Here is a 134258-nt window from a genome sequence, read left to right as displayed (position 1 = left end):
GTACATTATCCAGTCATTCTTAATAAATTTATTCCTAGAATAACATCTGAATATTTAGTTAATTGGATATGACTTTATGATTTGACATGACATAAAATCTCATCTTAATAAGTTTCATCAATCATTTTTATTCCAGTAGTGCTTTTTACACTCTCTGTTAATCATTAAATAAACATGCAATAAATAATTTTTAAGAATGAGCCTTTCAGCATAGTATTGTTGTTACCAGCTTCTTCCCAAACATTTAGTCTTCTTCCTTATTACTAAAGCACTCAATTAGGATTTGCCTGTGTCATTACAATTTTTGTTCTAGCAAGAACATACAATTTTACTTTTCGGTCTCAACCATATATTAAAATGTTCCACCAATGTTCTCCTTACAGCTGTGTCATCAATAAAAGAACATTCATATTTACCTTTACTTCTTCCATGGATAGAGACAAACATAAAGCAGCAAAATGTCATCAGATAGTTCAGTTTATCCTTTAGGCTCAACATGCTCACAGCCTGAAACCTTTCAAATAATCAGCAGCAGGTACTTCAGGGGCTTTTTTCACATGTGACAAGCTCACCACTTCCTGTCCTCCCACCTACATGTTACGACCATCCTGCACATTTGTTTAATTCAGAACTCTTTGACATAGCAAAGTTACCAGCAATACTGAGGAGGAGTGGACTTAATGTAATCAAACAAGTACTTTTTCAGTATCTTACGGGTAGTTCAGCAGCATCGTATTTGCCTTCAAGTTTTTAGTGTTTCCTGAAGCCAGTCATCTGACCTTTGGAAGCTGTACACAAAACTAATCCTGGCTTTCCAGTGCAGAGTGTATTATTATTATTTATTATTATTTTCTGGTTTATGAATGACCAGTGGTGATAACTGAGTCTGCTGGGGCCTAGGGAGAAATTCATGGGGGGCCTCGCCAACCAGCATTCATCACTTTTATGTCATAAATAATCTGACACCAACCAAACAATTACAAGGCTGCTCTGCTTGTGTCATGTGTCTCTTCTCCATAGTTAAGGCCACAGGCCAGGGGGGCCCTAAGCAGTAGCCTCTGTGTATGACTTTTTGTTATAAACTGAGTTGAGTGGTGTGATTTTGCTGGTATGTTACTTTTTATGTTATACTTTTATTATAATTTCACATCACATGTACATTGTCAATTTTATTATTTTTATTTTATAAAGCAACAAAAAAAAATGAATTCTTTGTTGGGTAGTTTTGCTGTAAATATTTTTTTTAGTGTGAAATATTTGTCAGTTTGCAAAACCAGTAATTCAAATAAAAGTTTCCCTTTTGCATATCTAAAAAAGAAACGTATACTGAGTATAAACTATGGAATAAAATTCCAGAATACAGGCCTAGAGTAAAATAATCTTTTTAACAAAAATGCAGCAAATTTTTTGAAAGAAAAACTCAAACACGTTGCTATTTTACATTATTTTATTGGGGTGAGCCAAGGATCCGTTTCTAACGTGTGCAAATTTATTATCTCAACAACGAATGCTTTAGGTTTGTCCTGAGACCTCAGAAGCAAATGAAGAACATCTTCAGAGTCACATTGTGGCATTGGAATAAAAAAGGAAAATAGGACATTTTTGGGCAAATTAACAATTTCCCCACCACTCAGGCTACCAGTATGCTTATAATAGTAGCTTGTAATAGCAAGTGTTCTTCAGGCCACACAATTAGCTTCATGAAGTAAGCACATAAATTCGCTTTCAGTATCTAGCCTGTCCAGCCAGCCAACCTCAAACCTCAAACCTCAAATCTACAGCAAGGATGACTTTTTACTTGTTTGTCCTAACTGTGCAACCAGTAGGTGGTGTAAGCTGACATTCACCCTTCTTTGCAGACTGTTGACATGTTTCTCTGCAGCATGTGAGTGAGACGGCACCATCTAGTGGAAAAACACTATCTCACCTAATGTGGATCTAATGTTTGTGTCGCTGAAAAAAAGAAAGAAGAATCATGCATCTCTCTTTGAGCTGTTAGGTGTAGATGTACATTTTGGACCACATACACACACGGTGGATTCCTGCTTTCATTTTGTTAACACCAAATTCTGATCCCACCATCTGAATGTTGAAATACGAATCGAATCTCACCAAACCAGATCTCTGCTGCCCAGGTTTGGTGAGTCTGTGAATTCTAGCCTCATTTTCCTGTTATTAACTGACAGAAGTGGCTTTTAGTGTGGTTTTCTGCTGTGGTAGCTCATCTGCTTCAAGATTCAATGTTTTTTGCATTCAGAGATGCTCTTCAGCATACACTGGTTCAAACAACTGATTATTTGAATTACTGTTGCCTTCCTATCAGCTCAACACAGGCCGGCAATTCTCCTCTAAACTCTGACATTAATAAGGCATTTCCTCCCAGAGAATTGCCACTCAGTGGATATTTTCTCTTTTTCCAGATCATTCTCTGCAAACCCTCGATGGCTGTGTGGCATCAGCAGATTCTGAAATACCAGCAATCACGCAACGTTCAAAGTCATTTGGCGTAAATTTTCTTCCCCCATTCTGAGACTGGGTTTGAACTTCAGTGGATTGTCTTGACTTTTCTACAGAGAATAGAATCAAATGCATTTATTTTTTCATTCCAAGTTAAAATACAGACAGTTTTTAGTAACACTGCACAGGGTTTTATTCATAGTGGGTCAGTGCACAGTGTTATGAGATAGAGTTTGGTACTTTGATGGCGTTTGGACAGAAGCTTTTCTGTTGTGCAGGCACTTAGTGATGTACAGTAATGCCTTCCAGTGGGCGGCAGAGTGAAAAGGTAGGTGTAGTTGTCATCTAATGTTTAAGACTTGGTTTGTTGGCCAGAGTGGTATGTCAACATACCAGGGACTTTGTGGGTATTTGATTTGAATAAGAATCACTGTGACTTCCTAATTTACAGAAATCAAAGATGTAGTGTTTTTTAAAGTCAGTGGGGTACTTTTAAAGATGAGCCAGAGGGAGCTAGAAAAACAGGACAATTATGAAAAGTTGTATTTTCTTCAGTACACATAAGTACATGAGGGTGGCATTGTGATGTGGTGGTTCAAATCCACCAGCCTGGGTTCTGTTCTGCTTCCTCCCAAAGACATGCATGTTAGGACCATCCATCCATTTTCATCAGCTTATCCTTTTCAGGGTTGCAGGGGAGCTGTCGCAGGGCTAACACAGAGAGACGGACAACCATTCACACTCATTCACAAATAGGCAGTTTGGAATCACCAATTAGCCTAACCAGGAGTTATAGGGTTAAGTTAATTGTTGCCTCTAAATCGGCTCTAGGTGCAGATGTGAATAGTTGTCTGTCTCTCTGTCCATATCTGCGGTGGACCCACCTCTGACCCTTTGATAGCTGGGATAGGCTTCAGTGCACCCCACCCACATCCCTGAATTGTGGCAGAAAATAGATGGATGGAAGCACACGTTCCCTTTTAACCAAAATTTATTGTGCAACCTGACATTATTGCTGACACCTTACATTACAATGAATGTAATGTAAGACAACATATTGATGTAGCACCTGGGATTCTCAACCGGGCAGGCAGTCTCACTGTTTTGAATAATGTTATAGCCTAAACTGCTTTGATGAGTCATAAAATTTTTATGACCACATATTTAGGAAAGTCAGAAATCATTTAAATTCAGTCCACAAAATTCTTCCCCAATCCAAACCTCCTTAAAGTGTCAAAGAGATGAGGCCATTTGGCAGTCAAAAACTTCCTCAGGGACCTATCCCAGCTGTCACTGGTCAAGAAGGTACACCGTGGACAGGTCACAGGGCTAACAACATGAATGCAGACAAGCACCCACAGCTAAGGTCCATTTAGAATCATCAATCAATCTAACCCCACTCTCCCCATGCATGTCTTTGAATTGTGGGAGGAAGGTGGAATTGCTGGAGCAAATCCATGCAGACATGTGGAGAACATGCAAACTCCACACAGAGTGAATTCAAACCTGGGACCTTCTTGCTGGAAACAATAGTGCTAACCACCGTACCACCATGCCACTCGGACATCAATATTAAAAATATATAATCAATTAAATACAAAATTTACACTGAAAACATAAAATGCACAATTTCACCTATCAGTAAGGATGCTTATTTTAAGACCCTTCAGAGCTTCAGAGTTCATTTTTTGAGACTTTTCAAAATTTCAAAGAATGTTACTACACTGTGTGTATGCAGACATATCTCTGAATGAACATAAAGGTGTGTTTTTTTTGTTTGTTTGTTTTTTCCTGCTGACAATAAACGGTCTGTAAAGCAAACCTGGACTTTCCATGTGGTAAAGGTCAGTGACTTCCTGGTGTTGCACATCAAGAAAATTTGCACAATTATGCAAATAAGATGATACATTGACAACAGAATTCCAGTCAGGGTAAACTCGACTCGCTTAAAACTAGTCACCACCGCGATGTCTAGCAATGCAGATATTTTCACTTTTACTCAGTGACAATTTTTTTTAGACACAGTGTCTGATGATCACGCTATTGCCATCACCAGTGTGGGGGCAATAGAACTTTATCTTAGAGCGCACACACACACACAAAAAAAACTGAGCTGTTAAAGTCAACAATGTGCTGCAGATCTTTTACTGGGATATTTCTGTAAAGAAACATAGTCAAATGAAAATCACCGGACTATGTGATGCCCGCTGTGTTTGTTCGTGTGTGTTGAATCCAAGTGTACCGACTAACGTGCAGCATTCAAGGCTTTCCTCCACATCAGTAAAGTCATTTTCATATGCACGAGTGTGATAGCCATGCACCGGCAATCAATTGTGACTCAAACAGAATATAGACAGGCATTTGTTTAGTTCTGTCTCACACACAAACACAAACGCGCTCACACACAAACGCATACACACACGCACACATACACGTACACAAGTTCGCCTTCCCTTCTTTTACCACTTCCTCACTACTGTGGCCTGCGTTCAGTTTGATGCAGCAGAGAGATCAGTTCAGTATCTACTGCAGTGTCAGGCTAAAGGGTTGTTCTCCAGCAGCCAGGTACTCTGTGGGATCATCATGGGAAACTGTGCTTCAGGGTAAGTAATCATACAAACATTCATACATTCATATGAATGGGAACATTCATATGTTACAAAGTTAGATATCAAATGTCATATATATATGCTAGAACTGCTGTAAATACAGGAAACATATTTAAGACAGTCCTGGATAAACCGCAACAAAAGACTGTGAAAGAAAAAGCTTTGGAGAGTCATTTAAATGAAATGATGTTGCATTTTTTTTTTTGTTTTGTTTTTTGACCTTTTTCGAGCAGCTTCTGCGTTTCCTTTAGCAAGGAAGCAGCGGTTTCCAGATAAAAATAGCCTTGTCTACTTGTAGTCTGTTTGTCTCTCTGCAAAAACTAAGTCAAATACTTCATTGTTACATTACATATTTGATATATTACTGAGATGTTAACCTACAGACATGCAAAGTTCTGTTAGTCACTGCCATATACAGTTGGTTAAAAACAGGTGTTGATTGTAGGACTGTGTAAAATGTTTCCTGTTGCAGCACAAGCTCTCGTTTGTTAAGCTGTCAAGGAAACACTGCTGCTGGGTAAAGCCTACACCTGCTGTTGCAGATAATATTTTGTGGTATCTAATGATGTGAAAGACATATTGCTGAATGAGGAGACCTTAAAATGATATTTTAAGTCTTTGACCCCACAGTGTGAGGTTTTATTGTTCTGTATGTTTTCCCATTTTGATCTGGATGTATGTATCTTATCATTTCAATTTGCTTTATTTTCAGAAAGAAGAAAGAGAAAGGTAAAAACTATTTTGTGTTAATACTTCCTCTATAAAATGTAATAAATATTGTAAATAAAAAAACACTATTGTTTCATGTTACATATATGTATATATCCACATTTCCTCTTTCAGGGCATTCTGATTCAGATAATAGAAGAGCAGATGACAAGGTAGACATCCCCACATTCATGTCGATTCTATTTCTGTTGACCATAAATCTTCATAGTTGTCAGATCGTGTTTGTCATAGAACATGGGTGTGTTTCAGTTTGGATTTGCATACTTGGGGGAGATTAGCATGAGGCTTCGGTTGTAGGAGAAACTCCAGAGCTGTTAATTTTATCCACAGGAACTCACAGCACATCTAACCACATTTTAAAATATGCCAGTTGAAGAAACACTGTATAAACATTTGAATAAATGATTTGATGGACATGATAAGGGCAGAAGACTTACCATCTCACTCTGTGCATTATCTCCTGACAGCTCAATGACGATGTAATGTATGCCTCTATTAACATTGACAATGTCAAAGCATCAAGACAAGCCAGAGACACCCTTGAAGACGACTGCGACTACGCTACGGTCAATATTCCTGCAGCACTTCAACCTCAGCCTGAATCTGAGTGCTCATCTAAAGACGAATGTGCAGACGATTATGTACTTATGGGGTAAACAGACCAAAGAGGAAGCATTTGTTTGGTCAAGTCAGTTACAAACAACAACAACAACAGATGTCTGATGCCATATAAAGGCATGTGAAAACTTAATTGCACTTTATTTATTTTTTTTAACTTAATCAAGATCCGAGCTTGATTATCAAAGAAACTGTCAAATCAAGAAGATTCACAGCCAACGCCAGCTGATTGTGGAAATATCGACCCTGAAAGAGATTTCTCTCTACATTTGAGGTAACTTTAAACCAGAACACAATGGGGATGTTCCTTTCTCAAGAAGACAAACTCGCATTGCAGAAGAAATATGTTTTTAAGACATTCTATCATTACTAAAAGAACTGGAAATCAGAAGAAAACCCGAATCAAATAAATGAAGATACAAAAGCTTTCATCAATTATGGACATCTATAAGAAGAGAAATGCGTCTGATCAGGAAATGCAAAAGCTTGTAGTGTGCTAATTCTAGTCTTAATGTCTTAAAGCTGCCATGTATCACGTTTTTGTGTGAATTTGAAAATATTTGAAACACAATGTTTTTACTTTGTTAGCTCTGTGAGTGTGGGTGTGTGAGTGTGTGTCTGTGTGCATGTTTATATTGTTTAAGTTTTGTGCCCAAATCCCTGAAACATCACGGCATCAGCGCAATGTTAAAAAATAGCCAGCCAAATAAAATTTGCATCTCTTTAAACACTCGCTCAGAGGGGGAGAAAAAGCAAACCCAGAATTTTTTGGCCAGCTGTTACTCCACAGCTGAAATAGTTGAGAAGGTCCACCACATTCTCAGACGTTCTCACCAAACTATTTGTTTGCAATGGAAACAAATATTCATCAGAGCTAGCGTATTAAGTGTGTTATTGTATGCTTTTATAGGGTCTATACTACCAGTCAAAGGTTTGGACACACTCTGACTGGTACTGTAAATGTTACAACAATGGCAGACCTGTTTGGATTTTTGTGTATAAAATGAAAATATTTTTTATAGTAAAAAGTTGCATGACTTTGTCGTTCGAGGAAATTTGTTGATATGAATACATCTGCTGTTATGCATCTGCTGTTAGGTGCTGTACAGGAAGGTGTGATCTTTATCTACTGTTTGTTGTTGGTGGTTGGTGTTGAAATAATGCAGACACTTCACTCCACTGTTAAGCAGTTTCACAACACCCCGTACTGAGCTGCCTCAGTCAGACTCAATTTCAAACTTTAGCACTGTCCAGACCTGAAGTGTGGCTCAAATGTGCAACAAAAGGCCAGAGCTGTTTGTGTAATTTGGTGTATTGCCACATTATATGACCCAATAATGTCCACAATAAATATTTTAATATCTAATTAAGCAAGGTAAGCTGTAAGCTCTCTATTTTTGCAATTTACAGCACTTGAGAAGCATGCCACAGTACCTAACTATACTACAAATATATTCAAAGGTTGAGAATTTTTTTATTCTTTTTATGTGCCCATTTGTCTAAATCTGTCTAATAGACAGAATTATTTTTTACAATTAAGTACTGTTATTTACCTTATCTGTTCTTTATTCTGCTGGATGAATAAACTGCATCTGAATACTGAAAGAAGACAAAAGTCTATTTAAGATTAAAAACTCAGTGGGTACCAGTTTAGCTCATGGGTAGAGTTAAACTAGCAAACAGCAGGTGATCATACCCCAGGACTGAAATGTAGCAGCCTGGATTAGAGTCTGACCCAGGGCCCTTTGCTGTGCATCTTCCCCCACTCTTTCACCCTGCTTTTCACAAACTATCAGACTAAAAAAAGAAGAAAAGACTAGTAATTCAGTTTCACTCTTTGCTTCTGCTTTAAAGAGGAAATTATGTTAATGTGCTAACTTTACTGCCGGCTAAGTCACTGAAAGGGTCAGCCTGTGAAGACAGAATTATGTCCACGAAGCAAAAACAGTTTCCTAGTTCTAACATTATGCTTGAAAGACAAATTACAGTCACAGCAGCTCATTCTCTTTCCTCTAGCCATTATTACCTAAAGTTACTGTATGAATTCCCCAGTCTAAATATCAGCTTGTTTAGGATTTTGCTGACATCACAGGAACTGCAAACGCTATCAGTCCCAGATTGGACCGGGACAAAGATCGGTGAAACCTACAAAAATAAGTATTAACACTAGAACTCCCATAGGCTGTCATTCACCATACACTATTTGTATAAATTTATAATACATAAATAAATGCAATATATATAAATATCATTTCTAATCAATAAAAATTGATATTGCATTGCAAAATTTAAAAATGGTCAGAATGATTGTCTTGGGAGTTCTAGTTTTAATAAACAAAAGTGGAGGGACCTGAGTATAATTGGTCAGGTCCTTCAGTAACGTTTACTACCTTAGTATTGTTAAGTCGTGGTGAGTTGGCAACAATGCATCACTAACTGGTAAACATAACTTTCCAGTTACAAACATGGACTGGGTACTTCACTAGCACACGCACACACTCACGCATGCACGCATGCACGCGTGCGCGCGCACACACACACACTTTAAATTTTTGGTTCAAATCATCAACAATGTGTAGAGATGAGGTTAGGAGATGTCTTTGCTGTAAGCCAGAAATGTACCATCAGGTTTTGATCCACTATGCAAAACCATCTGGAAAGAGCCTGATTGGCTGCATCTTCATTTTTACAACATGACTCACTGCCAACACAGACAAAGGATACTTGGATGGAAAAACACACAATGGAAAGTTATCCGTCATGGATTGGCCTCCCCAGAGCCTGGAACTCAACATTTGTATGTAGCTTTGCTTAAACAATGTCAGGCTCTGTAGTTTCCTCTGGGACGCTCCACAATCGGACCAGAGGTGACATGTTTAGCCCCGTGTTCTCCTTAAAATGCTGTCTGTCTGAGTGGTATCTAAAAAAACAATGTGGGTTTTATGGATACACTTTCTGGGTAAAACCTGGTCTTGTTACAGACAGCATCCATCCCACTTTGGATGGAGCAGCTCTCATCTCTAGAAATCTGACCAAATTTATTAAACCCCACAAAATGTGACTACCCCAGAGCTGAAACCAGGAAACAGAGTTTCAGTCTGTTAGGGATTTTTTTTTTACTCAATGAATAAAATGAAAAATGTTCAAAAGTAAACTCCAGTAAGTTAATTAGTAAACAGTGGATCAACCAAATAATAAACAATTAAATAATACATTAGACAGAGAGCAACAGACAGAAAGTGCTGACTAACTTCTCTGTCTCAGTGCATCTTATCTTGGAGGTGCAGCCACAGTATGTACAATTAAAATATCACCAACATCACCATGTTCTGTTATTAATCTGGACAAGATTGCTCTGTATGACAAATTAAAGCAGGAAGAAGATGTGCTTTATGACTCCACCTCTGATGAGAGGAATCTGGGTCATGAAAAACCAGCTTGAACACACCCCCCCCCCCCCCCCCCCCCCCCCCAACCCCATCCCCATAGAGATGGTGCCTGCTCCCAGACCACCAAAAAACAAACCAAAAATCACCAAAAATTATATTTTAGCTGAAAAATTCACAAAGATAGAACAATATAGCATTCTCATCTGCACCAAAGAGTGAAAAAGTTAAAAGTGGATTATTAAACATTTGGTCTCTCTCTTCTAAGTCCCTGTAAGTAAATGATTTAATAACTGATCATCACAATGACTATAAAATAATTATAGTGGGTGATTTTAACATCCATGTAGATGCTGAAAATGACAGCCTCAACACTGTATTTAATCTATTATTAGATTCTATTGGCTTCTCTCAAAATGTAAATGAGCCCACCCACCACTTCAGTCACAGTCTGGATCTTGATTTGACATATGGCATAGAAACTGAAGACTTAACTGTATTCTAACTATAATCAGGCCCCATCCCTTTATCAGGCAAGTGACTGTATTTAGCAATTTCCACACACTTTATATATGATGCCAGTCCTGCACCTCATTGAGGTTTAGAAGGATGTGGTTTTCAGTTTTTTTGTCAGTTTATGACCTTATATCACTTCTTTTTTTTTCTTGTGTATTAATTTTTAGCAAATGTCTGTTTAGATGGTTTATGGCAAGAGGAGGGAGACTGTTGTCATGCTAGCCCACCTTGCCATCAGTCATGATGATGAGAAGGAAGATGATCATGTGGCAGACCATGACATTGTCCCACCTACCGAAAACCAGGACATCCCAGGCCCAAGTGAAATGGGAGCAGTGATGTTGTAATTAATCTGATGTCATTTTCTAAAATGCATGCTCCTTTCACCATATATGTGGTTTTCTTGTTTTGTTTTGTTTTATTTATACACGTCTTGAAATTTTTTTTTTTTTTTTTTACCACAAGGAGCCAAGTGTGGTAACTTCGTCTACCATGATTTTCTACATGAAAATGAACCATGTTGAAAAAGGTCACAACAGTTATCAAGTTTTGTTATGTCCGCCAATAACACTGTATGGTTGAATTTCAACGAGTGCCCGATAATAAAGGGATAAAGACCTCATTTTCATGGAACAGTGGACCCCAATTCAGACCCAGAAGGCTTTCATAGACTTGACTTGTTTACTTGGTTTTCAAGGAAAACAATATAAAATCCCTCCAAAGGGAACATAATCACAAAATAAAAGGCACTTCAGACAACCAGGAAAAAGCAAACTACACAACCACAAGCAGCCCCAACAAAGAACAGGAGGAAACATGGAAAATAAATACATAAGTGGTAACAAGGAGGGAGTGGAAACACCTGGGAACACAGGTGAACAGAATAAGACTAATGAGACAAAGGAACTAAAACTAAACATAATACACAAGGAACAGGAGACTAGAAAATAAAACAGGAAGTGAAGAACAGTGAGGGATCCAAAGCATAACTAAACCAGGAAACAGGACTCAGGTAACTAAACTAAGAAGGCCTGGAGACAAAATAAACAAAACTAAGAAAATAAATACACAAGACTCATGGCACAGCACAACCAGAATATCTAACAGTAAAAGAATCTCAAAAGGAAAACACAACTCAAATTTGCATTTTCAGAAAAAAGAGGCCAACCTAAAGCCCTGGGTCGCAGATCCAGGATCATGACACTCATAGTACCGTATCCCCCCAAAGAGCACTTCGTTCTCAGACAGAAGACTTATCTGTGGTTCCTAGAGTATTTGAAAGTAGAAGGGGAGGAAGAGCCTTCAGCTTTCATGCCCCTCTTCTGAGAAACCAGCTCCCAGTTTGGATTTGGGAGACGGACACACTCTATTTTTAAGATTACACTTAAAACTTTCCTCTTTGATCAAGCTTATAGTTAGGGCTGGATCAGGTGACCCTGAACCCTTTACACTGCAATAGGCCTAAGCTGCTGGGGGGGTTCCCATCTGCAGGAGGCTTAATCATTTTACAAGGGAGTTTTTTTCCTTCCCACCATCACCAAGTGTTTGCTCATAGGGGTTTGTTATGATTGTCGGGCTTTCTCTGTGATTACTGTAGGGTCTTTACTTTACAATATAAAGTGCGTTGAGGTGACTGTTTGTTGTGATTTGGCGCCATATAAATAAAATTGAATTGCAATTATTGAATCAGTGTGGGTTCATCTATCTATCTATCTATCTATCTATCTATCTATCTATCTATCTATCCTGAGCTACCTAGCCCTCTTTGAAATAATAATGTCTCTGCAGGTAAACTTTGGAGTTTATGTTTGCATGGTCTACTTTACTTTTTTTTTAAATTGATATTATAAATTATATTATGAATTTCCACATGGCCAGTATGAAAAGTAAAACTATCTCATTGTATAAATTCTGCCGGCTGTCACACCATTTCTAAATTTAGGTATGTTTGACTATTCAGAGGTCTTGAAAAGCTGTGGCGACCTTGAGTCAATGTTTCACCAGCAGAGGGCAGAATATTCCTTTTTTTCCAGTTTCACTTTTCTCATTAATATATTCAGTCCCTTTGAGAGTATCAAGAAAAAATTCACAAGCTATCCTTTTATCTTTAAGCTTCATCACTTGTAACTATCAAACAGGTGACAAATAGTATTGACTGTGTTTTTTGTTTTTTTTGCTGTATACCTTCATCTCCACACATACCACAGTATCAATGTTGAAAACAACTGTCATTAACCACCGTATCTTTGTTAGATGCTCTTATGTAGCATTACTAGTGTTGTTCCTAAGTCTGAAGAATGTAGCTAAAATGAAATTATCATTTGCAAACATACTTTAATACAAACAGTCATATTTTCTGACATTAATACATGACATTATCCACATTATCTTGAGGCAGTTGTGCGACAGAAATGCATGTTTTCTTTGTTTGGTGCTTTCACTGTACTCACTCCAACACAATTCCATATAAACGATGACCATCTATTTACTGTTAATGTATAAATAAGTGTATTTGTACATAATTATAGCCAATGTATTCATCAGCATTATCAAACATCTGTAGTTCTGTAGTCTCTACCTGCTGCATTTGGTTCAAGAGTCTCTCCAGTTCAGCAGTTCATTGCATTTGTAGTAATTGTTAATGTTCTCCATGAGACCCACACAGAGCAGTGGGCAGACATCAGGTACATCCCCCATCCCATCAGTCAAGTGTTTATTAGGACAGATTTAAGCTGAGAAACTTTCCTCTATCACAGGAAATCTTTGATCTTTCTCTCTCTTTACTATTTCACCTTTTCTCAGTTTCGCAGCCTTCAGTTTCTCACAACGACCTGTTGCATTTAGGTTCATGTCCACGATGCATGTGCAAAGGCTTTTTTTTTTTAATGGGAACATATTTGCAGATCAATTATAGATAGAGTTCACACGTTGAACATAGCTAGCATAGGGCTCCACTTCCTCCACATCCTCTAGCTACAAAAAAGAAAAAAGAAAAAAAAAAAGAAAGAAAAACTGAGAGCGGTGTCTTGAACAAAACACGACAAAGTGCAGTAAATAACCAGAACTATAAAACACGGGCTGTGTTACCTACCGGTGGAGATTTGGACAGTGTGACATCTGACTGCTGGTATCGCCTGGCAAAAGTCACACAAACGTGTTCAGTAACCCCGGGACAAGAAGGGATTATTTTGATTCCATTTCTATTAAATTAAACTTCTTACCTCAGCTTTATGACCACAAATAAGAAGAATCCCACCAAAAATACAGTAATCATCACAGCAGTAAGTATCCACAGCCATGGAACAGGAGGGTCTGGGAGACAAATAAGTGTTTGTTAATACTTTCATGGACATCATTGATAACTTTTGTTTCTCACTTTGTAGAAACCTGACCTTGAAATTTTGGAAACAGAGTCATGCTCCAGTTCTGTTGACTGATTATACAGCTCAGGTTATTTGGACCCATGGCTTCAGGAAGCTCCAGCCGACTTTCTACTGTAAAAAGTCCATTTCTTTTAGACATTCGCACTGGAAGACTTCCTGTATGACTCCAGCTGATGTTGACAGCAGGATATCCTCTTTCAGCTCTGCACACTGCCACCGTTGTGTTGTTTTTATGCTCTAACCAGGCATCCATTTTGGGAAGAACTAAAGCAGGAGAAACAAAACAAAACAAACAGCTTGCTTTATTAGAAGTTAACCACATCACAAAATGAGATTTTTAATCATACCTAGAAAAGTAGGACTGCCATGTTTTATTTGCCTTGCCGGCATTTTTCTTTGTTCTTTAACTTTTTCAAACTGAATATCTAAAATATTTAAATGAAGAATGTCAGCAGTGAAGTCGCTGTTTGGGTCTAGAAAAGCATAGTCGATTTGATAAAAGGTGCCATTAAAAACACACATGAATGTCTGTTTCACTCCCATATGAGTTATAAGCTGATGTTTCAGACTAAGTAAAACTAGCGGCATTTATATGTGACAGTGGAGGTACCAAGATTAATTAAAAAAGTCTTACCTACAATAGCCACATTGATTTCACACTTTGTAGCTCCTCCTTTGTAAGCAAACTCACAGTTGTAGACCCCCACATCATCTTTTGAGAAATTTGGGATGTGTAGATATGGCTGAGAGCTGGATGTGTTTCGGAGTGACTTGCCATCTTTGCAGGAGTCTATGTTCTGACCGTCAATGTTAAACTTTATCATGCATTTTTTGTTGACCAGTTTTATGTCCCATAAAACATAAAATGTCTCATTCCACAACTTATCACTGCATGTCAGGTTAACATCACTCCCATTACTGAAAACTTCATTTCTGTAATCTGGAAAAAAGGAAGAGTGCATGAATTAATTTTACATGTTGTTCAGATTGAATTATTTGGGTTTTATGTTGATGGTTTTGCTAATATACACTAAAAAAAATGCAAGAGCAATTGAAGAAAACAGAATTTATTCTGCACGGGAAGAAGACAGGAAAGAAAAATTAATAGAAAGTATTTAACAAATACGCCTCCTTCAGTTTTAAAGTTCAAACACAGTTAAACACAGTTATAAAATAAATCATAAGATTGCTTTATATTTTTGTCAGATTTGTCCAATTATCGGTCCAAAAGAAAATTATTTCAAATTCTACTGAAAAAAAAAAGTGAGAGGGAAAGCGAATGAAAAGCGGTAAAACACTGGCTAAAGACTATTATTATATTCCAGAAATAAATAAATAATGACCACACTTTTCTTTAACAAATAATAAAATAATATTACAATGCTTAAAGGTCCTTTTTTTTTGTTTTAATAAATTTCAAGTAAAGCATGCAACAGTTGAAATTAAACAAGCAATAGAAAAGGAATTAATCACAGTAAGGACCCATTTTCACATTCTGTGTTTTTACTGGCCACACTTCATTATTGTTTCTTAGTAGTTTACTCATAATGCACAACAGCAGTATAGAAACACGGGGGAAAGACTTTTACCAGAAAAAGAAGAATTGGTGTTCGCAGGGGAAGTTGAATTAGTTCCTGAGAGAGACGGAGGTGGATTAAGGACACAGTTAGTAGAGTGATTTTTTGTTTTTTTCAGTAATTATGTAGCAATAAAATATTCATCCTGAAGTGTTCAGTCAGCAGAGTAACAGTCATGGTAACTTATCTGTTAGTGGAGGTTTAGCTAATTAGTTGGTTAAGATATAAAGTGAATTGATTGGCCCTGCATGAGAGTTAAATAACAAACAGTTGTGAGACAAACAGCACTTTTCACAAGCCTTTGTAAAGCAAAACATGACAATTACTGAAGGTGGGGTTAGATAACATTAAAGTTCAATTCCTCATAAAACCATCAAATATTACTGATAGTCTTCCATGTTACCCAGAAGCCAGTCACAGACTCTTTTTATTTTGTATAAATGAAATGGAAAATTCAGGGTGGATGTTGACAGTGGGTTGTTTACATCTGGCAGGTGTAAAACCAAAAAAAATGCACAAAGTGAGGCAGCAAAACCACAAGTCTCAAACAGAGACCCCCTTACAGTGCAGAAAAAGTTACATCATAGAGTTCCCCTGATCTGAAATCAAAATTTCCACTTCAGTTACAAAGTGGCGCCATGCAGTTTGTTCATTCAGAAAACACGGGGCTGCCTCGTGTTGTGGAACACACTTTCCCCTGTACGAGTTTCTGCACTGGCCCACTTTCATGTAAATTCTTTCCACACACTGTCTACACTATGAATCAGAGTATACCCATTTAGCAGAAATCTCAGGAGGATAACCGCTTATAGTTTACTACTCATCCAATTATCACTAATGAGCCATAAAGTTAACACTGATTTCCTCTATTATTATGCATGCTGTATATATTTGGATATGATACAAAACTATAGATGCATTCACAGAACATAATTTTATGGACAAAAAGGGTAAAAATGACATTTGCAAAGTCTTGAAATGTCTCCAATAAATTGGTGTTGTTGTAACTCACACGAGTTTCCCTGGAATTTGTAATTAATTTATCACTTTTGTGGAAGTTATGAAAATAGCAAAGCAAATGTGTCAGCGTGTCAAACCTGATTCCATGCTCCGTGCTTCAGACAAGAAAAGGATCACGAGATACATCCACATCATCGCTCTCATCGCTGCTTGCCTTCGTGTGGTCCTCTGTAAACCTGCTGCTCACAACACCAAAACTTCAAGTGTGGCCTGACCCTAACTGTCAGTGCTAAACTGTCTAAAGTGGCATCAAGCTGAGAGGCATCTTCCCCCCTTTCTGCTATTTTTTCATTTCATTTTTACCCCCAACAAGCTCAGAGGTTAAGTGAAGCACGTCCTCCAACCCATCCAGACAAACCTGAAGTCCTCTGTGACACAGAGATATATGTCGAGTGACTAACAAATCCCTCCCTTCGTCTTTGTCTTCCCCTCTCCAAACTGCTTTCCACTGAGACATCTGCCTTTTGCTCCCACACAGGATGACGTTTCATAAGTTGAGACGCCCGTTTCCTTTCTTGCCAGTCACATGCTGCTCTTTACAGTAGCATGTATGAACACGCAAAAAACAAAAAACAAAAAGTTGGTATGAAGGGCACAAAGAGCAAAGTTATGTCTTTCAACTATATTCTCCACATTCACAGGTTTAGGTGATGATTCATTATGGGTTTATTGGAATTTTGTATTGTACATTGTATTGTCTACTCACATTTAGACGTTTTTGTGATATAAATGAAGTATTATCTGTAAATTAGGGCAGTCCGACTGCTCTAGGTTTTCCACTAAGTGTGGTCAGCGCACTGCTCATTGAAAGATTCGGGCGTATAAATCATTTGTGCTGACTAGGAGTGCTGCTTGTTTTGCTGTGGTCTCGTATTTGCTGGTGTAAGAACATTTTGCTGTTTAAGACTCGCACTCTGCACGCTTGCCTACATGCAAAGTTACCGTGGGTGCAGGTGTTATTACTGACTCCATCTCCAGTTTGCAGATTGCACATTAGCTGAAAACAAAAATGGTGCAGTCATTGCGCTGGTCTGTGGTTATGGGCTCTAAGCTGAATGCGGAGTTTGTGGTTCATGAGTACATTTTGCAATGAGCAATCTTGATATTAAGTGTCCCATATAAATTCAGATAGGGCAGATGAGCAATGATAACTCAGCTCTCCTTCACTTGTGGGTAGTCTTTGCCTGACAAACTGTGAAAAGAGTCAAAGAAGATTTTTTTTTTTTTTTTTAACTGCAAAAATAGCGAATAAAATGTTCTGGTATTAACTCATGCAACTAAAACCTAAACCAGCCAGAGTTAGATTAATCCTTTCCTAATATCATCTAGAGGGAGGATGTTGAAAACATGCGACATGCAGTAATCTAGGTTAAAAGCAGGCACTACTTGCTGTTCTCCTTTTTCTGGGATCTAATATTAGATGGTGTTTATTTCATGCATAGACAGAAATTCAGCTGACTCTGAGCTGGCACACTTGGAACAAGGGAACTAGTTTTTCCACAAAACTGCAAATCTTTCAGCTGTTAACTGATGTTGCTTTGGTCAGCAGTATTGCACACATTCAAATTTCAAAAAGGAGAGAAAAAAAATGAGTGAGCTCACATGTTTTTGGGCTTTAACAACTAGAAGCACAGACTTGTGCATGTGTGTATGCATGGTTGCATGCACAGTTTCCCTTTGATAAAGTGGCTTCCTGTTGATGCTAAAATCATGCTTTTTTAGCTACCTAAAAATATACCCTGCATGGTAAGAAAACAGTAGTTACCAAACAATTTGGGGCTGTTATGTGTAATTCTTTTTGGTATTTTTCTCCTTCTTCTGCTTGTTTTTTTTTTTTTTTTTTTTTAAAGAACTTTACATCAATACTGGCTAAACTGAGTAGAGATATACTGTAGCTTTTTGAACGGATAAAGTCCAAACTCAGATATTTAGAACATCATGCAAGGTCCTGGGTTGTTACTGACTAATACTGAGACCTCATTGCAGCCACGTGTACCTCTTGCTTGTTGTGAAGTTTCCCTGCCTTTAGTTCAGGTCAGCTGAAAAGCTGTTGGTTTACTTTTATGGTGAACATTTTTCTGTTCAGAATGACACCAAGTAAAGATGTTGAAAGAGTTTTGAAACATTAGACTGAACAGGAGCGCGCAGCATGCTCCTGGATACCTCAGTATTCACCATTCTGCTCCAGTGAAGGTTAGTGTGCCAGTGCCAAGATCATATTCAGAGAATAAGGCCGTTTGCTTCAGATTCAGCAGATTCGGCATTTTTCAGTCTCATTTGTTTTACATGAAGTGAATCATCTTGATCACTTACATAACATACATGCGTTTCCACAGAGCATTCTTTACTTGCTGTGACTGTGGAGTCATAAAGAGAATTTTCATCACCATGCAAATAATTTTCCGGTCATCCGGTATACATCTATGTTGATCAGATCGCTCTTATTCTTCATTTTCTTGTGTGGTCCTGCTACTTGTTATAAACCCAACTATTGAGTTTGGCAAACTAACTATGCTGTCTATCTGACAGAAAATAGTTTGGGGTTTTTCTTGTTTGCTTGTTTTGTTTCTTTTTTTTTAACCCCACATTATCGTCTCTTCTTGCAGGGTCACCGCTTTACTCTTCACAACTCCACCCTAGTCTAAATGGAAACTATCATCTCTTTATCATCTCTGACTCATATGTGAGGTCGCTTGTGCGTGGAGACATTAAAATGCCCATGAAACAGTAATTCACATTTCACACTACTTTTGAATTCTTTCAATTTTGCCATCATGGATTAAAAACAGGTAAATTTCATAACCAGTCATTTACTATTTATTTTATATTGATGAAAACCTAGTGCCATATGTATTGTTTTCTTTGTTGTATATTTTGACCATATCACTAGGTTTTTGTACGTGTTACTTGGCATTATAGATGATTCTAAAAGATTGCTGTCCAAAATTTGACAGTCTTCGCTGTTTGGTAGGTGATCAAATACTTATTTCATGCAATAAAATGCAGTGTACGTACGAAGTGTACGTACGATAAAAATTACAGACCTCTCCATTCTTTGTCGGTGGGAAAACTTGCGCGCGCACACACACGCATATATATATATATATATATATATATACATATACATATACATATACATATATGTATATATATATATATATATATATATATATATATATATATATATATATATATATATATATATATATATATATATATATATATATATATATATATATGTACATATACATATATACATATACATATACATATATACATATATACATATATATATATATATATATATATATATATATATATATATATATATATATATACACATTTTTAAGCAACTACTTTTTTCCTCTTACATTTTTTCCCTCAATAAGGCAAATTCCTTATATGCATTCACACTCACATGAAATTAAAGCTGAATTGCTCTCCTGAATTTTACAGTCGTTGCCGTCTTACAAAAATTGATACTACGAAAAAAAAAAACTTTCCTACTAAAAGATGCTTATCTCCTGCATCATGCCCACAGCCTAAGGCATAACCATTTCAGCATTCACGGCTAACAATTTTTACGAAGGTTATATTGTGGGCCATGTAGGTCATGACCTTTGTGGTAGTGTAGGCTGGTTTAAAAAAATTCAAAGATTAAATGTAGCAGTTTTGGCAGTTATTTAAGTAGGGTTTTAATTCCTCCTAAATAAAATAATAATATAACTGTTTAATTTTTTTCATCATTTATTATTACTGGAAAAAGTGAGAATACACGAGGTGCAGGTAGACTAAGTGGGAATTGAGACATATGAAACGTGCGCCCGTGGAGAGGTAGACACTAAAATCTGTTCTATTTGAAATAGAGAGGAAAGAAAAGTGCCTTAATTTTGTTTTTTGTTTTTTGTTTTAAGAAAACTAAAAGCATCCACCCGGTACGTGTAAACCGACGCTCAAGATAACTCCTCCCACTTCCGGACGGACAATTTATTATCGTCTCCATGGTTACAGTGTTAAAAGACTTCCTTGAAGTCGCTGTCAGCACGTAAAATTAGCTGTAAAAAATATTGTATTAAATTAAGAAAATGTGCGCTTCTGTGACGCGCACGTTCATCAAGAAGGAGGATGCTGGTACAGCTGCTCTGCGTGAACGGACTTATGACTACTTGTACGGTGAGTAAGCTTCAAACTAACCCACAGCTCACAGCCACAGATAACTGCTGAGCTTGATATCCGCCTCGGTTGCCATTAGCTGAACTGTCCCTCCACAGATCCGGTCCACACACTGTCATCGGAGGCAGACCACACCAGGGCCAGTTTCAAGGCCTGTGCGTCAAGGTCTCGAGTAGTAAGTCGTCTTTGTTGTTAAGCGCAACAAACGTTTTATCCTAAATAAAAGATAAGGTGGATGAAAATGGTGTCGTTATTATATTATCGTTTTTCTTCAGTTTAATTTAAACCTGCAGTATGCAATATTTATCTTGTATTGTAATAGTGTATATTTTCTTTCACCTTTTCATTGGTATGAGCAGGTTTAGTCTCTTTTGTTCCCCCTTCAGGGTTTCAGGAGCAGATTAGATGGGAAATGCGCACTGACATTGTTTCTCTCTGCTTTGCTCAGAGGAAAATACCGGATTTTGCATCCATGTTTAGTGACAACCCACGCTATACTGTTAAACTGGACCCTGCAGTCCCACAACTGGCCTTTACTGATCTTCAGTGGCGAGGCCACAGAGAACAGCGTAAAGAGGCCCTGCAGCAACTCGCTGGGTAACACCACATGAACAATTTATAGAATAGAATAGAATAGAATAGAATAGAATAGAATGCCTTTATTGTCATTATACAGGATGTACAATGAGATTGGAGAAGAAGAATAAGAAGTATTAATTACACTGCTTTATTTTAAGGTGTAGTCTTTCCCTCATTACAGACATAAAGTATTTTTTTTTTTTTAGCATTTTTTTATATTATATTTATATTATCTTCTTTACAGGATTACTCCAACATGGCTGAAAAGGGAGGAGTGCAATGTGACTGGAGCTGATTACTGCAAATACTTTAAACGGTTTGATCAACCAGTCCAAAATCTGAGGCTGTGATTTGGTGAAATTCAGTCCAGCAGTTTTGTATTTTTTTTGTTTGTTTTCTTTTGCCTAATTCGACAAACTAAAGATAACTGCCATACTGCCATCTGTAAATATCAATGAAGCCTGTGACGTTCGTGTTTCACTCTGTTCCCTTTAGCCCTCTGATTCACTTTGCTCAGCAGATACCTCCAAGTGTGGTTTATGCTTTACCAAGGTAAGGTTCTTCATATTACTTTGTACAGCTGTTTCTGCTGTGTCTTGTTTTGGTATTAGGCATATCCTCTTTTTGTGTCACCTTAGAGAAGACTTTGAAACCTCTGATAAAAGTAATGCTGAGCAACAACCCACCCACTTCACTGTTGGGGTCCAGACAGACTACAGGGAAAGTGAAGCACAGACAGACCCATACAGCCCCGAGTACGTGATTCAACCTGGGACTACTCCCTCTGAGCTCCTGCAGATGGCAGCTCTGACTTGGGGTACAAGCTTATTTATTGCGTTCTTTACCAGTATGATGTACACTCACCAGCCACTTCATTAAGTCCCGGCAGTATACTCATCCCGCTCTCTTCTCTCCTTCCTATTCTGAGCACCACTGTTTTGTTTTGGCTCACTAAACATGATTTACAATGCTGCTGCACCAGCTAACTACTCTATAAGACACTCTATAAGACACACAAATTGTTGCATAGCTGACGTCAGCAGTTTCACAAGCATCATTCACAGATGACAGGGAGCAAGGTTTAATCAATGAGTGGAAAATGACAGAGTAAATATTTGCAGAGCTAAAATTCTATTCATAAGGAAAATGCATAAATAAAGTTAAACTTTGTTTGACAAGATAGACCTATGACAGAATAGAATAGAATAGAAAATTCTATTCTATATATTAGAATAGATATTATAGAATTAAAATTCTATAAAATATATTAGTGGAACTCTTATCATCTGTCCACTTTACCATAACACTGCTAATATTTGTATGATATAGAAGGGCCCTTTTGATAGTCATGTCTACTGGGCCCCATCGGATGGCCTCTGAGTCCATATATCAAATTTTAAAACCAAGAAATTTTACTATTTATGTTCTGACGCTTGTACCTTGACTACAGAGATGCTTTTTAATCTTTTATCCTCCATTTGTCAACTTCTGTGTTGAGAAACATTATTCTTAAATTGAAATGTATTCCTGGAGTGTTTAGTTCCCTCTTCAGCTTTAATTCTCTCTGAAAAACATTTTTTTATACCCTGTCACATTACTAATTAGCTCAACTGCAAGATGTTACAAAAAATGAACTTTTTTTTTTTTTTTTACCATTACAAACCTTTTTCAGTGTTGTTGTCACAACATTTTTGAATGTGCTTCTGATCTCAAGTTAAAAATTTGCATATATTTAAAAAAACAAAAACAAATGTTAAATGTGTCACTGCCAACACTTGATATGTTATTTTTGTACTATTTTCAAGTAAATATAGGCTAATAATGATTGACCAATCTCTGCATTCTGTACCTCAGGTCACGGTCTGCCCGCAGGCCTAGCTGAAGTGGAGATGATAGAGCGGGCACGTGCCAAACGAGCTTGGGAGGCCAGCCTTCCTCCACTGAGTGATCTGAGCCAGCTCGACAAGAGGAGGCACATGATGGAGGAGATGGAGGCCAAAGAGTGGGCTTTTAGAGAAGGAGAAATTGAGAAGTGAGTGATGATGCACCTCAAATGCTTTCTTATCTCTAACTGGAGAACACAAGAGTAGGGAAGCAAACTGCTGCTTAAAGTGATGTTGGTGCACAGTTTGGCACACATCTAAGTATCACCATGTCTTAAGTGCTACACATTCATTGTTTCAGGTCACTCCCATCACTCTCATAAGGAGCATTTCAGATAAACTCGGTCAGTTTTTGTATTGATTGCTCAAAGTAGCCAAAGTAGTTATTGGATGCAGAAGCAGAGTGGCACATGGTAATGAAGTGCTTGCATGCTGCAGCCATGTACTACTACATACACTACATACACAGTTTCTTCTGCTTTTACTGTGCATTTTCTCTGCCAGGCTGCAAGAGGCTCGTTTAGCGGTGCTGAATGACCTTCTGAGGCAGAGAGATGAGGCTCAGAAAGACGCAACAAATGCCAGACTGAACCAGATATATTCTAAGCTCCAAGAAGACAAGAAGACCAAGCAAAACAAAAGACGCACTGACTACGAGAGGTGTAAGACATCCACCACCCTACTAGTATATTATTCAAGGTCTGGTCTCACTCTCTGTCAGCTGTCTCATTTTTCCTTATTTTTGTCTACAGCACTGAGAAAATTAGAAGCTAAGAGGAAAAATGAGGAGCGGAAGCTAGAGCGGTTTGCCATAGCTTCTCACACATATGTCCCCAGGATCCGCAGGGACATTTTTCCCATCAGGAACATCAACAGCAAGCTGTTAACAAGCTGCTACTTAGACACATATGAAGGTTTGAATCTGACTGCTGTTGGACAAGTTGAATTTTGTGTGGAATTTCCAATATAGCACACAGAGACAAAAGTATCCCTTCATTGTTAAGGTAGTGTTTCTAACTCTTTGTTAGGCTTGCAAGAGCTAGAACTGCAACTCAGTGCTTCAGTCCTGAAGCCAGAAGTGAAAAAAACAAAATCCAAACTCATCAAGGATATAATGAAGCCTCCTGACAGCAGAGCTGTGCAGCTGGTGAAGAAATACAAGGTAAAGCAGGACAAAAATATGCTTCATTAAAGTGGGCCTACTTTGCATCATTGACAGTTTTAAATAATCCTTATTTATCAGTGGAGCCTCTCAATTCACCCACCGTCTGAAACAAGCTTCCCAAGGTTTGAATAGCAGGTGAATGGGTCCGCTGTGTTTCTCAGATGACTGTATTAAGCATGTCTACTCTCATTAACATCATAAGAACCAAGAGCAGAAGACAATAAGAAAGCAAGCATTTAAAAGAATCTGAAGCCTGAGCTTTCAGATCATGGGGATGTTGTGTGCATACACTGACCCGATTATTTGACATTTTGACCATGTTTAATGCGAGCATCGTCTGTTGTAATAGTATTTGTATATAAGTCTGAAAATAAGGAAATGCATAATAGAGCCACTTGCAGCATATCACTTAAGTTTTAGATAGAGACATACTGACAATTATGGCTCCACAGGCCCTGAAGGAGGAGCAGGACATGAAGAAAGCTGTGAAGGCTTCACATTTTCTTCTCAGAAAGGAGAAGCCCATTCCTCATCCTCCCACTCCCACAGTGGAAGAGCGTCCAGAGGTCAGCTAATTATTCTGTTATTGGCACTTTCTTCGTAAATCTATGTATCTGTGTATTGTAGATGCTGTTTGTCAATAATAACACTTTGGTTTTTTTTTTTAGGGGGAAGAGGAGAAAGAACTTGCAGTAATCTTCTTGCAGAAACTACTGCGAGGAAGAAGAATCCAATATGAGGTCCCCCTGTGTGTCATTCCTACATAAATGCTTTGATCTTGTTCAGTTTTCGAGCACTTATCCTTTTACTTTTTTTTCGGCCTTTCTAAAGATGGTTAAGGGCAAGGAGGAACATCGGGACCTCATCCAGGAACTGAGGACTGTCCACGCTCTGAAGAGGGAAGAGCAGGAGCAACAAAAGGCTAACAAAGGGCACATAATGATGCTGAAAAAACAAAGAGACAAACATGGACTCAAGGTGAAATGCACAGACTCGACCACGCAGGCAAAAGTTGACCATTGTCAGTCAGCCTTTATACCCCTTTTCTCCTTGTTTTCAACAGGAAGCGTCTCAAGCTGGAGTGGTAGGTGCAGAACTAGAACAGGTGTTTGACACATTGTCCAAGGAGCTGATTCATCTCCAGGAGGAGCGCAAGGTCCACGCCTTTACACTGCTGGCTGAGCGAGACCGTCGCCTGCGAGAGGCTGAGGAGAGTGGAAGGAGGCAGGTGGAAGAACGCAAACGAATAAAGGAGGACGAGATCTTCAGACAAGTATGTCCACGTGTCATTTTTTTTTTTTTTTTTATTTTGTCATAATTGGGCAGAGCAGATCAAAAACCAGGAGGTGACAAAGCATTTGCAGCCAGTGTACCAGATCTTTAGAACAAGCTGAGTTAGTGAACTTTAAATGTCTTCTTAAGACATATTTCACTAATTTCTTTTTAAATTATTGTAATTATAACTATTTTAATGTGTGTGAGTTTGTGGGTGCCCTTCACTCTGTGTCACAGGTGGTGCAGGTTCATCAGGAGACTGTGGACTTGTATTTAGAAGACATCATCTTGGGGAGCAGTGAGCACATAGCTGACCAGCAAACCCGGGAGGAGATCCACAAGAGGGCAAAGGAGCTCAACGACATTGCTTATGCCATTGAGGAAAGGTAACGGGCACCTTAGAATATCTGTTGATGTTTTGTGTCAAGGAATTGTAACCCAAGAATAATGAATAAAAACATTTTTTTTGTGTGTGAGTAGCCGGGATAATCTTCAATCAGAGGAGATTGTGTCAGAGCTGGTGTACAGCTTCCTTATCCCAGAGGTGAAGAAGATCGATGTCAGGCGAAGAGGTTTGTAGCAATAATAAGCAGCATATGAAAAAACACTAAATGACTTAGAAGTAAAAGATAAATGCCACTTGTTTTAAAAATAGGAAAAAACACTCATTGTCAGTTGAGTGATAAAAGTAAAGGGAGATGCTTTCCTCATTTTTCTGACCTTGTGTTTTCCCTTTGTGCCGCTCTGCCAGTGCACCAGAAGCAGCATAGACACTTGCAAGCAGCTCGGAGCATCATTCAAGGGACTCCACACCCCTCTGAGCTCCTCAGCACTCCAGAAGCCTCAAAATGTACCTGTCCTGGTATAAAAGCCTCCAGTCACGTCATGGAAGAGATGATGAGCCAAGTGGAGCAGGGGAATGAAGCAGAGCAGCATGAAGCTCAAACTGAGTATAAAGAAGATTGAAATATTTAGTGCACTGCATTGCAATATAATGTTTAAAATCGTTGTATATGTTATTAAAATAAAGGTTTCATTATCATTATTCTGTTTTTTTTTTTTGTTTTGTAGAGCTTTCATATTAGTTTTACTTACTTCAGGGAGAACTTGCAGTATTTTCACACCTTCTCTGTCAGGGTTCAAATAAAAGCCACATTTCCACTTGGTAGCTCAGAGCTTGATGACGACCTTTTCTGAAAGCAAGGGGGGGTGTAAGGTTTTAAATATTAACTATGTCAATGCCAGTGTGTATTTTTCAGCCCTTGTCCTCTGCCTCTAAGCAGTAATTCATTTAATTCATTTTGACATAAAATGTTTGCAGACTGGCTTGCAGTGCTTTCTGCTTTTACCACCAGGTTTTGGATGCAAATGTTATTATGTTATTTTAGGTACTTTGAATATATTTTGATTATACAGCATGTGCAGTATCAAGCTGCTTAAGTGGGATTATAACTTTTACTTACATAAAAAGTTTTTTTTTTTTCACTTTTAAACGATTATTCAACACAAAATTATGTTTAAATTCTTTTGCAAGAAAATCATGCCCAGTGTTTTCTATATTTCTGATTAAATATTTTGATTCCTGTACCAGCCCGTTTACAAAATCCTGGAAATGCCCCGTCAGAGCTCTGATGTTGTACCTTGGTGCCAGGGTAGGCGGTGCTGAACTTCTACTCCGCCAGTCCCTTCAGTTGGAGCCGGTGGTACTTGTGGGAACCTGAGCAGTATAAAACCTTAAGCTGGGTAATACCTTCTGTCCAGCAGGACAATCTGTGAGCGATACTCTCTCTCACCTGTTGGTCATGCGCAAATTCCGCCCCGATCAAGCGCAGTGAGCCGGTACCTGTGGACCACGCGCAGCTGTTTTTGACATCTCGAGTCATCAAGTGAGTGATTTGAATAATCTTTTGTCTGATTTAAACCAGATTTTGGCCAGGTAAAGGAGATGAAGGAAACGCATTTGTTTTATATTATCTGCAGTTTGAGTCTTCGTGATGGTTCGTTTTTAACTTGTTAGGCCAGTTTGCTGTCGCAAACCTGCCTGCCTGCAGGCTGAGAGTAAAATGGGGCACTGCCAAACAACATTACCAGTTTTACATGCTGCTTCAGCCAGTCTGTGGTGGCTGTGCATGGTTTAAAGGAGCACAACGACTCACACAAGAATGCACGTTAAAGTTGTGGTTTCAGTGTGTCACATCACAGCGTTTGGTGCGATCTGAGTGTGTGTAAGAGTTAAAAACAAACGAAAAACTTTCACTTTGAACACTCTTTATTGGCAGGAATCGATTAACTCATTGCTAAATCAACAGATTGCCATTTATCTTTTTTCTTTTTTTTTTTTAACTGGATATTCATTTTGTTTGAAAGTATTAAAAAACACTGGGAAGTCCACATTGTTCTTCACACTTCACAGAAAATTGCTCTCTGATGGGAGTTAATTTGACTCCCTACTGCGGCTATTTAGCTATAATACATAGAGGGCACAATAGACTTAAATGATTCCACAAGGAGTCATATGCAGGTATGTGTTACTACGCTTTATATCAAAAGTGTACTTGAAGAAAATGATTCGGCCACAGTATTGTGGGCATATCTTTTAATCTGCAGGCCAGCCTATCAGAGCGCAGTAATGTGGAACATGCAGTGCCTATCCTATAAATTAACTGTCACGTTGTAGTGCTGATCGTTAGTAAACCCACGCTTGATCTCACAGGGGCCCTTCCACTTCTCACTGAATCAATATTGCCCTGAACAGATGTGAAGGCAGTGACGTCAGACTAATGTAATCATCCCTCAGGTGAGAATGAGCAAGAAGGACTCTGGAGTGCAGATCATCTGTGAAGTCCTCACAAGCCAGAACGAAGAGGATGAGGAGCCCAGACTCTGTGGTGTCTGTGGAGATCTGGCCAATGGTTACCATTTCAATGCTTTGACCTGTGAAGGCTGCAAAGGGTTCTTCAGGTAAAGCTTTCTGTTTCATTCTGTCTGAATATACCGCAGCACCTTTTTCTTCCAGGAGCCAGACTTTCTTGTTTTTCAAAGTGGTGTTGAGCAGTAGTTCTTCAGGCTTTCTGAAGATCTTTCAAAGTTTTTCTTCGGACATTGACTGCTTTTTCACTCCTTTTCAGTCCAGTCCTTGAACCTGACCATTTTCAGAGGAATGTTTTTTGTCAAGCCACTTAACACTGACCTGTGAATCATTCAAGCATAAAAAAGGTTCCTGATTCAACTCAAGAAAAGGCTGAGGTATGCCACATTACACAAGAACTGGACTGAAAATCAGTAGGAACAGGTCTAATGGAGTGATGAATCCAAATGTGAAATTTTTAGTTCAAATCATCGTCAGCATGTATGGAGGAGGTCAGGAGAGCGGTACGACAGTGAGTGCCTACAGCCATCTGTAAAACACAGTGCAGGTTCTGTCACTGTTAGGAGCTGCGTTTCAGTCAGTGGTGTTGGGGATCTTGTGAAAATTGATGGAATTATTAACATGGAAAAGTATCAGCATCAGATTTTGATACACCATGCAATATTACCTCAACAGCATCTGACAACAGCTTCATTTTCAGCGTAACAATAATCCCAAACACACTGCCCAGAGCCCGTCCCTCAACATTATCGAAGCAGTGTGGGATCATCCTGACAGAGAACGGCACAAAAGACAGAAACATCCAAAGAAGAGCTCTGAATATCCTTCAAGAAGCCTGGAGAAGTGTTCCTGAAGACTACTTAAAGAAATCACAGGAAAGCTGCCTCAGAGAGTTCAGGCTGTGATGATAAAGTGATAATAAATGTGGCAGTGCATGCACATACACAAAGCTATGCACAGTCTCTATACTACATTTATACATACTGTATATTGCATACACCTGTACACAACAGCTTTAGCTTGTTTTAATAAATAAAAGTATGAAGCAAGGTTGGCACCAGTAGGTCAGCTGTTTGGGAGTCTGACGGTCATCTGAGGTCATTGTGACCTGTGAAATCTGCTAGAATTGTACACAGATGAAGGTCTTTGTATACCAGCTGGTTGATTTTTAAATTGTATTCTAGCTGTAGCAAATGTAGGTTTCAGAAAACTAGATAATGATTTTTCTGACCTAGTTAGACTCGTGCAGTTGTGTTCTGAATAAGTTGCGGCCGTTGAACTGTTTTACTAGGAAGGCTCAGAAACAGGAAACAGCAGTGGTCTAGTCTGCTTGTGATAAATGAAAACACGATTTTCTCGGAGTCAGACTCAGAAGCTTATGACGCTCGAAATATGTCTTAATTGAGTGAAAGGTGACCTTTCACCTCACAGATTAGCTCACAGATTAGCTGCCTACAAGCTTTAGTACCCAGTTTTCTTCATATTCAACTGTAAAACATTTATGGCCATCCAGATTAATTCATTAGAGCATTTATAGAATGAAAATCTCCAAATGCCTGTGAGAGAGGAGAGTTGTGTGTCATCAAGTATGGACCCAAAATATTATAGTTTTGTTTGTTAGACTGTAAGTCTCTGAGAGTGACACTGAAAGTGACGAAGGCAAGACTGAAAGATTTTCAGGCCACCCCATCATGACTTGGATAATCAGAGTATTGCACAAAATTGTGCGGTTTCAATTCTTCCACAAATTAAATCCGGACCTGTACAGTGCTGCCGTATACACGCACCCACCAGCCAGTTCATTAGGTACACCTTGCTAGTATTGGGTTGCATTGCGTTTTGCCTTCAGAACTGCCTTAATTCTGCATTGATGTGATGGCATCACACAGTTGCTGCACATCCATGATTTGAATCTTCTGTTCCACCACATTCCAAAGGTGCTCTATTAGCTTGAGGTCTGGTGACTGTGAAGGCCATTTGAGGACAGTGAACTCATTTCATGGTCAAGAAACCAGTTTGAGATGATTTAAGTTTTGTGGAATGGTGTGTTATCCTGCTAAGCAGCCATCAGAAGATGGGTACACTGTGGCCAAAAAGGGATGGACATGGTCAGCAACAATGCTCAGGTGGGCTGCGGTGTTTAAATGATGCTCAGTGGGTACTAAGTGTCACCACTACACCACAACCACCACCACCAGCCTGAACTACTAATACAAAGCAGGATGGATCCATGCCTTCATGTTATTTACGCCAAATTCTGACCCTACTTACCAAATGCCGCAGCAGAAATCGAACATTTTTCCAGTCTTTTTTTTGTACAGTTTTGGTGAACCCGTGCAAACTGTTACTGAATAGATATTTGAATTAATGAGCAGTTGAACAGGCGTACCTAATGAAGTGAGTGTACATGGCACACCGAAATACTGCAGCACAATGTGTAATTTAATTTTTGTCATTTCTAGCTGTTACTATGTGGGTTTTTTTCTTTTCTTTTTCAATTCAGACGTACCATAAAGAGGTCGGCGCAGCTCCAGTGTCCGTTACTGAATAAATGCGTTATAACAAAAAACAGCCGCAGGTCGTGTCAAGCGTGCCGCTTCCGCAAATGCCAGGCCATTGGCATGCGCAAAGAGAGTAAGTAAAAGCCAGCCTTTTATACTGTGTATTTTTACATTAAAGTCACTGTAAGAAGCATGTGATGCTATAAAAGTTGTTAGAATGCTTCTCATCAATGTGTACATTGATATGGTATCATATTTTCAAACTATTTTGTACCATTTTATGTTCTGAGAATTGGTTTTTGCAAAGTTTGCTGCTTCAGTATTTTTAGATCTTTTTTTTTTTTTATGAGATGTCTCTATGATATACTGAAGGCCAGCCTTCAAAAGTCTTCGCCTCACTGCGCATTGCAGATGCACTCACACCTGGTTTCTGCCATTCCTGAGCAAGCTGTGCACTGATGGTGCCTCGATCCTGCAGCTGAATCCCCTTTAGGGGGTAGTCCTGGCGCTTGCTGGACTGTCTTGAATGCCCTGAAGCTTTCTTCATAACAAGTTCTGAAGTTCTTGATGCTCCAATAAATGGATGATTTAGGTGCAATCTTACTGGCAGCAGCATCCATACCAGTGAAGCCCTTTTTATGCAAAGCAATGACGACTGCATGTGTTTCAGAGGGAAAAACAATGATTTCAATTCAATTCAATCCAGTTTTATTTATCACCAAATCACAACACGAGTCGCTTCAAGGCGCTTCATATTGTAAGGTAAAGACCCTACAATAATACAGAGCAAGCTCTTGGCGACAGTAGGCGAGAACCACCACCCTCCTTTTTAAAGCCTCCAATCTGCGATGCCAATCAGCATGACAGAGTGATCTCACGCTTGTCCTTGTCAGCACTCTCACCTGTGTTTAATGAGAGGATCACTGAAATGATGCCAACAGGTCCTTTTGTGGCAGGCCTGAAATCCACTGGAAATTGGGTTTTTTAGGATTAAATTCATTTTAATGGCAAAGAGGGATTTTGCAGTTAATTGCAAATCATCTGTTCACTCTTCATCGCATTCTGGAGTCTATGCAAATTGTCATAATAAAAACTGAAGCAGCAAACATGTGAAAGGCAGTGCGTGTCATTCTCAAAACATTTGGCCACAGCCGTACTATGAAAATACCTCCAGTGCTTGAAAAACCACAAAGTAATGCACGTTATTTTCCGTTACTTCCTTTAGTGACGGCTTGAGAAGACGTGATGATTCAGATCAGTTTTTCTGTGGTGACATTTAGTACGTGCTTGTATTTGTTTTGTGCCTACTCAGTGGTCATGTCTGACGAAAAGGTTTCGGAGAGGAGGGTCCAAATCAAGAAGAAGAAGATACTCGATACACCAACACAGCTTTCATCCCAACAAGAAAAAATGATTCAGGAACTACTCTGTGGCCACCGCAGCACCTTCGACTCAACATTTTCCCGCTTCTGTTGCTTCAGGGTGTGTGAGTGACTGTGTGCAGTTTGAGCTTGTTCATCATCCTCTTTGTCTTAACTTGTGTATCTCAGATCTGATATATATATATATATATATATATATATATATATATATATATATATATATATAAAAAATATATATGTATAATTTTGTTTCCAGCCTATGGACCGAAACATCTTTCCTGTGAATGAGTACAAGCAGTCGGCAAGCAAGGCCTTTCACCCTCTGACCGAGTGCCATAGAAACTGCTGCACTACACCGAGTAAATCTGCCTCTGACCCCACATCATCCTCATCCTCCAGCTCCTGCTCTTCATCTTCCTCCCATTTCCATGGTTCCATTAGTAAACAAGAAAACCACAAAGAGAACAAGGTGGAAAACAGCTGTGTTTTCACCGCTCTTCCACACGTGGCCGATCTCACAACATACATGATCCAGGAGGTCATTAGCTTTTCCAAAACTCTCCAGGACTTCCGGTAAATGTGTGCATCAGTGAATATTTCAGCACTGTGTCTCAGGAGGTATGTGTTCAATGCTTGATGTCAAACTGGTCTCTTACAGGTCTCTTACCATGGGGGACCAAATATCTCTGCTGAAGGGAGCCACATTTGAAATCATGCAGATCCGCTTTAACATGGTGTTTAACTCCAAAACAAGCACGTGGGAATGTGGCAATATTACATACTGCATACATGATGCCGTACGAGGTGAGACTACAGTAGTAATAAGGTGGTGGCCCTTTCACACCTAGGTGTGATTTTTCACACCTAGGTGATAAAAAAGCCTTGCGCGTGCATGTGAGGTGCGTGTGCGCGTGCGTGTGTCCGTGCGTGTTTGCGCTGACGTGTGATAATGACGTATACGGTATCCGTTCAAATCAGCTGATCTCATTGTCTCTCCTTACAAGGGGGCTTTTTCCCAGACGGACATCAAAGAGGTTCAAACTCACAAGACAGTGGCTAAATAAAAATACAAAGGTAAATAATCTAATATCCGAGCCCACCTGTGGTGCATAAAGCACACAACACAGTGCCTAAATTAAAATACTATGGCTAAATAATAGCCGTATATCCTCCTCAACAGTAGGGCTGTTCATTTACATACAGAACGGAGGATGACCCAGTCCTGATTACACATTAATCAGATTAGTAGATTCATCCCTGAAACCCAAGGCATTTATTTAGACACACACACAAATAATTAAAACAGTGGTCTTACTAAAAAACCGATGCACTGTTAAAATAAATTTAAAAAAAAATATACTGACATCCACAACATATCCCAACATCCGCTTAGCAATGTGTAACTTTTTAGAAAGCCATAACCCGGCGACAACTTGGAGTACGACCCTGACCTGTGTCAGTACAGGGCGTCTGTGTTAATAAAACTGCACTTCCTGTATGGGATCACAAACATGTGAGTAGGTAATGCAAAGTTAGCTCAAAAATCTCTGAGTTTTGCTTCTTCTAGCAATCTGTCCCACAGACTTTTGTGATGTTCTTGAGTGAAATGAGTAACTACTTTTACTGTGAAAACCAAAGAAATTCCGACAGTATTAAAAAATATCAGACTATGCTCAAACTAGGCAATCCTATATCAACATTCTCCTCACAGAGTTAAGACAGAAAAACAGAATCTCACGCTTATCATAAGCTTTATGCGGTGAGCAGTACATTATTTTTCCATGTTAAAGCGTGGAGTGATGAGAGTGTGATCAGCTGAAACGGAGTTCTTTTGTTGTTCTTTCAAATGAAGGCGCAAAGGATCATGGGAGTTCTCATTTCGGCGTTTATGTGTTTAGTTACAATGTTATCGGTCATGTTTTGCGGATCTCTCATCGATATTATTAATTTGAGATATGAATTACGCATGCGGTCAGGTACGGAGACTAACTAGTAATGGAACACCGTGACTGAGATGTCTGTATCCGCTAAGGGCCTACCGTCACCGCGGGTGTTTCAGAGCAGCACGCTTGTGTTTCTTGTCAATAAAGCTGCAGTTCCTGGCTATGACCAGTGAGCGAACGTCCGAAACTCTAAAATCAACTCGAGTTCTCCAGTGTTTCTTGTATTTGAGCGTCACAAGACCGTCTCAAACGTTGGTTGTGAAGAGAATCGTGTAGCTTCTTTTTTCCCCCAAAGTTTTTCTTTCTAAACTGACTCTGGCGTAACGCTACACTCGGACTTTTAAATGGATTCAGGTAAGCATATACTTTTACACAAAATTATGTGAACCTAAACTGTATTCTGTATAGCAACTCATTACTTTTTTTAAAAAAAAAAAGAAAAATAAATAAATAATTGTACGTTTGTGTATTTTGTGTATATTACATTAATGATAACTAACGATGCATGTTTTCCAGACGTTAAAACTTCACCGCCACAACCATCACGGGTGATGACCGTTCCTCCTCCTGATTCTTCATCTTCTTCATCTCCACCATCTCGCCAATTACCTGAAGAGCCGCTGTCGCGGCGCGGGGTCACGGCTGTTAAGATCGCTACACTACACATTCTGTGTAAGGCCGTGCAGAACTATCATGAAGGGATATGCCACGGATGTCAAGTCAAACACCCTAGCTATGATCAGCACAGCTGTAAGCAGGTTATTCCTGATTTCTTTTACGCGCCCCATTACGACGAAGTGATGAAAATATTCTGGACAGATCGTCTCATTCCTGCCGTTCGACTCTTCTTGTGGTCTAACAGTCGGGACGACGCGCGTAAGGATTTCACATGGATTGTGGACGCTCAGGTGTCTGAATTGTTGCATGCATTAAACATCTTAGATGCAATAGACAGTTTGTATCATGATCTGAGGGAGGAATATTTCTTTGAGGACTTACCAGCAGAGCTTATCATGGTGGAAAACTACTGGTTAGGCAAACACAGACTGTGTATGTAATGCATACTCTGTATTTTTGGTTTATGGGTTGAAATAAAAAAAAATCAATATTAAAAACTGTACAGACTCCTCATTTTTAAACTCTGCATTCCTCACGGAAAACAGTGCAATATATGTTTAAAACATCTTTTCATTCATTCATAAATACACCACATACTATGTCCCAACAAAACAAACAAACAAACAAAAACAAAAAAAAAACAAAAAAACTATGGTTAAAGCAATAGTTGTGTATTTTTCCTATCTAAGGTGCGTTTCTTACACCATTCTTGTAATTTTATTTGTTATCACATCTGCATTTTTCTTAAAAAAAAAACAAAAAAAACACTAACCGACTCTAATTCTCAGGTACAAAGAGGTCGGCACTCACACGACGTTCATTAGCTGAACTTTCACTCATGTACACTTTAACTATTCATCCCTATTACCAGGGTGAGTTACTTTAGTTTCTGTTTTTAGCACCGAAGATGTTTTCACTGAGCTTGATAAAACCTGACAGTTTGGTGAAATCATTATAGGTGCAGAATCTCATCCTTTTTTCCACACAGCATACCCCAAAGCACGTTTCAAACTCACAACAGAATATCACACAGGAGGAAATAATGTCTCAGTGACGTGTATAATCGTATTTTTGTGTAAGTCAAAACGATGCACCGATTTACCCATTATCCGTGTTTCTATTCTTTTTTTCATCATTAACAGAGGATCTTAGCTTGTTAATGAAACATCTCTGCACAGTTTGTCTTCATCAGAATCAATTCAATAGAATACAGCAGAATAAAAGTTTATTACAGGGTGTTGTTAAAACACATCAATTCGGCTATCATGTTTAAACAAACTCCCACTCCTAAATAACCTTTTATAAAATAACGATGCTAACAGACCGTATGTCTGCATCATGCAGAAGGATTAGGATGTTGATAAATCAGATCATACAGACTAGCACGTTTTTTTCATGTGTAAACTTTTGTTTTTCTGTATCTTAGACTGCATAGTGCCCACAGGGCTAGAGCCAATCAAGGGTGGGCCCCGTCAGAGCAAAGGATCATGGGAGTTCTCATTTCGGCGTTTATATGCTTAGTTACAATGTTGTCAGTTATGTTTTGCGCTTCTCTCAGCGATATTATTAATTTGAGATGCGAATTACGTACGTTTGTCAGGCATGGCGACTAGCTAGTAATGGATCACCGTGACTGAGAAGGGTGTAGCCCTTAATGACTCACGGTCACCGTGACTGGTTCAGAACACGCATATGCTGCAGTACTTACATATGACCAGCAGGATAAGGGCAGGAGCTCAGGAATTGGTGATAAACGCTTGTCTCTGTAGTGTGTTTTTATTCACAATGGCCCTGGAGTATGATCTGGTGGGGGTGCATAACTTCCCTGTGGAGACGTGTCAGCTACACGCGGTCGTGCTCGACATTGTTAAACTTACCGTCAAATCCGTTCTAAACATGCTTATTCAAAAACACAAAAGAGAGATTTGCGCAGGATGTGAAGCCTCACACCCCTCACAAAGAAGACACACCTGTGGGGCTCCTGTAGATAGACACTTCTTTTTCAAGTATTATGACCATCTATCAAAAAGATTTTGGAATGGACATTTTATACCTATATTGATGCAAATTCTCCGTTTGGAAGGTTTCACCCCTGACAAACACAGGCTTATGGGTGCAACGGAGGCTTATCTCCATGAGTTAAGAGAGGTCAATGATATTGAACGGGCGCTTTTTGAATTGGAGGACAGTGTTATTGGTGTCAAACGCTCATCTGTTGACCATGTTTTAAATCAAAAGTATCATCTGTGGAATTAACTTCATTGTATGCATTTAAATCGAAATTGCATACTTTTTTTTTTTTTGGCTGGGTCCATCGTTTGTACTTGATTTACTTAACTTATGTTATAATTTTTTGTTATTTTATGGCTATTTTATGTATATCTTTTAACTATGTGATGTTTGTATTTCTGTTTTACATGATTATATTCTACTGATGCTTATCTTAGTCTGAACACCCATGAAAATAAGAGATTTTTAATCTCAATGGTTCCTTTCCTTGCTAAAATATCAGCTTAGTTTGATATCACTATAGTGGACTTAAGTAATTTTTCATAGTATCATATCATTGTTTGTTGATGTGCAAAGTCTGCAACAATATGTTTTTAAAATAAAAGTTTGTAGTGCAGTACTGGTGAGACACAGCAGCGTTTTTATACACAAATCTGCACACTGAGGTCTAGTGAACGTGTAGGCATACAAAGTATTTTGTTTATCTCCACAGTTTGTATATCACTCCTATTGTGGTTTTAGTTTAAAGCAGCTGTATAAGAGAGAGAAAAAGCATTAACTATATTCTAACAGTACATGTGAAAGAAAACTCAAAGTTTACTCAAACAGGGCGTCAGTGCGCACATCTACTATGAAATGGGTGAATATCAGTTAGGATTATCTACTAGGCTTTGTTTTGTGAGTAAAAAATCACTGTACTGAATTATATTACTTAAAACTATGAGGTGAAATTAATACCATCACACAAGGTTGTGATGTTTATGTATCCAAAAATCAAAACATTCAGCGCACTGAATGCATTATTGGCTCAGTGTCCTTTATACACACTTTACAAACTTTGTCCCAATAAAAGTTTACAGATTAGGCAAAATGGCCTCTAAGCAAATGCAAAACCCCACAGACTGGGTGAGATAACTCAGAAAACCTCATCCACACAGTTCAACACCTACCCCCCACATTCACAATTCCTACCAATACAGACATACTCCCCTCCCCATCACTTCTCCCCCATCAGCTCAGGACTATCCCTTCACAGCCCCCCATGCCTGCAGTCTTGTGTGTGATTTAAACTATGTTTTTAACTCACACGGTATAACCGCAAGGATTTTATTTTGCTTATGAATGGATCTATACCAACTTTTCATCAGTAGACTATACCAAAGAAATATGTTTCTCTCCACTAAATCCCCCAAAGTTTTTTTTTATTGGAATAAAAGACCTATGAATTTACCGCTGTTTTAACTACTTTCACGCCAAACCATCATGAGTTATGTTTGAGTAAATTAACCATGTATTTTCAGAGCCTACATCAGTGGTAAGGGGAATCTGAAACTAAGTTAGATAAAAATAATGCAGGTGCACGAGGGTTGTAGGGGTCATACTTACATCATACCTGATAGAGGAATACCAGACTCATGTAGTTGAAGAAACAATTTTAAAACATTTTATTTAACAAGATACGGTCACACGTATTTTGTTGTAACCACAAGTTTATTCTGTAGTGAAGATCATGAAATTTTTTTTAACATGTGTATCAATTTTAATGATCAGATACACATGAACAGATGTGTTTAATGTGACAAGAAAAAGGTGAAAAGAATCCTTAGTTTGCACATATTGTAGGTGGGGGAAAAAAAAGAGCAGTAAGCACAGAAAAAAGTCCTTTTTTTCATTTTTTGGAACACAAAAAACTATAACTTTTAACCCGTACACAAAACGCTGTATCACTCCTGCTTTTATGAACGTTTATCCCATCACATATCACAAAAAACAACATAAGACAGCAAATGATTTATACACATAGGCATATCAAACAATCAATTTTCTCGTAAAATGCTTGTTACTGTAATGTTACAGGTTGTCTCAAACTGATGTGGTGTTTGAGGGGGTCCACCATTCAGGTACATAGGGTATGGACTCATCCTGAATCCAGGGCGGCTCAGGTTCAGATGCTTTCTCCTCAGCCCTGATACGGTTACGTGGGATGTCTAACATTGCAGCTATACCGAAATCCCGTCCATAGTTCTTGTTGGTGTGGATACGACGGCGACGTATGTGGAAGTTTGGGTCGCACCACGAACAGGGGCATATTGATGTCTGTGGGCCGCTCCACCAGGTCAGATCACATGATGAATCCTTAAGCGGTTCGGGGACAGACGTTTTCTCATTACCCGTGGACCCGATGATACCCGCTGAATTCTTTACCTCGCTGCGTGGCTGGTTAGGATTGTCTGTCATGACATCTTCAGACTTAAGTGGCTGAGGGTCAGATGTTTTCTGTGGTCTGACGAAAGGATGCCAGGACCACTCTGTTGTATCGATGACTGGTGAAGGATTAAAATGCCACAAATCTTCCTCATCATCCTCGCTGGGTTCAATAGTCCAGGGTTGCGGAGGCGAGTCATTCCAGACAGACGCATCGTCAACATCATACCGTTTTTCAGATGTAGGGATGCAGTATTCAGAGACTTCAGAGTTTCCACTGACTGCACTGTTTGTACTTTGTTTGTCCAGGTTTGTCTGGTCAGAAGAGTCGTAAGACGCCATATTCTCGCCCAGAGTCTGTGTTGTGAAAATATATGACCTTACAACAATTGACCACTGCCTGTAAATCATTTTGTTTTATGCTTGATATGAATCAAACATTCGTACCATAGACAATGCATGAATTTACAGGCAGTTTAGATGCTAGTAATACAACGCCTGTTTTACCTTGATACCCTCCCCCTTTCACACGCGGTCTTTAAAAGCCGTGGTCAATTGTTGTAAGGTCATATATTTTCACAACACAGACTCTGGGCGAGAATATGGCGTCTTACGACTCTTCTGACCAGACAAACCTGGACAAACAAAGTACAAACAGTGCAGTCAGTGGAAACTCTGAAGTCTCTGAATACTGCATCCCTACATCTGAAAAACGGTATGATGTTGACGATGCGTCTGTCTGGAATGACTCGCCTCCGCAACCCTGGACTATTGAACCCAGCGAGGATGATGAGGAAGATTTGTGGCATTTTAATCCTTCACCAGTCATCGATACAACAGAGTGGTCCTGGCATCCTTTCGTCAGACCACAGAAAACATCTGACCCTCAGCCACTTAAGTCTGAAGATGTCATGACAGACAATCCTAACCAGCCACGCAGCGAGGTAAAGAATTCAGCGGGTATCATCGGGTCCACGGGTAATGAGAAAACGTCTGTCCCCGAACCGCTTAAGGATTCATCATGTGATCTGACCTGGTGGAGCGGCCCACAGACATCAATATGCCCCTGTTCGTGGTGCGACCCAAACTTCCACATACGTCGCCGTCGTATCCACACCAACAAGAACTATGGACGGGATTTCGGTATAGCTGCAATGTTAGACATCCCACGTAACCGTATCAGGGCTGAGGAGAAAGCATCTGAACCTGAGCCGCCCTGGATTCAGGATGAGTCCATACCCTATGTACCTGAATGGTGGACCCCCTCAAACACCACATCAGTTTGAGACAACCTGTAACATTACAGTAACAAGCATTTTACGAGAAAATTGATTGTTTGATATGCCTATGTGTATAAATCATTTGCTGTCTTATGTTGTTTTTTGTGATATGTGATGGGATAAACGTTCATAAAAGCAGGAGTGATACAGCGTTTTGTGTACGGGTTAAAAGTTATAGTTTTTTGTGTTCCAAAAAATGAAAAAAAGGACTTTTTTCTGTGCTTACTGCTCTTTTTTTTCCCCCACCTACAATATGTGCAAACTAAGGATTCTTTTCACCTTTTTCTTGTCACATTAAACACATCTGTTCATGTGTATCTGATCATTAAAATTGATACACATGTTAAAAAAAATTTCATGATCTTCACTACAGAATAAACTTGTGGTTACAACAAAATACGTGTGACCGTATCTTGTTAAATAAAATGTTTTAAAATTGTTTCTTCAACTACATGAGTCTGGTATTCCTCTATCAGGTATGATGTAAGTATGACCCCTACAACCCTCGTGCACCTGCATTATTTTTATCTAACTTAGTTTCAGATTCCCCTTACCACTGATGTAAGCTCTGAAAATACATGGTTAATTTACTCAAACATAACTCATGATGGTTTGGCGTGAAAGTAGTTAAAACAGCGGTAAATTCATAGGTCTTTTATTCCAATAAAAAAAAACTTTGGGGGATTTAGTGGAGAGAAACATATTTCTTTGGTATAGTCTACTGATGAAAAGTTGGTATAGATCCATTCATAAGCAAAATAAAATCCTTGCGGTTATACCGTGTGAGTTAAAAACATAGTTTAAATCACACACAAGACTGCAGGCATGGGGGTCTGTGAAGGGATAGTCCTGAGCTGATGGGGGAGAAGTGATGGGGAGGGGGGTATGTCTGTATTGGTAGGAATTGTGAATGTGGGGGGTAGGTGTTGAACTGTGTGGATGAGGTTTTCTGAGTTATCTCACCCAGTCTGTGGGGTTTTGCATTTGCTTAGAGGCCATTTTGCCTAATCTGTAAACTTTTATTGGGACAAAGTTTGTAAAGTGTGTATAAAGGACACTGAGCCAATAATGCATTCAGTGCGCTGAATGTTTTGATTTTTGGATACATAAACATCACAACCTTGTGTGATGGTATTAATTTCACCTCATAGTTTTAAGTAATATAATTCAGTACAGTGATTTTTTACTCACAAAACAAAGCCTAGTAGATAATCCTAACTGATATTCACCCATTTCATAGTAGATGTGCGCACTGACGCCCTGTTTGAGTAAACTTTGAGTTTTCTTTCACATGTACTGTTAGAATATAGTTAATGCTTTTTCTCTCTCTTATACAGCTGCTTTAAACTAAAACCACAATAGGAGTGATATACAAACTGTGGAGATAAACAAAATACTTTGTATGCCTACACGTTCACTAGACCTCAGTGTGCAGATTTGTGTATAAAAACGCTGCTGTGTCTCACCAGTACTGCACTACAAACTTTTATTTTAAAAACATATTGTTGCAGACTTTGCACATCAACAAACAATGATATGATACTATGAAAAATTACTTAAGTCCACTATAGTGATATCAAACTAAGCTGATATTTTAGCAAGGAAAGGAACCATTGAGATTAAAAATCTCTTATTTTCATGGGTGTTCAGACTAAGATAAGCATCAGTAGAATATAATCATGTAAAACAGAAATACAAACATCACATAGTTAAAAGATATACATAAAATAGCCATAAAATAACAAAAAATTATAACATAAGTTAAGTAAATCAAGTACAAACGATGGACCCAGCCAAAAAAAAAAAAAGTATGCAATTTCGATTTAAATGCATACAATGAAGTTAATTCCACAGATGATACTTTTGATTTAAAACATGGTCAACAGATGAGCGTTTGACACCAATAACACTGTCCTCCAATTCAAAAAGCGCCCGTTCAATATCATTGACCTCTCTTAACTCATGGAGATAAGCCTCCGTTGCACCCATAAGCCTGTGTTTGTCAGGGGTGAAACCTTCCAAACGGAGAATTTGCATCAATATAGGTATAAAATGTCCATTCCAAAATCTTTTTGATAGATGGTCATAATACTTGAAAAAGAAGTGTCTATCTACAGGAGCCCCACAGGTGTGTCTTCTTTGTGAGGGGTGTGAGGCTTCACATCCTGCGCAAATCTCTCTTTTGTGTTTTTGAATAAGCATGTTTAGAACGGATTTGACGGTAAGTTTAACAATGTCGAGCACGACCGCGTGTAGCTGACACGTCTCCACAGGGAAGTTATGCACCCCCACCAGATCATACTCCAGGGCCATTGTGAATAAAAACACACTACAGAGACAAGCGTTTATCACCAATTCCTGAGCTCCTGCCCTTATCCTGCTGGTCATATGTAAGTACTGCAGCATATGCGTGTTCTGAACCAGTCACGGTGACCGTGAGTCATTAAGGGCTACACCCTTCTCAGTCACGGTGATCCATTACTAGCTAGTCGCCATGCCTGACAAACGTACGTAATTCGCATCTCAAATTAATAATATCGCTGAGAGAAGCGCAAAACATAACTGACAACATTGTAACTAAGCATATAAACGCCGAAATGAGAACTCCCATGATCCTTTGCTCTGACGGGGCCCACCCTTGATTGGCTCTAGCCCTGTGGGCACTATGCAGTCTAAGATACAGAAAAACAAAAGTTTACACATGAAAAAAACGTGCTAGTCTGTATGATCTGATTTATCAACATCCTAATCCTTCTGCATGATGCAGACATACGGTCTGTTAGCATCGTTATTTTATAAAAGGTTATTTAGGAGTGGGAGTTTGTTTAAACATGATAGCCGAATTGATGTGTTTTAACAACACCCTGTAATAAACTTTTATTCTGCTGTATTCTATTGAATTGATTCTGATGAAGACAAACTGTGCAGAGATGTTTCATTAACAAGCTAAGATCCTCTGTTAATGATGAAAAAAAGAATAGAAACACGGATAATGGGTAAATCGGTGCATCGTTTTGACTTACACAAAAATACGATTATACACGTCACTGAGACATTATTTCCTCCTGTGTGATATTCTGTTGTGAGTTTGAAACGTGCTTTGGGGTATGCTGTGTGGAAAAAAGGATGAGATTCTGCACCTATAATGATTTCACCAAACTGTCAGGTTTTATCAAGCTCAGTGAAAACATCTTCGGTGCTAAAAACAGAAACTAAAGTAACTCACCCTGGTAATAGGGATGAATAGTTAAAGTGTACATGAGTGAAAGTTCAGCTAATGAACGTCGTGTGAGTGCCGACCTCTTTGTACCTGAGAATTAGAGTCGGTTAGTGTTTTTTTTGTTTTTTTTTTAAGAAAAATGCAGATGTGATAACAAATAAAATTACAAGAATGGTGTAAGAAACGCACCTTAGATAGGAAAAATACACAACTATTGCTTTAACCATAGTTTTTTTTGTTTTTTTTGTTTTTTGTTTGTTTGTTTGTTTTGTTGGGACATAGTATGTGGTGTATTTATGAATGAATGAAAAGATGTTTTAAACATATATTGCACTGTTTTCCGTGAGGAATGCAGAGTTTAAAAATGAGGAGTCTGTACAGTTTTTAATATTGATTTTTTTTTATTTCAACCCATAAACCAAAAATACAGAGTATGCATTACATACACAGTCTGTGTTTGCCTAACCAGTAGTTTTCCACCATGATAAGCTCTGCTGGTAAGTCCTCAAAGAAATATTCCTCCCTCAGATCATGATACAAACTGTCTATTGCATCTAAGATGTTTAATGCATGCAACAATTCAGACACCTGAGCGTCCACAATCCATGTGAAATCCTTACGCGCGTCGTCCCGACTGTTAGACCACAAGAAGAGTCGAACGGCAGGAATGAGACGATCTGTCCAGAATATTTTCATCACTTCGTCGTAATGGGGCGCGTAAAAGAAATCAGGAATAACCTGCTTACAGCTGTGCTGATCATAGCTAGGGTGTTTGACTTGACATCCGTGGCATATCCCTTCATGATAGTTCTGCACGGCCTTACACAGAATGTGTAGTGTAGCGATCTTAACAGCCGTGACCCCGCGCCGCGACAGCGGCTCTTCAGGTAATTGGCGAGATGGTGGAGATGAAGAAGATGAAGAATCAGGAGGAGGAACGGTCATCACCCGTGATGGTTGTGGCGGTGAAGTTTTAACGTCTGGAAAACATGCATCGTTAGTTATCATTAATGTAATATACACAAAATACACAAACGTACAATTATTTATTTATTTTTCTTTTTTTTTTAAAAAAAGTAATGAGTTGCTATACAGAATACAGTTTAGGTTCACATAATTTTGTGTAAAAGTATATGCTTACCTGAATCCATTTAAAAGTCCGAGTGTAGCGTTACGCCAGAGTCAGTTTAGAAAGAAAAACTTTTGGGGGAAAAAAGAAGCTACACGATTCTCTTCACAACCAACGTTTGAGACGGTCTTGTGACGCTCAAATACAAGAAACACTGGAGAACTCGAGTTGATTTTAGAGTTTCGGACGTTCGCTCACTGGTCATAGCCAGGAACTGCAGCTTTATTGACAAGAAACACAAGCGTGCTGCTCTGAAACACCCGCGGTGACGGTAGGCCCTTAGCGGATACAGACATCTCAGTCACGGTGTTCCATTACTAGTTAGTCTCCGTACCTGACCGCATGCGTAATTCATATCTCAAATTAATAATATCGATGAGAGATCCGCAAAACATGACCGATAACATTGTAACTAAACACATAAACGCCGAAATGAGAACTCCCATGATCCTTTGCGCCTTCATTTGAAAGAACAACAAAAGAACTCCGTTTCAGCTGATCACACTCTCATCACTCCACGCTTTAACATGGAAAAATAATGTACTGCTCACCGCATAAAGCTTATGATAAGCGTGAGATTCTGTTTTTCTGTCTTAACTCTGTGAGGAGAATGTTGATATAGGATTGCCTAGTTTGAGCATAGTCTGATATTTTTTAATACTGTCGGAATTTCTTTGGTTTTCACAGTAAAAGTAGTTACTCATTTCACTCAAGAACATCACAAAAGTCTGTGGGACAGATTGCTAGAAGAAGCAAAACTCAGAGATTTTTGAGCTAACTTTGCATTACCTACTCACATGTTTGTGATCCCATACAGGAAGTGCAGTTTTATTAACACAGACGCCCTGTACTGACACAGGTCAGGGTCGTACTCCAAGTTGTCGCCGGGTTATGGCTTTCTAAAAAGTTACACATTGCTAAGCGGATGTTGGGATATGTTGTGGATGTCAGTATATTTTTTTTTAAATTTATTTTAACAGTGCATCGGTTTTTTAGTAAGACCACTGTTTTAATTATTTGTGTGTGTGTCTAAATAAATGCCTTGGGTTTCAGGGATGAATCTACTAATCTGATTAATGTGTAATCAGGACTGGGTCATCCTCCGTTCTGTATGTAAATGAACAGCCCTACTGTTGAGGAGGATATACGGCTATTATTTAGCCATAGTATTTTAATTTAGGCACTGTGTTGTGTGCTTTATGCACCACAGGTGGGCTCGGATATTAGATTATTTACCTTTGTATTTTTATTTAGCCACTGTCTTGTGAGTTTGAACCTCTTTGATGTCCGTCTGGGAAAAAGCCCCCTTGTAAGGAGAGACAATGAGATCAGCTGATTTGAACGGATACCGTATACGTCATTATCACACGTCAGCGCAAACACGCACGGACACACGCACGCGCACACGCACCTCACATGCACGCGCAAGGCTTTTTTATCACCTAGGTGTGAAAAATCACACCTAGGTGTGAAAGGGCCACCACCTTATTACTACTGACTACTTACTCAAACACAAAGGGTAATGTAAAGTTTTCCAGGTGATTACATACAAACACAGCTGGATGGGAAAAATCCTAGGCAGTGTGTAAAGTGACCTTGGGTGAAATGCGCTATAAAAATCTGTGCTGTTATTATTATTTTAAGAAGACATAGCCACCAGTGTTTACACAATTAACTGTGCAGCAGCTCTCATTTGCAAGACCACTACATTAAAATCCTCCAAATGGCAGCAGCACAATGAAGAAGTTCAATTCAGAGGTGAAACCTAATCAGGGTCACAGAAATAAAAAGCAAGTTTAAAAAAATACAGGTTAGGCCTCTGTGGATAGATTCCCCCCTTCATAATAACTGAGTTGGCTGATTTTTTTTAATAGTTCATTCTCCTCGATAATTGAGTTCATAGCTATTGGTGTCCACTAGGCCTATTCACTACGTTCAGAATTTAAACTGGAACCACTTCATATTGTGTGTAATGTTGTAGCCATTTGTAGCATTTTTTTTATGGCTTATCTGATAAATTGTGTGGTAGAAACCATGCCAGAAGATCGTGCTTTAGTGTGGTGATTGAAATTGTACTTTTATTCAACTCTAATTAGCCGATGTAACTTTAGTCGAGAGAGAATAAAACCATTTAATAATTAAGGGATTCATTTCTAATTTTAAAAGCTTCTGGATCAGCAGGTGTGAACGGATATGACGATGAGTGGCGGATCTGACTGTGAAACCACACGCTCAGCGATCATATCTGGATAATCCCCCTTTATGATGCTTAAAATGACTAAAATTTACAATATGGACGTAATGTTTTGCACATTATGAGTGACTGATACCATCATCTCTGCAGCAAAGTGTTTGCAGAGGTCCTGGCAGAGGGCCGTTTTCTATAGGACCAGAATTCTTTTTACAGCTCTGGGTCCCCTGGTAGCCATTTAAAAAGATTTTTTATGCTGGCTTCACTTCTCATCCTTGTTTCATATTTTCAATATTTGCAATTTTGAAATATTTATTACTAACCTCTGAGGTCTCATGCAGAAAAACTTATAATAAGTCTGACTGATTTACCTCATCATGCACTTGGGAGCAACTAAGGAGCGAGCACAACAATGGCTTATTAGCGCCTTATTAAGTGGATACTGTGAACATGTTAGCACACAGTATCAACACATCTGTCAGACAGAGATAGAATATCATTTATTTGGAGTTGGCTGTACAATGTTTTTTTTTCTTTCTTTCCACCAACTTTATATAACAGTATCCACCTAATAGCTGCCTAATCCTTCACTGTGTTGGCAATGTCTACCTGCTCTTTAGTGCAAGGCAAAGAGTTCAGCTGGTGTATGAAAGCTTTTGGTGAAAAAAAGCTACCTGCTGCTGCAAATAAGCTCAGTGTGCGTGAGTGCAATTAAGTTGCACTTAAAACACTCAGACGCTCCAAAGACTGTAAGGGACTGCAAACGTGGGTGTTAATTCTTTCAGTTCATGACTTTGTTCCACTGATGGTGCAGGTTTCAACTTACAGTACATGCTTATGATCAAGTGGGTATACAAAAATAAAAAATGTATCCTGTATTGAGTACAAATATGATCTAATGTTGATTGAAGAAGCAGCGACTCTGAGGCGTGTGTTGTCTGACTCCAAGTCTTTGGTAACACTGTCTCAGACACGTCAGGAATCTCTTTGATTTCAAATTCCATACCCCAGACAAAAAAACCAGCGCATGTGTACTGACATTTCCTTGATTGTGTAACTTTTTGCCTCCCAACATATTTTTCGACTCGATGAACAAGTTGAAGTGGACTCGTTACTGTCTGATCTCAGCAGGTTTATCTTAGATGTTTTATGCTTTTTAAACTGTGTGTAAAATTAAAAAAACATTAGTATAAACAGAAGTATGAGACTCATATCTCCACATTCTCATATTTTCCTCTTTGTAGCAATCAGGCGGGTAACGTGCACAGTCTCTTATCACTCTGGTCACAGTGGTGGTGTAACATGACTCCATGGGAAGCCGTAATGTTGTCAGACTGGTATTTTTCTTTTTCAAGCCACAAAAAAAAAAAGTTCACCATCCTTTATCGTCTCAAGGTTTCATTTTACTACTGTAGAAACAGCTGTTAGGCATTAGGGATTGATATTGAGCACTAGGTGAACAGTTCTGCTAAGATTTCATGCAGTTTCGACACTGGCCCAGTTGTGCATGTTGTGTGCAACTACAAATATCCAAAGTATTGGTGTTTATTCTTCATGCTACATTTAATTGAGTTCATGGCTTAGACTAACCTAAAAGTGGGAACACTGGCAGCAAAAAATGTAGAAGGATTACATTGTGAATGGCACCTCCTTTTTTTTTGTTTTTTTTTTTTTGTTTTTTTATATATATGAATGAAAATGCAAATAACTGATTTGGCATTTAACCCTATGATCTAAAACCTGTTCTTTGGTATGAAGCCCTTTATGAATACTTTGCCTTTTATTTCTGTTAGATCATAAAAAAATCATAACTGTCTAGCAAAACAAAGTGGAATAGTTGCACCTTTTTTTTTTTTTTTTTTTTTTTTTTTTTTAATTCAGCCACCACAGCAGGATATCTGGATAAAACTGAAAAGGTCCACTCACCAAGGATACCACAACTATTCCCTCTGCTTTTTTCCTTATTGGTGCAAATTCCTTAGTCACTGTTTTATTGCTCCTAGATTAAAAACATGTTAATCACATGTGTTGTGTTATGTGTTGAACAATCTGTGGGGAAGTTATGACAAATCACCATTACCTCTTTTTGTTTTATTTCTTTTTTCTTTTTTTGGAACCTGTACAAAAATATTTTTGTAAAACTGTCTGGAAAATCCTGCAGCATATTCTTGGAACACATATCTCATTGACAGACATGCCTCGTGTATTTGGTAAATATTAACTGCTGCGGTAAAGCAAAACCAGTGATTTGTAGAGGGTTACAGGCTGATCCACTTATAGTAGAGAATTGGCTGATTGACGGAGGACAGATGGGTAGTGGATTTGCCTGAATAAAGAATGTAGCTGGTAGTTTTGAGCTGATCATCTTCACTGATTTGTTGCCTGTTGCTCCAAATATGGATGATTACGCATCAGTGTGTGTGTGTGTGTGTGTGTGTGTGTGTGTGTGTTTGATGTGGATTTTGTAGATTATGGGTTCCCTGGTAATGTTGTTGTGTTTTTGTGATGATTTTGGCATATAAATCCCTGCCAGAATCCCCTTGGTTGCAGTTTCCACAAAAATAGGTGTCTCCATGTCCACATTTGCCCCGAAACACACAATCCTGATGAGCTACCTTGAGCCAGTTCACTTTATTCAGTGTCTGGGAGTGTGAACAAAAAGGGGAACAGACAACACCTCAGCAGCTCAGACTGTCGCTGTCCTTCCATCTCTGTCCTGTCCTTCACCCGGTTTCCTGTGTTTTACAGCGGGATTTCAGCCGCTCCTGCTGGAGCCTCTGTTCAAATTTCACCATACCCTGCGCACACTGGATCTGCAGGAGGAAGAGTATGTTCTCATACAAGCCCTGTCCCTGTTTTCTCCAGGTAATGGCAGGTCTTCATCAGTTCATGCCAGTCCTTGCAAATCAATTATTAACCAACCCTGCAAATATTTAAACCCTGCAGTGTTCATATTCACCCAAAATAAAAAATGCATTTTCTCAGGTTAAAGTGGCTTTACATTTAAAATAAATGTGTTTTTATTCACTTTGCCAGACCGTCCAGGCGTGCAGGAGTACAGCGTGATTGACAAGGTTCATGAAAACTTGGCGCTGACACTAAAAACGTGGATTGACTGCAAGAGAACAGGCCCAGAAAAACAGTGAGTGAAAAGTTACACTCCCATTCAAATCACTGTAACACATTTTCTGTACTGCAGTTGTCTACCTTTCTCTTGTTTTTCAGCTTGCTGTACCCCAAAGTGATAGCCTGCTTTACAGAGATGAGAACAATGACTGAGGAGTACAGCAAACAGATTCTGCAGATACGGGACATCCAGCCTGACACCATCTCTCCTCTCATAATGGAGGTGGTCGGTAAAAGCTCATGTAATGACTTATGACGTATCTGCTACATGAAGAGCACGAGCACCATCAGACCAACGCTCTTCATTGACGGGGAAGCTTAAATTAAATTGTCCTGTTGTTTTACACGTGTCAAAAAAGAAAAGATTGCCTTTCTGCCACGTGTCTTAAATATTGAGGACTAAACTTTTAACAGGATCATATGACATGGTGAGAGGGAGTCAGTGCTGTAATAACTAATAATTAAAAAGAGTCAGAAAAAGCTTTTTTTTCTTTTTTTTTTTTTAATATGTACAGTTGTGTTTGTTTTTTAGTTCTGTGTTCTGGTGCTTTGATGTTACATTTATTGTAAACAAAGGTGAATTAATTGTTAAAAGCGTAAAAAGAGAAACACTGCCTCACTGTGGCCGTATGTGTGTACAACATAACAGATTATCTGTGAGCTGGTCTATCTGGGGCTGTCTTAAAATTTTTGCTGATCAATTTAGATTTGCTTTATTAAATATACAGGCCCCACAGTAGCAACTCACCTTTTATTTCTGTCCTTTGTTCACCATCATTTGCAACTGCAGACTTGATCCTTCTGTGCACTACGGAGATTTTCTGTTTTGTCATTCTTGTGACGTTTGGGTTCGAGTTCCTCAGCCTTCCCATTTAAAATCCCCCAGAGCTGTTCTGTTTTGATTCAGGTGAAGCAACATAGCTGAACAGAACAGAGTTTTTATTTTTCTTACAAGGGCCACTCCAAAGAGACTTTCAGCAACTGCCTTCAGATCATGATGTCAATGCACATGATTGGAGGGTGTACAGCATTGAAATGGGAACTAACTGTATTTTCTGGACTTACCTCGCACCTTTGCTTACGTGTATTTGCTGTAGATTTCCACTTTCTGCATTAGTTTTGAGATTCATTATTGATGATTTTATCCCTGTGTATGTTGCTACAAGAAAATTATTAACTTAAAGCTAGTGCATCATAGAGCTCTTCTGCAGTCCTTGGTGGTAACAAGTGGTTGAGTTACTGTTGCCTTTGTATCAGCTTGAAGTAGGTTGACCTTTCTCCTCTAACCTCTAGCACTGACAAAGCATTTTCACCCAAAGAACTGCTGCTCACTGTATATCTTCTGTCTCAGACCCATTCTGTGTAAGCCCTAGAATAGATGTGTTAATGAATTTAACTGGGGGACCTAATAAAGTGGCCTGTGTAATGTTCTTAGATGCATTTAAGCTGCTACCCATACAGCGCTTTGGAATTAATTTGAAAGAATCAAACTTGTATATAAAAAGATGAGCGCAAATGCACTAAAAGAAGACCAAACAGACAATTTTCATGATCATTTCCAGGCTATCCTACTCTTTATTTAATGCAAATTACAGTACCAGGGAACTATTCCTCGGAGCACGCAGAGGGAATATTTACAGAGGCGCACATTTAGCATACCTTCACAGAACAAAAGAAAAAGAACAAAACAAAAACAAACAAATGAAATAGAAATTTCAGTCACAAACAGAGGCATTCAAGTAGTAGTACTGTTATACGGGATGTTTTTGTAGTATTTTCTTAGATTCTTCTTTTCTATTACCCCAGTCAGCATGACACTAGCACACGTGCCAGTATAATATATTATACCAGCATATACACTTTTCTTTTTTTTTTTTTTGGTAGCCATTGTGGTGGTTTTATTGTACTGGAGTAAGAAGACAGGGTGAAGTGGTCAAACCTTCTGGTGGAGGGTAGCAACACGTTCATGAATGCAAAATTACAGCAAGCAGGAGACAGGAGAAAGGCTACATGACTTGACCCCTTAGGTGCTACTGAATTTCACCTCCCTGAATACACAGACCAGGAGGAGAAACAAGCAAGAGGACAGAGAAACAACAAAACATCCAGAGAGAAGAGAAGAAGAAGAGTTATTGCCTCTGAGGATGGCTCATCACAACTACATCATAGTCTGGCTTTGGTAACAGAACCAACACTGTGAGTAATACAGAAACTGCATTGTATATAGTATATGAGGCCTTTTTTTTTTTTTTTTTTAAAACCCTGCTGCCATCCACAATACACCACCCACCCACTTCATACCCCGAATCTGTGCCAGGACTGCAGTACATGTATGTGTGTGTGTGTGTGTGTGTGTGTGTCCAAGATAAAACATCTATTAAAATAAACACCTGTCTACTGTATCTTCAGTTAAGGAAAAATATCCTTACAATTAATGTCTGTATATTACAGCAAGTGTGCAATGAAAAGGGGGGAAAAGATGTGCATCGGGTGGGAGAGAGGGTGTGTGAGTGAGCACGTGGATAGCAGGACATTCAACAGCACCAAAGGGAGAGTCACAATATCGGGGGGGGGGGGGGGGGGGGGGGGGGGCGTGGGCTGGGTGAGGGTGGAAACAAGGCGAAGGTGTATGAAAGCAAAGGCACTCCAAACTATAGTTACACTATACATGACTAGTTCTTGTTACAATAATACAGCTGTTATCTACTGTACAGGTAAGATTGAACATATGGCTGGATAAAGATGATCATCACAGTCATCTACAATATCCATAAACAACATCAGTTTTGCCCTGATTCTGTTTTTTTTTTTTTTTTAAGTCTTTTTCATTTCGTTCCCTCACCCTTTGTCATCTTTGTTTTTGCTCATAAACAGTACATGGGTCTGCATATATACATACCTTGAACACAACATGGAAAAAAAAAAAAAAAAATCAACATAACATAAAAAACAACATACAAGTCATACAAGTCAGGATTTTGGTGAGGAGCATTTATGCTGTATATACAAATTCAGTTTTTTTCTTTCCATTTTTCGTTTGTTTTTTGTTTTTTTGTTTGTTTTGTTTTTTTTTAAATGTAGTGAGTATTCTCCGTAAATAAGACAATTCGTCAGACTGTACCCAGTGGTTCTATGTGCTGCAGGTGGAGGAGAAAGAACGCTCGGCGAACGATTCAGTCAGTGGTCACGACACGCGAGGCAGGCGGCGGTGCACCAAAGACCCCGGCCAAGAGTCGAGGGTGAAAATGAATCTCGAATTCTTCACAGAGACGGTAAGAGAGAGAGGTTCTAGACGGGAGAACGTGTTTGTCTAGACGCTGCACTGTCACAGAAACGCCGTTACAGACGGAGTCAGTACAAAGACGGGGGGGGGGGAATAGAGCGATGCCCTAAATCCATCTACAGCCTTAATACAGACAACACAGGGAAGTGGCTGCTGGAATCGAACCAGACTCCAGCAAACATAAAATAAAATAAAAATAAAACAGAAAAAATAAAACACCACCTTATCTAAACCTATTGTCTTTAGGCAGCAGCAAATATTGCCACTGCTCTGCCAGATATGAGCTCATCATAAATGATTTCTGAACCATTGTAGTTAATATACATATATCTATATATACTTTTTATACATAAGGAAAAGTAATATATAAACTGTGTATGCATGTTTGTTTTGTATTGTATGTATATATTATACAAGCACACAGGACCAGATACATGTCACATCCATCACACATGGCAATCCAAAAGACATCTGCCCAGAAGAACAAAAAAAAAGAAATGAAACTTAAAAACAACGTTGAGTAAAACAGCTTCTTAACCTTTTTAAAAAAAGAACCCCGGGCAAAGGAGGAAAAAAAAACCAAAACAACACTGTCCAAACGTCCTCAGAAAGAGGACTGCTTCTTCCCACATACACCAGGATCATCATGCATCCATGTGTGTGAGGGTGTGTGTATGTGTGTGTGTGCCTGAGGGTATGTTTGTGTGTGTCTGAGGGTGTGTGTAAGTGTGTGTGTATACGCGTGCGTGAGCCTCATGCCTTGTCTGCAGAAGTGGAGGTGAGAGGGCTTGGTGACCCCCAGGTGATCCTACCATACTCAGGCCATGCACTACAGAAGGAACCAAAAGGGGGCATTTGGGGCGGGGGAGGGGTTGGCCAGGGGACAGAGGGGTTGGCCAGGGTACAGAGGGGTCAGAGGTCAAAGGATGCAGAAAAATGGAACAATGTAGAGGGAGGCCAGATATAGAGGGAGAAATAGGGCAAAAAGGGGGACAGCTTAGGACTTTTCTACAGATTGTCCTCTTACAAACATTAGCAGGCTAGCATTGTGTATACATGTACAGTGTACTTTTATCAATAGTACAGTCGACAACACCTCTGGCCCTGCGGTTCACGTCCCCGTTAAGAGGGCACGGAGAGGTATCTTTGACGGAGGATGGAGAAGAGTTCAAACAGCTGTATGAGGAGGCCGGTTTGGGGGTTAAAGAGGCAGATTGGGGATGCTCGTTTTGTGGTCAGTTAGCTGTCGAACCCGGCCTGCTTCAGCATCGCTCCGCTGCTGTCAGGGAGAGGAGCAGGGCAGAGCAGAGCTGAGCAGAGCTCACCCCCTGGCCAGAGCAATGGAGAGGCTGTGGGCTGGGGCTGAGACCGGGGCGGGGCAGGTGCTCTGTGGGCTCAGGAGGTGGAGTTGGAAGCTGAGGCAGAGGCGGTGGTGGTGGTGGGACCTCGCTCTGTGCTGCTGCCATCTATGAACAGGAAGAGGAAGTACTCAGTTGAGCAGCTGGTTTAGAGATAAAGGTAGAAAAAGAGTTATAGAAACACAATGAGAGCAAAGGACACAAATCTGTATATACAAACTAGAATGAAGAATATGGCAGTAAATGTCAATAACACAGTTCCTCATTAACAAGGTTGTGGAGGTGCTCAGTGATACTGAGATCAAACTGTTTATTTTTAAGGTTAAACATAATCATACCATAAGAATAAAGGAACTTTACATTTTATTTGAACTTAACTTTCTAGCAGTTCCCTAAAATGTAAATATAAGAAATAAATGTAAGGTGAGCTACACGTCACATTACAGGGAGTGAGTCTGGGCTTATGTGGTCAGGCAAAAGCCACTGCTGAATCAGAATATAGTGTGAAGAATTTATAGCACAAAACAAAAAATTGTCTGCAAATAATAACCGTAAGTTTTTAAATCTCAGTTATCTTATTTTATTAATCACTGAAAGCCAAATGCTGCAAATGTGCCACACTGAGGCAGTATGTTAGGTAAAGTCAAAGAAACAACTTGCAATGCAGCATTTAGTGCTCACAGAGCATTTCGGCAACATCAGTACAAACCAACTTTTGGCTTAAATTTAATTTAACTTAAATCTGAGCTAAACAGACTGACCTTTAGGGGATGAAACTGTTTTTCATGTTAGCAGCGAGCAAAGCCACAACCAGTACTTCAAAGTCATAAAAATAGAGCAGCTAGCCACATGAAACAATGGCCTGACAGAGGTAGTGTGGCTCTAACCTGTGGTGGCAGACGCATTGGTTGGGGTGGAGGCGGCAGCCTGGCTGCGGGCGTGGGCAGGGATGAGTATGGAGGCCAAAGAGGGATTACTAGATAGTTCTGAAAGAGGAAGAACACGATATATTACCACACCACGTTGGTACAAAGCTACCTGCAGACCAACAATTGAAACATAGTTATTTCTGACATAGAAGAAAATTGTGGAGGCAGAGATAGATTTTTAAAAAAGTAGCATTTTAAGATGTGCTTAGATCTACTTATATGTAAATGGGGTGTGATAAAGCATCACCACACAATAGGAGAAAACCGATTTGCCTAAGACTACAGCAAACAAATAATTTAAATGTACCGTATTTTCCGGACTATAGAGCGCACCATACTATAAGCCGCACCTACAAATTTTTTGGAAAAAACTGGAAACGTACATATATAAGCCGCACCGGGCTATAAGCCGCTGGTATCTCCGCCGCTCTCGGTTTTCCACAATTACTCGGCACTCAGCAGAGGGGGACAGACAACCCCAAATTTGAGTTATAACAAGTCAATTCACCATTGATTCGTTCACGCCGAGCTTACGTGCAGCGGCTCTATTTCCCTCCTGTAGTGCCAGGTCGATAGCCCTCAACTTAAAAGCGGCATCATAGGAAGTTCTTTTTGTGGTTTCCATGATGAGGGAGTTTGAAAAAAATCTCTTTTGTGCCTGCTGCTAGCACTTGTTGGCGCTTTCTTCTTTGATTTCCAACTTTGACGTCCCATGATTCATATCCTGCTAAAGAGCCCCCTGGTGGTTAAAGAAAAATCCACAGAAACGCCGCACCGGGCTATAAGCCGCATGGTTCAAAACGTGGGAAAAAAGTAGCGGCTTATAGTCCGAAAAATACGGTACTTTATATTCATATAAAGTTTTGATGTTGTTCTGGAAAATTGATCTGTGAGCCTCTGGACTAAATTTTAAAAAAGTTCCAAAACAAAAAAATGAGGAAAATGGGAATAAAACAAGTGCACATCCTTCTGTGGTTGGTCTATCTAAATGAAGTAATGTGAATAATTATTCAAAACAGATGGCACTGAAAAACTGTATACCCCCAAGACTTCACATCCCTCTGAATTTGTTATTTGTAATATTCGCTTTAAACCGTATTTACAATGCAAATGTGACTAAGGGGTATGTTTTTTTGCCCTCTTTAGCTACATGTTAATGGTTTCTCCTCCGAGGAACACTTTGTGTGCGCCCGTACCCTGGGTAGTGAAGTTGAAGAGCGAGGGCTTCTCTCTCCCGTTGGGCAGTTTGACGCTGGGGTCGCGCAGCTCGTCAAAGAAGGAGTGCGCGCACGCCTCTAGGGGTGTTAGGCGGGCCGTGGGCGTGTACTCCAGCAGCCGGGAGCACAAGGCGATGGCCTCTGGAGGCGTACGTGGCCGGAACACCTGAACATCGATTCGAGTCAACAATGAGCACATGAAGTGTTTTCCAGGTGTTGCCAAAGAAAAAGAGACATTTCAGTGCCATTAACACACACACACACACACACACACACACAAAGTCTGGGTTAGCAAATGAAAAATTAATCTTTACTGATATCTTATGAAAGCTAATGTACTTTGTCAAATGCATTTTTTATGACAGGTTATGAATGAATCAGTGGGTGCATATGGTTGCTATAGCAGTCAGTAGCAAATCTGCAGCTGCAGAGAGAGACCACAGTGAGGCACCTCGGAGGTGAGCGGGAGTGCCTGGTACTCCCGCTGCCTGCTGATTGGTTGATTCCATTTTCAAATAGAAGAGCTGTGCTTAGCAGAGAGACTGTCCCTTTAGAGTTTACCACCCATTTAGTTCCACACAATACTTAATAAGCAATGAAACAACAGTATGATGTGGGGAACTAATGCAGCAGATTAACGTGACTAACATCAGTCAGATCATATATTTGCTTTGAGCCTGTCCCAAAAACTTTGATGCTACTGCTAATGGGTGTAAATCCTGTGCTACAGGTGGTCAAGAATAAAGGGAGTAACTGTTTATAGCTTGATGAACATGAACTGTTGTCAGACTCTTTCCAGAAGCAAATGACACTCGACAGTTTGGGTTTTTTTTATATAATTATTGTGGCTGGAAAATCAATAGGAGATATAAATGTGATAGGTGCTAACTTTGCATTCCCAGGATGTTCAAAAACAGCAAGAAATCAACAGTTGAGACTTTAAAATAGAGTAAAGGGGTAAACATGGCTCAGGCAATCTAATTGGAGCTTGTAATGATTAACAAGCTGCAGAAAAAAGAAAATTACTAAATAGAAGGAGCAAATAATTCAAATGCTAAGCCTGAAACTGAAAGAACGATTCCTACAGTTTGAGCCAGCCTGAGACTTTTTAACTCAGTATGATGCCACTTTAGGACCAACTTATCTAAAATGAATTACTTTGGGTTAAGGGTGCCAGCTGTTTGGCTGTGGAATCCCACTCAGTGTTCTCACAGGAGCCAAAGTGCACCATGCCTCATATACATTGCCTGGTACTCGGCCATGCTTGATTTGCACTGCCGCACATTGTTGCTAGCTACCACACGGTGCATCTGCTCAGAGCATCCAGGCCACAGCCTCTGGGTGAAAAACCCAAACTTAGTTTTTGATTAATTTATTCAATGACTTAAGAATTTCCAAGGATCCATGAGAAACCCTGGGACATCCCATCTTTGCATCTTATAATCTTTAGACCTCAGTACAAATATGACAGTAATTATTCTACATGCAGGTCTGTTAAATGAAGATGATGATGATGATGATGATGTTGAGCGGCAGCGAAGCAGCAAGCGAGCATGTTGGCAAAACAGTAATGACAAAATGTTGTTGTGGTGGATCTTAAAGAAGTAAAAGGGCTCCTGTACCTGTTGACTCACCTTAGTCCAAGGATGTGCCTTAATCTGGGGAAATTTGAATTCGGTGTAGTTGGGGTTCATCTCACGGATCTGTTCTCGAGTCGGGGTGCCGAGAACCTGAAACACATAGGTGGAACCATTAGGCTGAGTAATATTCCTTGAACTTGAAGTGACATTTATTTGGGAATGTCTTAATACTTTACACACTGTGGGCCAGCATGGTCATTACCTTAATAATTTCCACCAACTGGTCCACCCCACTGTCACCAGGGAAGATCGGCTGTCCTAGGAGCAGCTCGGCCAATACGCAGCCGGCTGACCACACATCTAAAGGTGTAGGAAAGTGACCAAATGTAAAAGCAGAAGAGGAGAAACCGGCCACCTCTGATATGCTGTTGTAAAGAAGCTTATGATATCATGAGTAACATGCAGTCAAATCATTTCCTGCTGAATGTAAATGTATGAGGTGGCCAAAGGGTTAAAGCTGCCTACCTATGCTGGAAGTGTAGTCAGTGGCACCAAAGATCAGCTCAGGGGCTCGGTAGTAGCGAGAGCAGATGTAGGACACGTTAGGCTCTCCGCGGACCAGCTGCTTAGCACTGCACACAAAATTATAGCAAATAATCATCATCACCACCATCTGCATACTCCAAAAGAAGAAAAATATGAACCTGAAGAAACACCCTGTTTTACACATGTGAGTACAACACAGTGAAATATTGAACCTCTGCATACTTCTTATTATAGAATCAAATTCACGGCTAAAAGGAAGATTTCTACATTTCTGCTACAAATATCTCAACATTTAGGCAAACTAATAAATAATAAATTATCTCTTTTCAAGAACGCAATGAACTCATTGAGCGCTTACACAGTGAACAGGTACACTAGATCCCACACACTCTGCCCTAAAGTCACATTTTATTTGGACTGCTTTTAGTTCTGATGACAGCACACATGTGCCATCACATCACTTTGATGAGGTCATTTCTGTCCAGAGTTTGGTTAATTTTTCACCAATATCTTGTATTGATGATGGGAGAGTCAGACTTCTCTGGCACATCCCAAAGAGTCTCACTGGGGTTAAGGTGTGGAGTCTGTGGTGGCCAATCCATCGGGGAGGGAAAAATTCACCGCTGGAAAAACCTGATCATTCAGGTAGTTAGCTGACCTCATTTTTGGGTGCGTAACATTGCTGAAGCTAGACCTGCGCAACAGAAGCAACCCCAGATCATAACACTGCCCACACAGACTTATATGGCAGGCACTTGGCATAATAGGTCATCACTTCATCCTCTTTTCTCTGATGCACCCATCCCTCTGGAACAGGGTAAATCTGGACTACGACCACATGCCCTTTTTCCATTTCTCCAGAATCCAATCTTTATGCTCCTTCTGCTGAAGCCTTTTTTCTGATTAGCCTCACTGATCAGTGGTTTTCTTAACCCTTTATCACCCAAGTATCATACAGGCAGCCTGGACTTTTTTTTTTTTCTCTTTTTTCTTCTTTCTGAAACCATTTGAATTTTCTCTCTAGCACAAATGGTAACAGAGTTGCGGCATTTAAAGAGCGCTTGTAAAATGAGCTTGCTGCCAGCCCCATGGTAAGTAAAGGGTTAAGGCTATATAGCTGTTTAGACCCAATCCCTCAAGTTTGCGTCACATTGTGCACATTTATATATGCGCTTAATTTCATTATTAAACAAAGCCATGACTTCTACTGCTAATTTTTTTACAATTTGATTTCACCAAACATTTACCTGATCTACAATCACCATCATTCCAGATTTTTCCGACCACATTCAAAAGGAAAAGAGTGATATTCTGGGAAACAGACTGGCTATCTTGAGAGTTGGTAATTAGATGACTGATTTCATTCTCATACTCATAAAGGCTGGAAACAGGGGGAAACAGTCAGTCAGCCTCATTTGTTTAATTCCTACATAAATTACTGTAAGAATGATATACAGCAGTGTTACAGGGACTTTTTTGGCGAGGTACTTCAAAGTGCTTTGCTGTCTTCATGATGCCACTAGAGACTCAGAATGAACAGGGTTACTCAGTGGCCTTTTGAAGGCATGATAGATCTTTTTTTCTTTTACTTTTTCACAGATCCAGAAGAACAGTTTCCAATGTCAATGCTGAGCTAAGCTAGCTGGCTGCTGGCACCCACTTTTGCTTTATTAGACATAACTGCAGTACCAGTCTAAGCATCTGGCAGTATTTTTTTAAATGCCAAGGGGAAAAAAAAAAAAATCAGATCACTGTAAAACATGAATAAATGTCACTGTATCCTTCACCTGCCAAAGTCGCAGAGTTTGAGCACGGCCGTCTCTGGATCCAGCAGCAGATTCTGGGGTTTGATGTCCCGATGGCAGATACCAAACGAGTGAATGTAGGCCAGGCTCCTGAAGAGCTGGTACATGTACAACTGCGCAGGAAAAAATGCACACACACACACACACACACATTACAAAAACAGCAAACTCAGCTTTCATTACAGTATTAAAGTACAGAAACTCAAGACTCTACTTCAGCTCCAGAAAGTACATTTTACAACAAATGTTGAGACTCCAGCATCACACACACTGCTGCTTCTAACTCCTGAACCTCGTTATCCAGGTTTGTAGAGATGAAAGGAAGTGTTTTAAAAAAAAGAACAAAAAAAAAACTAAACAAAAAAAACTAAAGCAAAATTTATAATCATAATTCATTTACGGTTTCAAATTTACGATCTAATTACAGGTCACCCTGTTCTTGCAAAGATTAAAAAATGACTTGTTAAAGCAGTGAAGTAGGTGTTTAATCCTAATTGATATTTATATTGGTGCATTTCCTTTCAAATAGAACAGAGCACTGTTTTTGCTCTGTGGAACAGCAGGTGTAGTAAACAGGTGGGTTTTTTAATTGCTTCACTGAAACAGGAACCACGTTCAGACTCAGTTTTTTTTTTTTTCCTGCTAATTATTCCCAATTTGATTCACACATCTGTCAGCCAGAGTAAGTCCTAAAAAGTAACATCTTGTCTGTGCACACAGGATGCAAACAAAACAAAACAGAAGAGAGAGACTACAGAGAGAGGTGTTTTAAAAAGATCTGTTTTGGCAGATTTTGTAGTTTATGGTCCTGTGATTTGCTTTTTTTAATCTGAGATCTATACAAAACACAAAAAGTTACTGAAAGTTAATGAAAGTCAGCTAAGAAAAAACACTGAACACTGAAAGAAAATTAATGTTTTTGGAGTTCAGCTGTATTTTCTACTAACACAGAGAAGCCCCAATTACACCCACTGTTTAATACATACTTGGACAAGTATTTATCTAATATTTTACAGAAAAAGGAAAAATATACTTCAAGAAATCTGAAGATATAAGAAGATACAGGACATATAATGTGGGGCAGTCTGGTTAAAGTGGACCTATATGGACTTTCGCAGACAGTTTGTCTCATATTAGGAGCATAAACATTCTCCAAATCGAAGTTCATCATGACTGAATCATGCACAAAAACACCATCCCATCATTCTAATATATATGCAGTCTTTAAACTCGCAGCTTTCACCAGACGAATTAGGTTACTTAAACCCGGATTTAACAGCTCTACATGAATATGTATTATAATTTTGGTTGCCATTTCAGAATTTTACATCTCTCCTTAATATGGTCATCTCATAGCTCAGCAGCCCCACCTTCTGTTTACAAAGGGATGTCAATCAGAAGAAAGTTGGCTTCAGGGAAAGCTTGCTAAAGGGAACTGAGCTAAAACAGCTTGTTTCAGGCAGTGGTTGAAACCAAGGGGCTGTACCAAGGGAGTGTATAAGATAAATAAGAATTATTTTGAACTGTGCATCATGGAAAGCTACTCTAGTAGAGCCAAGCATAGAAATAGGGAGTTGAAAACATGCCTATCAGGTTTGTTAGGCAGAAAGACAGAGTTTTATACCTTCACATAAACCATTGGCAGAGTCTGTTTGGCTCGGCTGTAGTGTCTGGCCACTCTGTAGACAGTCTCGGGAACGTAGTCCAGAACCAAATTCAGATACACTTCATCTTTCTGTCAGTGAGAAGCAACAACAAGAAAAGCAACAAATCATGAGAATTGTATACAAAGAGCATCATTATCTGAAAATATTAAACAAAACAATACAATCCATGAAAACTCGTGATCTTAACATTCATTCATCCTATTACTCTGCCTCTCCTCTCAGCTGTGATGCGTCTTTTCCCAAAGAAAGAAGCCGTTTTTGTGCTGATGTAACTGATGCCGTTTTTTTGTAGCCTAACTGGGAATCCATTGTATCTCTCCCTGAGGGAAGGAAGCACACAACCATGCGTCATAACGGTCGGTGCCCCAACGGTGGCTGCAGACAATGATATCATTTCCTCATTTCCTGGTTGGAAGAGGCCAGTGTTGGAAGGCGGGGTTGTGCACGTTGAACTCTGGTGCGCACTGACCATGAAAGGATGCTGTATCTGGGGGGTTCTCCACCCAATTATTCAAAGACTTCCCATTTCCTTTAAATGTGGCCAGAGTGAGTCCAAAGTACACCACTAGAGTTTCTTGAGAAACAATTGCTCAAGGCTATAAATCATTTAAAAATAATAAATAAATAAATAAACATACCAAAGGCCGAAACGTAGCAGTTAAGAAACACTTTATATATTCATGAGGGAAGTTGCTCACAAATGCATTCATGATGCATTCACAGCTAGCCGGCTCAGGCCCTGATTGCATGCTAGGAGGAAAAGCAGAGGTCGCTGCATAAAACACTCTGCCCATGCTGGGGATGGGCATAAACCAGCACTGAGTGATCAGTGGCATTATTTGGAAAATTTCTATCATCAGAAGAATTATTTTTACATCTTTGCCTCATATGCACTTAATAGTAATAATAAAACCAATAAGACCAACAACTACTAGTAATAACAATGTAACAAACTGAGCATTTTTCACTCATGCTCTGCAAAATACAAGAGCAACTATAGTGTTGCTATCACTCTCAATACTTTGACTTCCTTTCAAAATGCATAAATATTTAATACTGACTTAATCAAATATTGTGGTCTAGTGAAAAATGCCCAAAACACTGGACAGCATAGATTTGATCTAATATTACCCAAAGTAGAGCAAGCTGGGGTTTTGTGGGGGACTATTTTCACCAGGGTATTGATAGACATTTGGTGCTCTAGTAAGTATTCATAGCACCAAAATGGTGATGTGAGATTAACCCAAAATAAACTACACTGGCCATGTTAGTGAAGAAACGTAGCAGCAAGTGCAACAGCGTGGCTCACTGAGGTTTTAAATACAGCTGAGGGATACGGGGCAGAGCAAGAATAAACCTGGCATCATTTTATTGATGCTGGGGTTTTTTGTTTTTTTTTTGTCATTCTTTTCAATGGAATTTGTTGACGCACTCTTCAGTCTTTTGTGCTTGCAACATGAGTGACTTGCCTCTAAGATATAAGTTGTGTTGTAACTAACAGAAGGTTTCTTCACTCACTGCCAACATCAATGTCTGATGAAGTGTAAAACAGTTCAGTTGCAAGGACGGCTTCACATGGGTGTGCCTTCTGTGTAGCATTGTGATGAACTATATTTCTGATAACAATAACTCACAGGAAAATTAGACCCCATCTCACAGCTGTGTCACCACACTCATAACTGGTAGCAGTTTGTTTGTCATCTGGAAGCTTATGTGTTCTGAAATCACTACATCTTTGAGAGAAGTTTGAGGTGAGAGCATACTGCTATGTGTAATCATATAGACTAGCTAGTACTAAAAGGTGTCCATACTTCCTTGAGTAAAAAAGTGGAGCTTTTAAATTCAATTTTAATTAAATTATTTCTTGATTTTCTCTCTCCCTTCTAGCTAGTTTGGGGCTGACTCTCCGTATCCTTTTGTCTCATCTCCCCCATCTGTTAGCAGTGTTGCCCAACATGCAGCTTAGGTGCTGGCTCCCTGCAGGTCCGCAAAGCAGAATGAGTGAGCTGGGCCGGCGAAGCGCCTCCAGACAGACTGTGCAGTACTCTTCTGTCAGCTCAGTGTCCTGCTCTGTGCTGACAGCTCTCTCCTGTTCACACTCAGATGACTGGACACATATACAGGCAGTGAGTGAAGTACAGGGCCTTGACGATTGGAAGAGAGATGGACACGCATGCGCATGCGCGCGCGCACACACACACACACACACACACACACACACACACAATTTCCAATACCAGTGACTATGGCTTCATTTTACAGACTCATCTGTCACCGGCTTGGCATTCATTCCTTAGCACCCTCTCTCTGTGTGTCTCTCTTCTACCAATCCGAGCATGCAGCCATTCCTCCTTCACCAGCAAAACTCCCATTGATAACAATTGTGACGTCTAGAGAGTCTGTTTCACCTCCTGCTAGTGCCACAAAAAGCTATATTTAGCATAGCAACAGCGATGACTCACTTCCTGCCTCACTACAAAGCCACTTCCTTGGCTTGTTCCCGGAAGGTTAGCCAGGCAGGATCTGATTCGCTCCTTGTTCCCAGCTAAGCAATTCAGTCTCTAATTTGGTAAGAAAAAAAACACTCACCTCTGAACAACTGGTTAAGCTGTCATTAAGATTCATGGTGCTACAAGAATTGGTAGAATGGTTGCAGTGGGTAACCCACAGTCGCATGTGCGTCTGTGCTTCCTTGTTGACCCTTACGAAGCACATTTAAATGCATATCGTGAGAAAATTACACAACTGTGAGTGTAAATGAGTCTGTAAAGTCAATGAAGGCAGATAGCAGCACAGAAAGAGCCTGAGGAACATGTGAGAGGTGTTAACTGAGTCCTTATTTTGGCCCACATTAATGAAGCCAGCAGCATGGCATTATGAATCTAAAAGTAAGTCTTTAATATGTGCAGGAGCACCGCCAGATATGTTAGCCACAGCCATAAACTCTCACCTGTCTCTCACTGCTTCCCTAGTGGCAGCTCTACCAAGCTCTACCAATTCATTATCCAAATGCAATGCTATTCAACCACAGCCTGTCTATTAAAATCTGCATGTGTTTTTGGAATCATTTTAATGACCCTAAGTTCAAGAAGAAAAGGCTGTCCGTAGCTGAAAGCTACACTGGGATGGTCACAGCCAGAAAAACCAGCCAGGAAGCCCAGAGGCAAAAAAAAAGGTGCCCATAGGCCTCCCCACCCCCAAAACTATTTGCATTGCATGTTTACTCAGCCATCCTTCAGTTGAACTCAAAAAGTAAAACAGGCTCAATATGAAGCATTTTGTTATCAACGCTTCAATAAATTATGCACCATGTAAGCACAACATAATCTCAAATAATAAAGAACTGAAAACTTGATGTAGACTTGTTGTTGGAAAAGGCCGCAAGATTTTAATTTTTTTTTCTTTTCTCATTTGGTAATCCAGCCTTTTTCCTTCCCAGCTAATTCAGCAAGCAGGCACGGCAGTCAAGTCATTTACATCATCCAAGTCTTTCTGACATGCACGGCTCTCCATTTATCGGACAGCATCTGAAAGTGTCTGCTTCATATCTGAAGTAACATCACTCAACATTCACTTTTAGCAACTTAAAAGTCAAAACTGCACATAGCTGTAGTATTAATGGATGTGCAGGCACAAGATTGTGGCTCCTCTCGTCTCCACATGCATACCAGTGAGTTTCTTAGCTTACAAAAAAAAAAAGACTGTTTTTGACGTAGCCATAAATAAAAATCACAAAAGAAAAAAAAATGCAGTTATTATCTAGCAGACATGTGGTCAAACAACCAATCGGGGTTATGCTCGTGTTTATCCAGACTCATTTAAATGTAGTGAAGACTTTGGAGAAATGGGGGACACCAATTCAGCATCAGACTGAAAGTAATATAGTGATGATCAATGATGATGACCTCTGACTTTTTGGATGTAAAATATCAACAATTAACATTTTGTCCTACAATTTCCCACAAGCTATTCAGTTGTTTCATGAGAATGTGATGGCCAGACATTTGTATGAATAACTAAACAAAAATATACTGCCTATGGCGACAGTGGTCAGCAGCATGCAGTCATTATGTTTTCAGGTTACATATGATAAATGGGCCTTTTTCTATACAAAGGAAAATATGAATATAGGGCTTTTACACATTTACGCACAAACACTGGCCCATAAATACCGCAGGAAGTGCAAAAGACAGAGTTTGCTTGCCCACAGACAACTAGAAAAGCACTGAACACCTTCACACCTTATATAAATAAAACTTTATAGTGGTTGCCTTTACTGCAAATGAGTCAGGGGATGTAACAGATTAACAAGACTCACCGGCAGTAATAAATATAATTTGGGTTATTACAAAACAATAACAGGGGTTGAAATTAAGTTTGATGCTTCAGGCGTGTAGGAGTTGTTCCTCTGAGTTTATTACACAACAATAGTTTCATTAATTACATATAATAAATTTTCCCCAACATGGAAAGTTTTCCCCAACATAAATCAGAATCAAACAGAAAATGACACAGTGTACTTTTCTTCACTCAGTTTGTACACTATATATATATTTTCTCTCTCTCTCTCTCTCTATCAGACTGCTGGTTGGTGTAATGGTTTGGGGTTGGATCCCTTTGTAGCAACTGAGCATTGCTTAAACACCACAGCCAACATGAGTGTTGTTGCTGACCATGTCTTTATGACCACAGTGCACCCATCTTCTGATGGTTCCTCCCAGCAAGATAACACAAACCTCAAATCATCTCAAACTGGTTTCTTCAACATGACAGTTAGCTGACTGCATCCAAATGGCCTCCACAGTCACCAGATCTCAATCCAGTAGAGCACCTTTGGGATATGGTGGAATGGGAAATTCTCATCAAGGCTTTGTGGCCGACAAATCTGCAGCACCTGTGTGATGCTATTATGTCCATATTGACATAATAGCATCACACAGGTGCTTTTATGTCAATATGGACCAAAATCTCTGAGGATTTTTTCCAGCACCTTGCTGAATCTATGTCATGAAGAATTAAAGCAGTTCTGAAAGCAAAAGGTGGTCCAGTACAAGAAAGGTGTAATTAATGGAAGTAGTAGGTGGGTGTATGTCACTGGCTCATAGCTCAATTCTTTTTTATACCAATTCGTAGCTGATTTTTATATATCTAATCACCGTTCATTCAGTAACCTAAAAATGAACTGAACTTTAACTCTTTTAGTCTGTCACAGTAGAGCAAACCTGTAGTGCCAAACTGCTGCCAAGAACGTTGTCATAATGCATGTTTTTACACCAGTCAGGATACTGAAAACAATCTGTGCTTAAATATATGTGATTTTAAGAAGAAATGCAGCAGAGGGCAGCTCCATGTCAGCTCAGTATCTTCCATCCACTTTCACTGTGATTTTTACAGCTAAAAGTCAAGCGACTATTTGCTTCCCTGCCTACGCTGTTTGGACTGGTGGCCTTCTGTTTAAACACAGTATTATACAAGTGGTTAAAAGGTAAAAGCAAAAGCACACGGTGTCCATCAGGCAAGCCACATGCCAGCGCTTACATAAGACTACCTGTGTACATGCTGACAGCTTCTGTAGCAACAGTCTCACAGCTGCACCCAGCATGAACCCTCATTTCAGGACACCAATGGCACTTACACACACCTGACCTCTTCTCATGCCATTTCTTTGTCTTTTTTTCCCCCCTTCTCATACTTTTTTAAACCCATCTGCCATCTATCCATCAACCTGTCTGAAACTCTCCATCCCACTGACATCACCTTTTGCCTATTTCACTACCTCTCTGCAGCTCTATGGGTGGTAAAATCCCATACCAACAACATGGTGCCAGTTTCCATAAATAGACATGGTGAGGAGAGGATGAAGGGGGAGGAGAAACTGATACATGGACGAGAACACAACAGGGGATTTACAAAGATGCAAAGGGGCACGCAGTAGAGACTCAAAGGAAACTTGCGCAACATAAAATCACAAATAGCTGTGATTGCAAAAGTTGACCAGGTGTAAAGTGATTTCTGCAACAAGTCACCTCAGCCAGTGTGTCGGTATACCAAGAATTAGCAGTGATTCACAGAGTTCAGTGGGCACATGGTGAGAGGTCGGGACAGGGTGGAGCTTGCACGGCACGGAAGGGAGAGCTTGAGTGAATCTATAATTAGCAGATGCCCTCAGTCCACTCCCCTACAATCTTCAACAGCTTTCCTTGGCCTCGGTAGGAGTGCAACAGGAAAGAATTCCTAACTGCAGTGTCATGGGTATAGTCCCGACAGCATGTGAGCCAAGTCCATGTGGTTCTATATTTGACACACAGACCTTTGCCCGTTGTAAGCTAGTTGAATGACATAGCACAGCCGTGTAGTCTCCAGGGGACCGCTGATGGTGGGCAGAGACAGACAGCAAAGGCACAAAGGAGGACTTTCCTGTCACAGCATGTACTATTGTATTTATTACGGCTAAGTTGGTCAGGAGGCAGATGTGTGATGAGGGCGGATTCGCCCAGCAGGCCAAGATCGTTCAAAAATGAACCAAGAAAACATTAAAAAAAAAAAAAACCCATAAAAACAAGAAACTCCCAGAGACAACAAAACTGACTGTAACTGTGTCACAATTAAATAACTTTACAACTCTGATTGATGCCAAGTGTGCAGTCCCTTTAAACACTGAGCAATTAAGTGAACCTAAAAAATGCTCGAGAAGAGGAAAAACCTGTACTGAAAGGAAGCATTTGAGGACAGAGTAAGAAGGGAATATACCAAGTTCACAGAGCACATTTAGTTATTCCATCAAGATACTGCCTACGAGAGGCTGCTGTTATGCTACTGCATAATGATGAATTTCATCTTCTTGTTTTGTTTGCAAACCCCCAAGATAACTTGAAAAGGCCCACGCAAGAGGATCCTATAAGTTACTACCTTATTTTAGAAAACCAAAACAAGGATTTTTTTTTTTATACATTATTTCACTTGTCCTTGAATATGCTTCCTGAGCCACAAACAGTCAGGAATGTTCTGCATAATTAAATATGCATCCTCCCACAGTCAGCTGAAGAATTAGAAGAAGCGTGTCAGCCGACTCACCTTGTCTCCACTGGAATAGAAGAAGTAGCGCAGGCGGACTATGTTGCAGTGGTCCAATTTCCTCATGATCTGCAGCTCACGATTCTGAACAAAAGAAAAAAATATATATGAAAAGATACATTAAATTGATGCTTCAGACAGCTTTCATAACAGTTGGTCTAAAGAGGGTCAGGAGATCTTGAAAGCTTTCCACTGAACCTGCAGCGCACCGTGGAGAGTTTATTTTGAGCCTTTTTTAAACCAACTAGATGTTAGAAGCGTTACGTGTCAGTATCACAGGGTTCAACAGCAATGACTGCACTGTGGACATGCCAAATGTTTCAAAAATTTAAAAACCTTACATTGCTCTGTCTTATGACAGAAAACACATACCATTAGTCATCTGGTTTCACAATAATCTTACTGACAACCACATCGCTGTCACAGGCCAATGTACCAAGAGTATGCTAATAAGCATAAACAACAGACAAACATTTCTTCAAGGAATTTCCGCCATAAAAACAAAAAAAAAAAAGCACAACAAAATTATGTGTTGACAGGATTTGAGGCCCTGTGGCCTGATGCCCGTTCCCATCAAAAGCACCGGCACCTGTGGAAAGACTTCTGCAAGAAGATGCTAAGAGCTTTAGTAAAGCTCTGGGGCCTGCAGTGTGATAATCCAGAGGCCTTTGCCACTAGAACAAAGTAAAATGTAATCACTGATCCCTGTCTGACCACTCCATCTATATTCATATACAGTGTTTCCATACATAAAAAAGGTAAGGCGGATGGATTTTCTCAAGGGTGGGCAGGAATTCAGGCATTACGAAAAGCTTTAACAGCTCCATTATAGTCCACATTTTCTCCCATTCTCCATTTCCCTTCCCTCCTTCCTACTCTTCTCCACAGTGCTCACTGTTGACTAAAGTGCTTGTGTAACATACGGAGAGTGTGGCCCCAGTGTAGAAAAATAAATGGATGGTAGTAAGAATATAGAGAACTAACACAGAGATCAGAAAAGAAAGCTTAGTACAGGGCCAAAGTAAAAAAAAAAAACACACAATGTGTGTGTAGCTGTGAAGTGAAGCCATTACATAACATTCTGACTTTTGCTTAAAAATCCTGCAATTTGAATGGAAGGTGCACCCTAATGAGTGCATAATAATATTTTAAATTAGAAACTTATTAGAGCTACTTATGTTATAGCTGCGATGTGGGTTTTCAATGAAAATGTCCACTTGTAACTACAAAAGGACTACCACCCACATTCACTTTTTTGGTATTTGATAAAGGCTAGTGGGTTCTGTGAAAAATAATTACATTCAGAAACCAAGAGCTTTGAATTTTGCAGAATACAGATATGACCACAATGACATCAGCATAGAGCATATATACTTGTACTAAGAAAAGTAGTTCAGCTTCCTGATTAATTCCCTGGTAAACTGACTGGTTACCAAGCGAATTCACAAAGTTATTAAGCAAGCACAAAATTCCATGATTGTCAGGCTGACTAATAAGCTGCAGACTGAGTGCCAGCAACTCAACATCAAACGCTGTGCTGTGGGTTTCTGGGTGATGCAAAGCCACTTGCAAGATGTGCAGTTAGCTGGCTGACCACAGAGCTGCTAATGACCCGATGGACTGTCTGAGCTTGTCTAAGGACGGGCTTCAGGTTTAGTGTAGAAAGACAGCACACAAATCATCTTTGTATTGCTTAAAATGGGCTCACATGTGGCGTAAAAGGAAACTACTTCCAGAACTTCTGACTTCAAACACCAACTGACACTACAGTTTAGAAGGTAATTTTTAAAATATCCATCCATCCATCCATCCATCATCTTCCACTTATCCTTTTCAGAGTCATGGGGGGGCTGGAGCCTGTCCCAGCTGTCATAGGGTGAGAGAAGCGGGGTACGCCCTGTACAGGTCACCAGCCTGTCGCAAGGCTAACAGAGAGACAGACGACCATTAACACATCTATGGGCAATTTAGAATCACCAACCCCACCAAACCCCACTAAGCGCATGTCTTTGGACTGTGGGAGGAAACCGTAGTGCCCGGGAAAAAACTCACGCAAACAAGGGGAAGAATGAGCAAACTCCACACAGAAAGGCCTCGGCCAAGGTGGATTCAAACCCAGACCTTCTTGCTACTAATTATATGGAGCAGCAACAGGAGATTGCATCCATCTTTGACTAATCGGATTATATTACTGATTAACTGAAATTTATAGAGTATTATTTATCAGTGACTTTGATAAGTGATAAACTGCTTTATTCAAGTCGAGACAATCCTTCCAAATACCTTTAAAATCCTTTAAACTGGGATCATGAGGCCTGCTCTGAAGACATCACATTTTAAAGGATTATTTTTATTTTATTTTGCATCAGAACTACAGGAAACAGTGAAAAGGGAAAAAACAAATGCATCAAAAAAAAAAAAAAAAGTTGTTTACTATATGCAATGACACAAAAGATGCCCATCATAATTTCTTTAAACCAAAAGATTTCAAACTGCTTATTTTGCCTGTCAAAAGAAGCATATTTACATTTTAAAAAGTTAGAATCTGTGAATTTGAATTATTTTTCTTAAAAAATAAATACGGATAAATGTGGTTGATGAAATGTGGTGTGAACTGTTTGTCTGAATGGGTGACTCATAAAATGCCTCTTCCGTGGGCCGTGATGACGCTTGCAGCTGTCTTTCACTTTATAAGGCTTTAAACCTGTGTCCTGTTAGCAGAGCTCACCACCTATACAACAGCAGCACAGCAGAGCATCTGGTAGCTCAATAGCCTGCTGTAGACAACCCCCAGTCTAATTTACTTAGAGGCTGATGCAAATCGACCCCAACAGTCCTCCCCCTGCTTTTTCACCCTTTACACAGCCCCGACCACAACACATACGCACACAACCCCCCACATCATCAACTGACATCACTGCACATGGGGTCACAGACCGGCCGCCGAACCATCGTGTACCGCAGGCAACGCCCTCGTCTTTTTGCACTGGAGTGTTTGAGGGTGCGTCTGTGTGTGAGAGACAGAGAGACGGCAGCATATGGAGGAGGAGCAGAAAGGCTGTCGAGTAAAGCCCTGCCCAGCTCCAGTTATACTGCAGTCCATCCTGCTGACCTATCATCCTCCAGAGTGTCAGCAGCACAGACAGCAGAGACAGGGAGAAAAGAGAGAGAAATGCCTTGATTTGAGGCTGCTGAAAGTGCTACACCTGAGCATCTCATGCAGCTGATGCTGCCAAACCACACTGCATCCAGTTTCCAAAAAGATTAAGAACACAAAGCCATAACACAATACAACCTTCATAGACACATGCCCCGTTCTACTCTATTATTCCTGTGTAATACCTCCAGGCGAGTCAACCAGCTCCTTGATTTAAATGGCTTCCTATAGACTCTCAAATCAAAACGCAGCCAACAAGAGCGGGGAAAGACTGCACCGATGGAGCTGTGTTTGTGGGATTACACAGTTTGATCACAAATAATGTAATGAATTCAATGTAATGCATATTTTACAATCAAACAAAAAAAATTGGAGGTGTTTTAAATATACTGCAGCTGTTATGCATTAAAAATAATGCTTTTTTTTTAATGTTTTTGCATTATGTTAACACTGTATAAATTACAAAGCCAATCAAACCCACTAAAGATGCAAATCATCTAAAAAAGAAGAATAAAGGGGTGTTTTTGACAGTTTTGAGTGTCAAACTTAATCAAACATTTAAAAAAAAGCATGGAGGGTTAAATAGATCAGGTTAGATCAGCTACACACAGAAGAGTTACAGGATTTCTTGTTTCTTTTGTTCTTTGTTAAAAATAGCAACAAAAACAAAACAAAAAAATAATATACCGTAATCAAAACTTCTTCATTAACAATTTTTAAAAGTAGCTGCCATCAGACGTGCTCTCAGTCTGCGCCGGAGCCGGTTCTAATGAGAGCATCCATTTTCTGATAGGCAGATATGTGATCCCTCAGATGAGAAGAGAAAAGGACCCATCCCATAATGGACAAGAACACAGAGCCCACCAAGGCTGCCCCACAGTTAAACCAGAAGCCAATTCACATGATTACCCTGTTTGACTTGAGTGTGCGTGTGTGTGTGTCAGTCAGTGAGAGAAAATAAAGCGTTCACACATGTTGGATTGGCATGGTTTAGTCGACCCACGCTCACTTCACAGATGAGCACTAAATCAGACAGAAAAAAACAGAAGTGTGGACAAAAGGCTTTTGAAGTGGGGGAGAAGAAAATAGAACGCAGGTGTTTGTGTGTGTGTGTGTGTGTGTGTGTGTGTGTGTGTGTGTGTGTGTAACAGGGTACACACACTCTATGCCGCATGCTTGACAGTCATGTGAAGAGTCTTAGCCCTCATTTGCTTCATTTTTCCTAACAAGCTGTTCACAAGGAGGATGTGCAGATGAACAGTGAGAAAGACGAGGAGGCGGAAAGAGCGACAGCCAGCTGAGGCAGAGGGTCTACTTTAAAGAGGAAACTGAACAATCAAACAGCGTGAGCTCCGCTGAGCTGTTTAAAGAGGCAACCTGCTAGCACGTCATGCTAACCACAGGCTAACAGGAAGAGCAGGATGTGACTTCACCGCGGTCAGAATCAGAATCAGAAGGTTTTTATTGCCATATGGGTGAACAGGTTCACAGCATTAGGAAATTGCTGCGGTACTTCGTGCTTACAGAAAAAACAAATAAGTATAAAAACTATAAGACAATATACAAGTATACAAATTGCAAATATACAGAGATATTAGAGCTATAACTATAACACAATATTACAAAATTACAAAATATACAGTGCAGAGACTAATTAAAAGATAAAAGAATGTAAACTATATTCCACTAATATGTACATCAGTGCAATCAGACAGGTCAGCATGCAGAGTCACAAAGAGAGTGTGAGTGTCCGTAAAAAGCGCCGTGAATTTTGTGGCAGATGTCCGACCCCACCACCACCACCACCACCACCACACACACCACTGAGTGACATCATTTATCTTGTCTCTTTTCGGAGGAGGACAGGACTAGCACAAGCAGGGAATCTGTGCTGAATCTCCAACAGGTTAAACCCAGGGCACTGAGCTGCTCAAGTATTTAGCTGAACCAGTTGGGTGAAAACGCTACAGGCAAATAGATCTGATTGAACTTGAGCAGCTCTCACAGTGATGGGAAAAAGGAAAACTAGCAGAGGGCTGGGAGTCTAGGAGACAACACTGAACGTCCTCCTGAGAGTAACAGACAAAAAATGATGAGCAAGAAGGGAACAGCTCTGCTTAAACCACGAAATAACAGATTCAGTTCCGTTAGATGGCTTATTTATTTGTTACAGGGTCATGACACACACACACACACACACACACACAACAGCAATCCTCACACACACTTTGGCTCAATCTACCCATTATCGTCGGGGGGTGTGGGTCTGCTTTCTTTATGCCTACATTTTATTTTGTATTTTTAGATTGTTTTCTGTTTTTTGGAGTGCTGGTTTGTGGCCATTGTTTACTGGAACACTCGTCTGTAACATAGCCACTGCTATTTTTAGTAACATCTGTGCTTTTTTTAACTAGTCAAATGTCTGCCATTAAAGCATCTCTTGTCACACAATGAAATAAAAGCTTACGGGAGAAACGTGTGTACACAGACTCTGCAGAATCACAAGGTCAGCGGTGTAAGGTGTAAATAGTTTTTCTCAGTAATTTTACAGTGGTAATTTTCCCCCTTTAATTACCACAAAAGCTTTTCATTTTTACCTGTGAAGTTAGAAATTAAGTGTCTGAATCCTTCCAGAGCTGAAAAGTAATTGCTGCTCTTAGGCAGGAAAAGCTCGCGTTAAACTCAAGCCAACCCCACTTGTTAGGTGTGTGTGTGTGTGTGACAAACATATAGTCTCACACAGCAATACTGCACTCATTTTTTTAAAGGTGCAATGTTCAGTTGTAGTTGGGATTGTGATGATGAATCAAACTTTATATCATTTTTCAAGGCTGTGTGTTTTGGAGCTGTTTAAGGCCCCAGTCAAACAAGCCTAGAGGCCAGTTGGTGACCCCCTGGCAACCTCTGGCTGTCAGGTTGCTGGCTGTCACTAGGGGAAATGGGTTGCACCAAAAAAATTCCTTGAAATTGCTTTGGTGGCTAACAGGCCACCCATAGTTTGATGGAAGATGCCAACTTGTCTGCAAGTAAAAGTTTAAGCCTTCATACTGTCACCTCACTGACATCATTTCAAAAGGTTCTACTTTGAAGGCAAACTGTCTTCCTTTACATTTGTGTAGCACTTCTCACAGTTTCACTACCGCCTGGTGAGCAGCAGCAAGTGTTTGCAGACAAATCGGCATCTTCCTTGCAAACTACAAGCAAACGTGGCAATCTGTTAGTGACCAACACAACTGCATGGAAATTTTTGGTGCAGCACTCTACACTTTGCGACCAACATCTACTGAGCCACTGGCGGAGGAATACATTTTCTTCCCTACCGAACAGTGGTTGCTGAGGGTTTGGCAACTGATCTCTAGGCCTGCGAGACTGGAGCCTAATCAAACTGAAACTACAAGTATTATAGTTTAGCAATATTTATAGATGACAGGCGACCCAGACTATAATAACCTTCATTAAGATATGATTTATTGCAGGGATTAACATCTCAAGAACTACTTCCAGTTAAGAACTGGTACTGTCCAGTACATCAAAATCACATGCCTCCAAGCTTAACAACTGCCTTGAGTCAAATGCAAGCCAGTTTTATATTTTGTTTCTACACTGAGGTCATTCAGACTCAAAACACTGAAAACATGCATAAGCCTGCTTTTTTTTTTCTTATTCACAAAGAAAATTGATCAGTAATCAATAAGGGACTCGATAAAACAAATCTGCCCTATAAGCAGAATCAATAATGGTATTGGTAGCAGTGAATCCAATAATATCCCTAATTAGATTGCACTGGCGTAAGCCAGCGGTTTCAAAGATGGGGCATAGATCAGGGTAAAAATGTGGAGTCCAGTGAGGTTAATGGATCTTTTTTGCGGTGAAAATGAAACAAACATGACTCAAGTGATGCTATCCTGGGAACGTGTATTTCACTCAATAAAATTTTGATCCGTTGTTAGAGTTTATGGCTGATAAATATTTGCTTTAAAGTGGAGCATGCCAGAAAAAGGTGAAGAACCACTGGTTTAGATTCAGCGTATCTGACAAATGTTGCACATAAACCCAAAAATATCAGGATCATTTTGGCAGCTGCAAGTTTAACATGTTGAGCTGTTATCCAGTTTAACCTCAGCTGAATGTTCAAAATACTGTAGAAGCTCATTTTTTAAAGCCCAAAGAACCTGACAAAACTCTAAACAGCTATCCTGCAAGATTTGCTTTCTGAGGTCTGGCAGCAGGGGCATGGAGTCTGTTTACGTGGACATGAGTTTTTGAAGTATCCCATTTTGCGTTTGCCACATAAACATCATATCCTGAATTCCGAAACAAGGATTAAACCAGTCCAAAAGACCCACATATCCTACTATGAGCAAAGAAACCAAGCTAATGTTGCGTAGATACATTTTATTATCAAGTTTCTGTGTTTCACATAAACATCCTATCTTCATGATCCTCTGGACACTTATTTCCACGTAAACAGTGAGACCATGAACCAGTGAAGCAAAGACAATGTTGACCAAATGAAGGAACAAGCCATCAGTCAAATCTATTCAAAGTGCAGGACGAGGATTCCAGCAGAGGTTTAACTTGGAAAGAACCATGTTTCCAACCTGACAGATGACTGAGTATTTATGTGTTTGAGTTTGTCTGTGTGAGAAAAGACCTCCCCACCACTACCACACACACACACACACACACACACACACACACTCCTACTTTAAAGACATACTTTAAAGTAGGAATGTGTTCAATGCAAAACACTGCTGCTGTTCTTGTTTTCTTTTGTTTCACAGCTTCTCTGATCTCCCTGCTCATGTGAAAGATCACTCCATTCACGTCTTTCACGGTAACTCAGTCATGTTCATTGACGCCACAAAGCTTAACTCTGATTGCTTTGATTTAAAAAAGAAAAAGAAAAAAAAAAGTGATTTGGAGGGTAAACGTTTGAGTGCATGTTTCTATGCATAGTCATCATTTATGTATGCTGCTATTCTCAGTCCTGATACATTTGTACTGTACGTGCATGTTTTACCTTAAACCTCTTGTCTTGCAGGACCTTCTTGATGGCCACCAGCTCCCCAGAGTCGCAGAGTTTAGCTTGGTAGACGACACCAAAAGAGCCATTGCCGATGACCTTGGTGTCCGTGTAGCTGACTTCCTGTGGCCGGTCAGGGCCTTGGCCTGGAGTGGCCACAACTGTCGTTACCTTGCTGCCATCTTTATCCCCTATAGACAAAGACACAAGGAACATACAAGTGTTCAGAATGAAGTAGATATGCACAAATGTAGTAGTGAGTAGTAAAAATGGTCGTGATCCCAAGAGTCTCAGGTGAGAACTTCAAATAGCTTGTTCTGTCTGAAAATCTGAAAGCCAAAGATATTTCTATAGAAAAGCAGACAGTGTGACCACAGTGGGAATGCTTCCAAGCATTTAAAAAGCAAAACAAAGAGCAAGAGACAAATTTCAAACTAAACTTTATTCAAAATGACATTTATCTGGCGTATTGATTCATCTCTGATGGACTGGTTTTTAAATGTGGGTCACACTGTGAGAACTTGTTCTCTGACACCATTTCTGAATTTCGCCGCAGGCTGTCTTTGGTAATCAAAGCTCCAAACTGGTCCTCGATGCACAAGTCATACAATGCGAGCCAGGTTCACCAATTAGGACTGATAAAGATTTGACCATATTTCTACAATGCTTGTCAACAAAAGTGCAAGTGGAACAGGCTCTGAAATACATCTCAACCTGACTACATTCTGGTACATTGTGTTAGACTAGAAACTGTATCCCCACTTCCTGTCTTATGTTGTGTGATTTGTTGATATTATTTATTTATTTACATTTTATGCTTAGTAGTGTTTTATATTTAGTCTATGCTTCGGTTTTTACGCTTAGTTGTGTGTCATTTATGTTCTTAATACTGCACATTTTGGGGTTTGGAGAAACGGAATTTCAGTCTTCTGTGAAATGTATTATTACATGGTTTGATTGACAATAAAGTTCACTTTGACTTTGACATTTCTCACAGTAGCAGGCAGAAAACACAAATAGCTGCATGGACACTGGAAGGCCACTGTGTTGAGCCATATTGAGTGGATGTACCCGTGTCATTCTGACTTCTAGTAAACTACCAGGTCACGAGTTGTCTGCATGTTTATTTAGCATCAACAGTTTCCTCAGGCTGATTAGCCCTGCATGTCTAATCCAGAAACCAACATTGGTACTCAAACTATAATGGCGTGTATGGAGGTTAACTGGTCCCATTTCTCATGCTCACTGGTTTGCGGAGTCTTTTTTTTTTTTTCCCAACACTTATTGATTTTGATGCAAATAGTGCCTCCATGGACACTCACACAGCCAATCCAAGGTTCAATCCAGACATAAAATTATTAACATGTGGTTACAAGGCTTATTTTGCTGCTGTGTGGCCAATGAGGGGCCCCATTACTTAACATGTAATTACAATCAAAGAATGGGAGAAAACAGGGGAGTGGTCTGAGAAAACAAAAAAAGCTTCGCTCTGCAGGACCGAGTCTAGAAAGGGAAACTGAAGGCAGCTTCTGTACAAACAGAAATAGACTTTCCAGGACTGTGGACAGAGAGAGGAATATGACTCTGCCTACATATTCCAACAGGGCCATTTCTGTGACGCCTCTGCACTTCCTCAAACCGTGAGAAAAGTCTGTGCCTGCTCACAAACACATACATGGCTCATACTGGGAACCCGCACTGGCGTGAAGAAGGAATGACCAAGCGATGAAATGACAGTCGAGTGACTAACTGGACGCAACATGAAGCAAGATGATTAACAATTACTGTCAGTTGACAAGGAAAAAGAAATTTCACTTCTTATAAAGCTAAAAGGGACCTTAATAAGTGAACAGTGGACTGGCCAAAAATCCACCCTTTGCACCAGGAAAACAAAGAAATTGTTATTACTATGAAATAACTTAAATGCCACACACACACAAAATCATATTAACCAAAATTTCAACAGTCAAACATGAATCACAGAGCATCACTCCATGTATGTATGCTGTATTATATATCTAGTGACACAGCAGAGACAGTTGTTGCAAATTTTAGCCAGAGGCATCAATACTCAATTCGGGTCAGCAGACTAGTTCAGGCCGTGGCTGAATATGGCTAAAGTGTACGCACAGTGGGGCCACAAGAACACTGCCTGCTGAGCAGGACACATGTGGGGCTGTCACTGATAAAATAATTAAGCCTACATCTCTACAAAAATATATGAGCACAAGACATAAATGTATAAATTTAAAAAAACAAACAAAAAAAAAAAAACATCAAGTTAAGAGATTTCAAGATTTTCCTTCATGGACGGTTCTTCAGTGTTAAGCTGCATCCACACAAGGAGCAATTTGCTCACCATGAATCGCTTTTGGTTGGTCACTAGAGGATATTCTACGCTCCGGTTGCCCTCTAATGTATTTACTACTAGGTCACGTCAATCACCAGTATCAGGCCTTCTCACTGGTAGTTGCTTCAATGCGTTGCCAGTGTTTTTTGATTGCCCATAGTCACTTGAAGTTGCTAAATGACACTGTCTGCCTATGGTGTCCAAACACGACGACACTGCAAATTGCTCCCCCTGTGGACATCTTGTCAGTGTTAAAGTCAGTGAAGAAACTTCAAATGCTGACTTAAGCCTTCCTGTGACGGGCAAATATCAATCACATCTTCATTCAGAATGTTTTTGTTCAACATCAGTGGTTTTTAATCATTTCCAAACATAATTTTACCCTCAAAATCGTCTATCAATCACACTCAAATCGTGGCATGTACATTGCCACAGTTCAGTATGACCACCCAATAATTCAAAATTATTAGTTGCTAAAGATTATATTAAAATATAGTAGAGCTTTTGTTATTGATAGCCAATAGATACAATGGCATAACACTAAAGACAAATCTTCCCCAGTCTGCTGTTCCGTGGTTACAAAGTTCTGGACAAGATGCTTCTTTTTATTAATGCCATAGCACAGTTGTTTTCCCCTTTTGGAGCTTAGTTAGTATTTTGTCTGACAGCAAAGTCTAAACAAAGAAATTTCCTTTGTAATTTTACACTTGACACCCACAGCATGATCAGCCACCCTCTTTAGAGGTACTACAGGGGTATAAATATGCAGCAGTAATCAAGCTGCAGTCATAAAATTAGTCATGTATTTACTGCAGTGAGAATCATGATTTTCACACCATTCATGTTGCATCACTACAAGTGAATGTCACAGAATGTGAAGCCTGCCAAACTGCCCATGTGTTCGCCGCTCTCTGAAATTTGGCAAAGAAATGCACATGACGATTTGCTCATACACCAATCAGCTACAATATGGAAACTACTGACGGGAGAAATGTAGATGTCTCATTACAGTGCAGTGCTCTGTTGTGAAACCTTAGGTTAACACCCGACCAAACAAACCCTGAAGCGTGCATGCAAAAATATTTTTGTCACCTTTAGGCTAACAGCCTGACCTGCTGACTACTGAGGTTAGGTTTAAGAACCTTGCTCAAGAGTGGTCTGGATACCTTCCCACCCAGATTTTACACAGCCTGGTCAGGGGTACCTTTAGGCCCGTATTATGTCTGAACTTTGCAAATAGAAGCATGCACACATTGGATCAAACAGTTCTGGGGACTCACTACTACTTTTCAAGTCTTTTTTTTCTGTTCGCATTCACACAGGTAACAGGAACTGGAAGTGCTGGCTCTTGCATTTTCTTGTAATTCTCTCTCAGCCTCTTCATTTTCACTCTGCATTGCTTTGCAGTGTGGCAGCTGCCGCACACTAGTAGCAAGTTGAGGGTAACTACAATATAAGATTTTTTTTTTTTTTTTCATTCTACCCCAACGCATCCTTAAAGGGTTAAAAATATATATTTTCTCCATTCATTTAGATTCAAAAAGGTCTGAACTGCACTGTCGAATTTTTTTTATTTCATTTTTTTTAAATGCTTTAATATTAACACTTTTTTTAAAAAAAAACTGGTGCTGCATTCATGTGTCTCTCATGACAGACACGTATGTGCTCCTTCACAGTACTCAGCTCCTGTAATGCAGACACAGGTGCACACAGTTTTGCAAAGTGTTCCACCCGTGTTGTAAAGCTGATGAGACGATAATTCACTGCATCACTGGAACATCTGATCAAAGGAGCGTTACCGCTAACGCTGCGCAAAACTTGGCCAAGAATCACTGAGCTGGAGACAGAGTTTTTGACCAGACAGAATGTGGGTGCATGGATTATAGATATCAGGGTAGTGTGCAGCCTGCAGACTCATTGCTGCACTACTACACTCAACAAACTGAGTACTGAGATTGATCTTATTTGGCTTTCTCTCACGCTCTCTCTCTCTCCCCAAAATAAATAAATAAATTTCATCTCTCTTCTAAACCCTGAGCGATTCTGGTCGTCCTCGTCTCGTCGCTAAGCCCTGCTGTTTCATTTGGAATCAAAGAGTATAATTACTTCATTTTGTTCTCGTCATCACTTGTAAAACGTGAGAGAGACAGACAGAAAGGAGAAGGAGAAAAAAAGGAGGAGAGAGCTGCAGCTTTGAGATGCTAAACAAGCCGCTCATTGTTCCTGGCCAGCTGCCTCACCCCCAAAAAAACAAAACCTAAGGGTGCTCATGTGGGTGTGCGAATGTACTGTATGTATGTATATGCACGCGTCTGTTTCCGTCTGCTTGTGTAGGAGGGGTAAGAGCATTATCTCCAGGATCATAGACAGTGGCTACAGCTGCTTGGAATCATCAGCCAAGTTATTCACACACATTTGAGTGCATGTATGCACTCAAGTGTGTGTGTGTGTGTGTGTGTGTGTGTGTGTGTGTGTGTGTGTGTGTGTGTGTGTGTGTGTGTGTGTGTGTAAGTAATGGGATGGTGGAGGAAAGGCTAACAGTGGATGACACATTGGAGAGGAAGAACAAACAAAAACACAAGTCTAGGTAGATTCCAGTAAAGTGATATAGTCCAAAGTACAGCTATGATACAGCTGAAACTCCATGCCACATATTTCTGAGTGACAAAGATTTACATAATTTAAAAATGCTAATTGTTTGCAATGTCCATTCCCAGAATCAGAACAATATTAGGCAGCAATGTACAGAAGGACCTGACTCCCAGAGCTCCTTATTTTGTGGGAATTACATTGGGAAAAAATTGTTCCATGAGATGCTTTACGGATTGAAATTTTACAACAGGGGACATCTGAGCAATCAACAACTCTACTTTCCTCCATGTGGCTGAACACCACCTGCTGTTAGACATCAAATTATTAAACCCCTATTTAACTGAGCCTATTATTTAGCTGATAATGATGTACTTAGTTACAAGATGAGTCTCTGAAGAAAAAAAAATTACGCTGATCAACAACTTTTGTGGCTTTTGTCTGAAAAAAATAATTCTTACATTTAGCAGACCTGTTGGCAAAACATTTAAAGATAAAGCATTTCCCTTCCTCTACCATTAGCTGAAAGCCAGGAACACTTTCACACCCATACATGCATCTGGGGTAAGACAAGTATTACACTTTGGTTTAGATTATGTCTCCCAGCCTATGTGTGTGTCATAGTCCACTAATTGGTTTCCAGTGGCAAGGCCCACGGAAGAGCCTCAGACTCAGCCTCACCCAACTAACATACATTATGCTCACGTCACGGCCCTAAGGCTCCATCAGCATTCCTTAGCAGGTATGGTTTCCACTCACACACCCAAATGTGAGTCAGATAAGACAGGAGTGCAACTAGGAACTCTGCACGTCTCCATCCTGGACACTAAAATGTGCGCCATGCTACTGTAATATAGACTTTTAGTTAGGTAAAGCATTAATTTGATTTTTATTTCATCTCAGAAAGTTCGAATAAGGGTATTAAATATACCCAGCACAGGAGTAGTATCTTCAGCGAATGGACAGACAGAGGTAGCAGTGATAGTAGTAGTGATAGATAGATTAGATGAAAGAGAGGCGTCTAGCACCAACATTGCCAGCCCCCATTGCTCAGCTGACAGGCCTAGTCAGTCGCATGGCTTCTTCTCTGCAGCCAGTCTATAACCACTCCGGCACCGTGCCATTGTAGCTTCATGAATAGGATACTCGGAGTCACACTCCCTCCAGTCGTCGCGACACGGCGCGTGGAAGTAGCTGAAATAGGGCCAGTAAACCACCCCTTAGGATCGCGTCAGTTTCGCCCGAGTCAACTATGGGCGCACCTTCCGCTCTGACAGTTGCGTAATAGACCGGCCCTATCGCTTTAACTCTGTTACGCATATGATGGTGCTGTGTGGCAATATCGCTATGCGATCTAATCTACATTCAAATGGACAATAATCAGGCGGATCTGCGGTAAAAGAAGAAGGCTTGGTTTGGACCTGGGCCTGTGCCAACACCACCTTGCTATGGCCCGGCCCTGCCCGGCGCGGCCTGCTAACCCTACTCCGGCTGACCGGCCCCGGGGCGGCGCGTCAGTGCGCGTACTACCGTGCGCTCACACCGGGGCAAGCAGCAGTGTGTGCCGCTCAGCACCATCTAGTCTCTCTATGGCACACATACATGACAGAGATACGCTACCCGGAGCTAACCTTATGCTAGCTTGACACATTTCCAGCCTAGTTAGTGAGAGGATACTTAGCGAGCATATGCGGTCCACAGTGGGCCTGGTGCATGCAGGAAAGGTCTGCCACTCTAGAATTACATGGGTGTACTTACTGCTGACTTTCATGCTGCCGAAAGCAGAGGGTTGCGGCACTGGTTTGCAGCTCTCCGCGAAGGATGTGGTCCTGGGCCGACCCGACATGATCCAATCCCTTTGATTCCCTCGACTCGGAGACTGTGACTTGCTAAACGGCAGAGCTGATCGATTCGCCGAACCTTCTCATCCAAAAAGGATGACAGTAAAATAATATCACTGTAATTCACAGGGAGGTCAGCTAGAAAGAGATCCCCTTATCCCCTGGATCCTTCACACTACTTCGTATCGCCAATAAATGACCCTTTCTATTCCACCGATGGTCAATCAGAGCATCGTTTCCTCCTTGTGTTCCAGGTTTTCTTTCAGCGGGCCTTTGAAGACACGTATCCGACTAAAATAGTCATGAATCTGGCCTCTCCCTGTGGCCCCACTGTTAAAACCAATGCTAATTTCTTTCTGGGTGTGGAATCAATTTCACAGAGATGAAGAGAGAGTTAGTTCAGATGCTGATCCGGTGCGGATCGGGGATAAATGCGGCGTTTTCTTAACGATTCGGGACACATGCAGTTCCACTTCATATCCCGATGTGGAGGCTCAATGATCCGACTGCCATGGCGGCTCCCTCGCTATACCCTAGCCTACAGACCGTCCAACGGAAAATCTGCCAGCTGCTACAGTCTTCTTCAGCGAATTCACCAGCCTCACGCTGACTCTAAATCCGGCCTTGTCTCAGTCAAATTTCGGTCTCTTTACGAAGGCCCCAGGACAGCGAGCTCCTCCGAAAATAATGGTCTTTAAGTACAGAGTGCGACGATACGGAATTTCTTTTTTTATTCCTTCCCCATAGGTTCGGGCTCGCAGTCTTTGTCGCTGCGCATGTTAGGTACGCCGTTTCCGCAAATTGTTAGAGGGATCGCTCCGGCGTCACGGAAAGACGTTCACGCTGCTGACGTAACTCGCGAGGGAGAATAGGAAAACTGTGAACGCGCAAATGGTGAATCTGGGGTGGCCGACTGAGCCAATCAAAAAGGGTATCCTTCAAAAATGGGCGGTAACCATTTTCCCGCCGTCCAATAAGAACGCCGTTCTCGAGCACCACATGGCATAATTTGCTCGGCACCGCCCTCGCGACTTCAAAGGCTTTTTTCCTGTGGCGCGGCGAGGACAAGCGGCGGGCCTGCTCCCGGGATGGATGACTTCATCCACCAATGGAGCTCCAGATTCAGGCTGTCAGTTCAAATGGACCCAGCTGTCACAGAGCACCGGTGGTCATGCAGCACTGTTGCTATGTTAGTTTCAAAAGCCTCTCCTTTAAAGCTTCCCGACACTTTTTACTTAACGCGGCCCTCAGACACATCTTTTTAATTAGTGTCATCCTTCTTAGTAATACTAGTGATGTGTGTGTGTGTGTGTGTGTGTGTGTGTGTGTGTGTGTGTGTGTGTGTGTGTGTGCGTGTGTGTGTGCGCGTGTGTGTGTGTGCGCGTGTGCGTTTAGTTGCCCAGATTAAGCCTTATCCTTCTTGATTAGAACCTTATCTTAATATTTAACACTGTAACTTATTCGCATTTAAACTTTATCCTTTTTAAGGCACTTTTTAAGCAGCATTGTTTGGAAGATGTTAGATAAAAAACGTTATATTTATTTATTGCATCAAGACAATAAAGATGGACTCAAGGATTGGTTTATTGGCAGGGATGTGAAAATTCCTTTGCCTGGTGTTTTCTTCTTTAATATCCATCCATCCATTTAGTATAATATTCCAGCAGAGCACTTTGCCCTTAGAGTGAAGCTCTAAGTTTCTAAAAGCAGAATGGGAGGCAAAACCTTCAGCTATCAATCCTCAGTTTGTGCAGACACCATCTATACTTTTATGATCAGACTTTCCCATTTGATAAAGCTCCTAGTTAGGGCTGGATTAGGTGACCCACAAACCATCTCTTAGTTAAGCTGCAATAGGCTCATGCTGCTGGGGGACTGACTAAGATGCAATGAGCATTTCTTCTCCACTTATCTCTTTTTGTTAAAGCTGCATGCCACTACAGTGTGTCATTAACTTTTATCTTCTCTCTCTCATTGTGTTTTGTCCTTGTCTCTCCATATGATCTTCTTTTGTCTCTTTTATTTCCACTCACCCTTTAGACCAGGGGTCTCAAACTCCAGGCCTCGTGGACCGGTGTCCGGCTGAATTACCTCCTCAGTATGCAGTGAAGTTCTCCAGAGTCCTGCTAATGACTTCTATATTTGACTCATGTGTGTTGAAGCAAAGACACATCTAAAACATTCAGGACACTGGCCCTCGAGGCCTGGAGTTTGAGACCCCTGCTTTAGACAATTCTTGTTGTAAATAGACTTAACATATGAATGATTGTTAACAGTGAAGCAATGAGCAGAGGTAGTGAAAGTAGATGAGTTTAAATACATGGGGTCAACCATCCAAGGCAATGAACAGTGGACAAGAGGGGTGAAGAAAAATGTGCAGCCAGGGTGGAGTGGGTGGAGAGGAGTGTCAGGAGTGATTTGTGACAGGATAGCTGCAAGAGTGAAAGGGAAGGTTTACAAGATGGTAGTGAGACCTGCTATGATGGTGCTATGGTTTGGAGACAGTGGCACTGACAAAAAGACAGGAGGAAGAGCTGGAGGTGGCAGAGCTGAAGATGTTGGGATTTCCACTGAACCCAGGATGGACAGGATTAGAAATGAGTGCATCAGAGGGACAGGGACAAAGTTAAGCAAGGCTGAGATGGTTTGGACATGTGCAGAGAGGAGGTATAGTGGATATTGGACTTAGAATTTTAAATGTGGAGCTGCCAGGCAGGAGGAAAAAGAGAAAGACCTCAGAAAAGATTCATGAATGTAGTGAAAGAGGACGTGCAGATGGTTGGTGTGGCAGAGGAGGGTGCTAGGGATAGGGTGAAATGGAGGCAGATGATCCGCTGTGGTGACCCCTAAATGAAACAGCCGAAAGAAGAACAATAAGCCATTAGTAAATTCTAAATGAGGAGTTAATAAACGAATGTTGTACCAGGGAGTCAAAAGGGTTTTAATCTATCTAGAAATTTAACTTATCACAGATGTAGGAAGCATTAATCATTAACCAACACCCAAAAAAGGTTGAAAAATGGTGCAGTTTATGCTTCTCTGATGATCTGAAACTACTGGAGGCACATCTTGTTCTTTATCAAATGCATGTAAACATCACTAACTGTATAACTCCTCTTATTGTATGCTGTAGTTGAACAACATTAAATTCTATCATGCAGTGCCTATATTGCCTATCATATGCAGAATGCAGAAAAGGGCAGGAAAGTCTTTACCTCTCAGGGTTGGTAGTGTGTCTTTTGTGTGTGTGTATCAATGTGTGTTTTATTCTCCATATCAAAAGGAATTTCTCCCAGGCTGGCCTTCAATGGTTTACATGCAGAACAGAGAGCAGCAGCATCTTAAAAGCAGGCAGCTGAGCAGAAGTAACGCAAGACACTGTTCATAGCAACACCTCCCCCGGCAAACACACATTTTCCCATTAGCTGAGGGATAAAATATGAGAAAGACGGATTGTAGATAGTGGAAGGGAGTGAAAGTGAAGGGCAAGTCATGAAAGAGACATTAAAGATAAGAGGGGAGAAAAAGCTTTTGTCTGTGTTGCAGGAAAACCCATGAAACCAGCATCATGGTGAAGATTAAAGTGATGTGGAGGCTGGCAAATATTCGAACCCTGGGAAAATGTTGCCTCTAACACAGGAGGCCATATAAAGGTGAGCTTTAGCATTTAACATCAAATCAGCACTCAGGTTCTCTGGCAAACCCAGGACTAAAGATGATTCAGAAAAAGGAGCATAGCAACGTTTTGAGGAATGTTTATAATTATAATAAAAAGAACCAGAAAGTAATTCTGGGCACAACATCAACAAATAAATACAAAAATAAATACAGCATTGCACAATTGATAATAGAGCGCACATTTGTTTTGTGAAAACCTTTCATTTTGCATCTGTTTATTTGTTTCCTATTTTGTTATTGTGTCTCTCCTGTTAATACATTTTGAGAACTTATGTAAGTTAGCTGAAAAATAACCTTTCTACAGTACTGTGCAAAAGTCCTGAGCCACCCCTATTTCTTTATATTTTTACAAGGAAAGTGTGAAATTGATTCAGTGACTTATTGGAATGTGTAAACATAAATGGAAGTATATAAGGCAAAAACAGGGTTTGTATGAGTCTAGCTTGAAAGTCAATACAGTATTTGGTATAACCAGCTTTATTTTTCAATGCAATCTCAACTCTCTCTTTCCTGTAATTTCTTTAAGTAGTCTTCAGGAGTAGTTCTCCAGGTTTCTCGAAGCACATTCAAAGCTCTTCTTTGTAAGTTTTGTTCTGTTCTCTGTCAAGATGATCCCACACTGCTTCAATAATGCTGAGGGCCAGGCTCTGGGGAGGCAATCCATGACTGATGGTGTTCCATTGTGTGTTTTTCTATACTGGTATGCGTTTACTGCATTGACAGTGTGTTTGGGATCGTTGTCATGCTGAAAATGAAGCTGTTGCAATTTAGGCTCAGATGATATTGCATGGTGGATCAAAAGCTGATAGTACATTTCTACGTTCATAATTCCATCAATTTTGACAAGATCTCCCAACACCACTGGATGAAATCAGCCTCCTCATTCATCACTTCTATGACCTGTTACTACTAATTTTCAGTCCAGTTCTTGTGTAATTTGGCATACCTGAGTCTTTACTTCCTGTTTCCCTTCCTTAAGAATGGCTTCTTGACAGCCACCCTTCCACTAAAACTGTTTCTGATGAGGTTTCAGTGAACAGTAAATGGATCAACTGAAGGCCCAGAGGCATCTCTCAGGTTCTGTGTCAGATCTTTGCTGGAGTTTCCTCACTGTTTCTTAAGGACATGACTTTCAGCTTCTGTTTATCTGCTGCAGATAGGCTGCCATTTCTTTTGTCCCCCACTTGTCTAATTTCCTCAATTTTTTTTTAAGGAAACGCATTGCACACCATGCTGAGATATGCCAGGTTTTTGGTTAATAGCATTTTTTGGGAATCACCTTGTTGGTGCAAAAATACTATTTTATGTGTGTCAAACTGCTATCTTTGACATTTTTTTATAGATTGTGTGCTTTTGTGGCAGGCTGCTAGTAACAAAGAGCCTAAAGATACCATTTAAAATGGATTATTTGCTAAGTTACCAGTTATTTCTAGGCACACTAGTTTGTCCTTTCAGGTGTCTTTTTTATGTTTGAATGATTCATAGGTCAGTGTTAAGTAGTTCAACAAGAAACCAACCAACCAAAGATTCCTCTGAAAATAGTGAGGTACAAGTACTGGAGCAGCAAGTGTCCAAAGGAAAAACCTCCTTTCATAAAGAACTGGAGAAATATTGCTACAGACCACTTTTAAAAATTACAAGGAAGCAAAATATAAATAAATGAAGGGTGACTCAAGATTTTTGCACAGTACTGTAAATGTCAAAGGTTTTCATCAAACAGTAGAAGTAATAATGCAAATAATGCCACAAGTAACTATAAAAAGTAAACAGCATCATGTGTTTTTGAGCTACAAAAGTTTTAGTCTCATAAAGGAAGCACTGTGACCCATGATGCAAAATTCAAAAACATCAACCTCTGGGATGCAAAATTCCTATCTTGTAAGCTACTATCAAATGTCCTCCTGTCACACAACTATATTAGCTTTTAGCAACCTTTTAAAGAACATTAATTCAAGTTGATAAATGTGTAAAGTGCAGTAAATGTGGTCATACAAAGGTGGGTTTGAGGTCTTCTTTGAACACCACAGGTCGTGGGGAGCGGTAGAGGCTCATATAGCCGTCATACTCGCTGTCAGAGGACTCTGAGGAGCTGTCTGAGTACAGGAGTGAGCCTCGCTGCAGGCAAGAGTCACAGTAAGGACGGTGGTAGTAGCAGTAATCTGTTGAGCTGCTAGAGTCTGAGTCCGAGTACCCACAGGAATCTCGAATGTGTCTACGGTGCTGCTCGTTATCACCGCCTGTTCCCACATCTTCTGGAGATGTGTGGTTTTGTTCTTCACGATGCAAGACCGAACATCTCCGGAGCCTTGAAACACATCTTTGACATGTTCGTATTACTTCATGCCCTTCTGCGTCCTCCCCTTCCTTTTCCACTTCAAGGTCACTGTTTTGAACTGGGAGACAGTTATCATCCACAGTGATATCGTCTGGATTTTGGAGTTCACAGGTGTCTCTTGTCCTCCTGTAGCCAGGATTCTCAGAACCTGTGTAGAAGCAGGGAGCGGCTAAACCTCCTCTGGAGGAGTGAAGGAGCCGTCGACGTTTTCTCATGGTGTAAGGGGAGATGCTAGGGTAGCGAAAGAGCGCAGGTGGAGGAGGGGAGCAGGGTGTCCGTGGGGAAAGAGGTGAGAGGATGGAGTCTCTGCTCAGTTTTTGCTGAGAAGGTATCCTAGGGACCTGACCGGGAGATCGAAGTGTGGTTTCCATAACTGCATCCATGCTCAGTTCCTGAAGGATCTCCTGCAACTGCTCACTGCTAATAAAGCTAGCTGGTTTGGTGTTTGGTCCCAGCTGAAGAGTTAGGTCCGTATGACTACCAAAAGTTTCAACTTTAGAGGGGTTTAGCCCTCGTCGGGACTGTAGGGCGGTGACAAACTGAACTGTCTCATCTGCTGTCCTGAGTAAACTCATAACTGGGAGGGACACGTCCTGTTTGAGAGCAGATTCATCGTTCTGGGTTTCACAAGCAGGAATCTTGGTGGGGAGAGGGGAGGAAACAGAAATGGGAGCTGAGGAGTTTGGAACAGAGGAAGGCTCAGAGGATGGTGTAACAGCAGATAATGAACCGGTGAGGTGAGCAACAGTGAGGTGAGGGGAGAGCGCAGGGGGCGAGAGTGCTGATTTAGTGTCATTCTGAGACCAAGAAGAGGGGCCTTCAGACTGGAGCTCGGTGGTGTGAGTGGAGGAGGAGTTGAGGTTAGTGGCAGAGGAGTCCGTGTCCTGGTCGTCAGGGTGCTGGCTCGCTGACATGAGTCGCAGTAGTTTATCCTTGGCGTTGTTCACCTGTTCCTGAAGACTGTCGATCACGGCATTCTTCTGAAAATTGCGGCGATAAAGAGAAGTATAAACATTTTGACACATACTGGGAAAATGCTGTTAGAACAAAAAACACCTTTAAGAAAACTTGGTATAAGTTTCCTGCCTTTTGAATCAACATAAACAGAGCAGTCAAGCAGTGACAGAAAGTTGTAAACATATGGTTAAGCAGCTGGTGCCACTTAGATTCATCACTGACTCAATCCTATTTCATCTAAACCACTCTCTTGAAATATAAACTTATTAGTTCTGTATATTGTGCATTTTTCTCATGTGGATGGTGCTTATTATTGGCGCTATATAAATAAAATTGAATTGAATTGAATTGAATTAAGAGGCCTACCTGCAGCTTCAGCATGTGAATTCTTGCAAATATTGTCACTTTTTTTAGTGTTTAATATAATATGTCTGACTTGTACCCTATCATAACTGTGCATGACTGTTCAATGAAGCCATGTCACCACTTAATAAAGAAGAATGACATATTGACATAAACATATTTTATGAAACCAAAACTATACCCAAAGCACACTCGTTATTGCTTAAAGCAGCATCGAGACTATTAAACATCAAAAACATGCCTGGTATCATCTTCTACTGCTCCACTTACATTTATACTTACAGCAATGAGTAGCCATGGACTGTATATAAAAGATGGCCATAGCTGCAGTAAAGTAATGTGTGCTTTTAAAGCCTTGAAGTCCAAATTTTGACTACTGCCACCTTGTTTTTTAACCAAGACATTTTAAACAATTATAGGTGGGGAGAAGTAATCAATACACAATAGTATTGTAATATTTTGTGTGGCCATATTGTATGAACACAGAGACAATATGGGTATCTCCACTTCTGTGTGGAGAACACTGTGCCAACCAAGAAGGTACGGTGCTTCTCCAACAATAAACCGTGGGTGACCCCAGAGCTGAAGGCCCTGCTGAACGAGAAGAAGAGGGCCTTCAGATCTGGAGACAAGGAGGAACTGAGGAGAGTGCAAAAGGATGTAAAATACAAGATCCGGAGAGGCAAAGAGACCTTCAGGAGGAAGATGGAGGAACAGCTCCAACATAACAAAGTCCGAGAAGTCTGGAGAAACATGAAAAAAATCTCTGGCCACTTTGAGGACAATGGAGGAGCCACAGTGTCTGCTGACCGGGGGTGGGCTAACAACTTGAATCTGTTTTTCAATAGATTTGACTCTGGGTCGTTGACCACCTCCCCCACCCCTCAGCTCCCATCTGCCCCCTTCCCTATGCTGACCCCCCCTCTCTCCTGGTGCAATGCCATCATTGCCTGCGCTCTCCTCACCCTCACCCACAGCAGAGCCAGCTCCATCACCCACCCAAACCCAGCCTCACATCCACCTCACATCTGATCAGGTGAGAAGTCAGCTCAGGAAGACGAAGATCAGGAAGGCAGTGGGTCCAGATGGAATCAGCTCCAGACTGCTCAGGGATTGTGCAGACCAGCTCTGTCAGGTGGTCCTGCACATCTTCAACCTGAGCCTGAATCTGGAGAGGGTTCCTGAACTGTGGAAGACTTCCTGCATAGTTCCAGTGCCAAAGATCGCACATCCCAGGGAGTCCAACCACTACAGACCTGTGGCCCTGACTTCTCACCTGATGAAGACCATGGAGAGGCTCATCCTGCACCACCTCCGCCCACTGGTGAGCTCAGCGCTGGACCCCCTGCAGTTCGCCTACCAGCCTGGCATCGGGGTGGACGATGCCGTCATCTACCTGCTGCACAGATCCCTCTCTCACCTAGAGCAGGCAGGGAACACTGTGAGGGTCATGTTCTTTGACTTCTCCAGTGCTTTCAACACCATCCAGCCTGCACTGTTGAGAGGGAAGATGGAGGGAGCCGGAGTGGACAGGCAGCTGACGGCATGGATCATCAACTACCTCACCAACAGACCACAGTATGTGAGGTGCCATGACTGTGTGTCTGATGTAGTAGTCTGCAGCACGGGGGCGCCACAGGGCACTGTCCTCTCACCCTTCCTGTTCAGTCTGTACACCTCAGATTTCAGGTACAATTCAGACCATTGCCACCTACAGAAGTTCTCAGATGATACGGCCATCATCGGATGCGTATCAGATGGGAACGACCAGGAATACAGGGGGGTCATCAGTGAATTTGTCAGCTGGTGTGAGAACAACGCACTCCAAATCAACGCCAGCAAGACGAAGGAGATGATCATAGACTTCAGGAGGAAGCCACCCCCTACAGCACTGGTGAACATCCAGGGAAAGGACATTGAGACAGTGGTCTCCTACAAGTACCTGGGTGTTCATCTCAATAACAAGCTGGACTGGAGTACAAACACAGACGTCCTGTATAAGAAGGGCCAGAGTCGACTACACCTGCTGAGAAGACTGAGGTCCTTTGGTGTCTGCAGGACTCTGTTAAAGACTTTTTATGACTCAGTGGTAGCATCTGCCCTTTTCTACGCAGTGGCCTGCTGGGGGGGTGGATGCACCGAAAGGGACAGGAGCAGGATCGACAAACTGGTGCAGAGGTCTAGCTCTGTGTTGGGATGTCCTCTGGAGTCTGTGATGGTGGTGGGTGAGAGGAGGATGTTAGCAAAGCTGACATCCATCATGGACAACCCCCATCACCCTCTTCATGAGACCGTGGGTGAGCTGAGCAGCTCCTTTAGTCAGAGACTGAAACATCCTCGCTGCAGGAAGGAGCGCTTTCACAGCTCATTCATCCCAACAGTAGTTAGACTGTATAACACATCATAATGTCTTGAGTCACTTGGACACTTTACCTCCACTGCCATCACTTTATCCATATAGTCAGATACATTTTATTTATTACACTCACCCATATAATGCATACCGTGTATGCTGTGTACCTTACCGGCTACAAATGTATATAATATTTTGATATCTGTATATAGTGTTTTGTTGTGTTTATGTGTGTATATGTAAATGTGGGTATTGACACTGATATATATATTTATGTATATAGTGCTTATGTATATGTGTATAGATTTTTGCTATTTTATTTTATTCTATTCTATTTTAGTTTTTAGTTTAGTTACTTGTTCTTACTCATCCTTTTCATTTTTTCTCTGTATTGGGCTGCTGTAATGCACAAATTTCCCCGTCGTGGGATCATTAAAGTTTTATTTTATCTTATCTTATCTTATCTTATCTTATCTTATCTTATCTTATCTTATCTTATCTTATCTTATCTTATCTTATCTTATCTTATCTATCTTCTTATTTAAATTGTAAATATCAGGTAAAGTTTTTAGTACTAGCTGTAGATGGTGCTGTTGAGTGCTGTTTTTCTTGACTGCAGTTATAGCCGGCATGCAGCAGGAAAATAAAGGTGGATCAAACTTCTGCTTATTTTGGATTTTTTTTTTTTTTTTAATGGAGATTGATTTAGGATAGGCTTCAACACCTCTGAGACCCTGAACAGGATGACTGGAAGAAAATGGATGGATGGATGGATGTATGGATGGATGGATGGATGGATGGAACCCTGATATGTGATTTTTTTTTTCTTTTCATGGGCATAAAGTTCCTAAGTATTGTTAGGAAAGTGAGTTGCAAAAAAATAATAATAATAATGATAACCTGTTTTATGATTGAATGAGAATATTCAAGGCCTACTGTAGCTTTATATGAATTCTAGCATGCAACAAAGATGATTTCTTACCGAATGATTTTGAGAAGAAAACAGTCCATTACCTCATTAAGCAGTTTTTTCATGGAGTTGTTTTCCCCAAGCAGGTAGAAGATCTCATCCTGACTGTACACAGATGGCTGACTCTTACTGGGGCTGCTGAAATACTTGGCCATCTGACTTGGATTGTTCTGATCCTCTTCAAACTGCCGCCACTGGGTCAGCTGTACAGTGGCAAGGGTGATATTTTAGAGAAAAAAAGCAGTTTGTTACACAAGTTTTTAACTAAAAGATACAGTACCAGGACCATTTGATCTGGAATATTGACCAGGTGTGTTTGAATATGCTGCTCATTGTTCAGCTATTTCCTTCCTTTCCACAGGAGATGCATTCCTTTATTGTAACACAAACACTCTGCTAGACATTTAGAGAGTCATAAACCTGTTTGCGACAGCCTACGTAGTTTTGACTCATAAACACCTCCTGTTTGAGTCATGCTCTACTGACAGACATGGAAGCCTGACACACATGGAAACTGCGTGTGTGAGCACCACAATCACTCTCAGATTTACTACTTTAAATCCTGACAAAAAAAGAGAAAGTCATAACCAAAGCCGTCGTTCATGTGCCATATTTGTCATCTATTTGCATATTTAGTTTCTGCCTGTCCGATTGAGTCTCTCTATTTGCTGCATAGTAAAATCAGTTCTTCCTTCAGTTTAAGTTAAGTATTTCTGCCAAATTTGAATTTTAAAAAAATCCCTCAGTGCATTCAAGCAATACTGCATTTATAAAAATGTGATGGACAACCAGTAACCATAATGTCTCCAGCTATGATAAAGTTACTCTTCCAAGTAGTTTTCTGATACGGGGATAAAATGGAAAAATGACATCACAGTCTAACCTGAGGCACAAACAGCATGCAGTTTGTAGCCAGTGTGCAGATGAAGATGGCTCCAGCCACAGTACTGTAGACCAAGTTGGGCCAAGTCTGCAGGAAGATGGACACAGGGACGGCAACAGCCGAGGAGCAGGTGACCAAAGTCACACTTGTTATGATTGTAGGAGACTGGTTGACTGGGGGATGGCTGACATTGCTGGTCAGTCCCGCTAGATAAGTGCCATAGAGGAAAAGACAACCCTAAAAAGAGACAAAGTAAAGACAAAGGACAAAAAAAATTAAAGTAGCATTAATAGCATTAAAGTCTTTCAATTTAGAGTCATTTAATATCAAGATCTGAATTTACAGTTTAGTTTGGATCTCTCAAAACCAACAGTTCATTCCCTCACCCATTTAAAGTATTTGCAATAATGTTTACATCATGAAAAGGAAGAAGGCTACTCCACTCCTGCTGTGTTTATGTATTTTTAGTCATTTTGCATACAGAAAACACATATAGCACCAGACTGTGCCATCATAATAATGCAAAACCTAAAGAAGACTCGTATTTAATCATTACATTGTTATAAAGTTTGAATAGAGACTAATTACCTTTTGGATAGCAATAATAATGACCCACAGATTTGAGTACAAAGAAGAACAAGAATAGAGCTGAGACAATGAGTAGGAAACATCTCTCTCCATCACCTGCATCATCAAAAGAAAGCATACACCGTCAGTGAGTGAACGCTTGATTCATTTAGCTGTCATCATCATGTATGAGTTTGTAATTTTCCACTCACAATAAATCTTTCCTGCTATCTCATTCAATTTCACTTTTCATAATTTGACAGCATAAAGCATCCTGATGAAAAATCATCGTCACCAGTCTGAACGAAACCAAATCACAACTCATTTTTACAACTTTTCACTCGGCTTCAGGAAATCACAGATAATTTTACCTTGACAACAGCTCCCGCAGATCGTGAGCACCTGATGGGGTCTGTGAGGTTCCAGGCAGTGAGAATCAGCATGTCCACCAAGATCAACAGAGCCACCATACCCATCAGCTGGATGTCTCTGATTATCTGACACAGAAAGTAAAGTCACCAGTTAGTCTAATTTCACCGCTGCAGTGTTTTCATTCATATGCAGACACACTTTGGTTAGGTTCCAGATACGCACATTAAGGGAAATTTATAGAAATCTGACATGCTTTGTCTCTAACTCATTGCCTAACTTTCTACTTTAACCTTCCCAACCTCCTAACAAACACAAAAAATTGGGGAAAAAACCCTGCTTGATGGATTTAATAAATAGTAGAAAGAAGAAATAAAAAATACACAATACATGCTGACTATCAGAAAGCAATGAAACAAAAATAAAATCAGATACATTCATACACCTTGGCCTGAAATTGTCTGTCATGCATCATGTTTTATCATCATTACTTTACACACACACACTCACTACCTCTTTTTACCTCCTTAAAACCATGTCTGCATTTCATATAAAAAATATCGATTACCTGGTGCAATTTAAATCAGCTAGCTTTAAAACATCCAGTGCTAATATAAAACAAAACTGAGTAAACCCCTGTGCAATATCAATAGCATGATAAATAGTTTAAACTATGACATTAGATTAATTGTATCATTGTATTATAGTGTAATAAGCGATGTGATGTGTAACAGCCTACATAGAAAATGAAAGCCCCAGCACAAACAACAAAAATCACTACTGATCACTGCAGCAAATTAAATTACACATGAATTTTTAATAAAGGATAATTTTGTGAACAAGATTAGAAAATGGCCTGAGGTGAAGCCAAGGGGCGGACAGAGGTGGCTGTGGCCATTACAGACTAAAGTAACCAGCAGTGAAGCCCACTGAGGGTTTTACGTGCTCCTCCGTGTGTCAGCACATCTTCCATCTAGTTATTGTTTTTCTATGATACTTGTTAACACTGTTCTCTCCTTTCTCATTTATCCCTAGTGCTGGTTGGCTGGTCCAAGAGTGTCAGTATGGTACCGGACATAAGCTGAAACACAGAGGCAGCAGTGATTAAAAAGTAATAATGTACAGGAAGAGCCATGCTACTGTAACACAGATGTGCCCGAAAAATGGCAAAAGTGCACAATTTGTTACTTTTTGCTATATATAATTTTTTACTGAAAAACAGATGGTGTGCTTGATGATGGGCAGACTATCAGCAGAAATTGATGTTCCAATAAATGTCAAATAATTGAATGAATTCAGCCTTTGAAGGTGGTATTCAAGAAGAAAATTGCTGTTTACAGAACAGCACAGTGAGCCAAGATTTGCCAAAGACCATGAAAAGAAGCATTGTGAATATTATTGGAAGCATTTTTGGTTAGAGTTGCAACCAAATCAAAAAAAGAAAAATACTTGAAATAAGATGAGGTCAACAGTGCTGACTGTGTTGGAGAGATGGCAAGTTTGTACCCAGAAACTGAAACAGGGTGCCCTCCAGTCTCAAGAAGGTGGGCATGGGAGGAATTTTCCAACATGACAAACAATCCCAGAAACATTGGAGCAATCACAAAAGTTTTTAAGAAAGGAAAAAAAGTGAAAACTATGTCTCCTGATTCCAGGAGACTACAGCTGGAGTATTTTGAAGTGGAAGGCAAAGCAACAAAAACTCCTCCAACAAAGAGCAGCTGAAAAGAATCATCTGTGAAAAGCACGTCATCCATGTCCAGGAGGATCAAATTCATTAACTGAAGTTACAGGTGAATATACAAAGATTTTGATAAAAGATGGACTCTCACTTACATGGTATTGAGGCTGGGGGCCTGTATGTTTAATCCTTCATAGCATCAAAGAATTATTTTTTTAAATAATTATACATTTAAGCATTGGGTCTACTCATATTTGTATGCTGTATAATATGCTTTATGTACCCCATAGTGCAGGGATCATCAAAGGTTTTAGATGTGTCCCTGATCCAACACACCTGATTCAAATGGCTGAATTACCTCCTTAGGATGCATTCAAGTTCTCCAGAGTTCTGCTAATGACTTCTATATTTGACTCAGGTGTGTTGAAGCAGAGACACATCTAAAACCTACAGGACACTGGACCTCGAGGCCTGGGTTTGAGGATCCCTGCTATAGTGCTAATCTTTGGACGCTGTGAACAAACCCTCCCACCAAGAAGTCAGAAGAGCATGCCTACCACTCTCTTGTCAGGCACTCGCTGTGTGAAGACCCTGTACAGTCTCCATGTCTTCCCCAAAATTGGGCCAAACACCAGGGTACTGCCAACACACAGCGTCCACATGCGAGCCTATGGAAGAGAGCATAGTATAATCACCTCGCATTCTAACAACATCAACACTAATACTGAGCACAGAGGGTAAGTTGGACTCTTACTTGTAGCACAGCTATAGATGCTCCACCTTCATCAATGGCAAACAGGAAACCGCTGCTATAAGTGAGGACGCTCCCAAAGAGAGTCAGGGCATTCAGGTTTGGGCTGGACATCTTTACTATCCTAATAATATGACACACAGTATGTTAAATGACTTCTGTAAAACTCTCTTGGTGTTTACATGCTGCATATGTTTCACTGTACCTGTTGTTTTTGAAGCGCAAGGTGAAAAGGAGGAAGCAAAATGCCAACAGGATCCCACAGGAGAGGAGCGTCCACACCACAGCAGTAAGCACCGGGGAGAGCGGGCGCCTCGGGAGCTCTGCTGCCATCTGCACACATAAGAACAAATGCAAACACTTAACAATTGCATCCAAGTCATTTCGGATGCAGTTCATGTGTATATGTGTGTGAAATTCTCACTCCTTAAAAATCACAGATGCAAAGCAATAAAAAAATAGAATCACGATTGATTTCAACAAACACAATTTTATTAAGGCAACAAATATTACCCTACAGGTTTGGAACTTCTTATGTGGTGATTAAAATGATAAATTAAAAACTAAATGAAGCATTCAAGTAGAGATCACAAGTTATGAAGTTTTAATTATTGACAGGCAAGATGATGAGAGGCGCCGAGTTAACCCCGCCGTGATTCTGCCGAGGGTTAAAGTAGGGGAGAAGTCTTCCTCTGAAGGTGTATCCAGTGAATGAGTAGATGTGACAATGAGAGTCCACGTCATAGAAAGAAACCTGCCCCCAACCCATATCCACATATACCCCAACTCTCTGGGGCTTCTCAATCAGCGGCACACAGGCAGGACTGCTGCTGAGTGCCCAGTAGCTCTCGTCCTTTCTCATCCCCAGGGCCCAGTAGCCTCTGTCTGGGTTTAGCATGTTCCCTCCTTTTCTGGTGACCGATTCAAGTGCGACTCCAATATCCCATTCTGTCTTTCCTTTCACCTCGACTTCATAGTAGAACCTTCCAGCGGAGAACCCCTCCTTCCCCAAAACACTAACACAGGGGTAAAACCTCTCTGGGTTGTCAGGGAGGCTGAGGGATACATCACCATGATAGACCTGCTTCTTGTTTTCAGACAGAACCAGCTTAGGATGAGCCGTATCGGGATCCAAATGCACATCCACAGCATATTGGTGAGCCCTCTGAAATTCAGTCTCACAAAGCATCTTCACCTCGGCTTTTGCGATCTCCTCCAGCTGACACATTACTCTCCTTACTGCTCTCCTCACTATGCCCACATATTCAGCACTGTCTACGCAGGTGTTGGACCACTCTTTGGTGGCTGGCATTGCGGAGAAAGCTGGAAAACACTGGAGAAGGTAGAGATCATCATCAGTGAATGAGAGCTGCTCCAGTTCATCACTCCAGTGCCTCAGCTGATCGATCTCCTGCTCCAACTCCAAGATAAGCCTGCTGGCCATACTTTCTACTTGCTTCTGCTTCACACCAATGACCTCAGCCACTTCAGCTTGGCCTCTCTGGACAATCTGGAGCAGCTTGTTGAAGACTTGCAAACTCTCTTCACTCTCTCTTTCTGTGTTTCTTCTGCTGAGCTGAATGAGTTTGTTGATGTCACAGATTTTCTGCAGTCGGCGATGGATCATCTCTCCCGCCTCTTTTTTTGTGCCTCCAATCTGAGCCCTCCTGTCCCTGCTCTCATCCTCTATAAGAACAGTGTGATGAGCCGTGTGGTCTTTCTTAATGCAGATCTGGCACACGTACAGCTGGTCGGTGTTACAGAACGAGTCAAGCAGTTTTTCGTGCTTCTTACATACTCTGTCTTGCATGTTCATCATGGGCTTGATCAAGTGGTGTTTCTTGAAGGTGCCTAAAACATAATGGGGCTCCAGATGAGTCTCACAAAATGAGGCCAAACAGTCCAGACAGGATTTAAGAGCTCTGACTCTTTTTCCAATGCATACATCACATGAAACCTCTGCTTTATGGCCCTCTGACTGATCCGTAGTACTGCTCTCATTTTCATTTTTATTTTCCACCAACTCCTTGAACTGAGAAGCCACCTCAGATATGAAGGTGTTAACTTTGAGGTCAGGCCTCATGTACAACTTGTGCTTGCACATGGGACACTGAGGTATGTTAGAGCTCTGCCAGTATCTTTGTAAACACTCCTTGCAGAAGTTGTGCCCACACGGAGTAGAGACTGGCTGGTTGAACAAATCCAGACAGATGGGGCAAAGGAGCTGCTCCTTGGATAGCACACTGCCAGCAGTAGCCATATCTAGAAACAGAGTCAGAAAGAAAAAAACAGGTGGGGTTTTATGGAATAAGTTGGCTCAGCTCCTTGTATTTTTGCCTTTCCACTACAGCGTTCGGCTTAGGAACACTTGTGCCTGCTGAGCTGTCCACATCCACAAATAGCAGCAAATGCACGGTGTTATATTTCAACAAGCGGTATTTCACTTTAGCTGAGCAGTTTTTACATCAGCTGAGTTCAGACAATAACAGAGAGCGTAAAGACACTGAAATAAAGGATAATACACTATCTGTATCCTATTTTGTCATGTAAAACATTACCATAACAAAGAAAACCCTCCTTCCTTTGGGTGAGGATGCTATATGCTCTTTGAGACTGATTAGTGCATAAATTAACATCACAAAGTGAAAGAAATCAAAGAGATAACTCACCTCGACTGGTTGTGGTGCGGCATGAAGAGACAAACTCGTCTGTGTACCTTTGACACAGTGTCTCTGCTACTTTAGTTTCTGTTTGGAACGTCACATTACACTTTCTTTGACTGACTCATGGTGCTGAACTCCACTCACTCGTCTCTTAAGGGCACCAGTGACTGAGACGATACTAAACATAGCTTCAGTAGTCCACCCCTAATACCTTTCTGGATCTGTACCATTCAAACAGCTTCTCAAGTAGGACAGTATCACATCTCGTGTTTGCTTGATGTGTTTATTTACATGGCTCCTCTGTGTTGACCAATAGACCAGTATACAAAAGCTGCTTTTAAAAGTGATTTTAAAAACACACTTTTTAGGTTTTGTGTGAGGTTCTCTTGATTTATTAGATTCAAAATAGTAGACTAAAGTAATTTTTCAAACAAATAAATCATAATTAGTTTCACCATTTTTACCTTTTGCAGGGTCAGCAATGCTGCACATGGCATGAAGTATGTCTGCACTTTGTGAAGCTGTCAAATGATCTATTTATTGTATAAATGCATGCACAAGTGCACGTGACATTTGGACACTCCAGATACACAGATCTGTGACAAAGTAAAGGAAAAACTAACTTGAACAGCTGACTGCTACAGTAATAAAAATCCTTCTGATTTATTATGCCGTGAGAGTAATTTGCTGGCAGTGTTTTGGTTCCACTTAGAGATAAAGGTCAATGCAAAGATGTTCTCAGATATCATTTTCATCTTGTGATGAAACATTGAGGGCTTACTGAGTGGTTTTACAAGTATTAAACAAAATGCTACAGCCGTCCTGTCATCAGATCCAAATCAACTGAACACCTTTGGGAGATTTTTGGACTGACAGCGCTCTCAGTCATCCATCGTCAAAACCCAGAATGAGAGAATATCTTTTGGAAAAACAGTGTTCTGTACGTCCTCTACAGTTCTGGAGACCCCAGTTTTTTCCTTTAATTTGTCACTCATCATTATATAGTGTGTATGACATTGGTATTTTTTCCATGAATTGTACTGCAGTAATATTAGAGACAGATAGAGAGAGGTTACCATGCTGACACTGCATAGTCTCTGCAGAACGTCAAGGCCGTCCTGTTTGCTGACTCCTGGCTGGATGAAGCAAAACTGGGACTCACACTGGGAGCTGCAGTTCAGCTCAGGCTCCATGATTGGCACCAGTCTGTCCACCATCACAAAAGCATCCTGTGAAACAATCAATAGTTATGGCAGATGTGATGACATGGGAAAAATAATCGTATTGCTCTTGGTGAAAGAAAAAAAAAATCCCTTTGTCATAACATTTTTACGGTACAATTATTTATCTTTCTAATGAAGCAACATACTGAACTCCAAAAGATAAGCTACCAAAGACCAGCAAAGCACATTTTAAGTGGAATTTTGTTTCTGTTTCCAGGTTTATGATTCACCAAACAGTTGTAGGACTTGTAGTCACCACAGTGTGGTGCTCTGGCAGAAACCTCTGAGAGGAGGAGTGACAGGGACATGGACAGGGATTGTCCATCACACAGACAGTAGCACTATAGGAAACAGGCTTTAAAAGTCCATAAATAGACATGAATGTTAGAATTAACAGACTACATCTACAACAAAAGGCCCAAATAATATTTTATTTTGGCATAAGCCGTATTTCCAACTGCAAACCGAAAAGCAGAACACCTGTATGTCATGAACCCTGTGTGTTTCTGCTCATTTTCACCACCACCTTGTGATCCCAGAGGTAAATTAGCAAACAGTGGACCACAGCCTGCTAGGTCTAAGCAAAGGTCAAAACAAAAATAGGGCTAAAGCTAACATTTAAAGTTTCACCGAGGGCCAAACAATCTGCAGTTATACCTTCAATTTTAAGGCATCTGCGACTGAAGAGGTAAACTTTAACACCAAACAACAGTTTGTCACTCTTGCCGCAGGAATTTTTACGAGTCTGCTCTGGGCTGCACTGACATGTTGCATGTTTAATTATGCAGCATAGACTCACCTGATACTGTGAGCTGTAACTGGGACAGACGAGACTCTGATCATTTTAATTGCTGCAGTGATTCAGCCACATGTTGCTAAGACAATGTAAGACCACTTGTACGGATACAAGTCGGCGGACAGGTGAGTGTTTATGTGAGCAGTGTTATTAGACATCACATGTCTCATCATTGTCTGTAGAGTGACTAAGATAAGCTGAAAGGCTGTGGGGCAGTTCAATTAAGGGATCAATCAAAATAAGTGAGGGGACTCTGTATACATCTGCTTGCAGATGTGCTACGTGTAATGCAGAAACGTGGGATAAAAATATTCTGTTCAAAAGCTCCTGAGTGTAAATTATTAAGGTAAGCCATATTTCCAAAACATTAATGGTGTTTACAGAACAAAGAAGCCCTCTCGTCTATATATCTAGGAAATGTCTGGAGTTCCTGTTCATATCCTTTCGTCACTTTCCAAGTTTAGATCACAGTTCTTCTTCCTGCAGGAAAAGCCGACAGAGAGAGGCATTTCCTCTAGTTCTTTTTTCTTCTCAAAATCCTGCCTCTATAGCTTTTAGCTCAAAGGAAAACCCACCACGCTGCAGAGGTCAACAAAGGCCAGCCAACACCCAACCGTGGGGGTCACTGTGTAAGCAGGGAGAGCAGTGCTAGACTTGGAGCTGAGTTAGGTTTTATGGACATGTTTTGACAGTTCAGGCTAGTCATGAGGAGTGTCTTTTGAAGTCCTGAAGGGTAAACCGCAAGCAATACCTGAGCTACCTGTAGCCTTGATTGTCTTACTTTAAACATGGGATGGGCCTAATGGGCCTAATGTGCCTACAGCACAGCTTTCACTTTTACACTTAACTTTGCAACTTTGTGTTTTAGATTTGCAAATCATTTGAACCCTGCGTTTAACTCGGTTCATAGACAACACATCAGACACTGAATCTGAGAAATATTCTTTGTTGGAAAATATAAGCTGATCTTGGACAGGTTGAAACTGATGCCAACAATATACTTCAAAGAAGCTGGAACGGGGACATGTTCCCCACTGTGTTGTGTCACCTCTTCTTTCATAACATTCTCACCTTTAAGTCAAATTGCTCTTCTGAATGACATTTTTCCCCCAGGTGTATTTGATATTTCAGCAGGTTAAAAAGTTCAGAGCTTTCTGTGTCATATTTTTGATTTCACACCAAAGCATTTTCAGTGACTGCCAGCTCTGGACTACAGGCAGGTCAGTTCAGCAGCCAGAATCCTCCAGGTCCTGCTGTTGTCTGGAAAATATTGCTCAAAACTTCAAATCTGTATATGTCTTTTAGTATTAATGGTGCCTTCACAGCAGTGCAAGTTTCTGACAATCACAGATTGTGGCTTTTTATCTGTGCACTTATATGCTGAATGGTTTTGCTCTTTAGCTGCTCTTTATGGTGCAGCATCCATCATTAGATAACAGGACAGTCTTTGCAGCAGTCTGTTTTAGATGATCTCAGACCCAAAGAGGAATATCTTAATGGTATTTATTTGTATTTATGAATGCAGCACAAACTGCACTCACTGACAGTGAGTTATCAGAAGTGTTCCTGAGCCCAAATAATAAAATTCTATCTTTTTTTTTTTTTTTTTAGTGATGAAATTCACTAATCTTTGCTACTTTTTGTTTCACTTTTTTGAGTCTTTTTTGCCCCAAGCTCATCAGTCAAAAGTTTGGAAACTTTTGACTGGTACTGTATATATTAAAAACACACTAATTGTATATGTTGTCCTTATATTTTAAACTAAATAGAAAACACAGCTTGTGAATAAGGGACCACCACAGCCAGCAGCTCCACATTTGTTTTGGCAGATGTTTTTACACCACATGCCCTTCCTGATACGACCCCAAAGAGATCTGAATCTGTTTTGGGGACTGAATCTGGGATCTTTCATTTGTCAGGAAAATATGTAAACCACTACTTTATGGAGTCATAGATTAAATAATTTGAGAATCCTTGCAGTCCCTCTCTTTCTCTCTCTCTCTCTTTTTTGATTGCATTTTGCACAGTGCCTTTACATTAGGATAACAGGGATGTACATTTGTGCCTCTCTTTAAGACACACTTTCTTAAATTCAGGAATATTCTCATTATTTTTTTACAAGCGACCGGGCCCAGACAAAACAGAAACGGCCACATCCCTTAACACTTTTATTAAAAATGGAGTAAAGCCCATTCATTGTTCTGTCAATCACTCTGTTCATCTTTTAAGATTAGAGTGTTGTAACTGCCAGCTGTAAAGCCCGGTTCAGGGGCCATTATTGAAACATTCCTTCATAGTCAGTAATCCGTTTACAAGTTTGTTCTTTAAGCTGAGTTAGAATGCAATTACTGGCACTGAAATCCCACCTCAGGCCCGGCGCACATCATTTCTGGGCACAAGGTCCATTTTGCAGGCTGGTTTTATAGATTAATTCATAATAACAATAATTGCATTTGTAATTATCAAATATCAAAACAATTTTGTATGAAATCAGGAGTGAGGGTGTAACTTTTCAGCATATCAGTTAAAAGTTGACCAAGGAAAAACAATATATAAATATTACATTATTAGAATAATGAATGCAGAATTATCATATTATAACTATAGATATAACATACAGGGGGTAAAGATGTCATGAATGCCATGCGGGGTATATATTCTTATAGAAACTGCACACTAGCAATTAAACGTACCTGTGGCATCAAGTATTTTTCTGTGACTTTAAGTAAACGTATTTTGTGTTACATTTATATGGTGAAACCAACTACACGATTACATTTGTGCACGTGTGCAATTTTACGGTATTACGCAAAAAAAATAAATAAATAAACATTTGATTTGATAGCATGCCCTCCAGACTGTGTGAAATGGAAAGCATGAACTGAAACAATAAATAAAACCCTCAATAAAACGTGAATGGCAGAATTGGATGCTTTGTAATGAAGCACCAATTAAAATAGAAATAGACAACAATAATACTGAGTAAAGATGAAGACACCGATTTACCAGCTATTAAAAACTGACAAAATATGATAAAGCACCTGTAAGCTATAACAGAAAGCATTTATAGGTCTACCTCTGGGTTTGGTAACACGGTCAGCTGTGACAGTGCGATCCTGTTTGGTCAAAGAGATGCTCGCTCGTGGCTGTAATTAGTACTAGTAGGCTACAGCTGTACAGTACAGCAGCCAAATTATCAGTCAAACCCGCTGAGAACGAGAAGAGGGAGAAAGCATAAATCAATAACTTTGAAAGAACAAACCTCGGTCTTCAAACGGCACGGAGGATCCCATTGCCTCGTTCCGCCTCAGACTCCATCTCGCCGCACTCAGAAACGTTGTAAGAAAAGCCGAAAATAAATAAAAATGCGGTAGTTTATCTAACATTGCTACATGGCTTTCGTGGCTGCACACTTGAAATGAATCCCACGACTTTAAACCCGCCGTCAAACTGTCATTCCAGAAAGAGCCGTCACTCTGGAGTTCACCACAACTGTCATGTGCGCGCGGAGGAAGGGGAGGGAGGCGCGCGTCTCTCTCTCTCTCTCTCTCTCTCCCCCCGCCCCCCCCCCCCCCCCCCCCCGTCTCTGTTTCGCTCTCCAATTAAGAGGTTTCAGTGTGTGATGTGGTGCAGGGCTGTGACAATGTGGGTGCAGTATGTCACAGGGGCCCCTCGGGAAACTGGATGGCAAATGGGACAGGGCGGCGCGCTCTCTATCCCCAGTACAAATAAATATACTGAAAACAGCGCTTGATTTAATGGAAAGAAAAATACACATCGTCATTGTTATTTTTTTTTTTTTTCAAACACAGATATTTATGACGGATGGTAGAGAGATCGCTGTGTGGGCTGATGAAGACAAATGCAGTTTTTCCTCAGAGCTCAGAGAGCCCCGCAGAGCATTTATTCAGCCGTCTGCATGAGACATAAACTTGTTATTAAGACGTCACAGAGATTTACAGTGTGAGCCTACGCAGCGGGTCATTCCTGATGAGGGAGTGCCACAACTGACAGCTGTAAGTGGGGAAACGGAGACAAACGGAGATTATCAAAAGAGAAGAATATGCGGATATCCATTCAGTCTCCACTAAGTCGCATTCACACGGTTTGATCTTTCCTACGTGTATTAGGCTGTAGGTTCACCGCTTTTCATTTTAGACTGAGATACTCTATATTTAATCTCTGCACTGAAGTATAATTTCCTATTATTTGAAATAGGCCGTAGTACACTTTTATACTATTATTTCAGCTTTGGGTGAAAACTTTCTGCTGCTGTAGCACAAAGTAGAATTACACAAATAAATTATTCTGGCATCGAAAGTGATAAACCAGATTTTCCAAAAGAAAGATGACAACACGGGCCCTCCAGCACTTATCCAAGAGTTCCGTTTTATTTCCAGATTAACTTCCCAGGTGAAACTTGGGAAACTTGTTACTTTGGGGGGGGGGGGGGGGGGGGGGTTGCTGTGTGTTTGAAATAGATTTTCTATTTTAATGTATTATTATTTATTTTTGCAATTAAAAAAGACAACAAATACTGAACTCTGTTGCTGAGTATAAAAAACATAAAACTGGATTTAGGTACTTGGCATCCAGCTGAGTCAATCCTCAACACCCAGTGTTTGTCTATTTTTTTTTTTTTTTTTTTTACCTGTATTACAACATAATGTGCATTTCTTGGAAGACGGTTTTCCTGTATTATCTAAAAAGATATTTTCATTTCAGCCACACTGTTGGCTTTAGAGGTGATATAGTGCAGGGAGAACAGCTGATTGTGAAGTTAGCAGGGTGAAACACATCACTCAGCATCAAGTATTGCAGTGAGGCCAGTTAGGTGTTCACTGGAGGCGCTGGCAATACAACCTTCTGTCAATGTTTTACTCTGACTGCAGTCAATGTGACCAAAAATCCACAGACTACAGCACTAATCAGCTGTCAGTGTATGCAAGCTTAAAAAAAAAATTAAAAGCATAAAGAGCTCAAATGGAAAATGGCACAAGTGCTGTTAAACTCTTCATTGTTAGTTAAGACCAAATGACACCATGTACACCACTGCATCCTGCTGAAATACTGTCACCAGCTCAGGTACACCCCGAGCGTGTCAGTCACTCTCAGGTTTCCTTGAGGATCAGGTTAAAAACGACAACAGCAGCAGCAGCAGGTGGACTGCAGTGATGCTCGGGTTACTAGGAGCTTAAATAATTCATCTGGTGAAAGAGGGGCTGTTGCTCAAAAAGCAGGAGTCAAAGAGACGAGGCTGGCTGGGAAGGTGAACTGGATGAAACGGTACACATGTTGTTCCTCTGAGGTTATCATTAAGATGTTATAATTACCAAATACAGGTGTCAGTAACCACCTCTATCTTTCTATTCCATGTTGTGCACATGTAGCAGCTGGAAGTCCACCAAACCAAACAAATAACAAGTGAAGCTTACAAGCTCCTGACACACCGTTTCCTGTTGAACCACTCTTGACTGCATCGCTGTTTCCTGACATGGAAGCATCTGCATTTGTGATCCAACATGTGACCGCAGTATCAATAGCAGACTGTGTGGGTGGAAACTCATTGTTCTATGTGTGAAGCATCATAATCTTTTTTTTTTTCAGCTCCAAGCTGTCCTTCCGTTAGCCCGGACGCTCCCCTGCGACATGCCCAGGTTTGCCCACTGACATACCCGGAGACAAAGCCCTCTCTGGAACACTGCGGCTCCTCCTGCAGTGTTGCTATGGACCTGGATTAGAAGCTTTGAATCAAAGCGCACAAGCAGGTTCCAGTCATGGTGTTTCTAAAGCAGGGATAATGATAATGTGGTAGCTGCAAAGCATCAACCTACACACTTATTAAAAAAATAAACACATAAAAATGATGACTCAATAACTGACAGTGGTAAACAGTTTTAAAGGCTTTTTTATAGCATTTGATTGATTATATTTAAAATGATGTTGTAATTTGTCAAAAATCATTAATACTAATACCATGAGTACTTAAAAGACAATCTCTCACTCAAGAGCTACATAATAGCATTTTACAGAACTTTGAACAGTAGATGCCAAAAAAATCCAAACTCAAGGACAGCTGTGTTTTTTTCAGAGATTTGCACACTAGCTTTACAAAAAAAGTTATGTCACCTTTATGCAGACTTTCAGTCATTTTATGTGCTGTATGCATGCCTAACACTCAAGCAAAGACGTGCAATTGTCCAGCGTCTCGCTGTTAAACGCTTTGGAAAGACTGGAAATTGGACTGCGAGCGGTGCTTTTCTCCTGCTGCAGTTCTTGCCTACCTTTCTACTGCAGATCATCAATAAAAGGCAAACATATCCCAAAATAGTCTTTGTTCCATTCATAAAGTCACAGTCACATGTTCCCTATTCTGTGTGATTAGCTGCTGCACATGCTTTCTTTTAATGTTCCGGAGCATTTCTGTGACAGAGTTGGCCGCTGCAAAGAGCTGGCTGAGTATGAATAAGAGATAAAGGATGTGGCATCAAAAGTGACTGTGACAGAATGAATGGCACAGGAAAATAAAGGGAAGGGAGAGGTTATTAACCAATAAAACATTCTTCCTCAGGTCCGGATGATTACATGCTTGCCACTTCTTTTTTACACCCTTCTCCCTGCTCTGAACTCCAACCAGATTTTCTCTGTCTGTGAGATTAGCAGCATGACTTTAAAGACAAGGCCTGATTGTTGTCAGGATGTCTGCATTGTGTGGCTGTCATAAGTAATAAGTATAAATTTGAAACTGGTTGTGTGAGGTCTGGCACACATGTATAAAACACACTATGAGCTGATATGGGCCTCGTGTCTCAGACGGGGGGCATTAAGAGGATTAGAGTATCAAAAAAAAAAAGCCCATGTAGTAGCTCTCTGCTCTTTGAGCTGTGGATCACCTGCAATGCTGTAATATTACTGCTGAGGGAAAAAAAAAATATATATATATATATATATATTTTAGGCTGCATACAGCACATACATCAAGGATAACCACTACATGTAGCAGAAGTAAACACAGATGCCGCACTTACCTTTCAAAGAAGACTAAAACATAAAACATCCCCCTTCTTGGAGATCGTTTTCTCAGGCTTCAAAGTCTATGTTCAAACTGTATTTTTGCTTTCTGTGACTCTACAGGGCTGATTTGACTCTTGGGTGTTGGTGACAGCTACTCTCCTCATCTGCCAGTCACAGCTCATTGTGCTTCATCATTGCTTGCATCTCAGGTTGCATTTGTGACAGCATCCTCTTGTTTAATACACAAGTGCGCGCACGCATGTGTGTGTGTGTGTGTGTGCTTGCTCATGCAAACTGTAGATGTGACTCCGTGCACTGTGCCAGAGTGTTTCCTAGGTGCCTGCTGTTGGTAGAAGGGTCTGTGGGCAAGTACTGAGAGTAGAAATAAGTGACAAGAGGCACACTGCAAAAACACAGGAACCCAGCAGTGACTTGGTCAAAGACCATTCAAAACAAACAAAATATGTGAAACTCAAAGCATCCCTCTTTGCCAACTAGGCTTAAAGAAGTAGTGAGGTGAAAAGAGATGGAATGAGCTGCAGAGGTAGGAACAGAAACTGTGAAAAGAGGGGAGAGAAAGAGAAGCAAACTAGCGGTTATCTGCTTTTGGCTGCTGATGTTAAAGGATTAGCAGATTGCGGGAGGCAGAATGCACTAGCTGTAACAGAAAAGGCCTCTCAGTATTCAAACTCAAGAATGAACTCACCTTCATATGCAAATGAAACCTGGACATATTCAAGCTACCAAATGGAGCGGTTCATGCAAACAACACACGCAAACTCAGTGCCGTGCATGGACACATTTTTGAAAAAAGAGGGTTCACTGAGCGTGCTCGTGATTTCTGTGAACGCTGAACTAAACAAATTGAGTTTGCAACTAAAAAAAACAGCGTGAGAATGAACATGAAGTGCCTGGACAGCATTTGATACAATGTAAACAACTACACAGGTTCTTGGTTTGACCACTGGTGGTCAGACACCAGCAGGGACGAGTGATACTACTAAAAGCCAGTCCATACAAACATTTGAAGAAAAAAAAAATCACATTTATTTGAAGCCTTTGGCCGATGTTAGGAAATATCTGCAAGTAAAGTAACTGATCATAAAAAGAATTCATTACCAATGAGTAAAACCATGAGGGAACAGCTCCAAAGGTTTCTATAGATCTGAATTACTTGGAAGCTGTTTTGAGTTGCCCTGCATTATGCAATAAGTTCTCTTTTTAAGAAACATTTTATGATATTTATTGTTTAGTTATTGCCACAACTTGGAAGAACCATTTTCAAAAGTCAGATATTCCCTTGGCATAGGTTTCAGGGTTAGAGTTACTTCTCATCTGTGATGACTCAGACTTCACTTTAAAAAGTACACCTATTCAGGGGCTCATTGCAACTCAGTGCATTTAGATATGTAGACACAGTCAAGACAACCTGTTAAAGTTCAAACTGAGCTTCAGGTCAGAGGAGAATGGCCAGACTGCTTCAAACTCATAGGAAGGCAACAGTAGCACAAATAAATACTCGTTACTCCTTGGTGTAATGATGTGGGGGATACTTTCTTGGTACACTTTGGCCCCCTTAGTACCAACTGAGTATCATCTAAAGGCTGCAGCCTACCTGAGTATTGTTGCTGACCAAGTCCATCCCTTTATGATCACAGTGTACCCATCTCCTGATGGTTGTTTCCAACAGGATAGCACATCATGTCACAAAGCTTAAATCATCTCAAACTGGTTTCTTGAACATGAAAATCAGATCACTTTACTCAAATGGCCTCCACAGGCACCAGATCTCAATCTAACAGAGCACCTTTGGAATGGGGAGAAACATCAATAAATCTGCAACTGTGTGATGCTGTCAGGTCAATATTAAACTGAATCTGTGAGGAATGTTTCCAGCACCTTGTTGAATCTATGCCACGAAGAATGAAGGCAGCTCTGAAGGCAAAGGAGGTCCAACCAATCAGTACTAGCAAGGTGTACCTAACAAAGTGAGTGTATATTGGGTTTTCCTTCACATTAAAAAGTGATCTGATTCTATCAGTGTAATACAGTGATTCATTTAGGTTGGGAAGTGGCAATGATTGAAGGCTGTGGTAGAATAAAGAAAAAGTTCTGCTGTTAAAGAACTGCTCAGACCACAGAAAATCCATCTGAAATGAATGTGAACATGTGACTGAAAACTCTGATCGGGTACCTATTTGAATCAGTCTGAACGTAACTCTGAGCTGGATCTTTATAGATGATAGAGTGCTGCATCTTTTACACACATGCACATAGTATAAAAGAGATAAAGAGGTTGACTTTTAACACCTGGATTTAAATCTTATAACACCACCGCAAGTTAAAATGGATTCTCCAAGTTGTTGCTCACATTTGCTTTAATTGGATTAGAAAACATCACAATACAAACACATTTTGAAGAAATAACAATCAGTCTTTATTATTGTCATTATATACTGTACATCTACTTACAATATCTGAACCGGGTTAAAGCACATACCATTAATATGTCTTTATATATTTCTAAGCATCATCTGTTCCAAAGCTCGTTAAAAATATAGTCATTTTAATATTTTTTAAAGGGATTTATATAAAACCATTTTTTTCTAAAGCACTATTTTGCATATTTGCTGTTAAACAGATGAGTACAAAAATCAGATAAAAATGACTTTCATAATGAAATTGGTCACATTTCAGGGTGCATATATCAGTTTTTTCATACCTTCCTACATACTTGCTTTGCTGTTAGAAGTCTCCATTAGTAAGGCACTTAGGAATTGTAACTACCGTGGCTTCTGTAACATACAGGAACGTTCTTCTGTTTTCTTAACATTAAGGTCTAATGTGAAGCCGGGGGGATTTCTTCTCCTCACTAATGGATGCAGATTTTCTGGGATGCTATAAAATGTCCCAGCTTTCCACACAAGCAGAAAGTTGCAGCAGATATGTAACCAGGAACACAAAACGAGGGGGCACCTCTCTAATAAAGAATCAACTTTATTCAGATACATCTACATGTGTTTATGCCCACAGAAAACTAACAGCCCTGAACATAAACATGAAGGCTGCCACTGAGTTGTGCTCAATAGCTATTGTTTTTGTGCGAACGCAGGGAACGGTTTTTCCCTGGCCCAACCCACATCCACTTCCTGTGAGTCAGCCTGGATAAGCATTCTTCCACATAACCCTTACTTTGAGTTAATTTAAAACAACCGAGCCGTCATGGCAATGTTTTTTTCAAGTGTGGCGTGCAGCGATTACAATGCTGAGCCAAAAACACTGATAAAAAAAAAAAAAAAAAAAAAAATTGCCACCTCACTTTCTGAAGGCAGTGTGCAGGATTTAGTGGGATCTAGCGACATATTACAAACAAGCAGACCCCTCTGAAGAACTTTTTACCAAAAATGTTGCACAGCCATTAAATCACATGCACTAACTAGCCACTCAATTGTTTCACAGCCGCTAGCAAACGCAGAGCATAGAGAGAATAGCACTGTATGAATGAAATAAAAAAATCCACTGATTTTTTTTTTTTTTAAATTTGTTGGCATATCAACCTCAATGAATGCTGGCAAAGAGCTCATGAACGACAATGCAGACTGATATACTGCAGCATCTACAAAGAATGAATGAAGTGTTGTAATAAAAGTAAAAAATGCTGCCCTGAAAACAAAAACAATCCTTTGGCTCCTTCAGTCAAACAAGCCTTTTACTGCCCCCCAGTGCTCAACTGTGAGGCGAGCAGGCGTAGATGAGCCTTCCTCCATTTCTCTTAGGTAGACCGATATGGTGGTGAGACTGAACGGACAAAACTTCACAAACAACAAACCAAAAAAATCCATAAAATGGATTTCACATAAGTTCAAAGCAAAGGCAAGCTGTCTCACTTGTGCGTTTCAGTGGCTGCAAGAAAAACAAAAAGTATATGTGTGTATGAGTACTCATATGTCTGATAAAGTCTCAATCAGGGTCCTCGTTAGCGTTCTAGAAAAAAAAACAAACAAACTGGCAAGGATTCTTTTGGCCAGAGGATCAGAGGCTCCTCTCGGTCGTACTATCCCAGAAGCACCCTCTGAAGGCGGTCAGCAGGCACGCTGTTCTCTTCCTCGGACTCGGCGTCGCTCTGTGGGTTGGAGCTGCAGGGGGAGGTGCACTCGGGGGAGCACAGGTAGTGCATGAGGGGTAGCCGGTACTTTCCACAGAAGTCCACAAATTTGATCTGGCGCACACATGAGTCAAAGTACACACCTGGAACGAGCCAAGAGTGACAGGAAAAAGCACAGTCAGGCTTAAGTAACAGTAACTGTTCTGTACAGATGTATGTACAAATCATTATAGCACATAATATAAAATATATATAAAACCACAGTAACAAACCAAGAACATAGAACCAAACAGGAAACGGTGAAGCAAATGACAAATATGGTGAGCACAGTGATATCACTGTGTTTCCCAACCTGGGAAAGAGGACCTCAATAAGAGGGTTGCAAGATAAAATAAGGAGGACATACTGCCCATCTTTATTTTCTGTCACTTATATGCTGTTACAGTGGATCAGTGCTCATAAAACATGGTCAAAGTTTCAAATAATGAGGTCACCATATGTACAAGTAATCTCTGTGAGCTAAAAGTGCTCTAAACCTTTTGTTTCAGACAGCTTTCTTCTACTTTTGAATCTGTGTGATATCAAAGAGAGAGGATATCCTTAATATGGTTATCTGAGGCGCACAGCTCTGGCTGTGAGCACAGCAGCCTCACCCACCTATTGTTTGCTGTGCAACTCGTGACAAGGCAGGTAGTAAGTAGACATGACTGAAAAAAAAAAAGGTCTCACCACCACACTTGGGGTTGGGACACTTGCTCGCCAGGTCCAGATAGCGCACCAGGTTTGCGGGCAGGTCGAGAGGGGAGTATAGAAGATTTCGGCTCTTAATGGTACGCCCTGCCAGCTCTAGCAGCGAGGGGGGGTCGTAGGTCATCTCCTTGACAAAGCGCACAACCAGCGGGTTGCCTCTAAGACTGAGCTCCTGCAGGTGCACCAGGCTCAGGATCTCTCTCGGCAGGTAAGTGAGCAGGTTGTTGTGGAGGCTTAAAGATCGCAGTGAGTTCAGCCTGGAAAAAAGACGTATAAGCACCTTTGTTCACACTTTGATACGAATCCCGATACAGGAATGTGCAGCTATCAGATCTATGCAGGATTAATTACAGTTCAAGCTCTGCTGGCACACAATCAAGGTTAAAGTGCTAAGATAGTGGCAGAGTGCTGATAATACCTGGTGAACTGTGGTGGGACACTTTGGATGCGGTTGTCACATAGTACCAAGTAGCTGAGGTAGGGCAGGCTGGCTATTTCAGGAGGAATGGCTGAAATAAGGTTTCCACCCAGGTACAACATCTCCAAACTGACAGGAAAAAAAAAAGAGAACAGGAATTCATTCTGAATCAGTGTTCATCTTCCTGTGTACATCTTCCACATGCTGCTTTATTCCTTTGTCCCTTGAACAAATGTTCACTTTTTGTCATTTCTTTTTGAACAGTGTCAGTCGTTCTCTGTGGAATAAAATTATGCTTTCCCATCATCACTGCTGCCAGTGTGCAGATATTTTTTTTAATGAAATGCTACTCCACAAAAAATGGGAACAAATTTTGTTCAAGGACGATCCTCGTATTAAACATGGCCACGGCTTCAGACTGCTCCTAAAGCTTAGGTTCAGACTTTTTTTTTGTTGCCTCGCTATATGATGTCAGTGAGAGCGGATATCCTCGACATGGTTTTCTCAGGCACACAGCAGCCTCACCCACGCTGTTCCAACCTTTTCTAAAGGCAGCCAATCAGAAGAAAGCTAACCTAAATGGAGAGATGAGGGAACTGAAACAGACAGAAAATGACTTGAGGAGCTGCACCCAAGCCCAGCATGACATACATAAGGATTATTTTGAACTGTGAGTCATGCAAAGCTACCTTAGCAGACTCTAAGAATTAAACTGTAGAGCTGGGAATGAGCATAAAAGGTCATTTTTTACAGCCTTGAGCAGGCTATGTAGAATAAGCCCTACAGTGCCCACAGACTGCAGATGCAAAATAGCAGGTTTACATTTTACACTGTTATAATGATTTCCATCATTATGGACTGTCATATGCCACAAGGGGGAGCTACAGATGCATTGTTTCATGCTCAGACTGTTTGTCACTGATTGTGAAACTTTGCTTACAAAATATCAAAAAGACAAAAGAGCAGAGGGATTTTTTTTCCTGCTATGTGTGCATGCATGCATACTGAGATGACTGCTTATATCCAGCAAAACTGACACATACATGCTTGTGCTATCAGACAAAAAAAAAAGACCCTCTTAGCTTAATGGAGGCATGCAGAACACAGGAGGGTAATAGAGAGTCAAAGAGAGACATGGAGAGAGTGACGGATGGCTGGTCAGCAAAAGTAAGCTGTCAGGCCATCTGCCTGCGGGAACTGATGACACAGCAATTGTGAGACATGAAGCCATTATGCTGTCCTTGGTGGCTGAGCGCTCTGCAAGGCCCCTCTCTGAAGGGAACTGAGACATTCAGGGTCTGCCCACTGCCCACACCGACACAAAACTACTGTCTGGACATCCTCAGCTCCTTTCCTGATATCTCAGTCCCTCATTCCAGCAGAGGAGGCAAAGAAGAGTCAATTTTAAAAGACACCTATCATGAACTGATATCATCCATGCATAGTTTTGTTATAGCCTGCTGCTGTATTTCATAACTTTTGTCAGATGAGCACAGCTGTGTTTCTGATAATTTATCATTTACTTATAATTTAATTCACAATTGGCATAATGGCAAGACAGGAAGGAGAGAAGAAAAAGCCAAGGAAGCTGTTCAGTGCCCCCCCCCCCCCCCATCTTAGAGGCATTTGGCTGACATTCAAGGTTTATCAGCTAATCAAGTTCAGTGTGGCCTTAAGGGTTATAAAGCCAGTATATGTGCTTACACAATGTGTCTCTGCATCCCTGAAACATCACAACACAACATGTTCACTAACTGTTTGCAATGATATTACACACATCTTTTGTCCACACTGTGCAGACTCTTCTTGGAGCCAGTTTGTCACCAAACTTTTGGAGTTGCATCAGATGCAATTAAGAAAACTTAAAACTTTCACAACTAAAAAAACAAAAAAAATGCAGCTTTTTTTTCTGGGAAATATAGCCAAGGAAAACTGGGTTGACTTTTTTTTTTCTTTCTACACAACAAAGTTGCACTATATCTCACTGAGATCTGATATAAAGGCCGAGTGATTTAGCAGTTTGCCAATATTATTAATATAGGCAATCAGCATTGGCAAGATCCATCAAATGAAAATAAAATAAATAGAGACAAGTCAAGTCAAGTCAAGCTTTATTCTCATATGCACAGAATAGAAACAGTGTTTCCTTGTACAATGAAATTGCGTTCCAGAACACCCATCAAGAACCACGTTATGTGTGCTGACATTGCACAGTTTGTCCACCAGAGGGCACTCCACCCTACTGGTAAACTGATCTGAGCAGAGCTGGGCAGACTACTTGAAAATACTCAGCATAACTACACATAGGAAATCTACTGGCGAAATCTTATTATATTTTGTCTGAATAATAGCCCAATATATCGGAATATTTGATTTTTAAAGATCAGCATCAGCTTTATGGAATTCACCTGATCTTGGACTTCAATTCAAAAACAATTTCCACAAATGCCCCCAAATAACACACAAACAGACTTAATTCAAAACAGCTGCTTTGGCTTCTCATGATGGAATAGTAGAGCAAGCTGATATTAATAAATGAAAACATACTAATGCAGTTGAAACTTTAAACTACATATTTGTTTGCTGTGAGAGCTTTAGCCTCTAAGCACTGTCCAGTATGCTTCGGGATTTTTAGATGCATTTCGACTGCCTCTTCTCTGACCAATTAGTGTCCTCTCTGTGATCCAGGACCTCCTGGTTCATAAACTGGGCACTGGATTTTCCTCTCATGCTTAACAAAACACAGCATGGACCAACTCTGTGTGACTGAGGCTCGCAAGAACACAGGGTCAGCGGGGACAGGCTACAGTCAACCGGGTCAGCGAGGACAAAACGCAGATTATTCACAGCGGGAAAAAGGTGCAGAGTTACAAACCATTTGGAGGGATGAGGGATTGTTTTGAAGAACAAAAGAACTTTTGATGGACACAGATGAGGGGTTTTATCAATTAGATCAGGAGACTGCCTTTAAACCCGTGATTTTCCTACTGTAACACGTCAAAATGTGCTTTTTGAAACAAAGATCATACGTGTGCAATCAAAGTGTGCTTATTGATGAATACATAAGCAGCTGGACAGTAAATTTCCTACATCACAACCCTAATGAATCCTTATCAGGAACTGCAGGACACACAGCTAAAAGGAATTTCTGTGCACACAACAGTTGTTGCCAGGGTGCTCCAGCTGACAAGGCAACAAGTCGGAGAAAAGAAAGTAAATGTCAATTAAAACACAAACACACACACACACACACACACACACACACACACACACACACACACACACACACACACACGCACACGCACACACACGCACACACGCACACACAGAGTGATTCTCAGAGCAAAAGAGGCTTATTAGTGCTGATAAAAAAGAAAAAAAAATTATATACTTCTACTGCCTTTTCCAGCCAGCCAACTGGAATATTTAAGCAGTTTGTCTAACGTGAAGCCAATTTTCCCCCTTGTGTCACTCGTTCAAGAGTCAAAGGTGTGTTTTTGGAAACCCCCAAATATTCACTCATTATATTTTTCACTTTTCTCCAACATGTCCTCCCCCCCCCCCCCCCCCCCCTCTTTCTATAGAAAAGAGAATTCGAATCATATGGCTCCAGCTGCCCACAAACAGCAACAGTACGCTTGTCCTCCATTTCTAATTGTTGGTGGTGTCAGGAGAAGCTGCAGTCTGAAGCTGACATATTTTTAACATCGCATTTGGTCTGAACACACTTCCAGACATGCACTCTTTATCCGATTGCATCTGAAATTGCTTTGTAACCAAATAAAGAGTCCTGTTTGACACTAAGAAATCCTCAAGTTTACACACTGAACAGAGACCCTGCCAGTGTTTACAAGGACAACAGTGCAGCAAACTGAGGAAACAAGAGAGCCCGGCAGTGCTGAGTTTATCTTTTGTTGTATCATGAAGTTATTTTAACTGAGTAAGCCAGAATTTTCACAATTAAGCCCACTATGCCCCGTCTGCTCGATAAACACCTGGAAGAGCTAGAACCCAGGCTTCAATCCACGTGAGAACTGCTGGCTAAATCTGGGAAATGCTGCTCAGTGTTGAGCAGTTTTTTGAGAGAAATAGTGAAAACACTACCCGCACTGTCTAGAAGTTATTTTAAATGTTTAAGTGCTTCCTGGCAGCATGTGACCTATAATTTAAGTAGCTGTTTCGATCCTCTGCCTCTGAGCCGCAGTATTTTGTACATGTTGATAAAACGATTAAGAGGTTTGCTCTTTGGCCTGGCATCAGGTCACTGTGATTTGCACCTGTTAAACTCAGCAGTACATGATAAGAAGTATTTTTACTGCTTCTTCCAGTTTAACAGAAAACAGGCTGGAAAAGTTTCAAACAGACTGCTGCTGGAGGATTCAGATATTAGCTGCTGTTATTTCCCCTATCAGTTATAAAAAACAAATATTGCTGGCAAGTTAAATAGATGGGCCAACTTTTGACTTGTGAAGCAGCAATTTAAGTATAACGTAAGTGGGATTGATGACGCACACACATAATGAGCGCAACTTGTAAAAGCAGACTAACACATGCACACTTTGGAAGAATGAAGCATTTTTTAAAGTCAAAAACTAGGCACTGTACTCTGCATTACACATTCCACATGCATACTATTGTTCAGCACAGATCTGTGTAAATTACAGCAGTTTATACCATTTCAGATGGACTACTCGTGTAGTCTGCAAAGTATCAATTCCTGGTTGTGAATTGAAGACCACCTTAATATGGCACCCCACCCTCATTTGAGATTAAACAAGTAATATTAGAATAAAAGTAAAAAAAATTTTTTTAAAAGTGAAAAACACTATAAACATATTGAGGAGAATATTTTGGAACTCACATCACTGCTACAAAAAACAAACAAAAAAAAATCTTTTATGCTGTCTATGCTCTGGCTACACAGAAACCCACAAAAACTGGCCTTTGCCTCTAGGGACAAAGTCAGCAGACTTGTCAAGACTAGACTAGTTTGCTGCTACATTCCACTGTGGTATTGAGGTTTTGCACACACCTACTAACCACATGACATTATCTTGTCATTTTGGATGTATGACATCATGGTTCCAGTGACAGATCAACTGAACAACCCCATCACACAGGCCTAGAGACTGGTCTGTGACCACTTGGCAACCACCAGTCACTAATCACGGACTGGTTGTGAGGGGTTTGTGGAGGTTGATGGCATTCACTAGGAAAGTGACTACTAAAGCCCCAGTCACAGGTGCCCTACAGAGCACCCCCCCCCCCCCAAAAAAACCCACCTGTTACTAGAGAAAAAAAAGTGTATTCCTCCACCAGTTATCAAAAACCTCCTTGTGATTGCTTTGGTTTCTAGCATATTGCTGCAATCATAGTTTGAATGTAAGTGATGGCCAGTTGCTCTCCAAGCTGCAGTGAAATTGTGAAAAGCGCAACACAAACCAAAAATAGAGATGGCTTGGATTCAATGTAAAAGTCGTACCTTCTGAAACATGTTGGCTGCAGTGCTGAGGCACAACTTTTACTTTGAAGGCGAACCTTCTCCATCAAGTTGTACTACCACTTCAGGGTTCTACCCAGCGGATGATCGCCCGGTGCTGCGCCGGGCTGAGAATTTCAACGGTTTGCTATTAACACAATTAGCAGGCATGAGCAATGTGATATAATGCACAAATGATCAAGCATGGACAACACATAGTTAAGACTGGCAGTGCTGAGGTGGATGTTGGTGGTGGGTTTAGCTTGGGGGGCCTGAATCAAATTAGCTTAAGGTCCAATAAAACTTTGGGCCGGCTCTGCGTATATGTAGCAGGTAACTATAGGAAAGGCACTACTCGCTAATTTCATAGTTCAAGCTAACCTGAGTAAAACCGGTCTACACACCGGAATAGGATCCAGGTATTACTTGAATAACATCGGTAAAATCCGGAGCGCTTTACTAGACAGAAATAAAAGACTGAAGAGAAAATTGTGCTGAATTCTTTTTCTCAACCCCGTCCAATATTGTGACCTATCAGCTGGTTGTGCAACACTGTAGATTGGGTCAGCATTCACAGCGCGGAGGCTATATTAATCCATTACTTCAGCACTTGACTGGACCGTCACTCATTAATTGACTTTTTTGGCTGGCCGTGCTGCTTTGTGGTGCTGCCTTACCTGGTTAGGTTTTCTATTTCCGCAGGTATACTTTTTAGTCTGTTTCCACCCAGTGAAAGCGACTGTAGGCGCAGCAGTTTGGTACACTGAAGCGGGATCTCCTCGAATCGGTTCCCACTAAAGTTCAGCACCTCCAGCGGCAGAGAGCCGAACTCCTTGGGCAGCGAGAACTCGTCCAGGCGGTTGTTCTTGGCTACAAGAGTTTTGAGCTTGGTCAGACGCGTAATGTCCTCACACATGAACGAAAGCCCGTTGTTGCTGATGTCCAGAAACTCGAGGTTGCAGAAGAAAGTGACCGACGACGGGAGAGAGGCCAGTCGGTTGTAGTTCAGGTAGAGCTGTTTGGTGTCCCTTTTCCTCCTGTCGCTGATACTGTCGACGCTTAAAGTGTTTAAACTCAAGCGTGAGAAGTCGAGCACACCGTCGCCCACTGCCGCTGCCCCTTCGTGACTCTCCATTTTGGCGATTTTTAGCGTGGACTGCAACTCTGTAAAAGTTTCGCTCAGTAGGTTTAACGTCCCTGTAACGCGCGAGTTAGCGCCACGAGCAGCCTATTTTTAACACAAAGAAAGCGCAGATTTCTGAACATCTACCAGTAGCATTTAAACGCATCGCTAATGAAATTTAGGTCACTAATACAGGTCTGACGACAGGGTAATATAAGCCACAATAACTACACTAAATGACGTGCAGGTCTTCTACTTTCAGCCATGGGGATGAGCTTTCGGTTCCTTGTTCACAGATTGGCTGATTCTTGTTATAAACCCCGCCCACCTGTGCGTACATTGGTTACTTTCCCAATCTGTCATAATAAAAAGACATCTACTAAGGGAATTGTAACAGCTTTATTGTAGTTTATTAACAGTTTACAGCTACAAGTTGCCATGTGTAACTACAGACTGTACATCTCTAAGTCTTACGTCAACTGGAGAGTGGTGGCCGATGATCCAGCTGCACATTTTCTCTGCCCTTATGCAACACCCCTCATCTGTTACATTATGCAATTCTCTGCTGACTTGGATGTGCATGGAATGAGAAATGGGTACAGGATAACTGGGTTCCTCCCACTGAATTCTGATCTGTCCATAATAATGTCACAGCTCTATTCAGGAGAAGAACAGCAAATGGCCCTGGGTACTGTTTCTGCAGAATTTTCTGGAACTGGTTCTGAAGAGTTATTGTGTAGGTTAGCAGCAGTCACATGTTTTCATGGTTACTGAAACAACTAAACATATATGAAAACCAACACTGAAACACTTGGAAGGCGTCGCACTATTGGTTACATGTAACATGTACACAATGAATAGCAGTGCTTTAAAGAAAAACAAACAAAAAAAACCAATATGAGACTGTGCATTGAGACTGTGAGATTGTGTTTCATATGGCTGAAAATTTGATTTCAAGGTAGCAGCGGTATTCTGATGGGATTAGAGAGGAGATAATCCACTGACCTGAGAATAAAATGGCAGAAAGTTTTCAGATCATAATTTTAGTCCCATACAGTACAAGAAAAAGTTTTTAGCCTACCCTCATTTATATATATATATATATATATATATATATATATATATATATATATATATATATATATTGGTTCAAAGGAGTCAGGCTTTCTAGTAATTTTTAAAAGTGGTCTTGAGTGATAATTCTCCAAGCTTTCTGAAGGTCTTTCAGTTTTTCTTTGGACATCGGCTGCTTTTTAAATAATTTTCAGTTTAGTCGTCGTACCTGACCATTTTCAGAGGAATGTTTCTTTGTGTCTATGAATCATTTAAGCATTAAAAAGGCACCTAACTCTAGGGATGAACCAGGGTTGTGTCTACAACTTTGCAAAGAGCCCATTTTTGGTATCTTTAGGCACTATGTTACTAGCTGCCTGTCACAAAAACATAATTTGTTTGTATATCTGTAGTTGAATGAATAGGTAATTGCCAAAGATAACACAGTTTGACAAGCATAAAATAGTATTTTTGCACCAATGAGGTGATTCTGAAAAAAGCTGTTAGCCAAAAAGTTGGTGTATCTCACCATGATGTGCAGCATGTCTTTAAAATAATCTGAGGAAAGTGGACGACAAAAAGAAGACTAGTCAGGCCTAAAAACTATCTACAGCAGATGAACAGTATCTGAAAGTCATGTCCTTAAGAAAAAGGAAAAAAATCTAGCAAAGACCTGAGGTAGGACCACTGGACTCTAGAGTAGAGGAGAACAGTACTTGTCTGACTGCATTGTGCCAAGTATAAAGTTTGGTCGAGGGGGGATTATGGTGTGGGGTTGGCTTTCAGGAGTTGGGCTCAGCCCCTTATTTCCAGTGAAAGGAACTCTTAATGCTTCAGCATACCAAGACATTTTGGACAATTTCATGCTCCCAACTTTGTGGGAACAGTTTGGGGATGGCCCCTTCCTGTTCCAACATGACTGCACACCAGTGCACAAAGAAAGGTCCATAAAAACATGGATGAGTGAGTTTGGTGTGGAAAAACGTGACAGAGTCCTGACCTCAACCCAACAGAACACCTTTGGGATGAATGAGAGCGGAGACTGTGAGCCAGACCTTCTCATTCAACATCAGTGTCTGACCTCACAAATACGCTTCTGGAAGAATGGTCAGAAATTTCCACGAAAGCCTTCCCAGAAGAGATGAAGCTGTTGTAGCTGCAAAGGGTGGGCCTTCATCATATTAAACCCTATGGATTAAGAATAGGATGTCACTCAAGTTCATATGTGTGTGAAGTCAGGCAAGCAAAGACTTCTGGCAATATAGTGTATCAGAAAGTGCTTCACAACAAAAATGCTAGAACATCAAAACAAAAGGCTACCCAAAAAGCAGGTTTAAAAAGACGAGTTTTCAGCTGCTTTTAAAAAGAGACCACTGAGTCCACAGATCCCAGGCTCAGTGGGAGAGAGTTCCAGAGTCTGGGGGCCACTGTTGCAAAAGTTCTGTCTCCTGTAGTTCCCAGCCTTGTATGCTGCACAGCCAGCAAGCCCTCATCACATGACCTCAGGGACCCGCTGAGGCTGTATGGATGTTAAGTTCACTGATGTACCATGGTGATTGTCAATGCAGGGCTCTAAAAGTTAAAACCAGAATTTTAAAGTGGACCCTGAAATTAATGGCGAGTCAGTGCAACTGAATTAGCAATGGTGTGATATCAGAAGCCTCGCAGTGACGTTTTGAAGAACCCTCAGATGTTCCAGGGAAGTTTTGTTAAGACAAGTAAACAATGAATTACAATAAATCAGATGTGATGAAATAAAGGCATGAATGCCAATTTCCAATTCAGAGTGTTCACTGGAACTCAACCTGTCAGTGATAAAAGCAAGAGCAAACCAGAGATTTAACATGAGTATCCAGAGTGAAAGCCGAGTCAAAAGTCACAAACAGATATAACAAATCTGGCAAGGGGACCAAGAGTTTCCATTGCCTTAGGCACAAATCTGTTGAGGGCAGAAACAAGGACTTATGTCTTCTCCTTATTAAGTTGGAAAAAAAATTTGTCTGCCATCCAACTTTTAATAGTATCTAAGCACCTATGCAATATTCGTAACTTAGAAACGCCTTGGGGCTTAAAAGAGATAACTGCTTATATAACACCCTTTTACCAGTTCTCAGTGGAAATGGTCTCAGTGCCATCTCAAGCCATTCTTAAGGAAGGGAAATGGGGAGAAAAAGCTGAGGTATGCCAAATTACACAACTGGAACTGGACTGAAAATCAGTGGCAACGGTTCTGATGGAGTGATGAAATGTGAACTGTTTGGTTTAAATCATCATCAGTGTGTATGGAGGAGGTCAGGAGAGCGGTACAACAGTGAGTGTCATCAGCCATCTGTAAAAAAAACGGTAGAGGCTCTGTCTTGGTTTGGAGCTGCATTTCAGCCAGTGGTGTTGGGAATCTTTACGAAGTTGATGGAATTATGAATGCAGAAATACCACCAGAGTTTGATCCACCATGCAATACCATCTGGAAAGCTTAATTTCTCAACAGGACAATGATATCAAACACACCGCCAATGCAGTAAAAGCATACCTGCATAAAAAAAATACACAATAGAATACTTTCAGTCATGGATTGGGCTCCCCAGAGCTCGGACCTCAATATTACCGAAGAAGTGTGAGATCATCTTGTCAGAACAGAACAAAAGGCAGCCAACATCCAAAGATGAGCTTTTAATGTCCTTTAAGAAGCCTGGAGAACTATTCCTGAAGACTCCTTAAAGAAATTATAAGAATGTTGCCTAAAAGAGTTCAGACTGTGATGACGGATGAAGGTGGCCATACCAAATATCGCCTTTCAGATTTATTAGAATTGTACAACCTCTGTTTTTGCCTCATATGCTGGATTTCCATGTATGTTTGAATATACAATATATTGCCAAGAATATTCACTCACTTGCCTTCTAAACTTGAAGGACATCCCATTCTTAATCCATAGGGTTTGATATGATGACGGCCCACCCTTTGCAACTGTAACAGCTCCTCTGGGAAGGCTTTCCACAGGGTTTAGAAGTGTTTTTTATGGGAATTTTGTGGCCATGGAAGTGATTGGAACACCTGAATTCAATTATTTGAATGGGTGAGATTCAAATTTTCATGTTATTTCTTTTTTAATACTTTGGAAGTTCACTTTATTTCTGATTAGCGTCTCAGTCCTCATCAGTATGAAGGATACCAGTTTACTGCTATTCTTCAGAGACTGTTTGTTCTTTAGTTATTCTTTGATGCAGGAGCTGCACTGCTCTACCCTTCTCTATAATATAACCAACTGGATTAGAGTCAGGCAGCATGCTTGGCCATGTTATAGTGACTTTTTTCTCCTTTAGAAACTCTTTTTGATTTTACCTCATGTCGGGATATTCCTCTGCTGCCAAGCCTTTGTCAGCTGGCAGTTTTCATGTTAGCCAGTATTTTGGTATATTTACAGACATTCATGAGACGTTCTATAATCTGCCCAAAACCTCATGCACTTCCCTAACCTTTCCACCTCTGCGTGTCACTGTTAGGGCTATGCATTCATATTGATCCCATCTTAACCAAAGAATGCCTGAGGTTACTTTAAATGTTCTTCAGCGGAGTTCAATTTTGCAATTTTGTGTTTGAGAAAGCAGTCCATACTTGCCCACATTATGTAATATCCGCTGTACTATTTGTATTTTGGTCCACTGATAACCCTTGTACCAAGTCTCAAACCTTTGTGTGTTATTCAGATAGATTATGGAAGCAGCCCAATGGCCACAGTGTCATTTTAGGAAGACAGTCACTGTGGATTTAGTTAGTGTACGGCTGCAACTGTGTTTTCACAGATTTTAAGTTGGCTTTGTGTATCTTGTGCCTATTTTGCCACCATCCTTTGCTGGCAGTTCTGTCCCATGTGGGCCCACAATGCAGGCATGCAGATAAACACAGAGTCACAACTAAGACTCTTGCGGTATTCTGGGTTCAAGCCTTATGATCAGATGAAACCATTCAGCTTGGAGTTTGCATGTTCTGCCTGTGCCCTTGTACTACTCTGGGTTCCTCCATCAGTCCAAAGACAGCTGGGAAAGGCTCCAGCCCCCCCCCCCAAAAAAAAAAACTCCCAATGTTGCATAAGCAATCAAGAAAATGGATGGAACATAAAGAAAGGGGCCATTCCTTGATAAGTTTTACTTGAAAATGTCAGTTCATTCAAATACTGAATTACAGTAGAAAAGCTCTTTAAGTGAGAGAAACTGCTGTTAACATTTAGAGGTAAAGACAACAAATGAGCTGCCTTTTCAAGCTGAGACCGGGACAACCAGCAGTCGCTGATTTGCTGACATGAGAGGCTTTAATGTAACTATGGGCACAGCAATTCAGAAATGCACTTAGTGGCCTCACTGAGTGGTGCATTTTAAGTAACAGGTGCAATTTTTTAATTTGATTCCCATCTTCACTGGCAGCCAGTCCGATGCTGCACTTTGGAAGAAAACGGAATAGCTTAACAGCTAATGGTTTATACTTAAAGCCTTTATTTTTTCACTAACAGTTTTTCAAAAGTAAATGTAGCAAATAAAAGCACACAGACACCAACGAAGTGACGAAGCTGTGTTGTGGTGAATGGGCTTTATTGGCATACATACACATTCCTTACAGTCTCTGTACTTGTAGTGGAATATAAAGATTGAGCTTCAACCCAGTAATGCGACTTTCACACACACAGGGCATAGTCACAAAGCACTAGTTTAATGCTATCTTCATCAAAGCACACACACTCGTTCTTGAAATGCCACGTGGCAAAAAAAAACAAAGCCTATGTGAAGGCAATGGTAGTGACCTGTACTGTTTGCAGGTCTAAGGCACTAATTTTTGTTGTTGAAACATCCCAATTCAGATACAAGATTTCAACAAATGAACACATTAAACAAATCGAGCTACTCTCAGCGTCATATTTTCAAATCCCACAAACACAGACACACACGCACTCATTTCATATGCACTAAGTTATCGACGCGCCTAAGCTACTTCAGCTGACAGTGAGGCTAGTCCTTCTGTTAAGAGTGATTTTTGAAAGCACAGGTATAGTGTTGTTGCTGGGTCCAGAGTAATGTTTTACCTGGATAGTTTTGCACATCATTCAAACGCTTCATCTAGACTTTGGTTTCAGTTTTCACCATGCTATATTCAGATCAGGTCTCACTGAAAGCTGGACCACTAAGTCTCAGAAAAGTAAGACACACAAACAGGGAAATGTTTAACCAAAAAGCACCAGAGAGACTCGCCTAAGTATAACATGGGAACAAGATGAGCTCCAACTCAAGCCAATAACATAATGTATATAGAAGCAAACATTTTTGGTAGCAAGGTTATTACTTTAGCAGTAAGATACAAATAAATCCATCCTTGTGGGTACACTAAAGCCTAAGAAAGCTAAAGAGAAACAGAGAAGTGCAATGGTCAGGTAGTGGCCTACTGTGGCAGTTCTATAGGCAACAAAACTTAAAAGCACCAGTAGCTCTACCCTCTTGTGCAACCTCGTGACATGAGGGTGTACTAGGTGGCAAGCAGTCAGCTTTCTGTGTACTCAGACAGCTCCTATATTTCAACAGCCCCCAACCTCACTATCTTCTCAAACAGTGACTTCCATATTCCATAACAGTGATAACTTGACAGTTTTCTTTTCATAATAACTGCAAAAAATATAAGGACTATAGTGAAAACAACCCCAAGGCTAGAGCAGGGGAGCAGTAATACAATCAAACGTGACAGTACGCAACACGAGGGAATCCAATGGTACTCTTTGATTGCCCTGAAACTAACAAACATCAACACAAACACTGAAAAATGTAAAAAAAAACAAAAAAAAAAAACTCATAAAATTAAAAAAAAAAGGATAATAATTAACAGAGCAGAGAAACAAGATAACATAAGTTTAACACACAAGGTAAATCAAGTATGGAAGAAGGATGATGGCGTGCATCCTCTTCTTTCATTGCATCCTGACTTAGGCCTCCTTTGTGCTGGCCTTCATCTTCTCGACTGTTTCCTGCGTTTAAAACAACGAAAAGAAATGTGAGATACTGTGTCTCATTTAACATACTGACCAAACAGTAGTAGAGGCTTACACAATCTCCATTAATATTGCTGTAAAACAAATGCTTTTCCTCATTAAAATGAGCATTTTTTTTTTTTTTTTTTTTTTTTTTTTGAAGGTGAATTTCGTGTCACATGTTTAAACCTGTACCCACACTGAACCACATTTGTGTACAGTGGCATTCATTACAAGCTGCTCCTCTGGGGTACAGATTACATGGCTCTGCTGACTCAGTCATGGCCTCAAGCCAGATCCCCAGAGCTACCTTGTGAACATCACGGTGTCATTCACACACATAAGCAGGCACACAAGCCACAAAAACAGCAATCTGTGAACAAGTATTTACTGGGACAAATTATTCTGAATATAACTAACAATTAGTTTACTCCTACTAAACCTAATGTACTGTGAGTGAATTATCCCCGTTATAATGTTACTTGAGGATGTCCACACAATTTAAAAACCTGTTAAAAAGAAACAAAAATGACATGTTGCTGTTTCTTTTAGGCCACCTGCCCCACATTTCATATCCACGACATCGTTTTACGGCTCTAATTTTGAAAACATTGCTTTGCTGTGGATTTATTGTTTCACTTGTTTTGTCAGAAGCAATAAAGCTGCTGATACTGTGGCTCACTGAGCTCTGCCAGGTTGGAACACATGAAATATTTACACTGACCTATTCCTCTGCCGATTGTATTGAGCACTTTGATTTGAAAGACACTGCAAGTAATCAAGGAACATAAAAGCAGACGTGAGGCCGTTGGCTCATAAAGATTAGGTTTCATGGACTTTATAACCAATCCTAGGAACAGTGGACAGTGATAGAGCTTTGAAATCCACTTTGATAAGTAAGACTACAACCGAGTGAGGAGAAAAGTAAAAATTAGATTTCAAGGCTGGGAAAAATACTGATAATCTTTGATTTGTGTTGACTTGAATGTGACCGATATACTTTGCTGTTTTGGTGGGTTTCAGATTACAGATTACCTGGTGCTTGTTGAGCTCAGCCACACGGAGGTTCCACTCCTCCTCAGTCATCTCTGCTCCAGCATCTGCTGAGTCATCCACAGCTGGCTGGTTGTCTGTGCAGATTATAAAAAAAGGGGAATTTGTTTAAATGTGTGTAAAAAAACTGGATAAGCATCAGTTTCAGTATTTTAGCTTACCAGTGCAGGTCATAGCAGTGCAGACCCAGTTACCGCACGCACAAACACACCGGTTGCACTCCACCTGGGTCTCTGCTCCATCCTCAAATGTTTCATCCTCCAAGGCACATTCTGCCGAAAGATAAATGACAAGTTATGAGACCGCAGATAAAAGACTTCAGCAGAGCAATAACAGTGTTGCATTGTTACCAGTTTTATGACTTTTAAGATTTGCCAGGATTTGAAAATGCTGCATCCACCAGTATAAATGCAGTGTCACGCTCCTTCGGTTACTTTGTGCTTGCTCATGAACACTCAGCAAAATTCTCAGCGCCAAGCATGAAACATTTGCATGTTTGCAAATTATCATTAAAAAATAGAAAATCTTGATTTGCTTGTGAAATCTCAGCATGTGTACTAAAGCCCAGGGTTAAAAGAAAACACAGCTAAAAGTCAGCTAGCCAAATATGTGTGTGCATTCTTGAATCTGGTGTAGCTCCAGGGTTCAGTCAACTGTGGCTACTGGCTGGTGGAGCAATGCCTCCGCTTCCTGTGAACTTTATCCCAGATATATCAGCACCAGATGAGTGAGCAGACTGAAGGGACTACAGCAGGGCTGAGTCTCAAACTCTTGAGAAAAGAGCAGCTGCAGGATCATTTCCAGTTGGTGGATTGCACTACTGAGCTGACTGAGCTTTGGTCAGTTTATACAGTGCATCTAACAGTGTGCTACTTTGTGTCAAGGCATCACTCTATGCTCACTCTTCTCTGGTGGATTAAAGCCGGGCTTCAGGCAGTTAAGAAACTCATCAAAGCTCAGCTTCCAGTCGGCATTCTCATCGGAGAGCTCAATGAGGGCGTCAACGCACAGGCTCCTGGGAAGGAGAAGCACACAAACAGAATAAATATCAGCTGCTACGTACAGTAACAGCTAACCATTACAGAAGCAACACGCATACAGAAAAAAATTATTATGTTAGCGGTTTGTTTTCCACAGAGTGCAGATGTTTTTGCCAGTACGGTCTCCCACAAGAGGCCTGCCTGGTCTGCTCTGGCCAAGATCAGGTTCAGTGAAATACACTGTGTGCCTTAAAATAGCACTGCAGCGCAAAGATCTACAAGCATTACCATGGAGGAAAATATTTGAAGGCTCTTTCACCTCTTCCCTCTCATGCACTCTTGCATAAGCAAATTTGCAAACACACTAACCTGAGCAGGTTGTTGCTCTCCTGGTCCGCGTAGGACTGCAACTCCACAACCGACTCGTTGTGCTGGATGAATTTGAGCAGCTCTGAGGAGTCCAGCTGAGAATCGCCATTGTCATATGACTGCAAACGCACAGACAAAAGTCACACTTAGTGGCTGTGTGCACGTGGACTGAACAAAAAGAGCTCAGAAAGAAGTCATTTGTGGTTCTTATGCACAGGCCAGTCAAGGCTGCCAGTAAATTTGCTGCTACCACCAGAATACTAGGAGCACACCACATGCAGTGAGAAATATTCTGCAACTTGACACCAATTCTGCTTGCAGACTGCATTTCTTTTGTAGTATTCTAAAATGGATCTGGGGTTGTAGTGCAACATTAACATTTCTATTCATTTAGCAATTCTAAAATGAGAATTTACTGTTCAAATTGAATTAGCATTCAGGCTGCCTGTTGTTTGCTTGCCTACTTTCCACGCTTGTAACGCTGTTTTAAAAACGTGCAGTACATTTTTATCCAAGGCAAGAAGGGACAGCATACTGCTGCTTCAAAAACAACAAAAAAACTCTTTTGCTTGAATGCCATTCATGCCAAACCATGGAGAGGAAGGGGCCCTCCTCTGCAGAACAGAGATCCTCATTAAGCTGAATTATAACCACAAGCTAACTCGCTTGAAAGGTCTGTTACATGAATAATTAGACACAGTCTCAGGCAGCTTCAAGGAACAGGCTGATTGGAAGAGGCCCGCGTGGATAAATGAGCTGGGGCATTCTGTGAAAACAATGATTTAGGAGCAGTGGTGTGCACTAAAAGAGAAAATGTCACATTCTTTCTTTCTGTATGCCAGCAGAGGAAAGAAGCCTACCTTGAAGTATTTGAGCAGGATGTCAGAGAAGTTGGATCCCTTGACAAACCAGCCATCTGGGACAACCTCAGTTTGCAGCCACTGGATCACACGAGTTCTTAACTCGTTGCGGTCAGCAGCATAGCATACCACTGGAGAGGGAATATTTCCAAAGGTCAGCAGCATTAATAAATAACCCAGTATAGCCGGTATATGTTGGTATGGTCAGGTTCAATACATGCTTTCAGTTAGACCACAAACTACTGCTATTGCACATGTATATTAGTAAAATCTAACCCACCTGTAAACCAGGTCTATATATACCAGTAGAATCCAGCACAAAAATTGCAACTACATTCAGTTGTAAAAACATAAATGTGTATATATATATATATAAGCAAAGAGAGCATGCATGCACATACACATGAACTCACCTGGGCTGGCAGCGGCCTGTTCTGTTTTCTTTTCTAAAGGTGATTTTAAAAAAGAGAAGGAGAAACAACATTTGACACAAAACCTCAAGAAGATTATCGGAGATAAACGTGTCTGTCACTGAACAGCTGGCCAAAGGTCCAGAAAGAGCACGCTGTGACATAATGATTTTTCCTGACTGACCTTTCTGTCTCTGATCAGTGTTCAGGCTGGAGTTATCGGAGTTTTGTATCTTTCTTTATAGTTCTGCATTTGTAATTTCATGTCATGCTCTGAGTTCTTCTTCTCCGCTCACCTCTGTTCACTCCTCATGTGTTTATACACCACTGCAGCATGTCATTAAATTTTTGTCTTCTCTCTCCCTTAATCTGTGTTTGGTTTTGTCTCCCTATGCTCTCTTTTTCTTTTCTTTTCCCTTCTCTTTCTCCTCACCCCCCCAGGCTGGTCACAGCAGATGGCTGCCCCTCCCTGAGCCTGGTTCTGCTGGAAGTTTCTTCCTGTTAAACGGGAGTTTTTCTCCGGGGATCTCTTGATTTACAGTCTAAGGAGCCTTGACGCAACT

General features: G+C 40.5%; 8 protein-coding genes across 12 annotated transcripts in view; 2 read left to right on the top strand and 6 right to left on the bottom strand.

Annotated features, from left to right (window-relative positions):
- Positions 1–507, bottom strand: part of LOC115801303 (B- and T-lymphocyte attenuator-like) — a 4403-nt gene extending 3896 nt beyond the window's left edge. The window contains exon 1 of the mRNA XM_030759083.1: positions 417–507. Coding sequence (XP_030614943.1) covers positions 417–498 — 82 coding nt within the window. The 5' untranslated portion in view covers positions 499–507. The remainder of the gene's footprint in view (positions 1–416) is intronic.
- A 12137-nt stretch (positions 508–12644) lies between these two features.
- On the bottom strand, positions 12645–16715 carry si:ch211-214p13.9 (cell surface glycoprotein CD200 receptor 1-A). Of its 2 annotated transcripts, XM_030758715.1 has the most exons (7): positions 16373–16715; positions 15288–15332; positions 14333–14638; positions 13708–13962; positions 13537–13627; positions 13407–13449; positions 12645–13288 (listed from the first exon to the last, which is right to left on the bottom strand). In XM_030758715.1, exons 1-7 carry the CDS (start codon positions 16437–16439, stop codon positions 13220–13222), a joined length of 876 nt encoding a protein of 291 aa, XP_030614575.1. In that variant the 5' UTR covers positions 16440–16715; the 3' UTR covers positions 12645–13219. The 2 variants fall into 2 exon arrangements, with proteins under 2 accessions (XP_030614575.1, XP_030614576.1); XM_030758716.1 differs by lacking the exon at positions 15288–15332.
- A 3597-nt stretch (positions 16716–20312) lies between these two features.
- On the top strand, positions 20313–26415 carry cfap91 (cilia and flagella associated protein 91). Of its 2 annotated transcripts, XM_030758717.1 has the most exons (17): positions 20313–20468; positions 20567–20643; positions 20917–21065; positions 21292–21363; positions 21543–21599; positions 21686–21864; positions 22902–23079; positions 23435–23592; positions 23683–23844; positions 23959–24092; positions 24548–24661; positions 24764–24835; positions 24927–25073; positions 25159–25368; positions 25608–25756; positions 25851–25942; positions 26122–26415. In XM_030758717.1, the coding sequence occupies exons 1-17, from the start codon at positions 20381–20383 to the stop codon at positions 26334–26336; spliced, it is 2253 nt and encodes a 750-aa protein (XP_030614577.1). In that variant the 5' UTR covers positions 20313–20380; the 3' UTR covers positions 26337–26415. The 2 variants fall into 2 exon arrangements, with proteins under 2 accessions (XP_030614577.1, XP_030614578.1); XM_030758718.1 differs by lacking the exon at positions 20567–20643 and having other exon boundaries at positions 20357–20468.
- Positions 26416–27019: 604 nt separating this feature from the next.
- On the top strand, positions 27020–50602 carry nr1i2 (nuclear receptor subfamily 1, group I, member 2). The gene is made up of 9 exons (XM_030757378.1): positions 27020–27256; positions 28168–28331; positions 30743–30873; positions 32053–32222; positions 32379–32695; positions 32781–32926; positions 49686–49802; positions 49974–50079; positions 50163–50602. Exons 2-9 carry the CDS (start codon positions 28174–28176, stop codon positions 50317–50319), a joined length of 1302 nt encoding a protein of 433 aa, XP_030613238.1. The 5' UTR covers positions 27020–27256; positions 28168–28173; the 3' UTR covers positions 50320–50602.
- A 2250-nt stretch (positions 50603–52852) lies between these two features.
- On the bottom strand, positions 52853–85270 carry gsk3ba (glycogen synthase kinase 3 beta, genome duplicate a). Of its 3 annotated transcripts, none has more exons than XM_030757705.1 (11): positions 84403–85270; positions 77703–77896; positions 69523–69606; positions 62406–62516; positions 60764–60894; positions 58956–59062; positions 58693–58790; positions 58473–58580; positions 56830–57016; positions 55592–55690; positions 52853–54847 (listed from the first exon to the last, which is right to left on the bottom strand). In XM_030757705.1, the coding sequence occupies exons 1-11, from the start codon at positions 84488–84490 to the stop codon at positions 54813–54815; spliced, it is 1242 nt and encodes a 413-aa protein (XP_030613565.1). In that variant the 5' UTR covers positions 84491–85270; the 3' UTR covers positions 52853–54812. The 3 variants fall into 3 exon arrangements, with proteins under 3 accessions (XP_030613565.1, XP_030613563.1, XP_030613564.1); XM_030757703.1 differs by having other exon boundaries at positions 52853–54812; XM_030757704.1 differs by having other exon boundaries at positions 52853–54812; positions 58485–58580; positions 84403–85269.
- A 4254-nt stretch (positions 85271–89524) lies between these two features.
- gpr156 (G protein-coupled receptor 156) lies at positions 89525–103248 on the bottom strand. Its single transcript, XM_030758408.1, has 10 exons — positions 103132–103248; positions 100427–101654; positions 99598–99705; positions 99396–99516; positions 99199–99309; positions 96963–97088; positions 96613–96708; positions 96025–96261; positions 95186–95344; positions 89525–91478 (listed from the first exon to the last, which is right to left on the bottom strand). Exons 1-10 carry the CDS (start codon positions 103145–103147, stop codon positions 90150–90152), a joined length of 3531 nt encoding a protein of 1176 aa, XP_030614268.1. The 5' UTR covers positions 103148–103248; the 3' UTR covers positions 89525–90149.
- A 10200-nt stretch (positions 103249–113448) lies between these two features.
- lrrc58b (leucine rich repeat containing 58b) lies at positions 113449–123189 on the bottom strand. The gene is made up of 4 exons (XM_030757340.1): positions 122518–123189; positions 116362–116490; positions 115923–116200; positions 113449–115336 (listed from the first exon to the last, which is right to left on the bottom strand). The coding sequence occupies exons 1-4, from the start codon at positions 122973–122975 to the stop codon at positions 115143–115145; spliced, it is 1059 nt and encodes a 352-aa protein (XP_030613200.1). The 5' UTR covers positions 122976–123189; the 3' UTR covers positions 113449–115142.
- Positions 123190–128583: 5394 nt separating this feature from the next.
- fstl1b (follistatin-like 1b) overlaps positions 128584–134258 on the bottom strand; it is a 24229-nt gene continuing 18554 nt past the window's right edge. Inside the window, exons 5-11 of the mRNA XM_030758035.1 lie at positions 133699–133731; positions 133286–133416; positions 132426–132544; positions 131979–132091; positions 131238–131348; positions 131059–131153; positions 128584–130020 (exon numbers count right to left, since the gene is read on the bottom strand). Coding sequence (XP_030613895.1) covers positions 129979–130020; positions 131059–131153; positions 131238–131348; positions 131979–132091; positions 132426–132544; positions 133286–133416; positions 133699–133731 — 644 coding nt within the window. The 3' untranslated portion in view covers positions 128584–129978. The remainder of the gene's footprint in view (positions 130021–131058; positions 131154–131237; positions 131349–131978; positions 132092–132425; positions 132545–133285; positions 133417–133698; positions 133732–134258) is intronic.

The sequence above is a fragment of the Archocentrus centrarchus genome, chromosome 21 (genome assembly GCF_007364275.1).
Source record: "Archocentrus centrarchus isolate MPI-CPG fArcCen1 chromosome 21, fArcCen1, whole genome shotgun sequence".
NCBI classification, from domain to species: domain Eukaryota; kingdom Metazoa; phylum Chordata; class Actinopteri; order Cichliformes; family Cichlidae; genus Archocentrus; species Archocentrus centrarchus.
Note: the sequence above shows the minus strand (reverse complement) of the source record. Positions and strands in the feature narration are given on the sequence as shown.

Coding starts and splice junctions, on each gene's coding strand:
- si:ch211-214p13.9 (XM_030758715.1), bottom strand. CDS start 16,439: ATGAGAGCGATGATGTGGATGTATCTCGTGATCCTTTTCTTGTCTGAA. Junction 13,628..13,707: donor TCTGTTTCCAAAATTTCAAG/GTCAGGTTTCTA, acceptor TTTGTCTCCCAG/ACCCTCCTGTTCCATGGCTG. Junction 13,450..13,536: donor TTTGTGGTCATAAAGCTGAG/GTAAGAAGTTTA, acceptor GACTTTTGCCAG/GCGATACCAGCAGTCAGATG.
- cfap91 (XM_030758717.1), top strand. CDS start 20,381: ATGTGCGCTTCTGTGACGCGCACGTTCATCAAGAAGGAGGATGCTGGT. Junction 20,469..20,566: donor GACTTATGACTACTTGTACG/GTGAGTAAGCTT, acceptor GTCCCTCCACAG/ATCCGGTCCACACACTGTCA. Junction 24,093..24,547: donor AGCTGGTGAAGAAATACAAG/GTAAAGCAGGAC, acceptor ATGGCTCCACAG/GCCCTGAAGGAGGAGCAGGA.
- nr1i2 (XM_030757378.1), top strand. CDS start 28,174: ATGAGCAAGAAGGACTCTGGAGTGCAGATCATCTGTGAAGTCCTCACA. Junction 28,332..30,742: donor GGCTGCAAAGGGTTCTTCAG/GTAAAGCTTTCT, acceptor TTTTCAATTCAG/ACGTACCATAAAGAGGTCGG. Junction 30,874..32,052: donor CATTGGCATGCGCAAAGAGA/GTAAGTAAAAGC, acceptor GTGCCTACTCAG/TGGTCATGTCTGACGAAAAG.
- gsk3ba (XM_030757703.1), bottom strand. CDS start 84,490: ATGTCGGGTCGGCCCAGGACCACATCCTTCGCGGAGAGCTGCAAACCA. Junction 58,791..58,955: donor TGACTACACTTCCAGCATAG/GTAGGCAGCTTT, acceptor CTACACCTTTAG/ATGTGTGGTCAGCCGGCTGC. Junction 55,691..56,829: donor CTTCAACTTCACTACCCAGG/GTACGGGCGCAC, acceptor TTCCTCTTTCAG/AACTATCTAGTAATCCCTCT.
- gpr156 (XM_030758408.1), bottom strand. Junction 99,517..99,597: donor TTGCGCTTCAAAAACAACAG/GTACAGTGAAAC, acceptor TCATATTATTAG/GATAGTAAAGATGTCCAGCC. Junction 99,310..99,395: donor CATCTATAGCTGTGCTACAA/GTAAGAGTCCAA, acceptor TCTCTTCCATAG/GCTCGCATGTGGACGCTGTG.
- lrrc58b (XM_030757340.1), bottom strand. CDS start 122,975: ATGGAGAGTCACGAAGGGGCAGCGGCAGTGGGCGACGGTGTGCTCGAC. Junction 116,491..122,517: donor GAAATAGAAAACCTAACCAG/GTAAGGCAGCAC, acceptor TTTTCCTGTCAG/TTTGGAGATGTTGTACCTGG. Junction 116,201..116,361: donor GTCCCACCACAGTTCACCAG/GTATTATCAGCA, acceptor TCTTTTTTCCAG/GCTGAACTCACTGCGATCTT.